Consider the following 144,179-nt stretch of genomic DNA (forward strand, 5'->3'; position numbering starts at 1 on the left):
CTAAACACACCTCCAAATTGTGCAAGAACTATTTAGAGCAGAAGCAGGCAGCTGGTATTCTATCGGTAATGGAGTGGCCAGCGCAGTCACCAGATCTGAACCCCATTAAGCTGTTGTGGGAGCAGCTTGACCGTATGGTACGCAAGAAGTGCCCATCCAACCAATCCAACTTGTGGGAGCTGCTTCTGGAAGCGTGGGGTGCAATTTCTCCAGATTACCTCAACAAATTAACAGCTAGAATGCCAAAGGTCTGCAATGCTGTAATTGCTGCAAATGGAGGATTCTTTGACGAAAGCAAAGTTTGATGTAAAAAAAATCTTATTTCAAATACAAATCATTATTTCTAACCTTGTCAATGTCTTGACTCTATTTTCTATTCATTTCACAACATATGGTGGTGAATAAGTGTGACTTTTCATGGAAAACACAAAATTGTTTGGGTGATCCCAAACTTTTGAACGGTAGTGTATAACTTTCATTGATAATGCCAAAACAGTTCACTGCATCAAGGCAGCAATCAACAGCCGAAAGGCCAATAAATTTAAAGAGTGACCAGCGCATGGAATAAAGCTTGCAAATTTGTTTTGTTTTTTTTCCGATGATTTTTTTGCTGCATACCTTTTTACCTACCAGCCATGTTGATAGCATTGTCGTAAGACTGCCCTCGACATTTTCTAAAGTGAATTTCAAGCTCAGTGGTGAGATAGTTAAACACTAAGTCAGCCATGCTTTCTCCTGTGTGGTCTTTTAGTTCAAGGAAAGTTAAAAATCTCTCACTTGGTTAACCGTCTTCAGGTGATACATATCTGATAATTAAAGTCAACTGACCAGTATGTGAAATGTCAGGGGTGGAATCTACTGACAAGCTGAAATATCCAGCCCTTTTCACGTCAGCCAGAATTGCGTCCTTAACTTTTTTTTTTTTTTTTTGCCATGAGTCGAATAATTTCCTCACATACAGTTTTTGGCAAATAGAGGCTAGTTCTAAAAGACCAAGATCATTGCTGTTTTTTGGAGATCCAAATTGTTCATTGTCTCCTCTGAATGGTAAGCCTCGTTCTGCAAGACTGCTGTTTTGATATGTCTGACTACTGTTTTGATGTGACTGGCTGCTGTTTTGATATGTCTGACTGCTGTTTTGATATGTCTGACTACTGTTTTGATGTGACTGGCTGCTGTTTTGATATGTCTGACTGCTGTTTTGATGTGTCTGACTACTGTTTTGATATGTCTGGCTGCTGTTTTGATATGTCTGGCTGCTGTTTTGGTGTGGCTGACTGCTGTTTTGATATGTCTGACTGCTGTTTTGATGTGACTGGCTGCTATTTTGATATGTCTGACTGCTGTTTTGATGTGGCTGACTGCTGTTTTGATATGTCTGGCTGCTGTTTTGATATGTCTGTCTGACTGCTGTTTTGATGTGACTGGCTGCTATTTTGATATGTCTGACTGCTGTTTTGATGTGGCTGACTGCTGTTTTGATATGTCTGACTGCTGTTTTGATGTGACTGGCTGCTATTTTGATATGTCTGACTGCTGTTTTGATGTGGCTGACTGCTGTTTTGATATGTCTGGCTGCTGTTTTGATATGTCTGACTGCTGTTTTGATATGTCTGACTGCTGTTTTGATGTGACTGGCTGCTATTTTGATATGTCTGACTGCTGTTTTGATATGTGGCTGACTGCTGTTTTGATATGTCTGGCTGCTGTTTTGATATGTCTGACTGCTGTTTTGATGTGACTGGCTGCTGTTTTGATATGTCTGGCTGCTGTTTTGATGTCTGACTGCTGTTTTGCTATAACTGGCTACTGATATATATATTGCGCTTTTACTTCAGCGCTGGTTTTGCTCTTAGATGCTTGCTTAGAGAGAAGATGCACTTATGACCTCTGATGACTAGTAGTTCTGATTTCCTGCGTTAAATGCCCTTGTTGTAAGTCGCTTTGGATAAAAGCGTCGGCTAAATGACAGTCATGCAATGTAATGTAATATAATGCAATATCACAGCAAAGATACAAAGATAACTTGTGAAATCTATATGCGTTTTCGCGGTATTCACGCTAGACGTTAACGCTGCCACTCGCGTTGCCGCTGAGTTCTGCGTCTGTGACGTCACCCGCATAGCCTTAATTCTCTCCATCACCTGTTGCCAGGACCGCTGTCCTGCTTTAATTTGTTCCTCTAGCTTTGAAGTCAACGTTTGTCCTCTCTTCCGTGTTGCGTAGGTCAACGTGGCATTCCTGTGCTTCTCTGAGTTTCCATGAGTTTGGATAAGACAGGAGTTTTGCCAGTCACCGAACCCTTCAGAAACTAAAGCTGTAGCAGAAGACGCAAGGTTTGGAAAGAGGCTACGAGAGGGCCTATTTTTTTAAGCAAAATTAGAGAAGATTTTGTTGAGCTTGGTCTCTTTGAACTCACTGTTGTAATGATCTGATAACCCAGATAAAATTCACTGTGGCTTGAGTCTGTGAAGTGGCATCGGTGAAGTGAATGAATTGGTATAAGTACCCATTTGCAGCGTAGAACCAAAGATAAGGCAGAATTAATGTATTTTTACTTGGTTTTTCCATACATTAATAAAGATAGCAAATTTCATTGAAATAATGATTCAGTAGAACAAGAGAAATTGAAATGTATGTAACTATACTTAGAACCATAAAAGGTAGGGAGCTGACAGTAGTTTTGGATTGGTGCAATTGAACAAAACATTAAAAAAAGAAGCATACCGGTGGCATCATCTACTGCTAACCTAATGGTGAGAAATTAATCCATACAACTGTAAACACACAAACTAAAACAAACGATCATTTAAGGCGCGTTTATTTATTCTTTAAAAATATACACTCAATTTCCTGTACCACAATAAAAAGCCTTGCTCGCGCATTATGAAGACGTCATAGCTCTATGCTGGACATGTGCAGCAGTCTTGAAGGAGACGCCTCGCCACTTTCGTGACAAGGTGAATCCAGGCCGAACCACTGCTTTTTCCAACACACACACAGAGACGCATTCATGTGACGAACACATGCCGACTCCGCCCCCCTCCCGAAGACAGCGTTGTCAATTATTAATGCTTCGTCAAATCCGTCCATAGTAGGATCTGACGAGACATCCCTAGTGGGCAACTGCATCGACACAAAGCCGCTCTCTTTGAACCGTCTCGGTCGCTGCTACATCCCCTCTGCCGATCCGGGGGGGTGGGGTCGCCTCGACCGACCAGAGGAGGTGCTAGTGCAGCGACCAGGACAAATACCCACACCCGACTTCCCACCCGCAGACACTGCCAATTGTATCTGTAGGGACGCCCGACCTAGCCGGGGGTAACACGGGGATTTTGATCCAGCGATCCCGTGTTGGTAGGCAACGGAACAGACCGCTACGCTACTCGGACGTCCCAGGAGTACCTATGCTGTTTTTTTTAATTAACAAGAATACAAACAATACAGGAACATTGTACATATAGTATATCATCAGACCAATAAACTATAAACAACCTTACACGTTTACATTCGATGGTCATAACAGAAGTAAATAAAGAAAATGAATGAACTGTAGAATTAGCAATAATAATGATGATAATGTAACCGATTATTTTTTTGTCCGGTGCGGGATTCGATATGGTGTGTACTGCACCACAAGACGAAATCACTAACCCCTCGGCTAAAGGGTCAGACGCGTTAGCTAGGGACTATCGTGTCTTATTAGTAGTTTACAATAATGTTGAACAAAAACAAAGCGCTTTTTCCAGGGGGTAAATTTACAGTGTGCATTAAGTGAACATTTTATAATGTAAGCAGGCATTATATTGTAACGTGCATGGATAAGTACACACGTTAGCCCTTGGTTAACGGGTCGGACCCTTCAGCCGAGTGGTTAGTGATGTGCGGGAGATACTTGTTCGCGTCCCGGTTGCGGCGGTTCCTGCGCCCCCCCCCCCCCCCCGAATTCACTACACTATGTTTTGACTGCTTTTCTATTTGTGCTTTTGGAAATGGTAGAGATATATTTCTCAATTTCTATAATTAAAACAGGGAAGAATTGTTTATTATTTAAAATTTTACTTTTATGGATGTGAAATTTTGCAAAAAACAAAAACAACAACAACAACAAGATTTATTAAGAAAACATTGTTACTTTCACTATTTGTGTCGTGGAAACAGAACAATACATATGACCATTTTAGGTCTTATTACAGACTTTAGACATAATAAAAGCATTTAGTTCCTTCCAAAGTTTTCTGGAAAAGGTGCAGTCCCAAATTAAATGTGTGATTGTCTCAGTTTGAGTTTTGCACAAATAACAACTGGGATTCTTTCTTTTTTTTTTTACAAATCTTCTAAGGTACTGACCTTTTGGGTAAAACCTGTGTAATAATTTAAAGGAAACCTCCTTTATTTTGTTATTTATCAAAAATGTATGTGCTGGCATCCAAACATTTTTCCAACAGATATTAGTAATGTAACCTATTTTTCTGGACTTACGGTTACAGTAATAAATTTACTCCAATGAAAAATGACATATGGTACAGAGACTATATCTTTTTGGACAAAGCACGAATAGCTCTGTTATTATTTTTATGAGATACAGCAAAACAGATTTTGCCAACTGGAGTGTCAGCTGCGTTCAACAATGGAGAGTCATCTAAATCCACAGAGGAAGAAATTTTAAAGCGCATACAAACGTCAGCAGAAACAGCATCAAAAACAACAGCGTATTCTTTAGGTGAGACAGCAAGGTTAAGTTTAAAGTTGAACTCTTCATATTTCAGTAAAAGACCCCCCTTGTGGAAAAGCTGAACCGCCAACATTAATTTGTTGTCATACCAGTTCTGCAACAACAAAGATTCGTTTTTTATAAAGTATATATTTGTTGTTCCAAATGAAAAATTTGTGGGGTGAAAAATTGTGTTAGTAGATTATTGCCCACGAGAGAGGCATCTGTTTATGGAATGCTGAAAGTTTCACTGGGATTTTATCAACATTATAATTACAAAGAAGAATAAAATTAAGACCACCAAGTTTTGAAAATATATAATGAGGAGGTAGGATTCTTTAAATAGGACTTGATCCAATTAATTTTGAATGTGTGATTTAGGGCTGTAAAATCTAAGAAATGTAAGCCTCCCTTTTCATAAGAATTGGTCACTACTGATTTCCTTTAGGTAGTGTGTTCGATTCCTCCAAACAAAGTTAAATAACAATTGGTCAATGGATTTGAGTGTCCGACTGTCTAAATACAAAGACAGGGCAGTATATGTTAGTCGAGATATTCCTTCTGTCTTTGATAGTAAAACTCTACCCTTCAAGCTCAGGTCCCTTTGGAGCCACTGATTGAGACGTTTTTTTAGTTTTGTCAATTATGGGGTCGAAGTTCAGTGGACATCTTGCTATTTGATCTTTTGCAATAATTATGCCTAAATATGTCACAGATAGATACGACTGAACAATCTTTGACAGGTAGGAGTTCACATTTCTTAATATTAAAGTAAAGTCCTGAAGCTTTGGAGAAGGACTGAAATAGGTGAAGGGCATAAGATATATGACTGCTGTCTTTCAGAAAAATAGTAGCGTCATCAGGAGTCCACATGCTCACTCGCTGCAGCAGCCTATCTGTGACGTCATCGCTGCGTCAGACTTGTAGTCCGTTTAGGAAAATTCTAACAAGAACGAAATATTGATACTATAATAATCGTTTATCTACGACGGCGTATTAGAGCTATTTTTTATTCCATAATTTTTCCGTATTTTTCTTCTTTTTTTTTTAAAACCTAACAATGGCCTTAATATACGCCGTCGTATTTATCATTTCAAATATGAAAACGAATGCAGCTTTGTCAGGAATGGTGTCAATGCATGGCATGTGGCGCAGTGACGTTCTCCTACTTCTGATTTTCAACCCTCCAAAAACATTAGTGTCATTGTCAAGTCTGAAACGATGGAATTTCAATAGATGGACTTATTTGTGGAGTTTAAACCTACAGTTAAGGTCAAAATTATTAGCCCCCAAGGAACTATGGCACGTTTCTCTAAAATACTGCCCAATGTTTGCATAATTCATAAAACTTTACATAGTAAAACATTCATCAATGTTAAGGCCCCTAAGCATACATCCAAGACCTGAAGCATACATCCAAGTTGGTCCAAAACTTTTTGAAGGACACCAAAATCAAGGTCCTGGAGTGGTCCTCTGAGCCCAGATCTCAATCCTATTGGGAATCTGTGGCAGGAGCTCAAGGTTAATGTCCATACTCGAAAACCACACAATTTGGATGAGCTGGAACAATTTGCCATGGACGAATGGGCTAAGATCCCTCAAGAGACATGTGCCAACCTAGTTAGGAACTACCATAAGAGGTTGTTGTCAGTTGTGAGTCAGAAAGGTTACACTATTGACTATTAATTGTCAGAGGGCTAATAATTTTGGCCTTGTCATTTTTATTTTTTCTTGTTTCTATTCAGAGTGTCAGTAAAATAGCTTAGTGGAGATTTTGTCTTTGTTCTTTTGGAAGCAATTTAATTATGGAAAAGTTAAGGGTTTTGTTTGATTTCATAAAGGGGGCTAACATTTTTACCTTAACTGTATACCTATAGCCTTCCATCTCAAACTCTACTCGGATATCAGTTGACGCCTCAAAAAACACATTTTAGCGTTTCTGATCCCTGTAAAATATGATTTATCCACCAGTGTAGGACTTCCACCTCGAGTTGACCCCCAGACCAAAACTTAAAAGGTACAGCTACATGTGGAAGCAGCTGAGAATGTAAATAGTAGTGGCTTGCAAGAAGACATGGCAGAACATGCATTTAAGACCTTGTTACAATAAACATGCCACATATTAGCTGATCTCTGGGATGTGGATTGGTTAACCACCACGTGCAGTGTTCAGGATTGGAAAATTAAATGACAGCATTTCTATTGCGCTTTTCCAATCCAGGGATACAAAGTGTTTGTCTGGAAAATAACAACCAATATACCATTTCAAGTGGTAAAACAGATTTGTTTCCAAGTCTGTGACACTAAACTATAGATAACAGGAATTTGTAGAATATTTTAATACTTTATTTTACACAATTATACATGTAGTTACTCCTACAATACAATACGATAAGCCTTTCCCATATTGTTAACACATTTATGGACACGTACTCATAGATCCATCTTTATTCTGCTGAGGCAAGATACTTTTTCGCCACAGCTTATTTTGATTGCAGAAGTCTGAGAAGACAATCATTGAACAGCAATGACAAATTAAACCTTGAAGCCAACAATCAAGTGTAACATTTAATGCTAGATTTGTAAGCTTTTAAGATGTATTTACTTCATAAACTGTGAGGACAGACAACCAAAACCGATCTTTCACACCTTCTTCACTTATCCTGTATGGGTTACTGTCGACACTTATTGCAGCGGTATAAAAATAGTCTGGACAGTTTAAATAACATGCATGCTGGCACTTTTTTTTTCTTCAAACGCATGTTTGTGTTATATGCATATGAGTGAAAATTTAGAGGTGACATGTTTACAGTTTGAATTAGACTGCCAAATAACCTGCAAGAGAAAGCCTTCAAAGCACAGGGGCTAAGGTGAGATAGTGAGCATACACAATACTATACATTGGTACGTCAGGAGCTGCAGCATTGCTGTGCCACCAGATGGCTTAAAATTTACAAAGAAAATCAGATTTGGCCTACCTTGCCTTCAAAGAAACACAGTGGAGCAGTGGGGCTGATCTTTCATTAGAGATAAAAGTAACATACAAGAACATTGAACTCCCAAGTCCCATTTTCACTGATGATTTCCACACATTCTACTGCCACTACCTCCATGCTAAGCAACCACTTTTCCAAAGAGTATTGGTTTTAAAATAAAATCGCACAAAGTCGAGCTGTAGCATGCTCGGGCTCGAGTAATCTGTACCCCGGAGTCAGCGTTGCCTAGTGCCTCAACTGAGTTGGGCATTTAGCTATGGAGTCTACAGAGGGTCTTGAACTTTAGCCTCAAGTTGTATTGCTGTCCCTCTGAACATGAAAGGTAAATGGACAAAAGGTAGTTCTCAAACATTTTCACAAACAACATGCATTTCATGTCATTCACAAAAAGAGCTGGAACACTGACAAAATAAATTACATGGCAAACGATATTCTTTTACCACTTTCTAAAAGTTGTTAGCCATTTTTGACAGAGCTGGGTTTTTTCCAAACTTCACCAATCAATAAATAACATCAATTCTGTGTCAGGTTGTTTTTGTAAATTTGGTAGAGGGATACTAAAAATATTTTTGAAGCTTCACAAGCCACTTAATCACCGGATAATTGTTGGCTTTTGGATAAGAAGGTAAGAGGACTCCAAAATAAAATTAACATCGCACACCAACAACAGCAGATCACTGACATGAAAAATATGCAAGAGCTGTTCACTTACTCTTCCATATAGCTGAATCAAGCAACAAGGTGGGGAAAAAAAGAAAAAAAGTCCGGATTGTTCAAAATTAATTGCAATTACACTTGTCAATAACTGTATTTTGTTAAAAATGATATTTATATAAGCATTTACACAGAATCCCTTGAATGTTTACAATCAGCTAGGACAGGACTGCTCTTGTCCCAGTGCTTAGGTCACCCCTCCCAAGAATCCCAGTGCTCAGTCTTGTGTTTATTTGCTCCATAGAAGAGCAACAGCTTTGCAAATGCCCACATCGTTGTAGTTGAAGTAGCACAGACCAGCAAAGGTGACAGTGGACAGGAGGAAGAGACTTGCATTGGCAATCTTGACCTTTGGTTCTCCATGAACGTAGTCTGTCAACACTTGTCCAATACCCCTATAAGAAGGGGGGGGAAATAAAAAGTTGTATGAAAGCACAAAACACAACCAAACAGTTAAGGTAAATTAGTATTTGATAGTGATAAGTGTGATTGTTTTCAAATGTCCATAACCAGTCAAGTAACCAATCCATGTGACTTTTGATACTAACAAAAAAAATACTGAGCACTCCATCCAGCACAAATTCACAGCTCTCAATTAGCAACATGTAACAGTAACACGACAGAACAGCGCTAACTTACTTACTTTGTTGGGGAATTGAAATCGCTAAGCTCGAATGGGATTTTAGCTAAAAGGAAAAGCACTGTTGCGCAATATATTGAACTTAAAAAGCACGTTTATCCTCCCCTGACTGCTGAGCAGAACATCATATTGATGAGCCAATTTCTTTATTGGACCAGAAATTATCACTACCTACTAAGTAATTGCAACCCCCCCCACAAATTTACTGTTATTTTCTGATATTAATGCGTTAGTGTGCATGCACGCCTGTCATGCCTGAAGTGCTGTAAAGTTCTTTGGACCGAATTCATTTTATATTAAAGTGGTGCATACATAAAGCTGACTTGAATAATTCAGTTTCATTTATAGTTTAATCAACATCTTTTGACGCCATGCAGATATTCAATTGGGCTTTCAGGTCCAGCATTCATCAGTTCTCTAAATCTCAAGGCCTACGCTAGCTGCATCCTAATTCCTAGTACTGGTTCAGAGGATGAAGCCTTTATATTTTCCCATGATTCCAACCTTGGTGATGGCGATGCCAGATGACAACAGAGTATTAGCCTGGTTTTGGGCAAAGACAGGATATCATGACCTTCAAGGAAATCAAGTGCCTCAAAGGCCACCGCTTGAGAGGAATTATCACCCCTCATGACTGGGATTTGTGACCTTAACCACGACATTTAGTCTAGACTCGGGGTGATAGGAGGGCTCAATGCCATTGCACTTATCTAGAGCTACCATCAGATCTGCAAACGGAGTCAGCTCAGATGAAGGCTGGATGAATAGCTGCTGATAGCTCCACTAAAAACAGCTGAATTTTCCCATGAACCCCACAAAGTCCTGTATGGGTCAGTGGAAAAGCATCGTATCAGTGTGGTGCAGGAGATTTTGAGGAAAAGGTTTTGTAATGGGTTCCAAAAACTTCCATTCATATACTCCATTTAACATTTTTTCAATACGAATCTGCTCATGTTGGAGAATAGCCGTCAGGCAGACCTTACGTTTGACTCATAAGCTGACAGGCAGAGTTAAGCATTCAAACAAAAAGACAGACAACCACAATGGGAACAGAAAGTACCCTCTCCTTAGACAATGCAAGGCTATATCATTAAAGGGCAAATATTGTGCAGCTAAGTGACCTTAAAGCTGTGGGCAGAAATGGACAGCTTCCCCGAGGACGACGAGAGACCTCCCCTTGCTGCTGCTGCAGCGCGCTCAGTCCAGTGCCCCCAACCAAGGCAGGAGATCCAACCAAATGTAGTGGAGTGTTGATAGCGAAAGTTGGAGGTTCGAAGATGATCAGATACCATCGTAGTTCCGACCATAAACAATGCCGACTAGCGATCCGGCTTGAAGGGCCAAATGTAATGAAGGTTTGTTAACTGAGACTGTAATTGTATCTGGTTGGGAATAAGTGACCACTGTGGTGCATCGGCAAGAATACAAGGATGTTATCTTCAAAGATGTTTACCAATAACAACTGGTGGGTGTGTATGGTTCTACAAAGACAGAAACAATAGAATGATTACTTCCACATTACTAACATATTTCTTAAAGATAAATATATTCGACCACTACAAATTCCCTCCACAATTTACTGCCACTAACAGAGTCAAGGCAACACAATATGCACTGAATCATTAACTAAGCAACAGCACCACGTTGTGGCATAAACAGATTACACGCTAAGTATGGTTAGCCTACTGCGATGCAGTAGCAATTAGCACATATCAATACGATAGTTTCGGCTAGACCTCACACATATTACAGTTTAACTGTCTGTCATTAGGGTTCGCATATGTGACATTTCGTTCACTCTTCCCTACTAAATTACACCAGCTAATTAGTGCGTTGGCATCGTGACGCAGTAATGTGGCTAACAGCATAGCATCAACGTTGGCAACTATATCTTAAACAACTAGTAGCAATGTCTACTTACGATTTGCTACACGCACACACATTTTAGAATGGGAAGAGCATCATAACCGGCTTCAAAGAATATTTGTCTTTCTCGAATTCTCCAACTCCTGACGGCAACCTGATAGCCCATTGTATCGCACCTTCACTAGTTTCTTTTGTCATCTGATCTAATAACAAGGGCGCTGATTGGCTGATCAAGTGACTAAACAACTATAATACGCAATGAACAAGTCCTTAATCACAAGTGTTCCAAAATTGTCAAGCATCCTATGAATGGGAAATAGTCTAAAATGCAACTCTACTTACACATTTCATGAGGAAAAAAACTAAACATTTCAGCCAATATATCCTTACATTGATGCTTATGTAGGTAGACAACTTATTATGTAATAATACTTAGTACAGACGTTATCTGAGGTTACTGTGACAGTTATTAGTGCAGGTACAGGAAACGGTCACACATGAGGGAATATTTTATTATGACACATCTTGTTGTATACTCCATCACACAACAACCCGAATAAAGTGTGGAGCTTCTCCTCCTCAAAACAGTTCAATCAAGAAAATATTTTAAGTAAACTCGAAAGGAACCAAAAACCTGTGGAAAGACTTGTAAGGTATACATGATGGTTCAAGTTTAGGACTACTCTGAGTCATACACACTTAATTTTTACAGCTGTGCTCCTGAATCCATCAGTAGAAAGATGGGAGTCAGCCTGTAGGAGGTTTTGTGCCATCACTAGATCTGATATGAGCAGGGTATAGGTTAAAGTTGCCTTACCAGTGTCCATGCAGAGTGAGGGCAGCAGCGAGTGAGTAGTCCATGGCAGGTCCTGGGTAGAAGTAAGCCACAGGTCCCATAGCTAGAAGCAGGATGCTCAGCATTCGCTCTGCTGTCCAGTGCAGAGAGGCAGCTTTGGAGCCAGAGCCAGCTGTACATTGATGGAAGAAAAATAAAGCATATCACCATACAAGAATAAATTTAATTTATTCCTGTGGGGAAACTACAGAGTAAAGCAACAGCTGACACATCCAGTGATTAAAAAGGCCAACAGTGATACCCTAGAGACTATATAGGGTATAGAATCACGATTTCTAACAAGAGGTATGTGCTAATAATGAAAGATAAAGGGCCCTCCATTCAGGACTTAAACACCTTCAGACTCAGGAAATGGGCAGGCAACATCATTGCAGACCCATCACACCCTGGTCACAACTTGTTACAACGCCTCCCCTCTGGTAGGTGCTACAGAGCACTGTACCCCAAAACAACCAGCTATAAAAAGTTTCTTTCCACGGGCTGTCGTTCCAATGAACGCTTAACACTATCAAATAAATCCAACTATTTGTATATACTGTACATATACTGGTACGCTCTGTCATGTCCATCTACCTCAGGCATGTACACTATATGGACAAAAGTATTGGGACACCTGGCCATTACACCTACAGGAGCTTTTATGACATCCCATTCTAAATCCATCCATTATCTGAACTGCTTATCCTGCTCTCAGGGTCATGGGGATGCTGGAACCTATTCTAGCAGTCATTGGGCGACAGGTGGGGGGACACCCTGGACAGACCACCGGGCCATCACAGGGTCCACACACACACACACACACACACACACACACACACACACACACACACACACACACACCTAGGGACAATTTAGTACGGCCAATTCACCTGACTTACATATCTTTGGACTGTGGGAGGAAACAGGAGCCACAAGAGGAAACCGACGCAGACACGGGGGAGAACATGCAAACTCAACACAGAAGACGATCTGGGATGACCCACCAAGGTTGGACTACCCTGGGGCTCGAAACCAGGACCTTCTTGTTATGAGGTGACTGCGCTAACCACTGCGCCACCGTGCCGCCCCATTCTAAATCCATAGGCATTGATACGGTTTTGGTCCCCCCTTTGCAGGTATAACAGCTTCCACTCTTCTGGGAAGACTTTCCACAAGACTTTCCTAGCCCAACTCTTGAAAAACAACCCCAGACCATTATCCCTCCTCCACCAAACTTTACAGTTAGCACAATGCAGTCAGGCAGGTAACATTCTCCTGACATCCGCCAAACCTAGACTCGTCCATCAGACTGCCTGACAGAGAAGCGTGATTCGTCACTCCACAGAACACGTTTCCTCTGCTCCAGAGTCCAGTGGCAACGCACGTGCCTTACACCACTCCATCTGACGCTTGGTATTGTGCTTGGTGATGTAAGGCTTGCATGCAGCTGCTCAGCCATGGAAACCCATTCCATGAAGCTCCCAGTGCACAGTTTTTGTGCCGACGTTAATGCCAGAGGAAGTTTGGAACACTGCGGTTATTAAATCAGCAGAACCTTGGTGACTTTTACACACCATGCGCCTCAGCACTCATTGACCCCACTGTGTGACTTTACGTGGTCTGCCACTTTGTGGCTGAGTTGCTGTTGTTCCCAAACATTTCCACTTTTCAATAATACCACTTACAGTTGACTGTGGAATATCTAGCAGGGAAGAAATTTCATGAACTGACTTATTGCAAAGGTGGCATCCGATGACAGTACCACACTTAAATTCACTGAGCTCTTCAGAACGACCCATTCTTTCAGAAATGTTTGTAAATGCAGATTGCATGGCTAGCTGCTTGATTTTATACACCTGTGGCAATGGGGCTGAATGAAACACCTGAATTCAATGATTAAGAGGTGTGTCCCAATACCTTTGTCCATATAGTGTATGTAAGTAACCTACTAACATTTATCTCAGCATCTGATATATTCTCTGCACCATTGCACATTATCACCTCTTACTTTGCCTGTATAGACAACCCTTATGTATATATCTGAAGATTGTTGTGTTGTAGTGTTGTTATTCTATGTTAAGTACACAGAGAGCCACAAAACCGGAGTCAAATTCCATGTATGTGCAAACCTACATGGCCAATAAACAGGATTCTGATAAACTAGAATAAAAATACAAGCATGGCAAAAGTAATAAACAGTAAACTAATGTACAGTGCATCCGGAAAGTGTTCACACCCCTTCACTTTCCCCACATTTTGTTATGTTACAGCCTTATTCCAAAATGGATTAAATTCTTTTTTTTCCTCATCAATCTCCACACAATACCCCATAATGACAAAGTGAAAAAGGTTTTGTAGAAATTTTTGCAAATTTATTAAAAATAAAAAAACTGAAATATTGCATGTACATAAGTATTCACACCCTTTACTCAGTACTTGGTTGAGGCACCCTTGGCAGCGATTACAGCCTCAAGAACTTGAGGCTGTAATCGCTTCTTCTTATGGGGTATTGTATGTAGATTGATGAGAAAAAAAAGGAATTTAATCCATTTTGGAATACGGCTGTAACATAACAAAATGTGGGGAAAGTGAAGGGATGTGAATAATTTCCGGATGCACTGTACATGTGAAACAAATATTGTGTCAAAAAAAAAAAAGAGAACAAAAAAGGCAGAAGTAGCACTTTCCAAAGATCATTATCAGGATGGTTTTATCCAAAGACATGTCCCAAAGGTTATAGTTATAGATTAGGCTGAACACAGTGAGGTGGAAAGTGAATATTCTTATTTGCACCACATGATTTTTTTTCTTCCCCCCAGTTTCTCATTGGGCAGGGGAGGGCAAGCCTGAATAAAGGTATATCCCCTATGTCATCAGTGTTTATGGTAGAGAGTTTCAATCTCCATCATGTCAGATCCTGTAACAGTAAATGCATTTCACATACAGTTCTCATGCTCTATCAATATTCATTAGTGTAATGGCCTATTTCTAAATTTGAAGAAAAATGAATTAATGCTGGACTTGTTTTCTTTGAGAAGGAAGTCTATGACTTACTTGGACTATGTATGTGTATGACCCATTAACCCAATTTGAGTGCTCAGCTACATGTGGAACTCAAATGAAGCTAGTGTCAAAATACAGACACATGCCACAAGACACTAAATCTGGGCTACAAACCACTTATACTTCACCATGTAAATGACATGACAAGGAACTGCTCTCATATTGTGAAACCCTTCTGCCATGACATAGCTGAGTACAACCAGGCAAGTTAATATCTTTATTTTTGATTACTTTCCTCTATTTTTTATTCTTATGGAACAAAAGAAGTTATGTGTTGCTGTGTCTTTGAAAGCAGACAAGTGACATTTCAGTGGTGATAAAAATAGAGACAAAAAAACTTCCTATCAGTTTGTAATTGTCTCAAGAGAGCGAAATCACAAAAAAAAAATCTGACAGATTGCTGTTCAATACTACTAAAAAGAAAATAAAAATCTGCCACTGGCCTTGAGATTTTTTGTTGAACAAACTATATCCTGAATTCCTTTCTTGTTTAATGGCAATAATACAGCAACACTTTGTGTAGATGCAGCACAATATTTTGGACTTTGAGCTTTGAATAGATAATAATCACAAATTATACTACATATATTTCTCTGTATATTCTGCCATTCATTTAAATTCAACTTTACTGTCATTGCTCAAGTACATGCACATGAACAACACATAATGGCAAAATTGATGATTCTTAATAAAGAGTAGTAATTTTCCATTTGTGCCTCTTTGACATCAAGGCAAAGTAGAAACCAGCCCTTCCCCTGAGAAAAAATAGTCTGAGACAACAACTGCCTGGTATCTAACAAATTGTTGGACATAAATCACAGAGCCTAGTCAAGGGCAAAACTTGACCTCACCCTGAACTTATCCACTCAAAACATATCTGTGTACTCATGCCAAGTATAAAAGTGAACTGAGGACAATGATTGCAGCTCATTCCTTTTAGGGGGGTGTGCCTGTATGCATATCTGTGGTTGAATAAAGTTTTATGAAGACAGATTGCTGTAAGAACTGGGTTCTTATTCTCACCAATATTGTTAGCAAAATTGCCATGACAAACAAAATATATGGAAGGGCATACTCTCAAATACGTATTTTGGTGATATCAGTGGAAATACTAATCAGTCAGTCAATCAAGTTGCATTTTATATAGCGCTTTTCTAGCTGCAACAGCCACTCAAAGCGCTTTACAAAGGTACAAGGACGAATTATTGGCTACTAATGCTAGTTGTAATACTAGTGAAAACAAAAATATAATACGATTGTATATACCTGTGCTAAGTGTTGCGTTAATTAAGACCTAGTCTCAGAGACTTGTGTGGTTATAAGTGTGTTTTATAATAAGAAATCAATATTAGGATACTTTTTGTAACCTTGGCAACTGCTAAAAGTTTAGGCCTAGGCTGAAATACTTTCGCTGGCACTGACCGTAAAGGGCCTGGGACGAATGGAGCTTTGCTGACAGAAGGTAGGGCCGCTCATGGTCTTTATGTGGTATAACCAGTGGTCTGGCAAGGAGGGTGCTTCGGTAGAACAGAGCTGAGGACATTTGCACGGAGAATTTAGTGTCATTATTTCCAAATAAGCACAACATGTTAAAATCATTCATTGCATAATTGCAGAGTATCCAGTCCATAAATCACAACAACACAGTGATTGTGTCATGTTACATGCTCTTACAAAATGAACACATTTTTCAAATAAACCGGGTACTTTATCTCATTAAACATGGTTAAAGGGAATATGAAAATACTAGTTTAATTGTAATTTTGTTCACTGTAACTCAGAAATAAGGCAGAACCGGCCAGTAGCATAGAATGTACATCCCATTTGCATCTCTCATTAATAGTAATTAAACAATTTCCCCCTCCCCCCCAAGAGGTTATGATATCCGTTTTGTCTTAGTAAAACACAATTCTGCAATTTGATGGCACACAGTTGAGAAAAAAGCAAAGAACGAACAGAGTTGGTAGGGGTTACTGATTTGTAGCTGCTATCAGTGAAACCAGTACTGGTGCTTAGCCTACGTCATTATCCAAGCCCACTTTGGGAAAGTTGCTTGAATGGTTTTAAGTTATAAGCAGATTTTGTTGATACAAATATTGGTAAGCTACTTGAAGATAAAAATTATTTAGTGTAGATGAAGTACAGAAGATTAAAGGTTTGCAACTAATGAGACCCGTATTGTGGATGTGAGTGTAAATGGGATGGATGGATGGCAAGATAACAGATTCAACTACTTTTGAAACTGAGAAATGATGTTAACATGCCAGGCATGTTGGTTTGACTGTGTCAAGAACTGCACTGATTCATGGTTTTCCAACACTCAGCAGTGTGCTGTGTATCTGGAATGGTCCACCACCCAAAGTTACAGCAAACAGCAAGCCAGTGGTCGAAAATGGCTCACTGACAAAAGCTGTCAAAGGAGGTTGACATAAATTGCCCTAAGCTCCACGGTCTACATTTACTACACCTGACAGTCAGCACAACACAAGAGCCAAATGATTCCTAAAAATATGACACATCAAAATTTGATGCAAAGACCAAAAAAAAAAAAGAGGTAAATTTCTCTCATTTCAATACAATACAATACAAGTGGTCCTTGGAATACTTAAGAATACTTTTCAGATTATAGTTTGGCTTAGTGTTCAAAAATATTCAAAGTTGGAGGGCCAAGCCTGGGGACTGGTCAAAATGGGAATGTCATGAAAAATTTTCCACATTCTCCAAGAAAGATATAGTCTGTTGGTCCCAAATCACACATTAAATGTTTTATACCCCCACCCCCAAGACGTTAGAGGAGGTTGTGATAAGGTAATTTTATGATCGGGTCAGTATCCATGCAAGCAGATTTCCAACTGAGTAGATAGATCAATAAATGGGGACGGTCTAAAGGCAAAATGGAGAATGCGAGGCAATATTTGAAAGGAATACCCGATGATTTCTGTTTTTTAAACACTCGGTTTTTGTTTGTACTTCAGTTAAAGCAGTCTAAGGGTTGGCGAGTGATGAGGTCATCACCGCTGCGAATTTCATTTCCCCCCTCAGAGCAGATCTCGGTTCAATCGTCCGTTGATAAAAAATCAGCGTAAATATATCATATCACCAGCCATTATTAATCATTATCAAACAATTATGGAATTTTAGCGATTAGGCAGGTGTCGGCACACGTTAACAAAGTCGTGAGCTTGAGTCACAGCCCTGTTCTCTGAAGCAAATGCTGGAATCGTTATTTGACACGATTTCGTCTCTCTGGGAGGGGGTAGCATTTATAATATAATCAAAACAAGCATATGCGAATTAAATGTGCAGACAATGAGAAAGAAACGAACTTACGTTGAACTCCTCTGTGGCACATAGAGCTTAACCTCACGATAGCCGCCATGATGATCCAAGGTCACAATCATGAACCGGATGCAGTTCTTGACCAGTCTATAATGATTTTAAATCATACGCGTGGCGGCTAAAGGTTCTAAGCGGCCCTATCGAGCTATATTTACATTTTCTTTGTGGAGCTAAAAATTCTATTGCCTACAAATCAAAAGGAAAATTAAGTAAAAAGTAACGAAATGTTACCGTAGAGCGTCAATTGATATTATTCATTCATCTTCAGCCGCTTCTCCGTCAGTTCACATTAAACTTAGTTAAATTGACAAAACAAAGCAAAATACAGGAGAAGTTGATCCATCATATTCATCAATGTCAGCCAGACAGGCTCCATGCAGTTTGAATTTAGCATCGTAGATGGAGACATGGCCAATATTTGATTTTAGTTCGTACATCAAGGGTAAAATGTTGAGGGAAAAATGTGGTTTCGACGGGGCTTCGCATTAATTCAATAGTAAATTGTATCGTAGTAAAACAATAGTAAATCAAAAGTAATTCTGCGTGTCTCATTGACTTATAAGATAGAAGACTGCCGTTGCTCGAGAATGATGGCAATAATGGGTTGGAATAAAGTACAATATAGGATGTTAGGAATATTTTCCAAATGCAGGTCTCCCCCAACAGCAACGAAGTAAATATTTCTACTTCACAGGACAATACACAGTATTTCATTGGATATATATTGAATGAAAGTGGCAGATTACAGCGGACGCAGAATGGATATTATTTATTATTATTATCATTATTGTTATTGCATCTCTCAGTCGTCGCACAAATTATTACTTCATTGTTTGGTTCATTTGTCGACGGCTGAACGTCGAAACTCGTTGATGACAACATATATACGCATACTATTGCGTCACACATCGCGGCTGCGCATGTTGATCTCAAGTCATATCTGGAAGAGGCTGCTCGTTGACTTCAGCAGTTCACATTGTTTATAGATCAGTCGTTTTTTTGTACAGGCCGCGGATAGCGAAGGTCATTTTACGCCGTCCTCTGAAATTCATTGTGCGCTGGAATTACAGTTAGACACATGTCAGCGATGGACGCCTTCGATCAGAATCCATCGGAGAAGGCGGAGACTTCTGAACTTAAACGCATGATTGCCGTTGAGCAGCAGAAAGCGCAGTTCCAGGCCCAGGTTTGTTATCGGTTCTCACCCTACATTCTCCAACATCGTTTCCGCACACCACCCACCAAACGTGTTTGCCTATAAGTAGGCGACATTATGACAGCAATGGACGTGGATTTTTGACTCAGTGACCTTCAGTGATCAGAGTAAAGATTTAAATGAGAGGATGTAACTGGGGGGAAAAACCCTGCTGAAGGAATAAATGACAGTCCCTTCCCGTCATAGCAAACTCAGAGGGCCTATATTCTGCATTGTTTCATAATAACGTATGCACTCTTTTGACTCATTGTGTGGTTACTGTAAATCTGTTATTGCTTGTCTACTCTACCCACTTGGTACTTGCATGTCTTTGGGTCTTGAAAGAGGGACCTCTCCTTTAATGCTCATCTTGAGGTTCCTTCCGTTTTCTCTTTGCTGTTAAACTTCTTTCTTTTTTTTCTGTGGAGTTTTTCCTTATCTGAATTGAAGGTCTAAGAAGAGGGGGTTTTGTACATTTGCACCTAGCTTAGTTTTATCTACTGGGCATTGTTATGTTATTGTACAGTCCTGGAACTGAGTTGTAATGGGGTAGCACGGTGACCCAGTGGTTAACACTGTTGCCTCACAGCAAGAAGGTCCTGGGTTTGAACCCCAGGCTGTCCCAGGTCCTTTCTGTGTGGAGTTTGCACGTTCTCCCCGTGTCTGCATGGGTTTCCTCCGGATGCTCTGGTTTCCTCCCACCATCAACAAGACATGCACGTTAGAGTTAATACTCCTGTCTGTTTCCCTGACTAAGGCAATGGAAAGAACTGGAGTTGGTCCCTGGGCTCTACAGCTGCCCACTGCTCCTATACAATAAGATGGGTTAAATGCAGAGAACAAATTTTGTTGTAACCTGTACAATGATGAAATAAAGAGGCTTGTGATCAAGGGCCATACAAATAAAACTTGATTTGAGTAAATCTCAGTGGAATTTTGTTTAGAAATTGATTCTCTTCTAGTCCTTGACTATGGTAAATGTACAGATGGTAGGTAAGCTCACTGACACAGTGAACTGGCCCAGTGCTAAGATCAAGAGAAAATTTCTGTCACCTCGATGCCAAGTTTTGTTTGATACAGTATCACATCACCTTTTACGCCTAGACAAAAAAGGGCCCCAGTGTTGAATGGAAGGCACAGTGTGGAGGACTGTTTGACAGACGGTAACAGAAGGACCATCGCACAGCCAGCTCACATAAGAAACATTGTTGGAAAAAGAGCTTGCATTTCAAGCTTAAGAGAGCATGTCAATGGAAGACATACATGAATAATCAGGTGCTACTGATGAGCTTCAAAATTCATGACGTAAACCAAACCAGTAAACTCAGAACAGCTAATAAGCCCATATTACCTTATTTCCATTCAAATCTTTTTTTCTTTTCTTTTTTTTTTGTTTGAGGCTGTCATTTATTTAAATAACCTAGTGAGCACTCCAGGTGAGTGATGCAAAGTGTAGGAAGTGGGTTTCCATGAAAATATGGCACTAGAGAAGTTTTGACCCACCTAGTGCCTATCCCCTAACCAGTAAACAATGTAGTAATAGAATATTTGAATGTTGTCAAATTATGTCATCTTAACTATTGCTTATGGGTTTTTTTTTCAGGTGCATCATTTCACTGATGTCTGCTGGGACAAATGTGTAGATAGTCCAGGCTCTAAGCTTGACTACCGGACAGAGACATGCTTGGTGAACTGCGTTGAGCGCTTCATTGACACCACCTTGGCAATCACCAACCGCTTCACGCAGATAGTTCAGAAGGGTGCTCACTAGTGATGGACTGCTGGTACCATTAAAGGTTTTGTATTACCTCAGAAGTGTCTATTGTAAAGACGCACAAGAATATGGACTTGACTTGAGATGTGATCAGAGTTCTTTGTTATCATGGCTTGTTTAATGGAAGACGATAGAAATTGGATCTTTTATGCTCGTTTATTCTGTTTTGTTTTTTTTCAGCCAACCTTTGTCTACTGTCACAAATCCTTGTTCTTTAAATGACCGTTTTCCCTTTTGTGACGAGTCCTCTGGGCCAGACCAGTGTCATTAAAGGATTTCATTGATCTGCAAAATGTTTTACCACATCAGTCCCCCATAGGCTGTCTGCCAATGTGAAGATTAAACAACATCTTTATGATGGACTTAGTTGTGTTTCTGTAAACAGTCAAACCTATTTTCAAAGAAATTAAGTTTTATTTTGGGTCCAATGTTTAACGAAGTTCCTATTGGTTAAACATTTTATTTTCTTGTTGATCCCTAGTACAGCAAAATATCATAACCCTGGGAAAATGAGACCAACAGCAGGCAAAACATGACATTAGCTGGTACAGATACAGTAAACATTTGGCCTACATCTCTCGTAATCATTCTGTCCAGTGAACAATTGGGATTGATTTGAGTCTTTTGCATTATACAGTAGGCATACTCCATACAAGACACATAATTCTCTTCACTTTATACGAGTACAAACAAAATGTGTTCAAATAAGCAGAAAAAGGTACATTTGTAGTCATCAAAATCTATTATACACAAAACTAAAGTGTAAGACTGTTAATGTTTTTAGCTGCCCTTAACGCAGACTTCATGGACGTTTCAATCCACCCATGAGGTGTGGCTGCGTGTTCTCCTGCAAAGTGTACCCTTCCCTCACTTTTGAACAGTTCGCTGGCATAGTCCACCTGCTGGTACGGTGTATATAGAGCGAACGCCCCCAGACTGTAAGGATCCAAGCCCCACTTTTTCACCAGTCCTCCAGTGCACAGAGGTCTTATCTCCTCTCCATGAATCTTCACCAAGTCCTCAAGCACCAGAGCCTTCAGATCCTCCTCACTCACCCCTTGGAAGAGGGTCGAATCATCAGAGCAAGTGTAGGATGCCAAAAGGGCCCCCCCAGCTGTTCCAGGAAAGCTATGACTGGGGTAGTAGATAAAGCGAGAGGGCAGGTCTGTGATACTTTTCCCACCTTTAATGCCATCCTTTTCCCAGAAGCGCTCGCTGAAGCTGAGTACAACCTTGGTGGAACTGGTGTAGTGGACTGAACGCAGTGCTTCCATCTTGTGGTTGGAGAGAGGGGGTTGGAAGTCAATAAAGAGAGTGGCCTTGGCGGTGGCTGTCACCAGTGCATAGTCAACTGTGAGATTGGTCAACGGGGCTGAGCGACGCCAGTCCTGGTATGTCACAGTCACATTGCTGCCACCTGATTGGGTGATTAACTTGACCTTGGAATTCAGAAGGATGGTGCTGTTTAACATCTGACCAAAGGCCTGTGGGAGGTGGTCAAAGCCATCTGTCACTTCATAGTACCTGAGAAAGAAAATACAATGAACTTCTAAATTTTAGGATGATGATTTTTTGGGGGGTTTCAGCTAACTAAGCCACTCAGAGCCTTGCCTGTATTTACATGATTACGGAGGTAAAGGTAAAGCACTGTCAAATTTTGGGATATTTTGTTAATGAGTGACTTTTACTTGTCAATTGACACAAAAAACATTAGATTACGTGCAATATCAGCTCAGAAAAAGCAATATTCTGTCCCATTCTAAACATGAAGCAATGCTCTTTGAGCCTACAGTACCCAGAATACACAGCAAAGCCTTGGTTCATGTGCAAATCTCGAAGCCAACACCCCCGTGAGTGTGGGCATGGTCTGCTGCACCGCCTTATTGTACTTTTTCACGTTTTCGATTCCATTGTGTGGTGAAATAACCTTAGTGTGTTAACAGAAGTAAGGTTTTTATACAAAGATGCTGAGTGCTGTAAGGTGTGGCTCAAGGCTTCTCAAAAGCAAGTATGATGAAAAGATCCTGGCAGGTGTGTTTGAATTTACCTATGTAACCACGACATTTCCAACAATTTTTACTTCATACAGCTGGGAATAATGCCACACTTTAAATAGTTCTTTATTACTGAGTTTATGCAGAAACCATGAAATGGTTGTACAACAGCAAGAAATACATTTCCCAAAAGATGCTGTAATTGAGAACGGTAGAAGAAAGAACTATATTTAAATCCTAGAAATTTCATAAATCTAAAATTACAATGAGTAAGATGAAGTCCAAACTTCTGGTGTTTGTTGTGAATGTAATTTCTCCAGAGTCTAAGAATAATTGTATATAAAAGTAAATGAAGGACTATATCTCAGTTTGTCCATGGCATCATAAACCTTGTTAAATCCTTTGTACAGGAAGTCCCCGGGTTACGAACGCATGTACTTACGAACTGACCACCGTAAAGCCTATTACTTTAAAAAACCGAGTTACACACAATGGTTCGTACTAACGCACAGACAGACTACTTTGTGCGACGCTCAAAACACTACGCGTCTTAGGCGGTTCATCGGTAGAGGGAGAACGCCACGCCGTCGTCGCCATTTTAAATCGGATCACGTAAACGTGTATTGTGTTTTGACATAAAAATTTCGTGTGTTTACCCTCGTAATCATGGCTTCAAAGCGTAAATTTGATGCAAATGATGGTGTTGCATCGAAGAAAAGGAAAACGATCACGAATGAAATGAAAGTGGAATTAATAAAGTGTGCGAGTGCAGGAACGAGGAGACGGAGAGATCGAGTCGAGTTAATTCCGTTTAATCGCCACACAAAACAACACCGATACAGCGCAATCTGTCGTGGCAACAAGCTAATGGCTAGGCTGTCGAAAACATGGATCCACCTCCTGGGAAACTCTAAACCGTGCCTACGTCATAACTATGAACGTCTTCCTTAAGGGAGCAGCAGCCCCTGGTGAATCGATCCTCCATTGTGTATCACCACACAGCCCCCCCCCCCCCAGAATTCACCATCACGAAAAAATGCAAAACAGTAATGTAACACAACAGTGCCCAATGAAACACAAACAGCCAACAGGCGAACAGTCCCCAGTGAAACCGTCAACATCCCGGGGGGCGGACCAGGCGGCCAAAACGGCTGCGCTGAAAGGGTATGGGGTCGGGGGCAGGGGCAGGGAATAGAGCCGGAGCCCTGGCAGGGGCCGAGGCTTGGAACACGAACCTCTGAACCCGATCGGTGCCTTGTTATTGGACTTCTGTTCGAGTCATGGATTGGCCATAACACACACCATGTTCGAACATAAGGTAGTAAGTGTACTTGGTACCAGAACACCTTAGGCCGAAGATCGACGATAGACTTTGTGGTCGTATCATCACATCTGCGGCCATATGTTTTGGACACTCAGGTGAGGAGAGGAGCAGCACTGTCAACTGATCACCACCTGATGATGAGTTGGATCAGATGGTAGGGAAGGCTGCCGGACAGACCTGGCAAACCCAAACGTGTAGTGAGGGTGAACTGGGATGTCTGGCGGAGGCCCCTGTCCATGAGGTCTTCAACTCCCACCTCCTGAAGAAGTTTTCATGTATCCCGAGGGAGGCCGGGGACATGGAGTCTGAGTGGGCCATGTTCAAAACCTCTATTGCAGATGCGGCGGGCAGGATTTGTGGTCATAAGGTCATCGGTGCCTGTCAAGATGGCAACCTAAAAACCCGCTGGTGGACACCGGTGGTGAGGGAAGTCATCAGGCTGAAGAAGGAGACCTTTCGGGCTTGATTGGCCCAGGGGTCTCCTGAAGGCAGCAGACAGGTACCGTGAGGCCAGAAGGGCTGCAGCTTCGGCGGTCGTGGAAGCAAAAAAATTGAGTGTGGAAGGAGGTTGGCAAGGCTATGGAGGAGGACTTTCGGCTGGCCTCAAGGAAGTTCTGGCAAACCATCCGGTGACTCAGGAAAGGGAAGCAGGGCTTCAGCTGGGGAGGGGAACTGTTGACCCAGACTGGGGATGTTGTCGATGTTGTCGGTGGAAGGAACACTTTGAGGAGCCCCTGAACCTGTCTAACACATCCTCAATAGAGGAGGTAGAGTCTGAAGCCCCACCCATATCCCTGGCAGAGGTTTCTGAGAAAGTTAAGAGGCTTGTTGGTGGCAAGGCGCCGGGTGTGGATGAGATTCGCCCTAAGATGCTGAAGGCTCTGGACATTGTTGGGCTGTCTTGACTGACACGCCTCTTCAGTGTTGCATAGAGGTCGGGGACAGTACCTGTGGAGTGGCAGACTGGGGTGGTGGTTCCCATATTTAAAAAGGGGGACCAGAGGGTGTGCTCCAATTATCAGGGCATCACATTGCTCAGTCTCCCTGGGAAATTCTACTCTAGGGTGCTGAAAAGGAGGATCTGACCGATTGTCGCACCTCTGATCGAGGAGGAACAATGCGGATTCCGTCCTAGCTGTGGAACAATGGACCAACTCTTTACCCTTGCAGAAGTGCTGAGGGGGGCATGCGAGTTTAACCAGCCAGTCTACATGTGTTTTGTGGACTTGGAGAGGGCTTATGACCGTGTACCCTGGGGCACTCTGTGGGGAGTACTGCGGGAGTATGGGGTACCGGGGCAGTTGCTACAAGCCATCCGGTCCTTGTATAACCAAAGTGAGAGCTGTGTCCGCATTCTTGGCACAAAGTCAAACACGTTTTCGTTGGGTGTCGGACTTCACCAGGTTTGTCCCTTGTCTCCGATTCTCTTTGTGATATTCATGGACAGGATCTCAAGGAACAGCCAAGGTGATGAGTGTGTCTGTTTTTGGAACCTCAGGATTGCATCTCTGCTCTTTGCAGATGATGTGGTTTTGTTGGCTTCATCAGAACGCAACCTCCAGTGTGCACTGGGGCAGTTTGCAGCTGAGTGTGAAATGGTCAGGATGAGAGTCAGCACCTCCAAGTCTGAGGCCATGGTTCTCTACCAGAAAATGGTGGATTGGTCCCTCTGGGTTGGGGACGAATTGTTGCCTCAAGTGAAGGAGTTCAAGTATCTCGGGGTCTTGTTCATGAGTGAGGGTAGGATGGAGCGGGAGATTGAAAGGCGGATTGGTGCAGCATCAGCAGTAATGCAGACATTGTACTGGACTGTTGTGGTGAAGAGGGAGAGAGCTGGAAAGCAAAGCTTTCAATTTACCAGTCAATCTTCGTTCCAACCCTCACCTATGGTCATAAGCTTTGGGTAGTGACCAAAAGCGTGAGATCACGGATACAAGTGGTTTAAATGAGTTTCCTCCATATGGTGTCTGGGCTCAGCCTTAGAGATAGGGTGAGGAGCTCAGACATCCGGAGGGAGCTCCGAGTACAGCCGCTGCTCCTTTGCATCGAAAGGAGCCAGTTGAGGTGGTTCAGCATCTGATTAGGATGCCTCCTGGGCACCTTCCTTTGGAGGTTTACTGGGCACGGCCAAGTGGGAGGAGACCCCAGGGTAGACCCAGAACTCGCTGGAGGGACTACATGTCCAATCTGGCCTGGGAATGGCTTGGGACCCCCCAGGGGGAGCTGGAGGGCGTTGCTGGGGAGAGGGACATCTGGAGTGCCGTACTTAGCTTCCTGCCACCACAACCGGACCCTGGAGAAGCGGCTGAACATGAATGAATTAATGCACGATGGGAAAATGTCTCTAAAACCAGGGGTGTTGGCAAGGCTTGAAAACGGGGCATTTTTCTATTGCCCAACACCAAGGTGACGTCTTGCCATCATTAGCCAACACTGACTCCATCACAACTGGAAATCCAACATTGAGCTAATGTTGGATCAGACAAAGACCACTACTTGTGCTTTTTAGTTCTGAAAATAGCCCCAGTTTGATACTGGATGCTGTAACGAGCTATATAATTTTTTGTTAGACAAAGACAAATTTAATCAAACATTAATCACTCTATAGTGTTTGTGTTTTTCAATCTGCTGTGAGATGTGCTTAACTTGCCTACATCTCCTCGACCCTCTTAATGAGAGCCACCTACCATATTGCTCCCATTAACTGCTCGACTACTCGCTAGATGCAATTCTATTCTTTGCTCATCAAAAAAACAAAACAAAACATTTAAAGCTAGTGGCATTATCTTTCTCTGTAAAAGTTAAAAAATCTTGACTGGACACTCTTGTTGACTGTTGTCTTCTAAGCTGTTATAAGCGCTGGCAATTATCAGATAAATTTGAATGTTACTACCAATTTGCATCATAGAGTGCTACATAGTAATAATTGAATAATTTCATAGTCGAGGAATGTATGTAATGTCAAGGGCATCTAGTGTAAATGCACTTTAGATCATCAAAACTGGAGAGTTGAGTTCTTAAGCAGAAATACGGTGGACAAAGCAGCCTAGCATAACAGATATTTCATTGCCAAAAGTGCATATGATGTAAAGTGTAGATAGTAGAAGGGCACATTAGTGGACATTGGGAATGCATAATAGTAGTAACAAACACATTAATAGTATTAAGTGATTAGCGGTAAAGTGCCACTAGCCAGTCTTGCCACAGTCTTGCTTAGAGACCATTTAAGGACTATTTTAAGTTTTTAGGCCTGTCTTGAAGGAAACAAGCAAGTCAGTAGCTCTGATGGAGAATGGGAATTCATTTCACTACTTCAGGGCCAGGCGACAGAAAAGTCTGGACCTAAAACTTGTTGCTTTTGGAGTAGGCACAGATAGTAGCCAACCAGGGGAAGAATGAGAAGGGCAAGCAGGAGTACACATGTTGCAGGTAGGTCAGGGCAGTTCCTTGAACTCCCCAGAATGCAAAAAGCAAAGGTTTTAAACTTAATGCCGGTAGTAATAGGGAGCCAGTGCAAGGACACAAAGGAGGATGACATGAGTGCACCAAGGCAGAGTGAAAATGAAAGGCTAGGCATCATTCTGGTGTCTTTGCAACATTATCAAGTTTGCAGATGATACAACTGTAGTGGGTCTCATCAGCAATAATGATGAATCTGCATACAGGATGGAAGTGGAGCAGCTAACAGCATGGTGCGAATCCCACAACCTCTTCCTGAATACAAGCTAAACAAAAGAGATGGTGATTGACTTCAGGGGGGCCGGCAGGCACCATCACACACTGCTGACCATCGATGGTGCCACTGTGGAGAGGGTCAGTAACATCAAGTTCCCGGGAGTGCACCTGGCAGACGACCTGACCTCAACCATTAACACTTGGCCGTTGTTAAAAAGACCCAACAGGGGCTCCATCCCCTAAGGAGACTTAAAAGGACAAGCCTCCCTATTCCAGCCCTCACCACCTTCTGCAGGGGCACCATTGAAAGCATTCTAACCTACGGTCTCACTTCCTGGTTCGATAACTGCGAAGCGACCAAACAACACCAGCTGAACAGGATAGTGAAGACAGCCAGCAAGATCATGTTTGCCCCTCTCCCCTTCCTGTTGGATATTTACCATCGACGCTGTGTTCACAGAGCCTCCAGCATCATTAAGGATCCCCACCATCCTTCTCACAACCTGTTTTCCCTCCTGCCGTCTGGGAAGGGGTACAGGAGCATCTGTGCTAAATCCAGCAGAATGCTAAATAGTTTCTACCCACAAGCAGCCAGGATTATTAACAAACTGCCCCCCCCCCACGGTCATGCCCATCCCTCTAAACCCCCCCCCCCATCAGTGCTGGTCACTCGTTGACAGACACCAGCTGTCAACATTTAAACCGAAATGGCACTTTAATGGACTATGTTGCACTTGAATGGACTGTGTTGTTAATTGTTTGTGCTCCTTTGTTTTGTTCTCTCTGGGGGTTTTTTTTTGTGTTTTTAGTGGTATCGTTTTTAGGGAATTTTTCGATGTGTATTTTTATCTTTTCTGTTGCACTGCTGTGGGCTGGGAGAAATGGCATTTCATTTTTATTTATGTGCGCTGGTACATAATGAAAATGACAGCAAAATAAATCTTGAAATCTTGAAATTGGATTGCATGGACTGGCAATGTTAGATTATTGATAACATCAGCAAGCTAGCATTTTTCATTGACACAATTGCTGTTCAACATTATTGTAAATTAATGATGCTAAACTTCAAGGTAAAACCCTCTTGATGGTTTGCATAATGTCATGTCAAAACATCCCTGGTATTTCTTACTCGATGTTGTCGCTGATGTCAGACTGTATGTACAGCATCTCTGTCAGCGAGGTGTAGAAGAGACTGTTTTCATTTAGGATGTCCCCGATCATCCTCAAAGCACCACGACTCAGATTTCCCTCCTTCACCAGATATTCCTGTCCATGGCAACACAGATTAATTTATCATGGGAATAGTTTCTCCATCTAACCAATAGGATTAATCCAAAATGTCGATTAATTCATATCATGAAAATTAATTGAAGGCAAATAATGACTTGAATGTCCACCCACAAAATGGCAAAAAAATAAATAAATATATATATATGATTACCTTCACAGAGTAGGAGTCATATTTATTCAGCATGGCACCACAGCCCATTGACTTCAATTCATCCCTTACCTGTCATCAGATCAAAAAGAAAAAAATGTATATATTTTGTTTTTAATTGGCACTCATGTGGGAAACTGGTTCAAGTGGACTTGGTTAATGACAAACGTTTCAAGTTTGATATTGTGTACCAGGCAGTGACTCCTCCAAACGTTTAGGATTCAGATTAAAAAAATATTTTCACTGCTTCCCCACTGATAATGATCTATGACATGAATGGATTTCAAGGCTATAGTCTTTCATACATCTAATGTAGTTATGCAGACTATGTCAATTTCCTCTCCTCACCGATGTTGTAGGTTTTTTCTGTTTTCGTTTTTTTGTGAGTATCTACATTGAAGATTTTTGTTGCTTATATTTTTGTGTAACACATTACATCCAACACAAAAGGGTGTTCTAAAGTACACAGGAAGTGTCTTGTTCAACACAAAGACTCAAGAAGTGTTCCTGAGCTGTGTATGTTACCAAACCATGTCCTCTGGATGCAGTTTCCCACCACAAGTGTGCCAAGCAAAGTTGTGGATATGGTCCATGAAAGAAATGCCATTTTGAACCAAAAAGTACAGAATTAGTGCAAACTGGTACAAACTTTGCCCAAAGCTTGACTGAAGAGCTGAGCAGCTGACTTCCCCCTCTCCTCTTCAGTCAAGGTGTAGTTAAGGATATTGGGGTTGATCTGCACAGCATGCGTTTTCCAAAGCACTCCGTTAACTAGGTAGTAGGTGTTCAGGTCATCCTGGATGAAGTGGTTGAGCGATATTTGCAATTTGGAGACAAAGGAAAGCAGAATCCTGTAGAATGAATAAAAGTCAACATATTATTCTTGGAGATTTTAACCACGGCCCTGTGATGACCTGGCGCCCCTGTCCAGGGTGTCTTCCCACCTGCCGCCCAGTGACTGCTGGGATAGGGTCCAGCAACCACACGACCCTGAGAACAGGATAAGTGGTTTGGATAATGGATGGATGGAGGGATGGATATTTTTTAAAAGTGAAGAGTATCCATTATTATTCTGCAGAATGGTATTGGTTTAATGACCAAAAGGGTTAGTCTGCTGTTCATGTGAATTTCAACAGTGTTGATCCCGTAGAACACCCACACAGGTTCAAACCAGTTGAATGTAGTGAGGGTTATGTATCTGAATACTGATCAGATCTGAACAAATAGGCCAGATCTGATTTCTCTCTGATCCCTAGAGAGAAATTAACGTACCGCAGAGGCAGAGAATGAAGATGAAGGTAAGGAGAAATACATCTTGTTGAATGTAAAACAAAAAGGATTTACACCAAATGACCTTATGAAATCTACTACAGTAAATGAATGGATATTCAAAATTCTAAGTGGCAGATTTCCAAGTTAAAGCTGGGGTAGGCAACTACGTATGGAGAATGTATTTATACCTGCTAAATAATCCAGGTAAAGCGATCCCAGAAAGTTGAACCAGTTCATCTGGACACAACATTTATTGAGAGAAACGTTTCATCACTCATCTAATTGACATCTTCAATCTCAACTGACCGCAGGTATCCCCCACCTTATAAACAATACAGTAGCATAACAACCGAAACCAACGATCGGTTTCATATGCAGATTGCCGCGACCCAGGGGCGCAACGAGGGGGGCTTGCAGAGGGTGCAATGAACACAGGCGCCGCATCAGCAGGGGCGCCAAAAGACCATACGCGGCAATCGAGGGCAATTTGTATATGAAACCGATCGTTGGTTTCGGTTGTTATGCTACTGTATTGTTTATAAGGGTGGGGATACATGCAGTTGAGACTGAAGAGGTCACTTAGATGAGTGATGAAAAGTGTCTCTTAATAAACGTGTGTCCAGATGAACTGATTAAAACTTCGGTGATACGTATGGAGAAGTGAGCAATTTTGACAAAACTCCCCAAAATAATATCTGTTCCCCTCCACGCCGTGCTTCCTCTTTCCTTCCTGTAATGCCTCCCACCAAACCAGGTTCAAGCACATGCCTGAGTTTGCCTTTCATAACTGAAAAAATGTGTTGTTGATAATTCATCGATGCAAAAAAAAAAATGTTTTAAGTGAGCCAGACAGCATCAATTCCAGCTTAACGTTTGCACACTTGAATGGTCAGCAATAGCATTTCTTTATCATATAACAATTAGACACTGTGGCACTCCCAACTTTATAATTTTCTCAAATTTCTCCTCCTCAATAACAGCAATCTCATTAAAGATTCGAAGGCCACATTATACACAATCCAAATTACAAGCAAATTTTCAATTTACCAAGCAATAATAATCTATCAGAGCATCTCCTTCCTAAACTCCTAGTCTTGATCCTTATTGCTTAAAGATGAGCTATACATCTACCTAGACTCTTGATAGGCTTCTCTATTATAAGCTGAATTACTTACTCATTGATCTGATAGCTCTCCTGCACAATTTCCCCCCTAATAATAGGCAATTTCCTAGGTTTGAGCATCATTGCCCATTTTATATCACCATTAAACTTTGTCAAAAGCGTACGTGCACATGGTACTGTAGTTGTAATTGTAGCCATGGCATTCATGCATGCTCTCTCCCTTCCCTCCAACCTCTCATCACCAACAACCTTAAATGCCCTAATTATCACCTTCATGGCCATAACAAAAGCTAGGGGGGAATAGTGCAACATGCTATTATCCTTATCTCCAGCTGCTGCCACGAGGTTATGTACTCATTAGTAATGAAACAAAAGTAAATTTCATCAAAATATGCTCTAGTTAACCTTGTGATACTTTCAGGGATGTCAAAGAAACTAACGTCATTCCACAAATGGTTATGTGGTACAAGGCCAAAGGCATTTGCAAGATACAAAAATATTATATGGATTTCTTCTCTCCCTCTTGACTGTCTGAATGTGATTCTTTGCATTTGATGAATTCTCATCAAATATAGAGTGCTCTTAACACCCGATTCTACTTTCTGTACCAAGGTGTCAGTTAACCTATTCACCTTTAACTTTACTACCAGCCTTCGTGCTACTACACTAATGAAGATGTTCCCTTCTACATCAAGAAAACAAATATCCCTAATCTGTCCAATCCCTACTGCATTCTTCTCCTTTGATATGAAAATACCTCCAGTTCTCTGCCAAGCTCTTGGAATGGCAAAACAATTCCATTAACTTCCATAAATACTTCAAATCATGAGACACCCTCTTATTAAACTGATAAGAATCCCCATTGGGTCCAGGTGAAGAAGAGCCACAATATCTGGCACCTCACTCCACCTGGGCGGGCTGACATCATGCTGACATTATATCTATTTGTTTAAATATATGCTGGCAACAGAAGTTCCATAGCCCTCTTGCTGTCTCTGTGCACCCTGCAAAGAAAGCCCTCTTTACACATTTAAACCACCTTTCTCTGTACTGAATAGCATCTTGACAAATGTAAGCAGGTCCCTGAAGAATGCTGCCCTTGCTCTGTCCTTCTTCTCTCTCCTTCTTCTAAGACACTCTGCCCTCCTCAACACATACAGCCTACTCTTTATCTTAGCTTGTAGCACGCTGATGCCCTCTTTTTCTTCATCACCTGCTCATTTCTGCTGTTTTGTTTTTTTTAAACTGCCTTCTCCTCCCTCTCTGCCTCTCTACCTCTGTCTGATGTCTCAACTTTACTGAGTCTTGCATCCTTTATTCTTTCCATAGAGGACTCCCCCACACCATAATTATAAAGGATTTGATCTAATTTCTCTAACTTGCCGTCAGCTGTCCCCTTCAGTTTGCTCAGCATTAGTGCCAATCACTATTATTACAATTCCATTCCTTAAACGTAGCAGCCCTAGGCTATTTGTTTCTGCCCACTAATCTTTTCCCGTCTTAGCTGGTTAGCTACCTCCTGCTCTCCACCATCCTATACTATGGTTCTCAAACATGCCTCCTCTGCATCAGGGGTACTGATATTTGCGGAATTTGGTGCGAAACCTTCCACTGGACTTCAACTGACTGATTTGACCCACTTCTCCACAAGTACTGATCAAGTACTGTGCTCCCTCAGTCAAGCACCTTTTCCTTCCCTGGTGGATCTTAAATCCCTTAAGATCCACCAGGGGGGTCTTGTGATAAACATGAGAGCATGATGATAAAAGGGGGGTCCTTTTGTGTTCTTGAGATTTTTAAATCTTTCTGTGGCTTCCCAGTAGCGTTCCCTGCTTATTCAAATCCGAAAATTCAAATTTTGGTTGGGCGGCATGGTGGCCCAGTGGTTAGTGCTGTCACCTCCCAGCAAGAAGGTCCTGGGTTCGAATTCCGGGATTATCCAACCTTGGGGGTTGTCCTCTGTGTGGATTTTGCATGTTCTTCCCGTGTCTGCGGTGGGTGTGCTCCGGTTCCCCCCACCATCAAAAAGAAATATGCATGTCTGTGGCCCTGAGCAAGGCAATGGGAAAAGAACTGGAGTTGGTCTCGGGCGCAGCATGAAGGCGGCAGCCCACTCCTCCTAGCTGCACAGATCACAGCTAGGATGGGTTAATTTGCAGTAACTGAATTTCCCCAAGGGAATTAATAAAGGAAACTTAATTTTAAAAAGTATGTATGTTTTAGCATCAAAATGCTATTTTCCCAAGCCCCTCTAAAAACTTTTTTTCCCATGTAAGCTGACATAGGTTTCTGCACTCTCTTTTAACACTTTCGTCACTCCCCATGATTACACTGTCACCGAACTCTGTGTGTGTGTGTGTGTGTGTGTGTGTGTGTGTGTGTGTGTGTGTGTGTGTGTGTGTGTGTGTGTGTGTGTGTGAGGGTTGAGGGAGGGGATGGTCGGGCATCAGTGCAAACCTGTGCCATTGCTTTTTGCTAATGGCAGAGTGGTCATTTCCATTTGAACAACCCAGAAATGAACACAGACGAAGTCGCCCTTTAAAGACACATTCCCTCAACATGTGCAAACTTGCAGCTTTTTTCCTTCCCCTTCTGAACTGACTGATGCCATTTTTCTGCCCCTACTTGTAATCAAAGCCATTCCAAGGTCTAAAGCTGTGCTGCCACCTGTGAGTCTTCTCCCACCCCTGCTCTTGGTAGTATCTCAACATGTTTCTCTGTAGTTAACTTGGGTGCATCCACAGGGCTGTACTAACCATGAATTTACCATGGATAACAAGGGATACTGCTGCCATGAATTGCCAACACATGACAGCCTCACTGGGATCTATTCCATCCTTTTAGCTGTCTTTCCAGGTTGTCACAAGTTTTTCCCTTGCCCCTTGTTGTTCGCTTATTCATAAAGACTGTAATTTGTAGAGTAGTATCACACACTTTGGTGTGCACATATGCGGTCTTTTCTGTTACACTGTAAAGTTGACAGGCAATTTCCATTGTACTCACTTGTGAAAGCTGGGGATCCTCATGGCACCCACTTCTGCATACCAACCCTCCCGTCGGTTCCTGTATGTCTCCACACGTCCTCCAATGCGATTACTGGCCTCTATTATGGTCACCTTGTTGTCCAAGGGGATGACAACAGTTGCGTCAAATATAATGTAGTAATAGATAGCTCATATATTTGTACTTTCAGTCAAATTAGATGTGGTGTCTACTCAAAAAAAACATGAGAGCATGATGATAAATGCTGTGAAGGAGGTAATATTTAAATATCGTGCACCCATAAAATTTCATACCTTATGCCCGGCATCTTCCAAAAACTTTGCAGCAGTCAATCCAGCAATGCCTCCACCAATGATTGCTACATGACGAGGTGTGTTTGTAGGGGGAAGACCTTTATCCACCATGGCAAGAAGCTCATCATAGTCTGTGTCTTGGAGGCACTCAAACAAAGAGTCTCCGGTAATTCCGTTCACCGTGAACACAATGACCCCAGCTATGACCAAAGGAACTAAAAATGACAGAACATAAACTGGGTACAGTATGCAAGTATAAAACATCTTATGGAAAATGCAAAAAAAAAAAATCATGAAAACTGATGGCAAAATAAATATTTTCCAAACTAAAAAAAACAAACAGCAATAACATTTAACATAAAATCACACTGAACTGCCCCAAATTTGTACTAAGCAAACAGGGCTTACCTTTTCATCTTCATTTTTTCAACAACATCGTCATTAGTTTTCCAATAAGTATGACATTTAAAAAAATGTACAGAAAATTGTGACGAAGTAGATAATCAAATAAGGTAAGATTCCTATAACCTGGCAATTTAAGCTGAAATTAAGTTAATGGCCTCTAATAAAAGCTGAAAAGTATGACTGATCAATAGATAAACTAACAACCATTTTTTCCACACAACAAGCTTTATTAAATCAAAATATCATCACCTGCCTTCATATGAGTTTTAAGCTTGCTATTGTAACGTGCATGGATAAGTGGACGCGCTGGCCCTTTAGCCGAGCGGTTAGCGATGCCTCCTGCGGTGCGGGCGACACGGGTTCGCTTCTCGGCCGCGGCAGTTCCTGTGGCTGTGTTGTCCCCCGAATTCGCTACACTATGTTAGCCATGAGTATTTCAGGTTGTTATAGAAGTACTAGTAATATAGTGTTCCAGTGTTTCACGAATTGCACTATCCAAATGGTATATGCGATGCATTATTTCTCAGTAAAAAGTTTTTTTTCTTTTTATGTCATAACAGGTGCCATTATTGTATCACAGCCAGGAACTAATCTGCATGTGATTTGTTTATGTAGCTTATGTTCATTTTGTATATCGTTTTACTTTGCATGAAGAGACTGAGACTGTTAGTGATAGGTTGTTGGCTGCATGCAACACCAAAGCGATGCCAGCATTTATCATCATCTTACCTGTTGTGTGAATGGAAAGACCTCTTGTTAGGAGCCTAACTGGAATTTGTGTGCAATGCCCATTGCAGGTCACTGAAAGATCATCTACCTCTTAGATTATCTACCTCTTATCTACCTGCATCTGCAAGTATTGCACGTGTTCTGATTTTTTTTAAACACACAGCGTACAAGCAGAGACTATTTATTTTCATTTTATTTTATTTTTGTACTACAGAGATTTATTCATGTATTTTCTCTTAAGATTCTTACTCCCAGGGAAAATATTCAGATTTTTTTTCTTCCCCTTTTTCTCCCCAATTGTATGCGGCCAAGTACCCCACTTTCCCGAGCCGTCCCGGTTCGAGAAGTGAGCTATTCGTTCAATCTTTTGTCATTAATTTTCTGCATATTACGATGATTTTGCTCAAGAAAAATGTCGCTGGTTAAAACGCAAATAAAAATGTTTCAAAAAAAAAATTCCTTGAACTTCAATTCCCTAATGTATTTGTCCTCAGTAAGACATCTCACTAAGTCAATGGCTAGCCTAAAACACCTTACTGGTTTAAGGACTATAGCCCCCCCCCCAAAAACCCCCCCTGCCATGAAGCCCCTTATAGGAGTAGCCTGTATTTTTTCACCAAACAGTGAAGCAGGTTCACGAAATGGCAATAAACTGAATAAATATGACAGTTATAAAACAAAACCACCTTGCAATTATTTGCAGATAAACGTATTTGTGATGCATCGATTCAGTCAATTCTTTTTCACAACTGTTTATTTTTCCCTCCTGGTTTTACCTGCCCATCGTGAACTAGCTATATAATTTGAGGTGGAGAGGTGTAGTTGCTGCTATACCATTTTACAATGGTTTTTAATCCACCAACGGTTTTTGAGAAATATTTTTTCCCCCTGCAAATACTAATATTCCCAAATGAATTAATCAATTTAGACAACGACACTTTTGGGAAACGGACCCCAGCGCTGCACAATAACTGTATGAACTCAGTTACAGCACTGTACATTATTACTGACTCTTATAACAGACTTGTCTCATGACATCTTCCCCAATATTGCAATGGTCGAAAAAAGCATCATAAGGCGAATGGTAAAATGGTGTGATGAAAATGGCTCAATACTTACAGACTTTGCAGAGGGCTGTGTGAGGGATCATGTTGATGGCAGAGTACCAGGGCCTCTTCTTTTTCCTTGTAGTGTGGATACTGATGGGATGGGAGGAACAAGACGCCTATACCCGAGAAAAACCAGGTGACACATTCAGTGTTGTCACTTTGCGTGGTTTCAAACCCACTGAATATTTTTTTTTTGCACAAGAGACTTTCAAAAAAAAGTCATGCCAGTGAGAAATCAACTCATAAACTCCTATAATGGGTATATTGATGTCAGCAGTCAAAAGTAACACCGTATAAGTTCTTTGATATTATAGTACATAAGCACATATTTCGAGTATCTGTATTGAAGTAGGCTATATTCAATTTCGGCAACTTTTGGCCTTCACTCCACAGAATTTGAAAGCAAACATCGATACTTTTCACTCCACTACATTTCTATCAAGGCACTCAGTACTTTTACTTCAAATATTTAAGCTCAAGCACTTTTATATGTTTACTTAAGTAGAACTACAGAAAAGTCAGTGTGGTACTTTCACTTTTACTAGAGTAATTGTGTGTCACAGTATTTAAACTTTTACACAAGTAACAGCTCTGAATACTTCTTTCACCACTGATTAACGCAGACTTGTAATGTGTGCACCACCGAGGAATCTCAAATGAAATGAGAATAAAGAAAAGCTCATGCAGAACTAACTTCAGAACAAGGTACCGGTCCCCTTGGGCAGATTTCACTCACCATCACCAAAGGTAATGTCTCATAAGTTGTCATAAAGGTACGCATGACTGAAGGAAAGTAGGTCCGTGTTGGAGATACCGTTTCAGTGGTGCGGCACACTCTGAATGTGTGAAATTGCACACAGCGTATTCTAATGAGGGACTGTGTGGCTCCTCAGATCTTCTAGAAATATTTTCCCACACTGGCTTGAGAGTCAGTCACACTGAACAAATCAGATTAGTGAGGTTGTACTGCTCACCAGCATACCTCCTTTAACACATCCTCAATCATTTCAATATCTAACCTGAAAAGGATTTGCAGATTCAAAGGTGTACCCAAAATAAGTGTGGTTAGTAAGACATTACTGCATATTTGATTGAATTGATTTTTTTTACATTGTGAGCAACATTATTTAGAGTTTACATTATTTAAATTGAAGTGCATCAGATATATTTTCTTGCTATTTTACTCAAATTTTCCTGTCTGAAGCCTTCTGGTTAAAGAAAGGTCTTGGCTTACAGTGCTGCAAATGTCTCCCAGTAGAATCCTCAAATCAACTCCCAACGTTTCCAGTGCTCTTGCTGATGATGGTTGCTTTTGTCTGAGCAACTTGGTTGCCGGTTCAACAAATACCTGAAAAAAGGGAAGGGCTTTTCTGGATTATATCGCAGATGTATGGGAGTCTTGGGACAACATCATACAGATCCTACACAGCAGATCACAGCATTCTTTGACCTCAAGTGACAACTTTTATGACACTTTTTGTCCATGTGTGACAAAAAAGGAAAAAAACCCAACAAAAAACAAAGTTCATAGACCATGGTAGTCATTGCAGTAAACTGACATTTGTTAATGTGTTACTACACGTGTAACGACTTCGAGAGATTAGAGAAGGGTCAAAATTGTCATTGCAATTAAAAAAAAAATGTTTTTTGTCAAATGTAAATATATTCGTAAAATTCTATTTGGGAGAAGAGAGAAATTAGGGAAGGAAAGAGGAAAGAACAGGGACAGAAAGAGAGATATTATTTGATAACGTGTGGCCAACCACCGGAACATAAAGTTTCCTCCAGTTGAATAGGAGGCCTGGGTTTTAACAATCATGCATAGTTTTCTCTGCCACAGCTAGAGCCCTTTGGAGATTTGAAAGCTAATGACATCAGCCAATAAGTTTCACAGGCTGTTTGACAGTATAAGTGAACAGGACAAACTGACTTAAATCATTCGTTTTACCTGTTTAGCAACTGGCTCAATAAAATAATCTCAGGCAAGTGCCACTCATGTTTGAGTCAGCAGATGCTCCCACACATTATTGCACTTCTCAAGTTTCGTCTGTGGTACCTTTAAAGTTATGAAGTCGGGGTTACCTTTTATGCAATGTCTGCATATATGATGGAATTATCTTTTTATGATGCATCATCCACCTATAATAGCTTCACACCTAAGCAGAAAACACTGTTGCATACATTCTATTTCCCTGCCTACTTGCTCCTTTTTAGGGTCATGATTCAGAAGGTGGTATTTGGGGTAGTAGCAGTAGTAGTAGTAGTAGTAGTAGTAGTAGTAGTAGTAGTAGTAGTAGTAGTAGTAGTAGATTCAGAAGGTGGGAGGACACTGAACTGGACCGGGCAATCTCCAGACTATCAGAGGAAACTCGTGCAAGAACAGAGTGGCCATGCAAACTCCACTCACAGTTTCAACTACCAAGCCACTATGCTGCCACTGAGTAATAAAACAAATAAAACTAAACATATTCAAAACTTGTTCATGCAAATACATTCATAGACAACTCCCTCTCCCCAAAAACAAACAGCCAAAAATTATCTGGGTCAACATCAGGATGTACAATTAATATCTTCTTCTTTTTCTTTCAGCTTGTTCCCTGTTTCCCAGGGGTTGCCACAGTGGAGTTGATAGTTTCCATTGGTACCCTGTGAGGGCACAGCACTGATGGCGGTCTTGTCAATCTGCATAACAATTTGGCAAAATTTTATGTCGGATGCCCTTCCTGACACAACAGCTAACCCTATGGATGACAACTAATATCTACAACCTATGGACAACCAATATCTGTTTCAGAATTGTAGAGTGGGTTTATAGGCTATAGTAAGGCAAGGCAATGCAAATTCATTTGTATAGCACATTTCAGCATCAAGGCAATTCAAAGTTCTTACATAATCAGGCATTAACAAAAGCAACATAAGGCAATAAAAAAACCAAAGAAAGTTGAATCAGTTCATCCGGACACAATGTTCTGTACACAAAAAACCTCGTGTCCACATGAACTGGTTCAACTTTCTTTGATTTTCTTACCTGGATTATTGAGCATGCATAAAAGCAATAAAAAGACATTTAGAAACAAATAAAAAGGGAGTAAAAGTTACAGTGCATTGTAAGATGATAATCAAAAGCTTCAAATTTTACTTAATTGTAGACAGCGGCAAATAGGGAAGTCCAGCCATGATTTAAAAGAACTGAGAGTTGCAGCAGACCTGCAGTTTTCTGGGAGTTTGTTCCAGATATGTGGTGCATAAAAACTTAAAGTTGACTTTCCATGTTTAGGCTCTTAAAACATTAAATTCTTCCCCCACTTTATTTTATATGGCAGTGCTATGTCATCTCTGAACCAACAGAACAATATCCCCAGCAAGTCATTCTTGCTGCTGTCATAGGCCTTCATTAACATTTGACATTTCATTGCAACCTTGGGCATCCAATCACACCAGGCTACATTATCCGTGAAGTCTGGAGGCTCATAAATTGTATTGAGCTGTGATCAGGTCAATCCCACCAGCTAAACCAGGTGGTTAAGCTCACATCTTGTTTGGAAGTATAAAAAAAGGTCTATACTCAATCAGACACCTGAAAGCACATTCAACGGAAACATATTCAAAACAAGCACACATTCACCTCTAGTCCTGCGAAATTGATTCTTTGCTTGCCAGCACATGCAGGGTTTTTTGGCAATGAGATAATAGACAAATGTACTAAACAAGGTCAGGAAAAATACAGACTGAAGTAGATGTTTGTGAATCAGAGGTAATACGATTGATTAAAGGTAAAATGTAGAAGATGTGGCAGGAAAAACGGAATAGAGAAAGTAAAGGGAGACATCTATTTGCCATTAATCCACCAATTGAGAGTACAAGGTCTAGGGAGAAACAGGAAAGAGAAACATTTCATAACCTGATTTAAGAGTAATTATCATAAAGAATCGTGGATCTGGCAAAGGTGATGTTTGAGGTGAGGGGACAAAAGACAATCTGTGTACTCTGATGGTGTACTGCGTTTATAAAGATATAAAATAGGGCAATTAACAGTTTTTTTTCTAATGCAAGTGTCCCTTCAGAAAAAATCAGCAGGCGTCAGGCAGAAAAAAATTTAACTTTAGAATGTTTTAACTGGTGTCAAACCCAGAAATAGGACCTGAGGGCAATAGGAGGATTAAGCATGATGTAAGAAATATAATAACCAAAGAGAGGATGACTTTGTATGAGATTGGATAAGAGGCCAATGTTTATAAAATTGTGAAAAAATCTGCAAGAGATAGATGTATGAAAATTCTACTACGATATTTAAGACAAGTATTTGATAAACAGAATTTGAGATTTTTTTCTTAGTCCGCAAGTCTCCTCAGTTCACACTCCAGGTCAGTTGGTGGCGATAATGCGTATTTTGTTATTTGCCAACCGCCGTAAACATTGTTAAAGGGAAGAAGAATGCTCCATCACCATACAGGAAGTAAACAAATCTAGAGCTGTGCCTTCGATGGAGGCGAGGAGGGCTTTTAAGTTCTCGCTGAGGTAATCTTCTCTTTTGCTTTTGTAAGCCAACTATTTGGCTAGTTCTCTAGCTGTAAAATTGTGTATGATAGCACGCCGCATAACGTTGCGTTGTGTTTGTGAGTGCTATGAGAAATCCCAGCTAACTCCCGAGGCACCAAGCTCGATTAAGCTAGGCAACGCTGGCCAACCTAGCGTCATCTCGCAGCGAGTTTTGGCATAGAAACAAGCAGAAAAGCAAGAAACAGGGTACCACCAGTAAAGATGACAATTACACGAAGCAGGTGCTGATTTGCCAGACGTATAGCACACAAAACCCGCTAAGAAATTGCGTTAGCTAGACGCTAGACAGCAGGTATAATGTTTTCTTGTAGACGTGCTAAATTATTGCGAGGGTTAACCTGTTTAGCGACAGGCATTTAACTTAACAATACCAGCAATTGGTACCGTTTCATCTGTATCATCAGTATTTTTTTATTGTAAACTAGATTAAACTGCTGTAATCTCACTGGTATATTTGATCAGTGACAGTTTTGGCCTTGACAGTGCAGCTAGGTACCTACCTTCTGACTAGATTATATCAATCACAAAAAAGACTGCAAAGCCTCGTATGACTACAAAATAGCCTATAACTCATTCTGTTATTTAATTTGTGTTTAAAGGTCTTCTCTGACATGAACAGAGTTATTTTGTCACTCTGAAGGTGCCATATCAAGTAGGAGCCGCCACTCCACCATGGCAGAGGTCTTGGGACAGAGGAGCTTGTTAGGCTTTGGTATTCTGTTAGCCTGGTTGGTGCTGTTCCATCTTCTGGTGAACATATGGCTGCTGTGTGTGTTCACCAGCCTGCTGGTAGTGCTGGGGGGCTGGCTTGGTTCACAGGCCATTTTGGAGTCCAACAGTGTGGTTCACCTGGAGAGATTTATCACTCTGGAGCAGGTATATATGCCTTCAACTCGATTCACAACTGTGTGTCTTATTTTCACTTCCACGGTTACCAAAGTATTTGCACGATTCCATTGTTTAAGATTTAAAATGGCTGTCCACACCAGATTTAGTAAAATGCAGATCATTTTCTCCACTAGAGTTATGCGAGGCATGAGGCATTGTTATGCTAAATCTGCTAGTAATTGTTCAGTCATTAATTCATTTCAGGTTCTCCCCTCTGTGGAGGATGAAGGGCAGTTAGATCAGGAGATCCAGAACACAGTGAAGAAGATCATAAGGGATTTTGTCTCTTCATGGTACTCCACTGTTTCCTCGGAGAGGGGGTTTGAGTTTGAGGTGCAGGAAGCCATGATCTCTATGGCAATGGAGCTGAAGAAGCGTGCAAGACAGGTGGACAGGAAGGTACATTGTACATTCATATTGTGCCTTTTTGTGTTCCAAAAGACTGATGTGTTTGTCTTAATTAAGAGGAATAATATATAAGACCCCTAAGATGTGAGATGCTTAAATTCTTGGTGTGAGATCAATGATTTGTAACTTGTATTGTAACAGGTACTGACTGAGAGGGCTCTCAATTTATGTGGCTGCCACCTGCAGAGCTACATTAGAGCCAAGGAATTTGTGGCTGAGCAGGAAGGTCCTGCGCTGGTAAAGAATAGGGATGAGAGGGACAGGTTGTGGAAGGTCTACTCCAGGATAAGTGCACCTCACCCTGCTATGAAGAGTGCAGCCTTGGAAGTCAACTATGCCAGAACGTTAATAGATCTAATGCTGCATGTTTTGGTCCCACCACCGCACCTGGAGTCTCGCACGGGACGGTTCGTGGTCGGAGAGCTTATCACCTGTAACGTCCTTCTACCTCTCATTGCCAAGCTATCTGACCCAGACTGGTTAAATTTACTAATAGTGGGCATGTTCACCAGGTCCAGTGAGCAGCAAAAATCTGTTACAACAGAACCATCAAATTTATCACCACCTTCATCACCTCCACTGACTCAATCAGAGCTTACTGCACAACAGGAGACTGAACATCGAACCCCAAAAGACAGTGAAGTTCCCTCATGCCCCATTATTGTAAGGGCTGAAACTGAAATGCACAGTCACAAAGAGGTAGTAACACCCGAACCAGCTGTTTACGATGTGATGGATTCTGACGAGCTGTATTACTCACAGAACAGCATTGAAGAAGATCCTCCTCGGCCATTTTTTAAACAACACTTGAGACCAGGCAAGTTAAACCCATTCTACCGGGACACTGACTCTGACCTGGACTCTCCATTGGGTGACTCTAAACAGAGCTCCATGGATTCGCTAATTATCATAGGCCAAGAAGATAGTCTGGGTGATAGACGAAAAGAATTTGTCATGCCTAATGAGAACAATAATGGTGTGGACTTGGAGGCTGGTGAACCTGAACAAGAGAATACCTCATGTGTGAAAATCCGGTTAAACTCAGAACTGCTAGATCAGCCTGATGGCTGTGGTACCCCGACTTTAAGAACAGCTGAAGGTATTCCTAGTTGCACTAACCTTCAGGAGAAGTATGGCAGCTCTACCCCTGCTAGAGAGCTTCTTCTTGGTGTAGAGCAAACAGGCCTGGGTAACCATAATGAGCTGGCCATAGCCAGTCCACAACAGGTCACATCCCCATTGCCTTCCTTTAGTTTTGAACCCCTTAGCAGCCCAGAGGGACCGGTCATCATCCAGAACCTTCGCATAACCGGAACCATCACAGCCAAGGAGCATCGAGGCACTGGCTCGCACCCCTACACTCTCTACACAATAAAGGTACATAAGTCACACATTAACAGATTTACACTTCCTACATTATTACTGTAGATAGATGAGACAAGTGCCTTGTACACAACATTTTTTTTGTATGTTCAACACAGTCATGCTGACAAACAACTAAACATAGTAAATACAAATGAACATCTGTTCAAAATATGTGTTTTAGAATCAGACTGGCTTATTTGGCAAGCAGGATTTTACACACCATAAAATAAATTCTGTATTATAGAGGTAATATAACATGTTTCTAATTGCAAAAGAGATGGTGTGAAATTCAATATTCACACAGTCCAGTGTTCAAATCAAACAATATAATGTGGAAGTGATACTGAAAATATTTTATTCTTTTATTGAGTCTGCCCTTCCTTTTTCTATGTTTTGCTGGTTTGGCAGGCTTGGTCTTAAAAATAGGAACAAAGTGGAAAGAATTGACAAGCTGTGCCGTAAGATTACAGGTGCTACCCTTAATGACCTTCAGCACCTGTATGAAGTGAGGGTCATCTCAAAGGCACAGACTATTGTTTTGGACCCTCAACATCCTTTACATTTTGAGTTCCAGATGCTTCCATCAAGGTGGAGGTTTAGTCTGCCCAAAGGTAGCACTAATAGATAGATTATCCTTTGTTCCATCTGCTGTTGGTTTTTTTTAAACAAACTATAACCCCTGATGTGATTGTGTCTTTTCTTTTTCCCATGATTCATGGTGACAGTGTGGAAAATATGGATTTTTGTGCTGTGTTTCTGTATGATGTATTGCTTTATTTGTGTTGGACTACTGTCTTTAAAGCAAATTGCCCCTTGGAGACATTAACTCTATAGCACTGAAAGAAATAATTTTTGTATTTTGTTTGGCTTGTAGTATGAGACAGCCATAGGTTGTGATAACCCAGCCTGCGTCCTGCCAGGCTCTGAGAATGTAGAGGCAGTCCACACAGGCTGTGATAGCCCAGCGTCAGTTCAGCCGGTGGCGTATCACATGGTCAATAGACGATACAGTGAGTTCCTCAATTTGCAAACACGCCTGGAGGAGAAGACAGAACTACGCAAACTTCTCAAAGGTAAGATGGATGGAGTCACAATTATTCAATTGCTGGTAGCAAACAATGAAACTACTGTGGATTTTGTATTATCTACAAACAAGGAACCAGGAACATGATTGAAACCTTGGACATTGATTACACAATTGATATTTATTTTACTTTTGACATTTGTAACTACACCTTAGGTTCTCAGTGCATTATGACTAATCTCAAAGGTGTGGTTTAGGCATAAAAGGGCCAAAGAAAATATTTCCTGATATGCCATTTGGAAACATGGACAGTGACAAAATAGAAGCAAGGAAAGGAATGCTGGAGACCTTTCTTAAGGTGAGTAGTTTTTCTATTTTTTTTATTAGTAAATCCTGTAAATGGCATGTGTAAGGTAACTTTATTTCTTACATAGTTTAACACCATGACAGTAGGTGATGCTAACATAATACTATGTTATGTAGGCCTGTTACTTATATTTCTCTATTTAGAGTGGATAACTGATGTTGGTATGAAACTGAGCATAAAGGCCTATTATTGTGTCAATATTTACTTTGCATTTGCTTACTTACCTTCCGGTACTAGTCATTGAATATTGTAGCTCTGTATTAACAGCTCTCTCCATGTCTGTTCTTTGTATCAGTGCCTGCAACTAGCTTCTCCTCTGCAATATTTTGCAATACAGTGAACATGTGTTTGAGTCTCAGCATTCATAAGGAGTGTGGTGTGCTTGAGCTGAAGTGGAGGAGCTAATTCACAACCCCCCCCGCCCAAAAAAAGTATTTAAATCTGAATACAGGCAGGGACCACAACAAACCAAACAGGAGATGCATCTAATATACACTATATGGGCCAAAACTATGTGGACACACTTTCTAATGAGTGGATTTGGCTATTTCAGCCACATCTGTTGCTGGTAGATGTATAAAATCAAGCACATAGCCATGCAATCTCCATAGACATTGGCAGTAGAACGGGTCATACTGAAGAGCTCAGTGACTTTCAATGTGGCACTGTCATAGGATGCCACCCTTCCAACAAGTTAGTTCATCAAATTCCTGCCTTGCTAAAGCTGCCCTGGTCAATTGTAAGTGCTGTTCTTGTGAAATGGAAAAATCTGGGAACAACAACAGTTCAGCTGCGAAGCGGTAGGCCACACAAGCCTTCCAAAAGAGTGAAGGCTGTTATAGCAGCAATAGGGAGACCAACGTCATAAAATTGCCCGAGATTTAAGAATGAGGTGTTCAACAAGGACAGATTGGTGTGATGTTCATGTGTCCACATATTTGGCCATGTAGTGTATCTCTAGACCCACTTAGAGGTTTGAAGGCTTTGAAGGTTTAATTAGTAAGTTTGATGTGAATGTGAAGAAAGAATGTGATGTGTGTGTTGTGGGAGTGGAAACGTTTATGCACGAGTTTGTTGAATGTTGTGAGCTAGAGGGATACATGTTGAAAATGAAAGAAGGGGTGGTGTGGCGGTCTGTTCCGTTGCCTGCCAACACGGGGATCACTGGCTCGAATCCCCGTGTTACCTCTGGCTTGATCGGCTGTCCCAACAGAGACAATTGGCCGTGTCTGCAGGCGGGAAGCCAGATGTGTCCTGTCGCTGCACTAGCGCCTCCTCTGGTTGGTCGGGGCACCTGTTTGGGGGACAGGGGGAACTGGGGAGAATAGCGTAATCCTCCCATGTGCTATGTCCCCTTAGTGAAACTCGTCACTGTCAGGTGAAAAGAAGCAGCTGGTGACTCCACATATACTGGAGGAGGCATGTGGTAGTTTGCAGCCCTCCCCGGCTCGACAGAGGAGGTGGAGCAGCGACTGGGATGGCTCAGAAGAGTGGGGTAATTGGCCGGATACAGTTGGAGAGAAAAAGATGGAACCCCCCCCCCCCAAAAAAAAAAGAAAAAAAGAAAATTAAGGAATTAATAAGTAGATGTTGGAGAGTTTGTTGAGACTATGGAATGGAGAGAATTGTGGTTGTTTAGGGTGACTGATAAAGTGAAAAGATGTAATGTTAATTTATTAAATTATGTTTTAAGCCATGCAAGGTTTGCTGTCAAGCTAAGGCGGAATATAGCCCATTATGAAAAGAGGAAAGCTGAGGTGTGGAATATTTTTGAAAGTATAGTGGAAAGAGATGTTAATATGTTGTATATTTATCTTAGTGAAGAAGAGTTTATTAGTGGATTTGTGGAGGGGAGCCCTTTTATTGGGATTGGGGAAGGAGGTGTGTGAGTATTTTTTGCTTGCTTGGTTTCTTTGATTTGGTGGGGGGGGGGGTCTGTTGGCAATACCGCATAGCCCTGTTTCAGTACTATCAAGTTTGAGTTTTAATTTTGATTTTGCCTTGGAGTGTTCTTTTTTTGTTTTATAAAACAATATTTAAGAAAGTGTTACAGTATCTGTTTTAAAAAAAAAAGGTGAAGAATTTAGTTTGTAGCAACAGTTGTGAAGAAACGGACTGAATTCCTTTGGTCAACTATGTTGAATTTAGGCTCTTGGAAGAAAAACTGTTAACAATGAGCCTTATTTAAAAGCTCTGTCAAACATTTCATTGCTCTTTGTTTTAATAAAGAAATATATGTACATTAAAAAAAGAGGTTTGAAGGCTAAATTGTGGTGAAACTACCACACAGTGTTTAATCTTGCATGTAAGGGTTCTACATATAAAATTGGTTTATTGGGGATGGGGGTCAGTGGGGCTGCAATATAGTTTAATGATCTAGTTTCATGAATGTAGACTCTAACATTCTTCTAAAACTGTATAATGTATTAAGTTTCTGTATCTTTTTCAGCAACTTTGTGCTATCCCTGAAACGGCCAACAGTGAAGAAATGCAGGAGTTTCTGGCACTTAATACAGATGCAAGGATTGCCTTTGTCAAGAAGCCTTTTATTGTGTCTCGCATAGATAAGGTATCTTCCTGCTACACTTATTTATAGCTGATTTTGTCTTTATCATAGAGACACATGCATCTACTACTTCTACTACTACTACCTTTGGCTGCTCCTGTTAGGGGTCGCCACAGCGGATGATCCGTTTCCATCTCTTCCTGTCCTCTGCATCTTCTTATATCACACCAGCCACCTGCATGTCCTTCTTCACCACATCTATAAACCTCCTCTTTGGCCTTCCTTTTTTCCTCTTCCCTGGCAGCTCCATATTTAGCATCCTTTTCCCAATATACCCAGAATCTCTCCTCTGCACACATCCAAACCATCTCAATCTTGCCTCTCTTGCTTTGTCTCCAAACTGTCCAACCTGAGCTGTCCCTCTGATATACTCATTCCTAATCCTGTCCTTATTCCTCATTCCCAACAAAAATCTTAGCATCTTCAACTCTGCCACCTCCAGCTCTGCCTCCTGTCTTTTCGTCAGTGCCACCGTCTCCAAACCATACAACATAGCTGGTCTCACAACCGTCTTGTAAACCTTCCCTTTAACTCTTGCTGGTACCCTTCTTTTGCAAATCACTCCTGACACTGTTCTCCACCCACTCTGCCCTGCCTGCACTCTCTTCTTGACATCTCTTCCGCATCCCCCATTATTTTGATATACTTTTAATGATCCCCTTAGGGAAATTACACTCTGCATTTAACCCATCCTAGTTGTGTAGCTAGGAGCAGTGGGCAGCTACCATGCAGCGCCTGGGGACCAACTCCAGTTCGTCTGTCCATGTCTTTGTCAGGGACACAGACAGGAATATTAAATCTAACATGCACGTCTTTGTGATGGTGGGGGAAACCAGAGCACCTGGAGAAAACCCATCCGCAGACACGGGGAGAACATGCAAATTCCACACAGAGGACGACCTGGGATGACCCCCAAGGTTGGACAACCCCGGGGTTCGAACCCAGGACCTTCTTGCTGTGAGGCGACAGTGCTAACCACTGCACCACCATGCAGTGGTTAGCTTGCCTTTGAACAGTTGACCCCAAGTATTTAAACTCATCCACCTTCATCACCTCTACTCCTTGCATCCTCACCATTCCGCTGTCCTCCCTCTTGTTCACGCATATGTAATCCCTTTTGCTTCTACTGACTTTCATTCCTCTTCTCTCCAGTGCATACCTCCACCTCTCTTGGCTCTCCTCAACCTGCACCCTACTCTCGCTACAGATCACAATGTCATTTGCGAACATCATAATCCACAGAGACTCCTGCCTGATCTTGTCCATCAACCTGTCCATCACCATTGCAAACAAGAAAGGGCTCAGAGCCGATCCTTGATGTAATCCCACTTCCACCTTGAACCCATCTATCATTTCAACCGCGCACCTCACCACTGCCACACTGCCCTCATACATATCCTGCACCACTCTTACATACTTCTCTGCAACTCTCGACTTTCTCATACAATACCATACTTCCTCTCTTGGCACCCTGTCATATGCTTTCTCTAAATCCACAAAGACAATGTACAGTGCCTTGCAAACATCTTCAACCCCCTTGACAGTCATCACTAATTTACTACTACTACTTTTGGCTGCTCCCATTAGGGGTCGCCACAGCGGATCATTCGTTTCCATTTCTTCCTGTCTTCTGCATCTTCCTCTGTCACACCAGCCACCTGCATGTCTTCCCTCACCACATCCATAAACCTCCTCTTTGGCCTTCCTCTTTTCCTCTTCCCTGGCAGCTCCATATTCAGCATCCTTCTCCCAATATACCCAGCATCTTTCCTCCACACATGTCCAAGCCATCTCAATCTTGCCTCTCTCACTTTGTCTCCAATCATCACTCCAGTCATCACTAATTTCTGGATTATAAAAGTTATATATCTGTTCCTGAACAATATTATTTTTGTGAACTCATAAGCTCTAACAGCATGTTCCCCAAGCCAAAATAAGTTGTGTTTCGCTTACTTTTTATTAATAGATAATAAACTAAAATATAGTGCTTGCTAAGTATTCAACCCCTTGTGCTCTGAGAGCTCCAATTTTACACAAATGACAACTTATTCCTAAAACAAACTCAGGTAAACACAATTGGACATAATTAGTGTGCACCTGTAAGATATTAAAGTAACAATCTCGTTTATGGATAGAAAAAGCACTCTGTGTAAAGTTCATTAGCCGGGTGTGAACTCCTTCAGAAAATGAAGACAAAGGAGCATGATATTGAAGTAAGAGACAAAGTGATTAAAATACAGAAGGCGGGAAAGGGATGCAAAACAATATCCAAGTGTTTGGATGTCCCATGGAACACTGTTGGATCCATTGTCCGAAAGTGGAAGCTGTATCACACCACCCAGATGCTTTGTAGGACAGGCCATCCTTCAAAGCTAAGTGTCCAAGCAAGACGTGGGCTGGTGAGGAAAGCCACAGATAATCCTGCTGTCACTTTGAAGTAGCTCCAGAGGTCAGTGGTTGAAGCTGGAGTAAATGTGCATGGGTCAACCATATCACGGGCTCTCTGTAAATCTGACCTGCATGGGAGGGTGGCAAGAAAGAAGCCGTTGCTCAAAACTATGCATATAAAAGCATGCTTGGAGTTTGCTACGAAGCATGAAAGAGAAAGGTTTTGTGGTCAGATGAGAAGAAAGTTGAGCTTTTTGGCCAAAACTCAAAGCATTATGTGCGGCACAAACCTAACACTGCTTATACCCTAAAAAACACCCTCCCTACAGTGAATTATGGCGGCGGCAGCAGCATAATGCTATGGGGTTGCTTTTCATCTGCAGGCACTGGGAACCTTGTTCAAATTGAGGGAAGAATGGATGGAGCTAAATACAGGGAAATATTGGAAGAAAACTTGTTGCAGTCCGCCATAAAACTGAAGCTTGGGAGAAGGTTCACCTTCCAGCAGGACATTGATCCTATACACAAGGCTAAAGCAACAATGGCATGGCTCAGCAACAAAAAGGTGAACGTTTTGGAATGGCCAAGTCAAAGTCCGGACCTCAACCCCATTGACAATCTGTGGCATAGACTGAAAATCACAGTCCAGAGGCGCCATCCCACCAACCTGTAAGACCTGTACAAATTTTGCCTAGAAGAATGAGCAAAAATTACTCCAGAAGAATGTGCAAAGCTTGTACATACTTACCCCACGAGAATCGTGGCTGTTATTGCAGCAAAACGGTACTCTAAAAAGTATTGATATGTGGGGGTTGAATCCTTATGAAAGCACTATATTTTATTTAAAAAAAAGAAGTCAGCGAAACACAACTTATTTTGGCTTTGGGAACATGCTGTTAGAGCTTATGGGTTCACAAAAATGATATTGTCCAGGAACAGTTGTGTGAGTATCTTTTATAATTCAGAAATTAGTGATGACTGTCAAGGGGGATGAATACTTTTGCAAGACACTGTAACTTCCTCTGACCTTCTCTATACTTCTCCATCAACATTCTCAAAGCAAACATTGGATCTGTAGTGCTCTTTTCTGGCATAAAAACATACTGCTACTTGCTAATCATCACCTCTCCTCTTAACCTAGCTTCCACTACTCTTTCCCATATCTTCATGCTGTGGCTGACCAACTTTATACCTCTGTAGTTACTACAGCTCTGCACATCACCCTTACTCTTGAAAAGTGGTACCAGTATGCTTCGTCTCCACTCCTCAGGCATTCTCACTTTCCAAGATTGTGTTATACAATCTAGTTAAAAACTCTACTGCCATCTCTCCTAAACACCTCCATGCCTCCACAGGTATGTCATTTGGACGAACCCCCTTTCCACTCTTCCTCCTCTTCATAGCTACCCTCACTTCCTCCTTGCTAATCCACCGCACTTCCTGATTCACTATTCCCACATCATCCAACCCTCCCTCTTTCTCTCTCTCTCTCATTTTCTTCATTCATTAGCCCCTCAAAGTACTCCTTCCGCCTTCTCAACACACTCTCCTTGCTTGTCAGCACATTTCTATCTCTATCCTTGATCGCCCTAACCTGTTCCACATCCTTCCCAGCTTGGTCCCCCTGTCTAGCCAATCGATACAAGTCCTTTTCTCCTTCCTTATTGTCCAACCTGTCATACAACTCACCATACGCCTTTTCCTTTGCCTCCGCCACCTCTCTCTTCGCTTTACACCAGATCTCCTTGTTTTCCTGTCTACTTTATTCATCTGTCTGACTAGCCTACATCCTCTTTTTCAACCTCTTCCTCTGTATACTTTGCTGTACTTCCTCATTCAACCACCAAGTCTCCTTGTCTTCCTTCCTCTGTCCAGATGACACACCAAGTACCTTCCTAGCTGTCTCCCTCACTATTTCTGCAGTGGTTGCCTAGTCATCCGACAACTCTTCACTATCACCCAGTGCCTGTCTTAACTCCTCCCTGAACGCCACACAACAGTCTTCCTTCTTCAACTTCCACCATTTGATCCTTGGCTCTGCCTTCACTCTCTTCCTCTTCTTGGTCTCCAAAGTCATCCTACAGACCACTATCCGATGGTGCCTAGCTAGGTTCTCCCCTGTCACCACCTCGCAGTCTCCAATCCCTTTCAGATCGTGCCTCCCACATAAGATATAGTCCACCTGTGTGCACTTTCCTCCACTCTTATATGTCACCCTGTGTTCCTCCCTCTTCTTGAAATATGTATTCATCACAGCCATTTCCATCCTTTTTGCAAAATCCATCACCCATCTGTCCTTCCACATTCCTCTCCTTTCACCATACCTACCCATCACCTCCTCATTACCTCTGTTCCCTTCACCAACATGTCCATTGAAGTCCGCTCCAATCACCGCTCTCTTCTCCTCAGGTACACTTTCCACCATTTCATCCAGCTCACTCCAGAATTCTTCTTTCTCTTCCATCTCACACCCAACTTGTGGGGCATATGCGCTGATAGCATTCATCATCACACCTTCGATTTCCAGCTTCATACTCATCACTCTGTCTGACACTCTCTTCACCTCTATCACACTTTTTTTCTGACTTTTTCCTTTTTCTCCCAGTTTAGTGGCCAATTGATCCCTATTTTAGTTCAAACACCCACCCTCGTACTGCATACGTTCGCCAACTGCATCTCTCCGGCCGGCAGTCTCGAAGGAGACGCCTCGCCACTTTTGTGACAAGGCGAATCCAGGCTGAACCACTACTTTTTCCGACACACACAGAGACGCATTCATGTGACGGACACAAGTCGACTCCGCCCCCCTCCCGAAGACAGCGTTGCCAATTATTGCTGCTTCGTCGAGTCCGGCCATAGTCGGCTCCATCACACTTTTGATATACTCTTCCTTTAGAATCACCCCTACCCCATTTCTCCTCCCAGCCACACCATGGTATAAAAATTTAAACCCACCTCCGATGCTCCTCGCCTTCTACTTGGTCTCTTGCACACAGTATATCTACCTTCCTTCTCCATCATATCAGCCAGCTCTGACATGCCTTTCCCCACTCCTTCGCCCAACAGTAGTATAGTTTCCACCGGCACCCTGCTGGCCAACACTACCAGTGGCGGTTGTTGGTAACCTGGGCCTTGACCGATCCGGTATGGAAGTCTGATTTATGGTCCGCATATTTGATTTGGCAAAGGTTTAATGCCAGATGCCCTTCCTTATGCAACCATCCCCATTTATCCGGGCTTGGGACTGGCACTAAGAATGCACTGGCTTGTGCATCCTCAGTGGCTGGGTTACAGAGACACATGTAGTATCTAGGTGTGCTTAAAAGCAAAATTCTAAAAAAAAAAAAAGTTGTGACATGTAGATGGAATTCGACTAACTGTAGCAGATGCAGAGTGATCTGCAGTGATGAGTGTTAAAAATAGTGGTTGGTGGATGATTTTTTTCAATATTAAATGTTTTTACAAGTATAACAAGCCAATCTGTCTTTGTGTGTGTGTTTTTCATAGATTGTGGTGAATGCCATTGTTGACACCCTGAAAACAGCATTTCCACGTTCAGAATTACAGAGCCCAACTGAAGATAATGAAGGAGAGATTGATGGAGGGAAAATAATGGTTGACAAGAAGAACAAGTACGGCATTGAACAGTATTTCAGATATACTTTTACCAACACATACAGGATACACCTTCCTTAGAGAGGAAAAAACAAAAAACAAGGCCATAATCCAACAAATTACTGTAAGACTTACTGATCCTCAAGGCCAAGATTTTTGCAAACCTATTTTTTCCTTAAGTGCCTACAGTTGTTAATACATGGTAAAACCTTTGTTCTTTTATATCAATAGTCTGCTTTTATTAATCAGTTAAAACACGATTGTGGTGCTCTTACCTTGCTGCTATGGACATCGACCACTGTCCCATTGAGTGTTATCTGCATTTCTTACCACCTTTCTGCTCTATCATTTGCAATGTGTCACTGTATCCAGACATCATTAATATCTGCCCTTACAATAGGAACTGTTCTTAGTCAGTCATTACGAAGACTAACGGAGTATAGAAAGTGATGACTGTCATTTGTATGTGTCTGTGTGTGTGGATGAATTTGTGTGTACCTCTCCAGGTCTCGTCTGAGGTTCTCGAGTAAAAACTCCCCTTTTATGAATGGCTCTGACGTGAGACCTCAAGTGGTCTTCTCTTGCGAGCAAAACAACTCGGTAAGTTGCCTGTAGGCATTGGCTCTTGACTTTGAATAGAATTATGTGGGGCAGTTTTATTTCTTAATTTTTACGATAGGGATTTCTCCTTAGCAGGGCTTATATTCTAATATGGGACTCGTTTTTTGTGTTGAACTTTTGAGTTAGTTGAATATAGCATGTCAGGTAAATAACAGGAATTTATAACCATATTTGCAGTCTGCATTTTATGAGATTGCATCCATTAGGGATTCATCCAAATTCAATGAAATCTGATTGCTATCCCCCAATGCTTTCCTGTGCAATTTGAAAACTCCTCTACCAGAATGTGTCCTACTTTTTTTGTTGGGAATGTAATGTTTTTGGGGGAATATAGAGATGATGTGTGTGGCCTGGAAAAGCAGTTCTGTTCACACTAAACTTGAACCTGCAGGGAACCTCAAACCACCTCCCAAGGCATCTTGAGGAATCTGAATAAATTCCATCCTCAGTATATTTCATGTGTATTTACACCTAAATGAAATTGAAATTATAATACTTGGATTTGACTGTGGATAAGTGCTATCAAATTGCTATTTGATTACCCCACACACATTTTCTAATGACAGGTGTAAATGGGATCTATGACTTTGGCTTGTGAAGTGCCTACCCTTTACTGTCCTCAAATTCTGTTGCCATTTAAAGTCTTATGTAAAAAGATTATCACTGGCATAATCCCCCATCCTGCGTTTGATAGTTGACTGCCAATGGCCTTAACAGAAACCTTAAAATAATCATAAACCGCAATGATTGAAACAAATCTGTTCCCTTTTTCCGGTCAAAGATATTCAACAGTATGTCTTTAGGGGATCTGGAGGCCTTCATCACTGGACAGGAGAGACAGATCAGTGGACTGGCTGTGCAGGATTCAGAGCCATGGGGGGAAGACGGTGCGCTGGTTAGAGAATCAGGAGCCTTTGACTCTCCGGCAATCAGATCGAGAGGAAAACAGAATTTGGTTCCTGGTAAGGACTGGTTCCTGGTAAGGTCAAGTCTGATTGACTAGTGCCTTTGGTTATACTACGTTTCCCCATTATTCTGAACAACGTTAATTTTTAGTCACTGTAATCTGAAATCATTATCCTCTTTTTAATGTAACAACATTTTCTAGTATGTTAAATTTGGAGCAAAGAATAATTCCTTACTCACCAAGCAGGGTGAACTCTTGTTGAGTTATTGACTTCAAAAATTCTTTGTCTGGCAGCTGTTGTCTGTGGTGATGGATGGTTCATAACAGCCCTACATTGTCAAGCTTTAGCTCATTAATTTTAGAAGTTAGATAACAATGACATTAGGCCTGCCTTAATGTGGCCTGATCGTAAAGTCTGTGTACACCCACATGGACAGTTGGGATTTCTGACATCAGTCTCGCTTAAGACATGGATCAGAATGGAGAGGTTTTCAGCGTGACATATACAGGACATATTCAGAGCTGTGTCTTGATTTATTCCATGGTTGATGCTCTAGAGGAGAGGGAAATATTAATTCATGTAAAAATTATATAATTCATACATTTAGAAATTAAAATGACTTCAAATCCTAAAATCAGTCCAGTAATAGAGAGATGAAGTTTTTATCTTTTGTTTGACCTATGCATGTCAGCTGTTCAGTCGTACATGTTGGTATATGCCATCTCTGAAATAGTTCCTCTGCCCTTTCCCTTTACAGACCATGCAGTACCACACTGAAAAGTACTCTTATTGCATGATTGTTCAGACAAGTTGGCCCATGCGGAAATACAAACCTCCTTAAACAGTAGTTGTAGGCTTGCAATAGTGTAAATCTGGATATGACAGACATGTCTATCTTGTTGCATTTTTTTATGTATGACAGTTTGTTTTTTTGCTATTGTTTTGACTGTATGCCTTGTGCAAATAAGTGCAGTATTAATTCTATATGCAAGTTGAGCCCCATCTTGTACAGTTCCTTTGTTGGATGTACTGTGTAAGGCAGCATTATACCAGTCTTGGAGCAAGAGTGGGGCAATGGTGGAGCACAGTGTGTGAATACACTCAGCAGGTTGCACTAAATTTAAATGGCGGAACAGTAAAAAAAGATCAGACCTTCATGGAATCAAATACGGCTGTATAATATGTCACAATTGTGATAAGAGGCAGTTGTGAGGCCCCTCAACTGAAATCAAGTATACATGATTTGAGAAGTCCATGTCACTCACTACTAACCCTTGCAGACTTTATTTCTGCCGGTCTGACTCATTATATCTTACTTAATGTCTTGTCTGCGCCTGTTTCCCTTTGTGTGTGACCTATTCACTGACTGCTCTCCACTCTTTTTTTGTTTGCCAGCATGCCTGCTTTTTTCACTACTCATTAGGCATGTTCATACAGTGATGACAACTGCCCCAAGTGGAGGAGTTCAAGTATCTCAGGGTCTTATTCACAAGTGAAGGATAAGGATAGAGAGATTGCCACGAATTTACTGGTCACTCTCTTCCTACCATCACCTGTGGTTATGAGCTTTGGATTGTGACTTAAAGAACGAGATTGCCATTACAAGGGAGCAAAATGTTTTGTTTTTTTTTGCATGGTGGAGGTGCTCACTCTCTGTGATAGGGAAAGGGACTCAGTGATCAAGGAGGACCTCAGAGTAGAGGCGCTGCTGCTCCATATTGGAAGGAATACCTCCCGCTGGGGTTGTTAGTCAGCACGTCTAACTAGGAAGAGACCCTGGGTGTGACCAAGGGCACAGGGGTAGGGGAGCGCCTGGGGGTCCCTCAGGAAGAACTGAAGGAAGATGCTGTTGGAAGAGATGTCTGGATCACACTGCTTGCCCTGTGCCACCATGACCCTGAGGGACAAGTGGCAAGAAAATGGATCGATGGGTTGAATATAGTGATAAAGGACTATGTTATTCAAAACGAGTTGATCCATATTGTCTGCACTGTCTCCTAATTGGACCGGGCTGAGAATGCGTCAGCAGACGTAAGCGTGTTAACCACTGCGTGCTGCTGTGGCTCAGTAGTTGAGACCACAGGAATGTAACTTGGTGTTACAGGCTCACCATCTACTCTCACTTCTCCCTTTCAAACCTAAACAGTTTCATTTATTGGGCAATGCTTTCTTTCTTTTTTGTAGCTTCTGAGTTTCTTTCTCTCAAGTTTCTTTTTTTTGACTTGGTTAAGTTTTTTTTATTCTTCTTTTAAGCCAGAACTTGATATGGATAGTAATTTTATACCCTTATCCAGGTCCTTGTCTGTTACAAGAACCTGGATTGTTCCCTTCACCTTACCGTATCACATCACACACTGCCACACCATAACAGGGAGTTGACATAGGAAAAAAGGACGAGTTCATTGACATCATACGGAAAATATCTTTGTCTCTGCTCAACATTGGATTGAGAGTTTCCCTGTTTAATTGAATTCAAATTGCCTGTTTTAATGTGTTGGGTGTCTGGTTATTGTCTGGTTGAAGGAGAACTGTTTGAGATGTAGGCGGCCAAGGCAGTCAGGGTGAATGAAATGCCTGGCTCAGCCTTATTGACTAGATTGTTCTTACACAACTCTCTCCAGACAGCTTTTGCTCTGACAGTTTACAGTGGACCAGTCTAGGCAAGAAATCTCAACTCATTTTGGCAAGCAATATTTCAGTCTTACCACTTGAGGGCAATGTTGATAAATAAGTGAGGAGGCACTTGAAATTGATAATCAATAAATGTTAATAAATCAATAAATGAGTGGACCTCAAGAGGCTCCCAAAAATACGTTCATTGGATTATAATGGTTGATAGTGGTTGATTTTAACTTAAGATATATCATCACTCTATCATACACTACTGTTTACAAGCCGAACTTGAACAAGGAAAACTAAACCATGTATTGCATGTATTGGGAAAACGAAATCAAAATAAGGAAATTGGAAGCCCCTTCAATGCAAAAGATGTACTTTTATTATTGTCTGCTATCGCGTGTAAAGTGCACATAGAACAATGCTTGGCTATTTATAAGAACATTAAGGCGACATAGCATGTTTGGAGCTAGGCAGTCTTCCTCTGGTTGCATTAATGCATTGTGTGTATTAGAGAATTTTTCTTTTAAAATGCTTAGATCTTTGAATATGCGACTAATTTTTTTTTTAGTATTTATGGTCTACTGGACTGATTTGCTTATGATACTGCAATGCAGTATTACTGCATGTAATGTTTTCTATGTGTTTTCATGTGGTGGCCACAGTGTCTGAGACAGCACTGGCTGAGGTGCTCCTAAACCTTCTGTGTCTGCTGCTGAGGAATCAGTGGAGCTGGCTTTGCACTGAGAATATCCAGAGAACCATCAGGCTGCTCTTTGGAACTCTCATTAATAGGTAAGCGTGGAGATGCTGGTCTTCCTATAATCATCATGAAGTACCGTGACAGCACAGCAAACATTTAGTTAGATTTCACCCCCAAATTGTCATAATAAAAAGTATTTGGTTAATGTGTAGAAGTGATTTATTTATTCTGTTAAGTGTCATTATGAGTGCAGTTTAAATGTACATGCATTGGACTTAAGGCATGGTCAATGTGCAAAGACTACAAAAAAAAAAGGGGGGGACTTTTTCAGGGCTCACATGTCCCTTGACTGAATAGACAGATTGACAATATTTTTTTCCCCATTTCTTCGGAGTGGAAAGAAGGAAGAGAAAGACACATGTAAAACCATTTTATTTCTTCTAATTTTGCAATCAAGTTATTTTTAGACAAGTTCAGTACCATGTTTCATGAGAGACCAGTACAATTCTAAATCCCCAGGCCTGTCAGAAATGCAATATCAATATCAAAAGTTTGCCTTTTGAAGAACTGAAACTTGCCAACTATTGTGAAATCCTCTGGCCTCTACAAAGATTCAGCAATGCTCTGTTTTGCTATATGGTATGTCTGGCCAATGCTTGGTTTGGTTGGTTGGTGTTGCACTTGCGGTATGTGAACTGCATGTGGACTGTGAAGAGAAGGAGCCTAGGTATTTTTGGCTGCCCAAGGTGTCTGTTAACCGTGCATGCTGTGCCATGAGTCACAACTGTTTATGTGACGTGTGTCTGTGGCTCCAAATACTCCTCAGTGGGTACTCCTAGACTCTGTGTTGAAGTGCGACACTAGCACACCTGAGTCACATGGTTTGCCAGCCCAAGGGGCATGGGGTGGAGGTCGGAAATAAAACACTACTGTATGTTTCTTGGCAATGGACGATCATAAATGATGTTATTGTGTAAAAAGATGTTGCCACTAGGTTATCCGTTTACTGTTTGCGGAATCTCACATCTTTTTATTTGCTGCAACTATCCAGAGGATTGTCTCTTAATTTACACAATGACATTGGACCACATTTATTGTACTTATTATGTGAGCATGTTTTAACACATGACATTTGGATATTGGTCTGGCAGATCTAGAAGCATGGGGGAAAAAAACGCATGTGGGAAGAACTCTTGCATGTAACACAAATGCACTGAACTCACGATTAGACCTTGAAGACTGGGTGCTGGATCCCCAGTGTAGTTAGTCATAAAAAGGAGACACTAGGACAGCACTCCTATTTGACTTTTTGATATTGCAACATGGACATTTTGGGCAAGACGCCTTTCTTCAGTGTGTATTCTGGCAATTTCACAATCAATACACACAGAGAGGGGTTAATTATATAGGTGACCCCAGTAGTATCTCTCCAATTTCTCTGAACTTGTTGTTTCAGTCGTTATATTGCTTCCCTTGTTTATTTCATGCTAGTGTGGGTAAGTAAAGTATTTTCAGTCCATGCAGGATTTTGCATTTTTTTTTAATTTGTCATGAAAGTTTGATTGAGGGCTTGTTAAAGTTTCAAGTTAAAAGACAACATTGTGACAGTTTGTGTGGTCAGCCAATGTAAGGATTTGTTGAAAACTTTGCAACAATGGCAAAAACAAGCCAATCAAAACAAAGATAAAAAACTTGGTAACATTACAAATAGCCTTTCCTTGGGAAAATAACTTGGACAATTTTTTTTTTAACCTTAAGCAAGTCATGAAGGGATTTTGCTGGCTCAGAATATGGGCTTTTTCTGCATAATTTTGTCACAGATTCATTTACCTGCACACATTTACACCTTGGTGTGCTTCCCAGTTTATCCCCAGTCTCCCATCAGCCACCGTGCTGCTCTACTAGTAGGATGATAAGTCCTTTGTATATGGGAACGTTGACATTACTTGTAAAGAGAGGGGTACCTTGTCTGATCACTATCCACAGTGGGATTTACATGACTAGTCAGTCCATGTATTTAGCCATTGTCTCCACTCACAAGCTTGCTTTTTCAGCCATCAAGATACAGACAAATGAGATGATTTTCTTCTCAGTTCAGTATACACTCACCGGCCACTTTATTAGGCACACCTGTCCCAACTGCTCGTTAACGCAAATTTCTAATCAGCCAATCACATGGCAGCAACTCAATGCATTTAGGCATGTAGACATGGTCAAGATGATCCGCTGCAGTTCAAACCGAGCATCAGAATGGGGAAGAAAGGTGATTTAAGTGACTTTGAACTTGGCATGGTTGTTGGTGCCGGACGGGCTGGTCTGAGTATTTCAGAAACTGCTGATCTACTGGGATTTTCACGCACAACCATCTCTAGGGTTTACAGAGAATGGTCCGAAAAAGAGAAAATATCCAGTGAGCGGCAGTTCTGTGGGCGAAAATGCCTTGTTGATGCCAGAGGTCAGAGGAGAATGGCCAGACTGGTTCGAGCTGATAGAAAGGCAACAGTAACTCAAATAACCACTCATTACAACCGAGGTATGCAGAAGAGCATCTCTGAACGCACAACACGTCGAACCTTGAGGCAGATGGGCTACAGCAGCAGAAGACCACACCGGGTGCCACTCCTGTCAGCTAAGAACAGGAAACTGAGGCTACAATTCGCACAGGCTCACCAAAATTGGACAATAGAAGATTGGAAAAACGTTGCCTGGTCTGATGAGTCTCGATTTCTGCTGCGACATTCGGATGGTAGGGTCAGAATTTGGCGTCAACAACATGAAAGCATGGATCCATCCTGCCTTGTATCAGCGGTTCAGGCTGGTGGTGGTGGTGTAATGGTGTGGGGGATATTTTCTTGGCACACTTTGGGCCCCTTAGTACCAATTGAGCATCGTGTCAACGCCACAGCCTACCTGAGTATTGTTGCTGACCATGTCCATCCCTTTATGACCACAGTGTTCCCATCTTCTGATGGCTACTTCCAGCAGGATAACGTGCCATGTCATAAAGCTCGAATCATCTCAGACTGGTTTCTTGAACATGACAATGAGTTCACTGTACTCAAATGGCCTCCACAGTCACCAGATCTCAATCCAATAGAGCACCTTTGGGATGTGGTGGACCGGGAGATTCGCATCATGGATGTGCAGCCGACAAATCTGCAGCAACTGCGTGATGCTATCATGTCAATATGGACCAAACTCTCTGAGGACTGTTTCCAGTACCTTGTTGAATCTATGCCACGAAGGATTAAGGCAGTTCTGAAGGCAAAAGGGGGTCCAACCCGGTACTAGCAAGGTGTACCTAATAAAGTGGCCGGTGAGTGTATGTGTTTGTTGTACTACAGAGTTGGTTGATGTTACTTGTATCAGAGTTCCTCTAACCCTTTGTCTAGGTTATGAAGTAGAGCACTGGATAGAGGCCTCTGCTGTCCTGTCTGTAGCCACTGACACTTTCAGCTACCATCAGAATCCGCAAAGCAATTGCTTTATTAAAGCTCACAGACAAAGGTCTTTGATTAAAGTGAGGCATAGGCTACAATGAGCAGCATTAGGGCATTGAGAAATAACTCTCAATCAAGAGGACAAAAAGGCTTGAATAAGTTGGTTTGCCTCAATCGCACATATATTAAAACTCTTAACCTACTTCTTTCAAAGTAAACATTGGTGACACTGTCTCAATAAAAAAAATCTTATTTGCTTTAATGGTGGTTGGCTCTTAGAAACTCCTTCTGCTTGAGGGGCTTTTATGAGGTTTTCCGCTCCGAAGAAGCGATGGAAAATTCTTGATGGGAGGGGCAACAGAGTTAGAGTTGAAAGACTGGGCCAGGTCAGGACGTGAAGACACATGTTGCCTTGTGGAGATTCCACAGAGAAGGCTGTTTACGAGCTGGAGAGGGTACTGTGGCTTATGTTCACTAGTTAATAAAAAGAGAGTAGTTATTTTAGACCAGGGATTGGTACCAGCCATTGTTGTGTGGTGTTGTGTGCCTTACGAAACTTTTATTACAAGGTGTAAACATCTGCATTAGATTTAGATAAAGAAGTTTCCTTCACCTTCATGGACGACACAGGTGTTACGTTCTAATTTATCACTGGCGATATAAAATGGGTTTGAGTGTGTGGGCCTACATGCCTGTACAACTTGGGTCCTAAAAAGAATGCAAGGCTTCATCAACTCCCAAAGCATTTGTCGCAGACAGGTATAGCTACCGATAGCAGTAACCTGGACATGCAGACAATGTTCTCAGGTTCTAATATTTGTGCTGCGCGACACTATGACCTCACATTCCCAGGCGTGTCAGGGGCCCTAGTATAACTGTACCAATCTGATCTTAGACCCTCTATTTTAAGGAGCACTAGAAGCAAAGTATCAGAGGCCCTGTCCTTTTGTTTGGCCCTCTCTATATTTGGCATCAGACTGTCAGCTTTGTAATGACAGCTCTCAGTATGGCAGTTATCTCAACTCATCAGCTGCATAGTTTCACCAATTTCTTATATGAATGAATGAGTGGGATGCTGGGGCTACTGACTGATATGGATATATATATAGTCAATCTAAATATGATATAATATTGTAATAATTACAATAATTTATTTTATTTGTATAGCATTTTTATGATAGTTTTACAGTTTACAGTCAAGAAAATGGTAACAAAAAGCCAAAAGGCAATGTAAGATCATGAAAATACAAGACATTAGGGGGCGTGCGGGTAGTGTAGCGGTCTATTCTGTTGTCTACCAACAGAGGGATTGCCGGTTTGTATCCCAGTGTTAGCTCCAGCTTGGTCAGGTGTCCCTACAGACACAATTGACCGTGTCTGCGGGTGGGAAGCCAGATGTGGATGTGTGTCCTGCTTACTGCACTAGAGCCTCCTCTGGTCAGTTGGGGCGCCTGTTCGGGGGGGAAGCGGAAACTGGGGGGAATAGCGTGATCCTCCCATGCACTACATGGGAGGATCACACAAAACTCCTCACTGTCGGGTGAAAAGAAGCGGCTGCCGACCAGATGCATCGGAGGAGGCATGTGGTAGCCTGCAGCCCTCCCCGGATCGGCAGAGGGGGTGGAGCAGCGACCAGGATGGCTCAGAAGAGTGGGGTAATTGGATGGGTACAATTGGGGAGAAAAAGGGGGGAAAGAAAATACTAGACATTTACTAATCTACAGAATATGATGAAGCATTCCTTTTTGCCATATTTCATGTCATACCTGCATTTACACAAAATCCCAGTTTTTTGACAAGAAAAAAAACCCTCCAAATGGTTTTAGGTCATATGTGGTTACTGTAACACACATTAGGCAATGCCATTATTAAAATCTACTGGCCTGCCTCATAGGTAGCGCCATTCAAAAGATACTTGGTTTGGCTGTTGCACCATTGAGTGTGTAAGTGCATGTCATTGGGATTATCAGGTGGGCACCTTCCCTTGCAAAAGTTTCGTTGAGTCAGGGTCACAACACTCTGTATTGCATTCCAATATCCTGAAATCACTCCTCCAAAACCCATCTCAGCAGATTCAACAGAGTTGTGTTGTGCTACTTAAGGCTTGCATACCTTGCATCCACCTAACATCAATTTAACGTCTACATGCACAACATAGCTGCACCTCTAGAACGGTCAACAGTAAGATCTACCCACTTCTGTTGGCCATAGCTGTATCATCATATGTAATGTAATCTATGTGTATCAATCCACTACCAATCACAAAAAACCCCCCACCAAGAGTCAGCAGAGGGATAACAGGGTTGTGGTGGCCAAGCGTTCATAGCAACATTGCTTGTTTTATCCATCAGTGTCATCTCTTCCTATCATTGTGATGCCGTGTCCTCAGCATTAGGCATACTGATATCCTGCAAACTTTGGTTTGTTCCCTTTAATTAAACTTCACCCAAAGAATAGAAAGAATAACACAATAGAGTATATTAAGTTAATATACAGAGCACATTAAGTAAAACCACATTTTGTGTCAACCTTTCATTAAAAAAATATTGCAGAATAATTTCAAAGATAACTTACAATACAAGCCCCTCAGGCAGGAAGTTCCAACACTATGGTCTTGAATGGAAAAGGACCCATGGACATCTTGTCTGTAGCCTAGACCTAGGCATTGTTTTCAGGATTGCCTTAGGATTTCAAGCCTTAGTGTACCTCGTAAGGGCTTTCATGATATTAGATTTACCTAGTGGCCTCATCCAACCAACCCATATAAGCATTGAGTAAACAATTAAATTCTAAAACTAATGGTGGACCAGTAAAGAACAGTAATGAATCCTTGTGAAACACAGGAAGTTCTTGAAAATTATATGGCAGAAAAACTTTAAGTAATCTTGAGCTGTGACACAGGTTCTTGATTGAGACAAAAACTGATCAAAATAGTGCTCAAAGGAAGATAGATAAGCCTGTGTAAGTCTTAATGTCAGTAAAAGACAAATCTCTCAGGTTGTCATTTTATTGTATAGAAAGTAATGATCTGCACAGTAGGATGAAAATTGACTTCGTGAAACAGAAAATGTGAGCCAGCAAGCCCATCCTCCAAATGGATTCAGTCGGTTTAGGAAGGGTGGAAATAGAGGAGAGGGGAAAAAAATGAAATAAAAATAACTCATTTCAAATAGTACAATATATCATGATATTCCAAAACATCAAATAATTTATTATTGTTCCATAGTGTACCAGAAGTGTTTTCACAAATTTTTATCATGCATGGCATGTTGTGAGGTTGATTGTTCCATAGCATTCATAACTGAATTTGTTGGTCTTCATTCCCAAATAATGAAAAGCAGAGCAAAAGCAAATTCATAAATCCATGCTCTTAGTTAGAACAAGAGGAGAAGACAGTGTCTTTGCACAGAGAGATGAGGACTGAGTCTACATTGCCTCGATTTGGATCTATTATTGGGGTGTAAAGAGAATGAACGGTAGTAGCATTGTGTAGCTGAACAGTCAGAAAAAACCTACTATTAAACAGTATTTTAAGGGTGTGGAAATTAGCTAACTAAAACAGACAAATACCATAAGGTTTACTTGATGGGTCAACATTTTTATTGGCCTTCTAATAGAGAGGAGCAGAGAGGCAAAACTACAGGTTGTTGTGTTTTCTTTTGTGTTTTTTGTTAACTTAACCATGAGGAGGCATGCGGGTGGTGTGGCGGTCTATTCCGTTGCCTACCAACACAGGGATCGCTGGTTCGAATCCCCGTGTTATCTCCGACTTGGTCGGGTGTCCCTACAGACACAATTGGCCGTGTCTGCGGGTGAGAAGCTGGATGTGGGTATGTGTCCTGGTCGCTGCAGTAGCGCCTCCTCTGGTCGGTCAGGGCACCTGTTCAGGGGGGAGGGGGAACTGGGGGGAATAGCGTGATCCTCCCATGTGCTATGTCCCCCTGGCAAAACGCCACACTGTCAGGTGAAAAGAAATGGCTGGCGACTCCACATGTATGGGAGGAGGCATGTGGTAGTCTGCAGCCCTCCCCGGATTGGAAGAGGGGGTGGAGCAGCAACCAGGATGGATTGGGAGAGTTGATTAATTGGCCAAGTACAATGGAGGAGAAAAAGGGGGGAAAAACAAAAAACTTTACCATCAGGGCCATCACTTTTAGCACTCAAGGATGATACCAACATGTTTTTAGCTCAAAAATGTAATCAAAAATGTGCTACTGATTTAACAAATGTGTCTTGACGCATGCTCAATGATCCAGGTGTAGTATCCCAGAAAAGTTGAATCAGTTCATCTTGACACAAGGTTCAGTGGGAGAAACATTTCATCACTCATCTAAGTGACTTCGTCAGTCTCAGCTGACTGCAGGTACCCCCACCTTTATAAACAATACAGTTGCATAATGACCGAAATGGGCAATCTAATGCTGGTTTCATATGCAGATTGCCATGACCATTAATTAACAAATGTAATTTTGTGAGTCATCAAACTTAATTTCTATAACACATCTCATACATAAAAAGGAAATAAACACACCGGACCATTATGTGCCTGTTGTCTTGTCGAAGGTGGGGTTAAGGTTGTGCTAATTCTGCTCTTGGTGCACAGATGCCAACCCTAAGTTAGGAGGCCATGTACTGCATCCGACACTCGGCTAAGTATTCAATTAACTTATTTGACAATACCACTCATTTAACTGAAGCCACTAAGTTATTACATTTAGAAGGTGAATAGAAGATAACCATCATTTAACCAGCAAAACCATCACTGCAAGGCGAGAAAACATTGGAACTCCAGATTAATTGTTTAGTATTGGTCCTTGTTTTAAAAGATGTGTCAGTCAATTTTGGAGTGATAGCAGGGCCAAATTGTGTGTTTTGTATTTTGGTAGCGGGGGTACCTTTTTGTTTACATTTGAATTAAACATTGTACCTTTAAATATGTGTGTATCTCCTTTCATTGTAATAATTCATGCAGTAGACTTTTGGAAGAATAGCCTTTTTCAGTTGAAAAGAGCCAAATAGGAAATAATCCTCTAAAATAAACATCTAATCAAATCACCTAATGTGGGTTTTTTTGCTAGTCAACAACTTCTCATCAGTCTATTCAGATTATCTCAATTTTCTGTTCAAACAGCATGTCCACATATATCTTACTTTTGGTAAATAAATACATAACATTTTTTTATCGGGTTTTGTGAACCATCTATGATGTACTGTTTATAAAATTTGGCTTGATTTAGGTAAGCCTTCTCAGGGTTGTGATTGGTTTAGATGTCCTAAAGGGAACATTTACTGATGAAACTAACTGATAGGATAACTGACTGATGGAATATGACGAGTCCTGTCTAGGTTATCACATAATTTGGTGTAGCTGGTTCGTGTGATGCAAAGTGATGCTGCAGTTAGTGGAAATCTTACAGCTCCACTGCATGCAAGTCTGTCAGCCTCTTTGAGTGTATGTTAGTGCATTTGTGTAGATGGATTCAGGGTCAAGTCTTGGTCTGTCTGTGTGACAGGTCTCACTGGAAAAGCTGGCTCTCTGCTCCTATAAATGGGAGAGCAAGGCAAGGCTGTGGTTTGGGAGATGTCTGATTTTTATGGGCTGGAAAGTGGGACAGTTTAAGATGAATATAGTCTCTCTCTTAGACAGCAGTCTGGATGGAAATTCCAGCCAGGGCCAGATCGTTGTCAATGTGTAGATGTAGAAGTAGCAGATCTTCCTCCAAAGTGGAGGCTTTTTCTGTTTAAACATCACATGCATATGATGGAATAGTCCATTTTCCTTTTTGATTGAAATTGCATTGGTCATGGATCTGTAACTATAATGAATCTTTCACTTGCCACACTGCTGATTTATATGGATGATCTCAGAAAGAAAACTGAGGCTTTCATAGGCTTTTATTTCTTTGTACCTCCTTTTACTTATTTACGTACAATGGATAGCATTGACTACTGTAGTTTGTGGTGAAACCGGGTCAGTGGTGATGATGATACAATAAAACGATTGTAATTAATGAAATTGAGTCAGGTTGTCCAGATTTTCATGGCAATTAATTTTCCCTTTGGACTGTAGTCAGTAACAGAATCTAGCACGAAATATTCCTTCACTAAGTCCAGAGGACACACATCACATCTGTTAATTAACTGACAAGTTTACTTCATTACAGCATGAACAGTAATCCAAACAGATTGGAGAATGTACAGGTGGTGTGTGTTCATGCACCTGCAACAGTATACCTCCACTCATCTTGCACGTCTTTCTTTGGCCTGTCAATGGGCTGTTTGTTTGTCTGCATGGCTGCAGTCACATCCTCTCTGGAATACATTACGTCTCACCTCCTCAACTACACTCACCCCTCTGTCAATCTCCTGCTGCACCTGTCATGTAATGACACAATTCTTTATTTTTACTACCTAAAGTGGCTTATTAATACTTTCATAAACAATTCCAGTGGTCCCACTAGTCCTCGATGACAGCTTGATCATGTGGGTGAAAAGGAAAGATGGAGAACCTAAAACTTGTCATCAGTCAGAGAATTTTCTCTTTCTCTCTCTCTCTCTCTCTCTCTCTCTCTCTCTGTCTGTCTGTCTGTCTGTCTGTCTGTCTGTCTGTCTGTCTGTCTGTCTGTCTGTCTGTCTGTCTGTCTGTCTGTCTGTCTGTCTGTCTGTCTGTCTGTCTGTCTGTCTGTCTGTCTGTCTGTGTTTCCTTCTCTCACTCTATCTTTCTATCAGTCTATTTCTCCTCTACCACAGTGTTAATTAGTACCAAGAGACTTGCCACTGAGATCCAGTGGCTTGCTTGAGTTTCACCAGCGGGGAGTAACATGTTGTTTGGCTCCAGCTGGAGTGGTTTCTCTCTCTCTGCTGCACTTTTTAACCAATGACCGCATTGTGATATATGGAAAAGAGAGAACTTTGTAGATGTGGTCAGATCACCACAATTAACAATATATCTAACATCGGCTTTTCTAAGTAGTGTATTTTATGAGATGCCCATGTGATTACTCACAGGTTGTTGCATAATTTGTTCCAATTTGAATGTTGGCAAGTTGCCTTTGAATGTTTGCGTTCCAAAGGATGAGGGTGTGTGGCTTGCTTAAGAGCGTATTTCATGGTCTTTCCAAAACCATTGGTTTCTTAGCTTGTAATTCCATTGTCTCACTGTGCCTGTTTTTCTGGGGCTTAAACCAATGTTAAATTTGTTGTTGATATTTTAAATATGTATATTATTGATGTATTTAATATCAGTGTTTATGAAACTCGGCATTGTAATTTTCAGTTATAATCTTGGTAACGATGATCAGATCAGAGATTTGCATTTTCATCAATGCCCACTCAAATGAACAAGAACATTACAGAATTAAAATTTGTCGGGGAACTCTTGACAGATACAGCTTTTGAAACATTTTACATGACATTTGATGTTCTTGACTTTAGAGCAATACCAAAATGTATATTCTCCACATCTCACCATTTCACTTCTCTTACTTTGCTGACATATGACATATTCCACTTCTCCCCTGACCACAAAGAAATGTATGGAAAATTATACAAGGTCTGTTTGTAACCCAGTACAGACAGTAACGGAAATTAATATATGACTGAAAGGAAGCTATAAAAAACAGGCCAGAGGTTTAATAGAATGAAACCTCATTGTCTTTGACTAAGAAATGATTGAAAATTCAAAACTACAATTATTTTCAAAGTCAGCAGTGGTTCAAATCTTCAACCTAAAGCCCACATGTCATCCAATCAAAGGCCACAATTCTTTATGTAAGGTTCACGCACAACTTGTCCTGTTTTGCAACATTAAGCAGGTCCAGATGTTGTGATGTTTACCTATGTCAAATCAGTCATTTTCCAGGGTATCTAACCTGCAGCCTCAGTCCCATTATGAGCAAAGATAGAGAAAAGTCATGTTGGAATTGATAGACCCATGCACTGGTGTATATTACAAAATGTACTGGTGTGTATTTCCAAGTATTGTCTGATTTATGACCAAAATTGAGAGATTAGCCATTTGTGTCAGGTTTTGAAGACAAATGTTGCTCTGTTAATAGCCTGGCCAGAGTTCCAACAATGTTTCAGTTCTGACTTTAATAACTGTTATTCTTAACATTTATTCTGCTGGGTTGAATATTTTATTTGGTGCCTTTTTCTACTCTACAGTGTATCAGAGTCCTTTTTTTTTAATATCATATCTTAATAGAACATTAGACCTCATGCCTTGCTTCTGTGAAAAGAGCAAATACATCTCTTAGACAGGAATTTGTTGGATCTGTGGACCTCAGTCTTTCTCTCCTGAATGATTGGCCCCAAAATAGAGATTTCTCTTTCACTCAGGAGGTTCTTGACAATGTTGGCTGTTTTCACAACAAGTCCTGTGGCGATATTAGAGTCCCCCTGCTGTCTTCCGTTCTGTTTCTCTGGGGTCAGATGTGATGTATTATCAGGAAAAAACAATTTATTCCCAGGCTGGCTTCGTTGGTGGTCAAACAGCCACCTCTTGGCTGCACCATATGGACAGCGGCTAATCTGGCATCGGCGGGAAAAGGAGGGAGGAATAGATGGGAGGAATGGAAAAGATGCTTGTTACATAACACAAGCTATCTATCAGCCTTGGTAGAGTGGAGGAGGTGTGACATCCCTGAACAGGCTGTTCCTGAAGCTGGGGACAAACGCAGACACGCTTCTTGTCAAGAGATCACATGGTCTGAGTGTCTGTCTGATAGCACACCTTGGGCTCCTGTTGGAAGTTACTTGTCATGTTGCAGTTTTTCACATGTCATGTCACTGTCACATTTGTGCAGGGGCATCGCACACTTCTTGAACTGGGCCTCTGGTGATGTGATTAAACAATAGATATTCCATTCTATTCTTTTACTACTTACTATTTCTTACTTTATGTTCTATAGCTAAATGAAAGTAGCAGGTTGCAGAGCCCCTTATTTTTTCAGGCCCAAGTAACAGTCGGAATGATATGGGTCCCACAGGTGATTTGTTGTCGAAGTTATGAAACACTAATTTTCTCCCTGGTTTGCTGTCAATTAAGGCCTGCCAGTCTCACTGTCATTCAGCTAAATTTAGAGCACCCCAGTTAGGCCAGTTGCAGTAGCTCAAACTGAAATACACCGTGCCTTGAGACCGCTCCCATGAGAGAACTTGAAAGACTGGCTGCGTGAAACTTGTGGTCCTCATGGTCAGGGGGCTCTGAGCTCGTTAGGGTCCACACTGGAGATAAAGTCAGATTTCCGACAAGTGCCATCAGCTGACTCATTACCAGGGTGTGGATGGAGCTTAATAGGTGTTAAAACATTGTCTGAAATAAAGACAGCAGGATGAAGTCATAATATGACTACTCTCTTCACTCTGCTGGTATCACTTTTCATCGCTCACCTGGGCCACGGGGCCTGAGGCGCGGCTCTGTTACTGAAGTCATGGTTCATCCCCTGTCTCTGGAGGCATACTTTTGCAATGACATCTTGTCTGTGGAAGGCTCAATGTGGTCTTATTTTAGCTTAAACCCTACCTAGCAAGAATCTTTTTTTACCCTAAATGGTAACGTGTATGTGTGGCTAAAATAAATCACCACTCATTTCCAACAAGGCATAGCTGCAATCCAGCTTATCCAGTGTTTCAGGTTAAAAAAAAATTGGGTTCACTTGAACTATTAATTATCCATTGCTGTTGCAAAATATTCAGTGAATCTGCCGTTCATGTTGGTTGTTTTATGTAATCTTTGTAGTTGACAACGCTTCATAATCAGCTGATTAAAAGCTCTTTGGCTGCTGCAAGTAATTGGCCTGAGTAGTATTTAGTGTACTAAATCAGACTAAAAGTGTACCATGTTATCTCCAGAGGATATAGATAAGGCCTTGTCAGTAAGGTGTGAAATAGAAAAGTAAGAGAACCATAATTAATTATTTTTTCTTTTTTTAGGAGCTGCAGCTCCTAAAATGTATCCATAAATATGTAGTTACTCCACAAATAGGAATGTGACATTTAGACTGTTGGTTCATTTATCCCACCGAGTGTCCACTAATACAGCATCACAAGGCTTGTTCAGTTTAGCAGTGTTTTGATTTGAAAGCTGACTGACAGCTTCTAGTTGATAAGTGGTGGTAAAGTATAAGAGGGTAGGGCATGATTTTTTTTTGTGTGGAGCTATTTGAGAGCTTAGTTCTTTCCCTAAGTCCATTTTGGGCTTTTGGTACTCGGAGCTCATTTGGGTTTGGGGCTTGCTCCATCTCAGCCTCGGCTGGCCTTCTGAGTAGTGTGCCGTTGGAAACCACAGAGCAGTGCTGATGTTGATTTTCCCCTCAGGATTATAAACTATGCCACCTGCTGCTGTAAACATCCCTTTCCTGGCACACCTTGAAAAGGACACACACTCGTGTGGACACACAGCAGAGTAATCATCACCAGAGAGAATATCTGGCTGGTTCCCTCATCGCTCTCATGTGAGCGATGTGTATTTCACCCAAGCTGTTTGACGCCAACGAGAATTATCTCCTGCTTGTATACAGTCTGTTAGCCTGCCTATTATAAATGAGATTCCTTCAGCAATATGTATTAAAATTTTAGCCTCTATTTTTTTTCCTTTTCTGAGAGTTTTCTCTAAAGGTAAGCAGTTACTTCTTTACTGTTACTTCTTTACCTGTAAGCAGTAGCTGCAGAGGAACAGACAGCCTCTCCATAAGAAACTCCACTGTTCTTTTTTCTCCAAATGCTTTTCAAAGCATCAGAATAAGCGAGGACACTCAGTTTACTTGCAGCCATGGCACGTGGCCTGTACACTTTTTCACTAACTTCACAAGCACAGACCAATAAAGACAAATGGCCGTCAGCTCACATTTCTCTGGATGAGTGATATCTCTTTGAAGGAGCATAACTGAGAGGAAAATAGGTTCGGTGGTTTTCATGGTAGCTACGGTGCTACACAGCCTAAAATTCGATCTGACTACAATCTCCCCAATAGAATTGCATCAATTTGTCAGTCATATCTGGTTTTAAAAGATTTTGGTTGGTGTGTGTGTGCATGTGCATGTGTGTGCATGCATGCATCCATTGCATACGCCATAAAAAGAAATCTTTGCTTTGGTGATTGCCCTAAGCCCATAAAGGTGATGACAGCAAAGACTCAAGCTGGGTGCTGTTGTTGACACACAGGCAATGGACCTTGACCTTTGTTTGTATGCTATTCTGTGTCTGTATTTGTTTGTGTATAAGCATATGTGGATTTATTTTTACCTTCACTCAGCTATCTTAGTGCTTGTCCTGTATGTGTCAGTGCTGAGTTTGGGTCAGTTTGTCTGCTGGCATGAACTCTGTAAAACCAAGTGCTCGTGAATGTTGACCTGTCTGGGCCACATATGACTGAGGCCTGGCTTAGAGCTGTAACTTCAGATGTCACTGTTTTGACCAGCCATGTGGAAAAAGGCGCCAACCAGAGTCCCAATAAAACCAAAGGTCTAGCGCACGTGCACGTGTGCACACACACACACACACACACACACACACACACACACACACACACACAGAGCTGACTTAATAATACTGCAGGGCAGATTTCTGCAAGGTGGCACTGTGGAATGAAAATGAATGGAGCTGGTAATCAGACAACCTGAGTACCAGTCTGCACCGTATGGCCCACTGGCAGTATGGGAGTGATTTTAGCTGAAATGGGATAAATGGACTCTCTTGGTGCCTCTTGAGTCTGTGTGTGTGTGTGTGTGTGTGTGTGTGTGTGTGTGTGTGTGTGTGTGTGTGTGTGTGTGTGTGTGTGTGTGTGTGTGTGTGTGTGTGTGTGTGCGTGCCTGAAAGTATTTGTGGCTGTTTCTCAGTTGGTACATCTTGTCCTTGTCTCTTTATTTCTTAAGGGGGCACCAATATGAGGATGTATACATAGTCCTGTTTTTTTTTTAAAGTATGAATATCAATCTGATGTACTTACAAAAAATGAAAAAAGTCCACTAAAACCTCTTCATTAGTTCACATTTGAAAAAAAAAAGTTTTTGGAGACAAGTGTTTGGACCTCATGCTGTATTTCTATTCAGAAAATTGAATATACTTCTCATATTGGAGTTGGTGGTTGTCTGATATGGTATTTTGAATGAAGTCATTCGGTCATCCTATATTCTACATGTTTGTATGTAGCCCAATGTCCCTTGACACACCTTCTGTGTGACCAGTTGGGACAGTTATGTAGGGAGATTGATTTATTTATACATACAATAAATGCCAACACTAATATAGGTTACACATAAACAGAGGTTGACCTTTGAATCTGATGAGTCTCCGTCGTTCTGCGTAGGCTAGACATGGCTTTTTTGAGTTCCACTTGGCTGTTAACACTAGACAATTAACACTTGACAGTATTTACTGACTTCTTATTTTGTCCCCGCTTCTCTCTCTAATACAACTGTTTATGAAGTGCACAGTTTGATCCCACCTACCGCTGTGGTTGTTTTTATCATGAAGGACTTGCTGGTGAAGGGATCAATGAAATTTACAAGACTTCAGGCGGTGACGAGATTTTGTAGACAAACACAGTGGAGAGATGAAATATTGACAAACGAAGATGAAGGAGCATGGGGAAACTGTAAATGTGCTACAGTGTCAGGAGTTTAATGGGAAATTGTTGTGCAATTAGGTTGTGCATTTATGGGAAATCAACACGTGCCTTAGAATGAGTATGTACACACACACACACACACACACACACACACACACACACACACACACACACACACACACACACACACACACACACACACACACGAACATGTATGGATTCGCACATGAATTGATCACATTACCATTTCTGCTCGAATGGGATGACCCAAAGTTTGCTACTGTCTTTCTGTAATTACTAGGCTTACTACAGCCCTGGATGTAAGTGTGACTATGGCATCTCTTATATGCAAAGCCATACACGTATGATAGCTCTACAGGGCCGAAACAGCCTAGAGCTGAGGTTATCTCAGGAATCAGGAACATTTATTTATTTGTGTAATTTCATTTCATGCACTTGCATACATGAAATAAAACAAAATATTGTTTCCCCCAGCCCACAGCACTGCAACACAAAGACAAAAGTACATATCCAAACTACAAAAAAAAAAAAACAACAACAAAAAAACACATATCCAACATATCCAAAAAAAATGTTCACTGTCCAAGAGAACGAATGCCAGCGAGGATGACTGTCGGAACTGCCGGTCTGCATGGGCTAGCAGTTAGCTTAGCCTGCCTTGCTTCTGCGTCCTGTCAGACTACCCTCGGTGCTCCTTGTTCGGGTGAAGCTCTGGGCAGGGCCGTGGTCCTTGGGCCCACCGGACACAGCAGACCAGCCCCCCCCTCCCCCAATCCAATGCCAGCTCTTCCAGCCAGACATCCTCGACACACCTCCCCACACTCCACATGACGACACCAAAAACACCACAGTCAACGCCAGGCGAGGTCGCCACCAGACCACCCTCGGTGTTTTCGGAACTGCCGGTCTGCATGGGCTAGCAGTTAACTTAGCCTGCCCTGCTCTTATTTTATCTGTTATGGAGCATTGACAAGTGAGTGGAGGTAGAGGATGCTCCATTTGGATAAATACAAAATGTTAATGCCTGTGCAAATGCTAAGGACCCAAGCTTCATACTTTATTAGACATTTATCTCTCCCCCTAGCTACTGTTATGAAGGAGCAGTTGTGTTGATAATCTAACTCAGTGGTTGTTTTTCACCAGTTTTCCTACTCCCTTTCATGAACGTTAGCGCTCACAGCATAATTCACTTATTACATACTGTGAGTAACATTGCAACTATATTTTTTCAAAGCGAATTGTTGTGTTAATGCACTTGATCTAATACCTTCACAAGTATTCTTCCTTTTTTCACATTTTGGTTTCTTTTACACCTGCAAATATTAATGCACTGAAATAATAACAATAAATTCAATACATTTATGAAAAAAAAATATAACTCAAGAATATTTTTTTTTACAAAAATTAAAGACATACATTTTTCATTGATAAAGTATTCACCTCCCACTTCCTATTTGATCAGTACTGTGGAGTCAGGCCTTTAGTGGCAATTGCAGCCATGAGTCTTACTGGGTATGTCTATGGGCTTTGCACAATTGAATGTTGGGATTTTGTCCTGTCATTCATGCACATTTCTTTCTTGCTCTGCCAAATTAGATGGAGAGTGTCAATGTGCAGTGGCTTTCAAGTCATACCACAGATTTTCACTGTGATTTACATCTGGGCTTTGGCTGGGTTGTTCCAGAGTATTTACTTTTTTCTTTCAAGTCCTTCCTTAGGAGTTTTTGTTCTATGCTTTGGGCCATTGTCTTGTTGAAACATCAGACCACAAAATCTTCTTCCAGAATTTCCCAGATTTTGTCACATGGCTTCAAGCAAACTCCATGTGTGACTTAATGTCAGCTTTCTTCAGAAGTGGCTTCCTTCTATAATCAGTCTCCCTATGAGGTCAGATCTGTTAATGCTTTAGGGGTTGTTGATCTCTCATCATTTTCTCCCATTTCAGCAAATGAGCTCTTAAACTCTGAACAGTGTAGCCAATAATTAACACTTATTACTTGTTAGCCAAGTGTTAACAATTTGTACAAACCAGAGTTTTCACAAGGCTATGCAAATTGCTAAAAATTAGATTGTCGTTTTGAACTATTGTTTCCTGTAATACGTGTTAATATGATGCAGTATGTGTCATCTTGTCCTGTGGAAAAAGACGTATATACTTATTATGGAAATGTTCAAAACTATAATCAGATTTTTAGGATTTTGCATGTACTTTTGAAAAGGTTGGTTTAGGAAAATTGCTAACGCTAGTCTAACAAGTAAAACGCATCAATGATTAGCTTTGGATAAGGCATATGTCTGTTCTTTTGAGAGGATCCCAGCAGACGTCCAGCAACTAAGCTAAGCTTGGCTAAACTCACCACTCAACATTCCTTCAAACTGCATGCATTGACATAGAAAAAAAAATCACCAGTTTGTTTAACTATGTAAGTAAGCCGCATAGTAAAACCCCCAGAAACCAAACTATCCTTTCAGGTCTAGTGACTGATGATGGATCTAAGGTCACAATAGTCATGATTCAGCATGCATTTCAGTACTGATGTCAATTTGCTTCACTTTAGCAAAGTAGGAAATAGAATTGCATTCACACCTGAGAAAATCTCCATGCATTTTCTCTTTGATAGATTCAAATTTTTTCCTGAGTAATTAATTTCAGGAACAACCAAATATTATTTTTGATAGATACCAAGCTAAACTATAGCATTCAGTAAAGCCTTTTCTTAAAGAACATCAAACACAACCACCAGAGGGCACCATGACTATCTACCAACTGCTTTGAAAAGAGCTTACATAAAAGTATTTTACACAGGTATCAGCAGTCTTGCACATTTATTAACGGTGTCTACATCCACACACTAAACATTACTGTGCTGTCATTACTCAATTAGGGTAATGAGAAAAGAGTACATCTTGTAAAAATACTATAATTAGCTGTTTATTTATTGCATCAATTCACTGTGCTTCTGGTTATCACTGGACAATTCTGCTGAAGAATATAGAATGGCTTTGATTATTTTGGTCTTAAAATCTGCACAAACTATATTTAGTCTTCATACACATGACACCACATTTATGTAATTGTAGACTCAACTGCCAAATCACAGAGGGACATTTCTTGTGAGGAGCGGTATTGAACACCAACTCCTCAGATTTTTGCAATTGGTGAATACAATTGCTCTTGTATGCCATTGTCATCTTTCTCACGATATAGTGTGGAACAAAGAACAACAGTAATTTAAGGTACAACAGTAAATGGAGGCATTGGTTCAGATTGTCTGAGCCTGGTTGAGTCAGTCGTATGTGCTCACATTTGTTGTCTCATTTGTTCCATGTGTTTGGATTGAAAAAAATAAGTTTTTTTTTCTTTTCTGGGCTGAGATGTACTTTACCTATGAGACCCTGCTCCTAGTGAAGGCATCTGGAGGTAATTTAAGATAACATCCACAAAACACAGCACAGTCGCTGGAGGCATTCACATAAACCAGCCATGAAAATGTGTTTATTTGTTGTTTTTGACTCTGTGTCTGATGTAATTGTGTTTCAAGTGAATGAGTCTGTCTCGTGATAGACTTTATGAGGCCTTCTCTAGACCTCTTTAGTTAAGTGGTTTGTGAAAAAAAGGTCTTCCTCAACCGTATTTCTGTCCAGGACACTTGCTGTAAGATCATCATCTTTGGTCCTATTCCACATAATAGAGACTCGGAGAGGTTGCCTTGACACTTTCTCACCACTGTGAGCTTGGTCTGCCATTTGTTGATAACTCAGAGTTGTGTCGGGCAAGGTCATCTCTCCTAAAATGAGATGGCCTCCATCCAAATAAGCTTGGAGCAGTGCTTTCTGAGAACATTAACTTCACCATCTGTTCCTGTCTTCAGAACACCCTAACCCTGCTGCTCACCCCTGCAGACACTTATCCTAATGGACCTTCCCTCATCTATGCTATCATTACGCATGAACCCAACTTGCTTAGAGCTCCAACTAGAAAATGTGCTAATTATTTAACAGTAAGAGCACAAACCTATCTTGCATACACAATAATGCACCTACGCCTCATCATTTAAAACTTGTACTCTAAAACTTCTCTTATAGTGCTGATGGGGCAACTACCATGTTTAAAGTGTCCTCTTCTTACTATAGCTTTTCATGTTCAAACAGATAAAGTAAAAGGGGATGAAAGCTGACACTGCCTCTAAAATCTCTGTTGGCTGCAAGGTCATCTTTTTTGAGAGTATAGTACCTTTGAACACCAAGCTGTTTTACTTGACTTTGCCTATGACAGACTCGTTATCATCTGGCTTTTAATCGACATGTGGCTGTCAGAACAGACTTGAAGCTGTCTAAACTATTAGAGTTACTGAATTCTATAGCTTTCTTTCAGCCTATATCAGGGCCTGGATGTTTTGACTTTGAGTTTTCTAGTGGTTTACTATTGCAATTAGGGCTGTCATGATAATGGAATTTTAGTTGACGATTAATCATAATACAAATAACTGCGATTAATGATTTGATTGTCTTTTTCTGATCATTTTATGCCACTATTATAGGATAAGCCTAATCATAGTTTAATAATACACATACACCTTGTGAAGAAGAAGAGCCATTTATTGGTATTGAACATTGGAATATGTAAGAAAAAATTACATTTCTGTTTGCCTTTTAGGCTTTGTCAATAAAAATTGCGCGGGGCAGATTTGACATAATTAACAACTTAAATACACAAAGCTTATTACTGAAATATACAAAGAAATTACTGAATGACAGGTAGCAAAATCAAAAAGCGCCCTCGAGATAATCAGTTGGTGGTGCTAATTCGCCGCTCATGTGCCATTCATTAAACCAAAGCAAAAGAACGGGGGCAACGAGGTGACATCATTAAAAGAGCGCCAGTCAAACTTCAAATAGTGGAAAACAATGTGGAAATAGTGATGAAAATATGACATTTCTGTTAGTTTCATCCAGCTGTTTTTATACAGCTGAATGGAAAAGATTCTAACGTTTATGCAAAATGATTGTGGTCAGCTTAAACAATTGCGATATTGACATTGCTGTATCTGATCATTACTGTGTATTCTTTAATGCCGTTGTTCATGATGAACAGCTCACCTTTTGTACATACAGTTAAGTGTCGCATTAACCCTGCATTAATTCAGCAGTTTCTCTTCTCTGTGTAATCTATTTTATCGTTCTTCCTTTCAACTGCAGTGATTGAGCTTATCTCTTTCAAGATAAACTTTAAAATTCTATTGATTCAATTGCTGCTGCAAAAGTAAGAGTACAGCAAAACAGAACCCACCCCTGAAGAAACTGGGAAATCCATGAGCTTAAACTTTGTTGTCAGTGCTGAACATATATGGAAGAAAAATTAACTATAGGTACATCATGGTATTCACAGAAAGCAAGTGACTACCTTTAATGGGACTAGTTAACTAGCAAGACAAAAACACATTTTTTTTTAAGTTGGTAAAAGCTAATCATGATAACCCCAGAAAGCATTCTTTACCATTGACTGCCTTCTCAAACCTCTACCTGCCAATTCATGTGATTCTGTCTCTATAGTGAAATGAACAGAATTTACTTTTTCTTCAAAGTTAAGGTTGAAAATATACAATCTGGTATTATAATCACTAGCCTTGAAATTGCTGAAATAAAGTCCTGTGTTACGCCATTATCGTTACTAATGAGTGTTTGTTTAGCAGAGCTGCTACTGAGTTTGAGTCCTCAACCAGCCTTATCAAACCCATATATCCTTTTTAGATGCAAAGCACCTCCTGCACCTGGCCTGTAACTCACTCACACACTCACTCACTCACTGCAGTTTAGCTGGCTGACAATTCTCCACAAGGGGGAGCTAACCACATGTATAGCACCAGGGATGCTATGGAAGAGTGGCGTTTCACATTAGTGGCACTGTGTCCTTGTTTGAAATAGTTTTTATCGCTCTAGCTGGGGATTTTTTTTAACAATTGCTTCTTACTCCCTTCAAACTTAGCATCTCAAGCAAGGCTGTGGTAGTTAAACTACTCTTAAAGAAAAGCATCTTAGAATCGTCTGTTCTGAACAACCATAGACCATCCATCCATCTTACTTTTCTCATCAAAATTATTGAGAAATTAGCGCTCAAGCAACATATGCTTTTCATCTTAAATGTAACTCTTAAACTAAGTCTGGTTTTGAATGCAGGCATGACACTAACTGAGACTGCTCTTGTAAGGGTAGTCAATTACCTTAGCATAAATGCTGCTGCAAAAAAAATGTAAGGGCAGCTTTTGATACCATTGACCATGCAAATGAAAGATTGGAAAAGAGGGTGGATGTCAAAAGTGCTGCTCTAAATTGTTGTAGGACTTGCCTGATGGACTGTACTGTCTTAGTTAATGTTGATGACTATTTTTCAGAGTATTGACATCATGTGGTGTTCCTCAAGGGGCATTTCTGGGTCCGGTACTTTTAGTCTTCATATGCTGCCTCTGGGAGATGTCATTTGGAGACATCGGGTACAATTTTATTGTTATGCTGATTATACAGAGCTTTACATATCTATGTCACTTGATGACATAAGGCCATTAGAAGTGCTTGCAAAGTGTTACTGGCATCGAGCTCTGCATGTCAGAAAATGTTCTACAGTTGAATTATGATAAGACAGTGGTGCTTGCCATGGATGCTAAATCTATGGGTGCTAAATCATAAATACTTCTCTGCTGCATTCGGGCCACATAGCCACTACACCAAAGATTAGACTCAGAACCTCGGTTTGATCATTGACCATGAGTTGACCTTTGAGGCTCATGCCAGGCATATAAGCATAAAGATAAATGCATTTATCGTCTTAAAGGAATCACCAAGGTATGACTATTTTTTAATACAAGAGAGTGCTGAGAAATTAACACATGCTTTTATTGCTATTGACCACTGTAATGCACTTCTTTCTGGTCTTCTAGCTTTGACTGTCAAAGTCTTGTTTTAAAAGAACTGCAATGGCTATTTTTTCCTTTTAGAATAATAATAATAGTAATAGTAATAAAAATCATAATCACAATAATCATCCTCTTTAGAATTCTCCATCTAAGCCTCTCCACAGGCTAGCACACCCTTATTTATCTATTTGCTTTTCAGATATGCACCCTGCAGGACCCTCAGACCTTCTAGCAGTAATATTGTCTTTGCCTAGATACCTGACCAAGATCTTTGGCTGGGCCTCGTTTTTATTTCATCCTTCCCATCCTCCATGTGTTTTGGTGATGTGACGTTCAGTCGCCTACACCAACTCCACATCTGGCTAAAAGGTTTCTGCAGGAATAGAGATATCCCCTTTGTTGTAACAATTTAGCTGGATTTTTTAAAAAGGACTCAGTTTTTTAAATGAGATGGCCTCCATCCTTCTCAGGAAGGCTCATACCTTTTATCAACCAACACTGAACTGGCATTTGACTGTTCTTGGTTATTCTGTCACCCTTTTTCCACATCTTGGTTTCTATGTGTGCTTTGCTGCTTGAGGTCAACTTAATGGCAATAATTAAGACTATGCACTGCAGAAGGAGGTGAACTAGAGACACTAAACGTTCTCTCATTAGCACCTTATCCCTTCAAATGTTAAGATTTTTTTTAATATCTCTCCAGACGTTTGGATTTTATGACTTGACTCCCGACTATCGACTGCTTATAGCTTTGCTAGGTTTGTTTTTAGTTTGGTGGCTAGGCTAGCCATTCGCTTTTACGTTTTTTTTTTTTTTTTCAGTGGATTTCCCCCCCTTTTTCTCCCCAATTGTATCTGGCCAATTACCCCACTCTTCCGAGCTGCCCCAGTTGCCGCTCCACCTGACCAAGCCGGGGATGGGGGATTCGAACCAGTGATCCTCGTGTTGGTATGCAACGGAATAGACCGCTACGCCATCCGGATGCCCCCACTTTTACATTTTTCAGCAATCTTACTTTTGGATTTGACTTCTTGGGCATGAACACTTTCTCCAGGTGTTGTCTGCTGACCTCTAAAACAGATCAATACTGTAGTCCCCCTATCTTTTTAGACATCTTAGTGGCGTGCCTGCTGGAGACTATTGCCCAAACTACTCTCAGTATGGCACTGTTTGCTCCTGTGAACTGACCATCTCAAAGCTGAAATGGGACATTTCTCGCCTGAAAAACATACTTGAGGGGAAGGGTAAGTTGATCCTGGGGTTTTCCACCATTGCAGCAACTGAATCGCAACGTCTCTCCATCCTGGGCTCAGCTAGTGGCAACACTCCAGTAGAGTCCTGCCTGCCTTGCTCTTCGGTCTATGGGAATAATGATACAACTCTTCTGTGGTTCGGTTCAGTGACTGCTGGTGGTGACCTAGTCTCTGCATCCATTATCCATCTAAAGGAAGACATCTTGCCGAGCCTTGGGAGGAAACTGAAGTTTCAAACTTGCTCCACTACATCTGTTCCCGAGCCCTGGAACCTGGTGAAGGGCAGAAGGTCCTGTGGCTCTTTTGCTACTCGACCTGCACCTCTGAAGTCTTGCAACTTGAAAACAAGTTCCAGGCTTTGTGTAAGGACCTTTTAAAATCTAAAAATCTTTGGTACTTAATTTACCAGCATGCTTGTGTCTTAAACATTTCCTGTGTGGGTGTGGTTTCCAAACATGTGGACCAATGGGATGTATTTGTATTTGAATTTTTGTTATCTGCCAATGATATGATGTGGAGTTGTTCTGCCCGCGAAATCGCCGGGTCGCAACGGTCGATCTCCTCGCGGGAAGGAAGGAGCTTCCAGATTCGGAGCAGGACTCTAAGAAGAGAGGTCCCATTTTTTATCTCTCTCTGCGGCCCCGTTTGAGTGCCCGTTTCGCGGAGACTTTGTACACAGCCGTGTACTGGGCCCGCATTTGAGGACCGGAGGGTTGCGATTGGCCCACAGTCGTGTGCTTGCTGGTGGGGTTTGTTTTGGGTCTGATTGCTTCGTTTCCCACCGGAGGACCATTGTCTTCGCCGGGGTTTTCAGAACGTTGCAACCTGTGGCCATCTTGCGGGTGGAGGCCCTGCCGGGGAGCCGACAGCTAGCACAGCGCCGTCCATCCTCTGGACTGCACACAGCCTCCCTGTCGTGGGAGCGTTGGGTTGTGAGTAACCTGGACAGATCACTTATACTGACACACACACACGCACTTTTGTCTCGTCGCCTGGGCATCGTAGGGTGTCTGCCTTGCCCTGCGCTCAGAGAACTGTTTTAATGTGCACCAACGGGCCCCAACAGAAAGTGCTGGGTATTTTTGTATTCTTTTGGTACTTTCTTTCTGTTTATTGTGAACGGTTGTCACACCTTGTGAAATTGTAATTAATGTTTAGTTGATCCGAGTGTGGTACTCTCTTTTTTTTCTCTCTCTCTCTCTCTCTCTCTCTCTCTCTCTCTCTCTCTCTCTCTCTCTCTCTCTCTCTCTCTCTCTCTCTCTCTCTCTCTCTCTCTCTCTCTCTCAGTATTATCCAATAAATCCTATTATTATTAATTATATTTCGGGTGTATTGGCAGCTCATTTACTTTTAGAGTGCTGGTAATAAGCGTGTACGGTACTTCAGTACACAGCAGGGTTACACGATCTGCCTTAACCACAGGTTTGTTTAAATTCTGGGAAGATACACCATTCACTAGCCTTAGGTAAGTGTAGTATTTTCTCAGTGGAGGCACCGCGCTACTACACTGATAAATATCTTGGTTAATTATTTCTATTATCATTTATCACTATTATTGTCATTAGTGGCACTAGCCTACTAGTGCACAGGAGGTTCGGCCAGCTCACCATTCCACCGCTGAGAACTCAGGATCCTGTTGCGCCATTGGATTTGCTTGTACCACTTTAGTAACTGGTAGCATTAGGATGTTGTCATGTTTAAATGTGCTTGGCGTTGCCCGCCAGTGAAGAAGGGGTTACATTTGGAAAACTTGGGCTGCCCACCTTCTCCGACTCCATTGGCTTCTTGTAAAATTCAGAATAAATTACAAGATCTTATTGATTATGTATAAAGCACTGCATGAACTTTCCCCAAGCTATATTCCCCTGCTCCAGCTGCAAACAAAGGGTGACCGCATCTTTGCAGTTTTAGCCCCAAGCCTCGGAAATAATTTGTCTTTTGTAATTTTAGTCTTTTGTTTTAGTTCGTTTTAAGTTTGGTCTGTTTCTCATTGTGCCATATTGTAATTCAGTTCAATTTAATTTCATTAATTTTCTTTGTTTGCGTGTGTGTGTGTGTGTGAGAGAGAGAGAGAGAGAGAGAGAGAGAGAGAAGCACTTTGTAACTGTGTTTTAAAAGGTGCTATATAAATGAACTTATTTTCCTTTCACTGTTCTTGTACTTTAAAAGTCCTGTTGTATTAATGATCTATTTTCTTTTTCTGATGGTCTCTGTGAATCACTTTGTTTAATGTGTATGAAATTGTGCGACATTAAGTCTGTTTAATTGATTGAGCAACTGACTGATTTTTGTCTAAACGTGTGTTATCTGCTTATTGAAGTCCTAGTTGCTGGAAATGTGGTTTCTACTTCCTGAGTGATATTTTAACTATATTCTTACTAATGAAGGATGGTCTATTGATTACTCCCCCAACCAGACCGACTGAATTTTGATTTTGGTGCAGCCATACCTGTCAGTGTATTCTTGAGCAGGATACTTAACCAACCCCCTGCTGCTCCAAATGCTTTGCACTTGTATAAAAGAGAATTTCCCCATTAGGGCTTCTGTTTGTGAAGGTTTGCTATAGTTCAGATTGATAGATTATGGATAAACAACCCAAAAAATGACCTTAACAGTACGTCTGTGTTCTGTTCGCTCATGTCTGAAATGCAGCCACACCGATAAATCAGTGTGTCTGCTTGTCCTTGACAAATGGTCGCCCAGTAATCACAGTCAACGTTTTTAACTTGCTGTTACTTTGACTGGACATAGGGAAATGGAAATTTATTCTGGAACACATTGAATGGTTTGCCGGCTCTGTGCCTTTTCTTAGATCACAGCTCAGTCTATAGAGCATCATCATCCTAATCTAAAGTAAGGTGTGAAGATAGATTTGGACACTGTCATTAACCTGTGGGCTATTTTAAGACCATCGTACATGTTGCCTGCCTTTTTTATTAAATCTGAAGTTGGAAGAAAAAACTGCTATAGTAGTTTCAGTCATCCGCTAAAAACATTTCATTTTCTCTGCACCGTATGGAAAATTATGTTCATTTTGTAGCCTTGGCTGCCGGGTGGTACAATCTTGCTGTTATTTTTACATAAACTACTACAGTTACTAGCAGTTTCTGCAGCGTAAGGCATGTTATTTTTATGGGCTTGGCACTGCGTGGGCTCTGACACAGATTACTTGACGTGCTGTATGTGTTATGGCTGGTGGTACCATATGGGGCTCACGTTTGAGGGTGTCTGGACGTTGCTAGATCCAAAAAAAACCCACGGTGGAGCACTGAATAGTTTTCAGCACATTTAGGGTTGATGAGGACGGTATTAAGGAGGGTGCAGATATCATTAACAGTACCAGGAGCTAGTCAAATGCTAATGAAAATGTCTTTTTCAGACAAGTTTCACAAGTTGTGGAGAAACTAATTGCAACTTCTCTAGCTACTGCAATTGAGTGGAAATTTAGAGTAAGGCTCTTTTTTTCCTTTCTTGGAAACTATGAAAGTTGTTAATCTTCCCTAAATAATTCAAAGTATTTGCTGTTTTAATTGTTGCTTTTTTTTATTCCAAATGGAAGTACCACGTACAGTTATATCTAGTATCTACAATTAAGCAGTATTTCTAGACTCTGCCTAGTATAATTCTGTTTTTATTTTGTAGTTATGAACTTTAAGAAGACTTATACCCAAACCCTGAGCTGAAAACAACTCACCAGGACTGCTAATAATTTACCATTCAACATTGGACTGTACGCATGATCTGAATGGTCTTTGCTATTAATCTCTAAGTACTTGTACTCTTACATTTATCTAGTTTTAGTTAGATACTTGAGTAGAATATTTAAACATGATCAATATATTTTATCAAGTTTTACTTGTAAGCAAACAAGACTTGGCGGGTAAACTTTGTGCTCCGATTAAAAAAAGAAAACAGCCCCTCATCCACATTCTTTGTCAATTAAGTCATAGACAGTCCATTAATTGCCTCACATAATTTGGCTTCCACACTCCTTGCTCACACAACCACCCAGCATGACTCATTTGCCCTTGTCACTTTTTCCAGGCTAATTCTAAATGTCAATTAGGTTGGGACAGTTCGTTTTCCAACCGAGGTAGGGTTTAAGTGATTGTGTTTATATTTTTGCACTGTCAGGAGAAATCCAAGTGCATACATGGATGTGAAATGGGCTTGTTAAAACTGGGCTGGCTCACGTCTTGCTGGAGCTCAATAGTTGCAGCTGTAGTAGTAGTAGTAGTAGCAGCAGTAATAATAGTAGTAGCCTCCATGTTTTTTTTTTCCGTCCCCCTGAGAAAAACATTTGGTGGTAGTGCTGCGTGTTGCTCGTCCGTCTTTCTAAATGAGCTCAGCTCCATAATACTGACCTTGCACACTTGATTTGGAGAGAGGAATAAAATGTTCTACTGTTCATATTAAACAACTCCTTCTCCCTGTCCATCACTCTGCATTAAGTGTGTGCTCCAACATTATTTCTGGGGATTTGCTTATAGCATCAGCACAGATGATGTCAGTGTTTCTTTTCATAGGCTTGTGTTTACTATAGTGTAGTCACACTTTTAACAGTGAAATTTGTTTTACTCCATGTTAAGTGGAGCCTGAAAGACAGCACAGATATACTTTTGTTACATTATCAAGTTTGGTTAGAATCAGCTGAAAATTATCAGTGGTCCTCATGCCCATCCAGTCTTAAGTCTGTATTGTATGGGTCTGTCATTTGTCATCAGACTTTAAGACCGTCAAGTAAAGATTTTGGCGTTATCTCAGACCCAGTTTATCTTGTTTTTGTCCTGGTCCCAGATATTCTTATTTTCACAGTTCCGGCTGTAATTTTCTAAACACAAAAGAAGCGACTGAGGGGCTGCGATGACAGAATAGCTTAGTTGACGCATAGCTGGTTATACATGTCAACTGTAAATAAACCAATGTGCAGAATGTGAAACGCTATTAGCTGCACTCAGCTTATTTATTATGAGATTATATTAGCTTATATTAATAAAGAGGAACAAGAGCAGCCACACATTTGTGAACGTGATTTGCGTCAAGGTTTTAATGGCCCAAAAAATACATTAAGAAACAAAGTTTTAGATTAAGAGGTTAGATGTTACGATATTTTGAAGATTTAAAGTATTGTCTTTTTCTTTTTTTGGGGGGGGGTATTTTCCCCCTTTTTCTCCCCAATTGTACTTGGCCAATTACTCTATTTTGCGAGCCGTCCTGGTCGCTGCTCCACCCCCTTTGCCGATCCGGGGAGGGCTGCAGACTACCACATGCCTCCTCCCATACATGTGGCGTCACCAGCCGCTTCTTTTCACCTGACACTGAGGAGTTTTGCCAGGGGGGCGTAGCGCGTGGGAGGATCACGCTATTCCTCCCAGTTCCCCCCTCCCCCCTGAACAGGCGCCCTGACCAACCAGAGGAGGCTCTAATGCAGCGACCAGGACACATACGCACATCCGGCTCCCCACCCACAGACACGGCCAATTGTGTCTGTAGGGACGCTCGACCAAGCCGGAGGCAACACGGAGATTTGAACCGGCGATCCCCGTGTTAATAGGCAATGGAATAGACTGCTACACTACCCAGACGCCCCCTGTATTGACTTTTTCTATGTGAATCGAAAATTAGTCTGATTTATGCACAGGAGAAGTCAATTTAATCTCAAATGACCCTAGATCATTAAATATTCATCAAGTACATGTGTATGGATCTTTTGTATCTGCCTGTAGAATAACATGGAAATGTAGAGCTTGCATCAAATTGACAACAGATTTCTATATTTTTAAGCTGTGGCATGCAACTAGTACAAATGTTCTTTTGGTGGACTGGCTCATACTCTGCAACTTTTCCTACCTAAGTCCCTAAAAAAAAAGGCCAAGGAAAACCCTTAGGAACTACAGTTTACCTCTGCTGAATCATGCAGTTTAGATGATCACATGCTGACTGTAAAGGTATCATCTTGTTCTCAGCTGGTCATCTGCTGCTTAAGCCCATAAGCTTCCAAATTCAACAAATTGTATCAAGATGTTGCATATTAATCTATGACCTTTCCTCACCAAGGTGCATCCACCCACAGGACAAGTGCTGATGGATGCTTTGTATCAGTCCTATCATTTTGTAAACTTTAGACACTGAGGTGCATGAAAATCCCAGAATGGCAGCCGTTTCTGAAGTGCTGGAACCAGTGCACACATTTTCCCTTATTTTACGTCAGCTACTGAAACACTGGATCATCTTTGCATGCCTTTTAGCCATAGTCATAGTCCTGCAGCTAACTGTCAGGAGGAGTGAGCATCTCATCTCTGCTGAATCAAAGTGTTTAGAATCGTGATAAGTCAATGTGAAATCTAAAACTGCAAATTAGGCCCAGTATTAGAAGAAAGCGACTTTATTTTGTCATTGTACAGGTTACAACAAAATTAGTTCTCTGCATTTAACCCATCCTATTGTATAGGAGCAGTGGGCAGCTGTGGCACCCAGGAACCAACTCCAGTTCTGCTTTCCATTGCCTTGCTCAGGAGCACAGACATGAGTATTAACCCTAACATACATGTCTTTTTGATGGTGGGAGGAAACCAGAGCACCCGGAGGAAACCCATGCAGACACGGGGAGAACATGCAAACTCCACACAGAAAGGGCCTGGGACACCCTTGGGTTTGAACCCAGGACCTTCTTGCTGTGAGGCAACAGTGCTAACCACTGGGCCACTGTTCTGTTGTCATTGTACTTGGTCTGTCACTATACTAACTCTCAGTTTTGAATGTGTGCATTTGTACTATGTGCAGCACTGGTAAAGGCTGTCAGTGTCCTTGTGCAGTTGTGCATAGAGCAGTGGCCTGTCATAAGCTTGTGATTTTATGAGTTTTTATTTGGTTGGTATGCCGTGTTTGATTGGCACACATTGTCATCCACTTACTGAGCTTTGGACTAGTCTGAACCCAAATAAACTTTATTTGTTGGGAGGAGGCAAAACACAACCAAAGGGGATGATAATTACCTGTATTTGCACTTGTCATCTGAACCACAGGCACTTCACTCGTGCCGGGCTTTAGGCTGGAGTTACACAACAGCTGAATAACAAGAAAATGTCACCAGAGGACAGTTTGGCCTCTGAGGCAGTTATAAATTGCATAGGGAAAAAAAAGAGTTTGTAAAATCATATAAAACTGAAATGTTGTGGCTGGCACATGGACTGTCCGTCCATAGTTCCTGTAACTGCTGCCCAGCAGCATGTGGTAAGCAGGCAGAAAATTAAATAACTTCATTATGGGGCCATATGAGGTGAGCAGAAGAAGCATGACATTGGCTGTAGAATGTGGCCCATGTTTCTTTTGAATGTTAGCCTATGCTTTTTAATGGTGTTATGTAATAACATCTGCATGACATTAGACAATTTAGAATCAGGTTTTATCATGTCTACATCTGAATGACGACCGACTTCTGGATACAAAAGTGTCATGTGTCACACTTGTCTTTGTGTGTACAAATGTGTGTGTGTGTGCATGTGTGCATGCATGTGTGAGTGCGTATGCATGCGCGCTTCTGCATATATGTGTGTTTCCATGTGTTCTCACAAATGATAGGCAAATATTGTTGGTGTAAAAAGATTTATCTAATAAATTGTAAAGGGTTTATTCACTTCTGGCTACCATATTCTCCTGCAGCTAGACTTAACAAAATTATGAAAAAGGTTGCAAAAATAGGTTCAACCTACAAAAATGTACCCTCAAACAAACACGTATTCAGATATATAAAAAGAAGACTGCCGTCTTCAACTACTGAAACATCAGTGTTTCTGCATCATCCTGTTGCTGTTTTCTAATGGGTATCTAGCTCGCTGGTTGACACTAACACATTCAGTATTGTATTAAGCTCAGTGGTAGCAGTCTTGCTTTACTGTGTGCAATGTGCAATGGAGGTCCATGTTATTAACAAGCTTGTTACTATGACTGACATAAAGGAGTGAATGTCAACATTCAAACAAATGAGTGGACAAGCGTTGTTTATTCAAACTACACATTTGCAGGTTTGGCCTCAGTATCACTGATACTTAACAACATAGTTATCTTTAATGCTTCATTTGTAATGTTGCCTCCTAGCATGTTTTGCATGATTTGATCAAACCTCCCAATATTGTGTGGTTCTGAATGGCAGGTGGCTGGATGTGAGCGTAGGCAACCTGATGTGCATCCGGAACTGGGTGGTGTACCTGCAGGTCCTTCAGGAGGCAGTATGGCCGGCCGGGGCACTGCCTGCTTACCCCCGACCTGAGCGCAGCCAACAGCAGAAGGATGACACCAGGCAGCAGGCCTTATATTGCCTAATGGGACTGCTACCCGGTACAGGACAGGAAAAACACACACACACACACACACACTGCTGTGGAGACAACGTTTTTTGACATCCTCTCTTACCTTCCAATTTTGGATAGCTCAATTGCTCACACCTGTGTACTTCTATCTGAATGATCAGGCTAACAAAGATGTTTTTGTCATCCTTCTCTCAGCTAAACAAGTAGTGGTAGTGATAGGTCCTCCCACAGAAAGGTTACAGAGTTATTGTTTTCATCCATTCAGATTTGACTAGGCCAGGCTATGTCTGTGCCAACCAAGCAAGGATGAAAACTTATTATGACAAATGCTAATGGACAGATTAGGGATTATACAATAACACCTTTTGATTTGCAACAGCAAAACAGTTCATTAAATTGAAATAGCTAACACTTCTTTTTACTGGCGAGAGTAGGAATATGACCACTTTTGTGCTGCATTTCAGAGTAACACCTAACCTTCCAGCTACATAGACCATGATTGATGAGCGTGTCTGCAGAAGGCTTTGCAATTACCACATGTGGATCTGTGTGTTTCCAGATCTGGTCTCGGATATGCTGGGTTCAGAAAAACACAAACTTAGCTGGCAGACTGTACTGGATTCTCTGCAAGACCCATACATAAACAGGTGACCCCTCCCCCCCCCACACACACACACGCACACACAAAAGGTATGAAGGGTTAATTCAGTGAGGAACAGACGCAGGGTTGCGCTGTCTGTAATTTTACAGCTGGCATTATGCTCAGGCAGCACCTCAGACGCATATAGGGACATACAGTACTGATGAAGAGCTCTTAAAAGGTTATTGTGCTGTAAAACGTGGTGAAAATGAAAAGTTTAGAATCACTTCTCATAGCCTCATACGTGTTGATGTGATACAGTCATGTCTATTAAATCAGCCGGTAGATTTATTCGCGACAGATTGTTTAGGTGTTTTAGTGTAGCACCTGCAAGCTTGCATTTGATTTGACCTGCTGAAATGTTCCACTCTGAATTTATGTTTTTTTTTTTTATACGCTAGGATAATGTACACCTAACATTGTACAAAACATAAGTATGTTGACAGGGTTAAGGCTGTCGTCACCAGAAATTAGCAGAGAAAAATTCCCTTATGTTCCCTTGTGAAATAGGTGGGACCAGAAGCTAGGTAACCAAAAACACTCACCACAAATAAATTAATGATACATATAGCTGTATTATAGCAGCACAGTGGCGCAGTGGTTAACGTGGTTGCCGCACAGCAAGAAGGTCCTGGGTTTGAGCCTCGGGGTAGTCCAACTTTGGGGGTCGTCCCGGGTCGTCCTCTGTGTGGAGTTTGCATGTTCTCCATGTGTCTGCGTGGGTTTCCTCCGGGTGCTCCGGTTTCCTGCCACAGTCCAAAGACTTGTAGGTCAAGTCATGTCTTGATTGGCTGTACTAAATTGTCCCTAGGTGTGTGTGTGTGTGTGGGTGGGTGGGCTGGCGGGCCGGCCGGCCGGCCCTGTGATGGCCTGGCAGCCTGTCCAGGGTGTCTCTCCGCCTGCTGCCCAATGACTGCTGGGATAGGCTCCAGCATCCCTGCGACCCTGAGAGCAGGATAAACAGTTTGGATAATGGATGGATGGATGGATAGCTGTATTATCTACGCCTGCTTCATGGATGACTGCAAACCATGCTTCATATTACTTTTGTCTGGCAATCTATGTTTGGCAGAGGAGAGTGGTTTGAAATTGGATCATTATACACTGTTAAAATGATAGCTACCTCTGTTCACTCTCCCTCGCGGCCACCCTGTCACTTGTCAACACAGTCAAAGCAGCTCCATAATGGGTCGTTGGTGCGAGTTTGCATGTCAAAGCTCACCAACTTTGGACTCAATGTGAAAACAAGACAAGGGCGTCCAGTTAGCGTAGCGGTCTATTCCGTTGCCTACCAACACGGGGATCCCGATTCGAATCCCCGTGTTGCCTCCTGCTTGGTCCGGGGTCCCTACAGACACAATTGGCCACATCTGTGAGTGGCGAGCCAGATGTGGGTATGTGTCCTGGTCGCTGCCCTAGCGCCTCCTCTGGTTGGTCGGGGCGCCTGTTCGGGGGGAGGGGAAACTGGGTGGAATAGTGTGATCCTCCCACGCACTACGTCCCCCCTGGTGAAACGCCTCATTGTCAGGGGAAAATAAGCGGCTGGCGACTCCACGTGTATCGGAGGAGGCATTTGGTAGTCTGCAGCCCTCCCCGGATCAGCAGAGGGGGTGGAGCAGCGACCGGGACGGCTCGGAAGAATGGGGTAATTGGCCAAGTACAACTGAGGGGAAAAGGGGGAAAAAAGCCACCCCCCCCCCTCAAAAATATCCCAACAGGACAAATTCACTTTGCACCCAGAAACAAATTAACTTATCTCGAAGAGTCCATTGATATGAATTAAATAAGGGTGTCACCGTTTTGATTCTAAATCGACAAGCGATCGAAATAAGTTTTTGATTTGGACTTTCAAAATCGAAAGCAGGATCGTCGACTCTCCCAGTATCTTTTTTCTCACAACCCCTGCCTACTTGCACGCGTTTTATAACCTGCACGCGTGCTTTATAAAACAGTTACGTCCATGTCACCTCCCGGGCTCCGTGCTTTACCGGTAGTCTGCAGCTGCACTTTTCAAGACTCCATAGCCACTGCTGGAGTCCGAGATGATGGAGAAAAAACAGAACTGGAAAATCCTCCTGCATTTTGCCTCCCCTGTCTGTGAGTTGTGTTAATAACAAACGGAAAAATCTACTTTGTTCCCAATCAACTGGTGAAACAAGTTATTGCTATTACAATTGCAAGTAAATTATTTAAATTTGACCATATGGCCTTAGGTACGATGGAGTGGTTCCCAAGTGGCTAATACTCCATCGTACATTAGTATGGTACACCCCCCCCCCCAAAAAGGTGGTAATATCACATAATCACATATATATTGCACTTGATTACATGGGGTTCGTATGCTATGCTCGTTTGGTTCCTATCCTTTATTTTTTTGATTTTTTCCCCCCCGTTTTCTCCCAATTGCACTTGACCAATTACCCCACTCTTCCGAGCCGTCCCGGTTGCTGCTCCACCCCCTCTGCTGATCCGGGGACAGCTGCAGACTACCACATGCCTCCTCCAATACACGTGGAGTTACCAGCCGCTTCTTTTCACCTGACTATGAGGAGTTTCTCCAGAGTGATGTAGCGCACAGGAGGATCACACTATTCCCCCCAGTTCCTCCTCCCCCCTGAACAGGCGCCCCGACCGACCAGAGGAGGTGCTAGTGTAGCGACCAGGACACACATCCACATCTGGCTTCCCACCCGCAGACAACTGTGTCCAATTGTGTCTGTAGGGACAACTGACCAAGAGCCTATCTTTTTAAAGAAGAATTTGAAAATGTAAGTCACCATTTTCAGGGCATAAAACCAATGGTCTGTTGAACTTTATAAATCAAGACTTGACAGTCTAACAATGGCATAGCCATCAGTGCTGACAAAAATATTTAAATCAAAAATCGATTTGATTAGTGACCTTAAAATCGAAAGTCAAATGAATTTGTGGATTTGGAGAATCGTGAAGACCCCTAGAATTCAATTTGCAGCAGAATTTCACATTTACCAATGCTGGTGTGACTGGGGCCTACGTTGAATCCCCCAAGGCAGCTTTGCCAGTGGTTTGGGTGGCTACTCATTCACAAAGTATGGAGCGGGAAACTGTGCTTAGATTAAATTTGGGGGTTCACTTTAAAGAACTCTCCTCAAGGCATTTTTGTGATCAGTTCTGGGTATTGTTTGAGACCGCACAATATAACACAGTCCAAAATAATGTTATGATTCTTTGACTCAAAACAGGTGTGATTTTTGCACCGTAAAAGCATTTAACAAGGACTGAATCTCGCAATGGGCCCCTCACTTTAGCCTGCCTACCATAATGAGCCTTCATTACATCTTATTTATAAGTCAGTATATTTGACTTGGGCATCTTACTGTATTTGTTAAACATACTGTGAGAAGAAAGGCTTTTATCCTGTGAATTTTCATTGACATCTTAAATGGGGTGAGTTTCAGTGAATTGGAATGTGTACCTTGGAACATTTTGAGGAGATATTCGGGCCAGTTACATAAGACTGACGCGGACGGGTCAACATGCAGCTTGCCACAATGCCACAATTGGTCCAATATGAGATTCATATTGCGATGATTAAGTCGCATTTTGTTGTGCTTTTTTGTCTTAGGTTTTTAAGTTCTGAAAGCTGTTATGTATAACATTACATTATGACCAGTTTTTGGTGTTTTTTTTTTTCCTTACGTCAGCCGCTGAAATATTGTGCAGTATTGTCACACACAGCTTTCTCACTACTGTTTTACTCCAACCTAGGCACATGGTCTACTGCATATGCGACCTTCTCCTGGAATTCCTGGTTCCTGAAATATCTGAGGAAGACTTTCAGTGTAGCCTTTTGCAGTGCCTGTCCAAGAACCCAGATAAACCACTGGCATGAGACATGAAAGAACAAAACTGGACTACACACAAACATGCTTGTACACACATTTCAATGCTTCATGAAGGTAACAGGCCGTTCAGCAACGATGAACTGTGAAAAGCACGTAATATGATGGTGCTGTGTCTTGCACTGTGAATGTTTTGCGATAGGAAAACAGTGAATGCATCTTGTCAGGCTTAATATTCATCATTTCCAACTTAAACTCTAGGATTTGGGCCCTGAGTTCACTAAGGTCTGTCTCTAATTTAGCTGTGTTCTACTGACGTATGTAGCTCTTGAACATGGTGTGCTGTACACTTGCAAATACACGTACACATTTGAACCAGCTTTGATTACATGAGAACACCTGGTTCATGTTTGATCCCAGGTCACCTATGATGTGCCGTGTTAAAAACAGATTGGATGTAAATGTGTGGTTAAGCTTCTTCCGATCTCCACATCCAGCCTCTTCCTGCTTACTTAAATCTCCAGCTTTGGGTAAACTCATTTCATATGGTCTTCACACTGTAGCGCCAATCCCATCCCAAAATCCCAGGGTCCAAAGACTCACAATCGCTAACTCCACTGCAGAGAAACAGGATTTGCCTTTCTCCCCTATGTTAAACTCATTTTGCACTCTTGAGGATACTTGCTGTTTATGTTCTCTGTTGTACCTATCTCCAAAATCCTTCTAACTTTGTACAGAGCCACACATGTGATTCAGACATAAGCTGCTTTGGCCATCCCTATCTTGAACCCTTCTGTACCTGATGAGATCAGAGGTCCTCTTTTTTATAAACAGCACTTCAGTGATCAGGTGAAGTTGTCTCATGTCGCAGACTGTGTTTTGAGTTGGCAGATGTAGGTTATTGTAGAGAGGTGTACAAAGCTGTTTTCATCAGCTCTCAAAGAACAATGAGGTTCTTGTCAAATGCACTACAGTGGCCAATGCATCACTGTGAGAAACCAGTTGTTCTTCATGTCTTGAGAATTTCTCCAAGGAGCATCTCAATTAAGTTATCACTGAGCATACAGAAGCTTGATGCAAGAGAAGGTTGTTTCACTTTGACTACTTTATTACTTTGCTCCAGGGTCTTCATGATGGTGGCATTACAATTTCCGCTGTTGTCTCTTTGAGTAAGGTTAGGAGAGACAGGTGATTATTGCAGTTCCTTATCAGTATTATCCCAGTAGTAATGGTTAGGGTCTACCTCATTTGTCTTACATTGTGTCACTGCAGGGCCTTGCTGATTGAGTGTATGTAGATGATTGTGAAGATTATTTAAGTTAGTCAATTAAAAGAGCCGTTAAAATTAGCCAGAAGCATAACACAATATAAGCTTTGTAGGCGCTTTACAAATAGATTGCTACAAGACATCATGATAAAAAAGCATTACATGAAAACTTTTCTTCATGAGAAAAAAACTTGTGAAGACATAAGTATTCTCTCAATCTGTCTTGGATGTTGCTTGTTTTCCATTGTTTTTAGCCAAGCTTTTGCACTTATATCCAAGTCTTATTGTATGACGTGATAATTCCAAATCTTTCTTTTTCCATTTCCCTTGATGATTATCTTCTGATTTTGCCTATTTAATAAACCATTTTATTCCTCGGTTATAAATTATTTGTTGTTTACTGCCAGTAAGTGTAATTTGATCATCTGAAAGGGCTTACTGGCATGCCAGTGCCAATAGAAAAGCAGACCATTACATTTGGTGGGCAATGCTTTGCAGACAACGCTCCCATGCCTTACAAGAGGACTCGATATGTCCGCTCTTTCTGCCCCGCGCCATGCAGCTCTACTTCAGCAAAGAAACCATGGCTTTATCGCAGTTCTAGCTGCAAGACTTGTTGTAAACATTGCCGTTGTTATCATGTCGAGTTGTGCAGAATGTTGTGGACACTGGATACACAGCCGTGTGCTATCTCCCCAGTTGTTGTAACTTCGCAACTTGTAAAAAGACGTCGTTTAACTGACTGATGGTCTGGCACATGAAGGGGTGAAATAAATCACCATGTCAGATAATAAAATTAAAAAAAAAGAATTATTTCCAGGGTTTGACACATTTGATGGTGACTCATCTACATTCCCCAACACTGCTTTATAGCTATTGGTAACAGTTGTACAGTTCTTTATGATTGTCGCTATTTTTTAACTACCTAAACATGTTTAAAATATAATGTGGGCAAGAGCTATGTTTGGTAACATGCAGTTGTAGACAGTATTAAGATGATTTTTTGTTATGTTGTTTATCCTATTAGTGGTGATACGGCTTATTTGCAGAGCTGTGGTTGTGAATTGCTTTCCCAGGAGTCTGGTGCAGTCCTGTCATGCAGAGTGGTCTTTCCCCGCCAGCTGTTAACGTCTCTGTCCAGCCTGTGCACACGTCCTCCTCCTCACATTCACAGGTTTGTCATTGACTGCTGTCAGAGAAATTTAACTCTGCAGTCTAAAACTCATTGTAATATATTGTGTTTCTCTAAAAACTGGTGTGACTTGTAAACGTGTGACATGGTTTTGCTCGTGTAAGTGATTCAGATCTGGCTGTCTTGTTCAGGGTGGTTGATCGGCTGCGCAGGTTGTGCAACTGAATTCAGTCACATTGTTTTTGATATTTGCTAAAACAATAAAATTTCCCAATGTGGGGTATCAAATCTTGACCTCTCGCCCATTATTTTCCATAACTGAAAAAAGGTAACGTGTTTTACAAGAACAATGCCTCGAGTTAATGTAGGCTGGCGTCGGGCTTGTGAATTAAGCTTTAACTTTTTGACATTCAAATTCAAGTGGCCCATTATGAAGCTCTTAACCTGCTTGTTTCCTCAGCAGTTCTCGACTTGGCATAACATCGAATAATTTTTTAATTTTTTGCTATTACTGCTGTTGTTAGGGTAATCTATTTGTTGTGTGTTAGACTGTTTTTAGAACATCTTTAGCAAATTTTTTTTTTTTTTTGACATTTATCACAGGTAACTGCAGTTGTTATGTAACTGCAGCAGTAAACAGTTAAGTAGGCCCTCTTTTAAGTGAGGATATGCCAATTTTCAAGCATATTTACATACTATGTTGTGGATATTAACCAATAAAATGAACTTTTCTCACATTACCAGCTTTCTGCGCTACCCTGGGGGATAATGGTTGATATCCAACAGCAACAAATAGTGTGTATGAAAACCTGTACACGTACCATAATTAAGATCAGAGTCGTTTCCTGGAACCTGGAACCTCTTTTGTTGCTTTCGACTTGTCAAACAACAAAAGTGTGTTCAGAATGGCTGAGAAATCGCAGATTGAATTTACAAACAAAATAATTATGTTGCCCAGCAGTGATTTTGTACCTTTCAGGGATATCAACTGGAGATTTTTATACAAAAGCATGTAGATAGTTGAGCACCACTTCTGTTCCCACTTAAGTGAACTCATAAGAGCAAGTCTCGAGAAACAGCTTGCTAAGTTACGTCAGATAGTCAAAATGAGGTTTTATCTCCGATACCAAAAACACAATTTAAGACAAACCTCATAAGATGTCATTGCCGGTACACCAGCGTCAGGTCAGGTCGTTCTGAAGTACCCCAAATAGATCTAGAAGTGGATAAGGTGGATTGTGACGTGTTCTGAGGCACAAACTACAAAATGTTTTGACATGTTGATGTTGGTGAGAGGTCATGTGCAATGGTCACGCCAGAACTGTTTGTCTCTCAGCGAAGTCATGCCCATTTGTAGTGTAGTCTGTGATCTTCGGTCTGCATTCTCAGACGAGATAATGCAGCTCACTTGTCTTTAGCTCAACAGAATAATTTCACCATAAAGAGTCGAGCTGCACCACTCAAGCCCAGGCATTGTGCCTGGTCTCTGACGTAGGTGCAAGAATGCAATGTGCCGTAATGTGACACAATCATTACAATGAGGCCTTGCATCATTCTGAAAAGGGGAAAAAGTACTAAAAAGGGCAACATTAAAAGAGGTGATGACCCCCTTAATGAAACGGGGGATCTTGTAAATATCTCTGTCTGGTCCCTGCCTCCACATTTCCTGGAAAGCTATTCTGAGAGCTCCGGCTCATCAGAGCTCTCCATGCTGCAGCGGACCGCGACCCGGGAAAAGAGGTGATATCTTCTGATATCAAAGACCAGCCTGTCTCTCCGTTATCGCTAAGACAGAGTTGAGTCGCATGATATTTGATTCATCAACGGGGATCAGTTTCTAATTGGCAAGGAGTGTGAGAGAGGAGAAAGACTCGCATCGGACTTTGCATTGACTCTCCACGGTATGCCAACAATGTCGCATATGCCTTCTAATGAAAGGAGGGTCTTGTGCTGGGTCCTCTTTGTGTTTCAGGGCAATGTTTGGATCAAAGCCAGGGCTACAAACGCCTACACCGCCGTCCCCTCTACATGGCCAGACTGACAAACAAGGTCGTCGTAGCAACAGCCCCTGGTGATGTCCTTGTTGGAAATGGGCGTTAGTGAAATGCTGACCCTAGGAAGCAGCTTTTAGACCCGTGTCTACCGGCTTTAGAGGCAGCCTTCAGCCCCAAGCCTATTGCTGCTGGCATAGTCTAGAGGAACTCCGAGGTTGCTGGGGTGATAAATGATAACTCACATGAGCTTTATTAACGTCCCCCAGTCTCACAGACCTCACACACACACACAAACACGCACACACACGTGAAGAAGAGCTGGATTTATTTTTTTACGATCAGATTTTCCCCCGCTGGCACAGGTCTCCTTACCTGGCCACTTGAAAGCTGGAAACTGGCAAGAGAAAAAGACATTGGGCCTCATTCATCAATTGTTAGTACATACAAATTTGGTCTTACAAACCCATGGGATTTTTTTTTTTAGCTCTGAAGTTGTCTGACGGGTATTAGCAAAGCATGGTGGTTATTTGTAATTCCTTCCCTGTAACATCTATCATCTTCCTCTTGCAATGAGCCATCACCCAGGCTTGCAAAGACATCAGTGTCAGCCAACTGTTGTCTACATTCAGGGGTTATCCAGGTTCTACACTGGTCCTTGAGACAAACCGCAGGGCTAAAAAATCCCATGGGTATGTAAGAACAAATTTGTACGATACGAACGATTGATGAATGAGGCCCGATGTACGTCGTCCCTTGCACCAAGACTAAAAACCCTGGATGGAAGAAGTCCCTCATGATAGGGTGAGTAGGAAGAGCACAATAAATAAATAAAATCAAATCTGTAAGTACTGCTGTTAAATGGAATTGTTTTTGCCTTTTCCCCCTTTTTTATATCAAATTCCATTGAAAATAGTTTTGGTACACTGTGCTGCTAAATGCACGAATATTTGTAGTGATATGCCTCGATCACCCTGAAATTAGATCAACAAACAAATAGGTCAATGGATCAATACCCTGATGATGGGGAAAATTGATTAGCTCCAGTAAGGAATTTAAGCCCCCCCCCCAAACTCCGATACAAAACAGCTGTGTCATTAGTGTATAAACACGGGGCTCGCTTTCTTACCAGATGCCCACAACTGCTTTTGGTTGGCAACATGTGCCCAGGGCTTTTAGGGAATAAATAAATTAAAAGTCTTGTTTCACATCAGCATGAGCCTCGGTCTTCATGGGCAGATTTACATGGAAACCATGTGTTCCTTCCCCTTGACAGGTTATGCAATCTCCTCCGATTCCCCCTGCAGTCTCCCGACACTTTTTGTCACGAGATGCACGTTGTACCTTCAGTTTCATGCTCCAACGTTTGTGGTCTTACATAATAGGATACAGACACACCACTGCCAAACTGAAATCTTTTTACGACGCAGATGAATGTTTGACTTAGCTTTCCTTTATAAGGATGAAATTCTCCCCGCAGCAGAATCGTAGATTTTGACACTTTCGTTGCTTTTTTGTGAGCACAATCAACAACAGCCTTTCAATATCAAAACCTCTGAGAAGCGAGCGTGGAACCAGCGATGGCCACAAAGACCCGTCTGTTCCACTGACAACGGATACAAGAGGGGTCTGATAGGATATTTCTTTTTAGCGTTCCCATCCAAATGAGGCACTGTGGTGGTAACAGTTACAAACCAGGAAATGGACACTGCCATACGTTCTAAACACTGTGACCACCACACACACACACACACACACATACACATATGCACGTCATCATCATCATCGGCGGTCACTCGGGGTCGAGTATAACTGTCCTCCTTCTTGGTCCTTGTGGGTCTTCAGGTGGGCGAAGAGGCCGATCTTGGAGCAGCATATTTTGGTGCAGTGTGGGCAGGGGTGGGAGGTGGTAGTCGTGGGATTGGTTTGGGCCTTTTTGGTGGAAACTCCCTCCTTTCTGAGTCTGCGCTTGTCTTCTGCAGCACTGCGGAGATCATTATTATAAAGTGCAGCTCCTTCCCAGACAAGTTTTCTCCAGGCCGCCCTGTTGGTTGCTGTGTCCTCCCACGTCTTAGGGTCTATGTGGCATTTTTTGATGTTCGTCTGGATGTTATCCTTATACCTTTTCTTTTGACCACCCGGGGCACGTTGTCCCATGAGAAGCTGGGAGTATAAGACTTGTTTTGGAAGGCGAGAGTCGGGCCTACGGATGACATGGCCAGTCCACCTGAGCTGGTGTTGGGCAATGGTGGCAGTGATAGCGGGAGTGTTAGCCTCCTCCAGGACGCTGGTGTTGGTGCGTCTATCTTCCCAGGTGATCTTGAGGATTTTTCGGAGGCACCTCTGATGATGTGCCTCTAGTGCCTTCAGGTGCCTGCTGTATGTGGTCCAGGATTATGATCCATACAGTAGGGTGGGCAACAGAATCGTAGATTTTGACACTTTCATTACTTTTTTGTGAGCACAATCAACAACAGCTTTCAATATCAAAACCTCTGAGAAGCGAGCGTGGAACCAATGATGGCGCACAAAGACCCGTCTGTTCCACTGACAACGGATACAAGAGGGGTCGAATAGGATATTTCTTTTTAGCATTCCCATCCAAATGAGGCACTGTGGTGGTAACAGTTACAAACCAGGAAATGGACACTGCCATACGTTCTAAACACTGTGACCACCACACACACACACACACATACACACACATACCATGTCTTCCTATACTTGTGGGGACCCCTCATTGACTGCATTCATTCCCTAGCCCTTAAACCCTAACCTTAACTATCATAACTACATGTCTAATCTTAACCTTTCCCCTAACCTTAACCTAGTCCTAATTCCAACCTTCATAATAAATATTATAATGATACATCAATCTTATATAGCGCTTTTCTAACACTCAAAAGTCGCATTACAATAAACGGGGTGAAATAAGACGACAGATAAACATAGCACAGACATACAGGGGTGGATGGGAAGGGGGGGGCTACGAGAGGGAGAAGCGGCAGCCACACACGACGCCAGCAGTACTCTCCCACTTGGACAGATACAAAAGGGCAAGAAAAACAAAAACAACAGCACGGTGGACATTGATTTTCTGTAGGGGTTTACTCCCATAGCCTATTCCTCCCCCGGGGTATCCACTAGACAGTGGCACTATTTAACCCATAGCTGGGGGCTGGTTCGTGAGCACCAGGGAATATCCACACACCGGTGGGCCTGCGTACCGCACGTCTAAGGGCCAGACCTCCTCAGAGTCCCATTAGCTTAGCACACACACACCAAGTCTTCCTATACTTGTAGAGACCCGTCATTGACTACATTAATTCCCTAGCCCTTAACCCTAACCTTAACTATCATAACTACATGCCTAATCCTAACCTTTACCCTAACCTTAACCTAGTCCTAATTCTAACCTTAGCTCTAAAACAAGTCCTATCCCTAAAATAGACCCTTTTCATCGTGGGGACCCATAAAATGTCCCCCTACATGGTGGGTGGTTCCAGGTTTTTGTATCCTAATGGAGACATTTGGAAAATCTGGTACACACACACACACACACACACCTACCTGAATGTTTACCTTCATTAGCAACATGTGATTAGTGTCTCTGGGTTCCGTCACAGAACTGAGTCTGGGCTCTACTATCTAGTTTTAAGACACCTGTTGATGCGTGCTGATCTAACCCATTCTGTCCATGATGATAACAACCAGGGAGAATTCAGTTTTGGAGCGCTCGCTCATGACTTGGATTACAGTTAATACCATGGTGAGGGGTAGATATTTGCCTGAACTTGCATATTAAGTCATCAGTTTAATGGCTCGCACATTGGATATGTTATTCTGAACTCTCGACGCATGTGAGAAAGTAACATGATGTGTGTGTGTGTGTGATGTGTGATGTGTGATGTTTTTGGAACTTATACACATTGCTTCCAGACGTCTTGGCATTATCGGATGAAAATCCAAAGACTTTTTAACATTTAAAACGTACAAAGTGTCTAACGCACGACTTGCCCAGCTATCCACTGCTTTTCACAAGTTTCTCCTCTGCCATCATATTGTGCTTGACATTGGTTGAGTCGAAGGCTTATTTGCGTTGCAAAACCTTTTTTACGTGGTTGCTGAGAAGCTCCACAGTGTTGTTCTTCCCTCAGTATGTCCTCGAATAACTCATCAAGACAGTAATAGGAAAGATTTTTGTTGCGAGTTAAGGTAACGTTAGATATGTAACATAACAGCGCCCCCTGGTGATCATAAAACATTCACACAAGGCAAACAAAGTGCTGTATTACTTTTCCAAACAAATCGTTTCAGCAAAACATTCCCTCCTTTACAACTGTTTTCATATAGGAAAAAAAAGACCCGCATAGTCAATATTGCAATGTTACACCAATCAATATTCAATGAAAGGCAGAACTATGTAAAAATAAAATTAATGTTTGGGTCTGCTTTACCATTTGGTGTCTAGAAAATGGTCAACCAACATGAGAGTCTCTACTGTACCAGTCAGCCTCTCTATTTGGGATATCTTACTGTATGTGATTTCAATCTTTATCGTTCTCCGTTCAATAACTGTAAGAGCGGTAAATCACCTCTAGAGGGCGCCGCAATCAAACTTGATTTTATGTCCCATTTTGGAGAGCACTGGTAGCGGCCACTAGGAGGCAGTGCATTGCAAATTTTGCAAATTGGTGAGATCCACCTGTTACTCTTTCACTACTTGCAACAGGATGATGTATGTAGTTTTTTTCTTTTCTTTTTTTTTTACAGTCAAGAAGAGAACACAGAAACACACATGCACGCACACACACACATTCTTGTACTTCTATTTTTGTGAGGACCCTTATTGACTCCATTAACCCTAACACACGTTTAAACCTTACCCTAACCTTAACCTAACCCTAACCCTAAACCCAAGTCCTAACCCATAAATAGACCCTTGACTTGACTGGATGCTTAAAAAGTAAGGACTGGCCAAAATGTCCCCACTTTGCAAAAGTGTCCTCACTGATGGTTAACAGCTGAGATTTGTCCTCACAAAGATGGAAGTACAAGCGCGCGCGCACACACACACACACACGAACACACACACACACACACAGAGGCAAACATACATGTACCTACTTTGACCTATTTGTTAGCGTCTCTGTTGCTAAATACGCCTGCTGATCAGTGTGATTTATGAATGCAGAGAGAATGATTCCTTGGATAAAAAGGGAAGTGAAGTCAAGACAGGACAGGATAAAAGAAGAAAAGAATGCACACATACACATACACACATACTTTGACCTGTTCGCCAGCTTCTCGGCTATCAAATAAGCCTGCTAATCAGCGTGATTTATGAATGCAGAGATGAGGATTCTTCAGATGAAAAGACAAGAGAGGACAATAGGAGATTCTTTGCAGCAGCCCATGCCTCACCCTCGGATGCTTGTACGGGAGAGGCCAACTCTCATTTGCCAGTTGTTCACTGGTCGTCAACAGAGTCGGCGCTCTAGCCTGTGTCGTAATGCAGTCAAACACATGGAGCAGTCACCGACTCCCACAGCTGTTCTTGTAACCACACTCCCTTTTCCTCCCTAATGAATTACACCTGCCTCCACCATTTGTTTGTGTCAAGACTGTTATTGCCTCACTGTAGTCAGTCATCTGTTTTGTTTTGGGGTTTTTTTTTGTCCAGTATACGTCAATGGGTGGCGGCACTATCATATCCGGGTTCAAGACTTCAGATTCTGTTGGCACCACTGTTCAGAAACCCGTGTTCTGAATGCTGCTCTAAGATGCACTGCATGGCATTCTTGGTGCCATTGCAAACCGCATATGTAATGGCATCTGTCATGTTATTCTCAACAACTTGGTGGTCTTGTACAGAGTGAAGCATCTCTCGCCCATATCTATTACAGGTGTTTTATACCGTCCTATTAATGCTCAGAAAACTGAGAGTAAGCAGCAAAATGTGTTAAATAGGTTATTCTATCAGCATATTCGCACAACTGAAGACCTGGTTTTCTATACCGAGTGAACTAAAGGACTGATTATTTTTCTGTGCGCATATATATATATATATATATATATATATATATATATATGATGTGGCTGTATCAGATTTCATGCTTAGTGCAGCTGTCCTCAGCTAGCGTGATTCCTTGTTTGCTTTCACATAAAGTCAACAGTGTCCTCTTTGTTGGATTTGCTAATTTCCTGAAGCAAATAGGAAACATAGCTTTACTTGGTGCCAGACAGGATGAATCTGACGCAGTCTCGCCATTCCAGAGACAATATAAACAATGCAAAAGCACAGCACCCTCGCACACAGGATTGACGTGATGTGCCTCAGAAGTGCATAAACTGTGTGTGTGTGTGTGTGTGTGTGTGTGTCCTCCGCCCCCATCCCTCCATCACTGTGTACACACACACACACACACACACACATCTCCAGCAACTTTAACAGTAACTTCCGATATCTTTGCCCCTAAAATGCGTAGGAGAATGTTCAGAGGTGAAGGTGAATGGGAGGTTAACTTATCAATCAACTGCAGGGCAAACATTTTGACCTCATAGCTCTTAGGCCCCCAGAGGCCCCAGCAGCACATCGTTGGAGCCAATTCAAGATGATCTCTTGAATAAGCAAACTGGACACATTTTCATATTAAGCCTATGTACACATGCCCTTGTACAAGCTGTAGCCCACCTGAACCTGGCTACCCACTGAATGTCTGTGGATATTTTTTTCAATTTTGTACCCGTGCTCTTTTTTTTTTTAAACTTATTTTTAGCTTTTGGTCTTCATCTGTGTATATCTTATACTGTGTTTGCTGTGCTTGTCTATGTCTGTCTTGCACTGTTTGGCGAAGCCACATCCCTTATTTCATTTTTAATATGCGCCTGCCTGCACATTGTTTTTAATGACAATAAATTGAATTGAATTGAATGTTGATTACACCAAAAGGCACTAGTGCACTTCTTGCACCAGTGCCTTTTTATGTAATCAACATGGAATTTATTTTCTAGATTTATACATGAAGTAGAATTTACCTTAACCCAGCAAAAAATAGCATCGGCTGTACTACCAATACTAGTAGGTAATATATGGATCTGTTTCTTTTAATCAGTTCATCTGGATACAATGTTTATTGACTCTTGTCAGTAAACGTTGTATCCAGATGAACTGAGTCAACCTTCTTTGATTTTCTTACCTGGATTATTGAGCATGCATACAGATGTTTCTTTTGATACTTTGATAAAAGGAAGATCTGAAGTTTGCTAGAATTTTGGCGCAAAAACTGAATGAAAAGTCAAAGATAATCCTATGAAGACAGAGACAAAAGGTCATCATAGATCACAGATCACAGCTCATCAGTCATTTATGCTTTTGAATTATTGCTCAGATGACCTCACCTCAAGAGCCCCTTTCCTGAAGGCAGAAATAGCCCAGTGAATAGTAAAACTGCTGCACAAGTTTGGTCAGGCCAGCAGCACCTTGAGCCAGAGTTCTGATGGAGAAATGGAGGCTAAGTTTCATACTTCAGGGATCCATAATGATCCATCAGATAGTTATTATGCACACGTTAATCAGTTCTATCATGTGGAAAGTGCAAGTCTTTCACCCACATGGTGTGTATTAGAGAGATATTGTAAAAAACAGTGGTACCAATCTGTCAATTCCACTGGATATATGAAATGTAAATAGAGCCATTTGGCTTTGATTAATCAACGGTATGAGGGAGCTACAGGGCAGTGGCGTAGGGGAGGGTCCTGCAAGGCATGCACTGCGGGTGGGCCCCCCACATCTGGGGGTAAAAAAAAACAAAAAAAACAAAAACTTTTTAACTTTTTTTTATTTACTTTTTTAGAATAAAATTTCAGGAAGCAAACCTTTATTGTGCCATCAACCTTAAAATTGTTTTAAAATGAATTCATTTTAAAAACATGGCAGCCTCTGTTATCCAATCACAGTCGCCCCAGTGATTTTGAACTTTAACCTTGTGTAGATGTCACGTGAAACATAAAAGGCAATTCTGCAAAATGAGTGTAATGAATGAAAGGTCACGTGTTTAACTTGACCTACTCACGGGTGTACGTGCAGTGCGTGTGACGTATACAGGAAGTGAGAAGCGCATGTTATGAAGGTTGTATGTCGGATGAACGCTAGTAAAAGCTACACAGTTAAGAACCTACGAAGTCGGCTCGTTCTTGAATTATTCTTATGTCAGTAAGACAAGGCGTCTACGGACATTACATGGTGTCAGAATAGTCTGTGTATCGGAACACGAGCGGTCATGCCGAAGTTTAATCCGCCGAGTGAATTCAAGTTTGACTGCCCCGTTGAATGGCCGGAGTGGAAACAACGGTTTTCGCGCTTCAGGCTCGCGACAAAGCTGGATAAAGACGACGGGGAGATTCAAGTGAGTTCGCTGATTTATGCAATGGGCAGCGAGGCTGAAAAGATATTCAGCTCGTTTGACTTCGCGGCGGAGGGTGATAAAGTGGACTATGATATCGTACTGAAAAAGTTCGATGACTACTTTATTCCCCGCCGTAACATCATACATGAGAGGGCGTGCTTCTATCAACGTAGCCAGCAGCCAGGAGAGACAGCGGAGATGTACATCCGGACATTGTATGAGCTGTTTGAACACTGTGAGTTTGGGGACAAGAGGGATGAACATATCAGAGATCGTCTGGTAGTGGGCATAAAAGATAAGGTGCTCTCCCGTCAGTTCCAGCTCACAGCGGACCTTACTCTGGTGAAAGTCATTGAACAAGTGCGCCAGGCGGAGGCAATAACAAAGCAGCTCAGCCTCCAAGCTAACCAACCAGAGGCCCAGCTGGCTAACGTCAATGTTGTCCGACGGCGGGACGGACGCCAAAACAAAAAGGGCGGACAGCGTCATGGTGGCGGCAGACCTGCAACCAACAAAGTAGATGAATGCGGGAGGTGCGGCAAGACGCAGCACACCGATGAGCGGAAGTGTCCTGCAACGAACAGTAAGTGCAACAAGTGTCATAAAAAGGGACATTGGGAGCGTGTATGTCACTCTAAAGCGGTGAGAGAAGTCACTGAAGAGGTTAAACAGCTGTACTTTCTGGGAGAAGTTGGCAAAGAGAGCAGTCAGGAAGATTGGACTGTTAGTTTAACAATAAGTGATGTACCAATAACCTTCAAAATTGACACGGGGGCTGACGCTACTGTTATCAACCAAGGGACATTTAAAAAGCTGAAGCCAAACATAAAACTGGGACCTCCTGACACATGCTTCATAAGCCCAGGTGGAAACATCAGCTGCATAGGACAGTTTCAAGCCACAACCAACTACAAGGAGAAACAATACTCCTTTCCAGTGTATGTGATCAAGGGGAGAGGCAGCTGTCTGCTGAGTCGTCCAGAGGCAGTGGAGATGGGTCTAGTGAAGCGGATGAATGAGGTCAGTGGAGTTTTCGGTTCAAGTGGACTGCTGAAAACAGACCCAGTGAAAATAGCTCTGGTGGAGGGTGCCCAGCCATACGCGGTGCATACAGCCAGACGGATACCGCTGCCACTTGTACCACTGGTTAAGAAAGAACTGCAGCGCATGGAAAATGAGGGCATTATTGAAAAAGTGACTCAGCCCACAGAATGGTGCGCCGCTATGGTGCCGGTGCTGAAACCAAACAAGAAAGAGGTTCGCTGCTGCGCTGACCTCAGGAGGCTGAATCGAGCGGTGAAACGTGAGAAATACGTGCTGCCCACTATGGAGGAAATAATGCCAAGGCTCGCAGGGTCAAAGTTCTTCACAATGTTGGATGCAGCAAGTGGGTTTTACCAGATCCCCTTGCATGAAGACAGCAGGGGGCTCACCACTTTCATCACCCCATTTGGGAGGTATGCTTTCTGCCGCCTTCCATTTGGTATAACGAGTGCTCCAGAGATTTTCCAGAGAAAGATGGCGGAAACTCTGACCAGGCTAGAGGGCACAGAGGTGTACATGGATGACATCCTTATACATGGAGAGACTGAGGAAATCCATGACCGGCGCCTAGCAGAGGCGCTGGGGGTCATTGAAACAGCAGGTCTCAAACTTAACCAAGCGAAATTCAAGTTCAAACAGAAACAAGTCCGCTTCCTTGGTCATATCATCAACGAGGCAGGCATCAGACCTGACCCGGACAAAGTGGCCGGAATAGAGAACTTTCCTCAGCCCCAGAACGTGACGGAACTCAAGAGGTTCCTCGGGATGGTGAACTATTTGGCAAAATACGTCCCAGAGCTGTCCACTGTAGGTCAGCCGCTTTATGGACTGCTTAAAGCAACGACAGAGTGGCTGTGGGGACCTGCACAGAACACAGCATTCCAAGACCTTAAAGCAGCACTCGCCACCGCCCCGGTACTCACCTTTTATGACGTCACTAAGGCTACGGTGGTGTCAGCAGATGCCAGCAGCTACGGGCTGGGAGGCGTTCTGCTCCAGCAGCACGGGGAACACTGGAAGCCCGTGGCCTACTGCTCCCGACGGCTGAGTGACGCAGAGACAAGGTACGCACAGATCGAGAAAGAGTGCTTAGCCAGCGTCTGGGCATGTGAAAGGTTCGAGAAGTACTTGTTTGGGCTTGACAATTTCAGACTTGTCACCGATCATAAACCACTAGTGCCTCTCATGAACAGCAAAGACTTGGATAATGTGCCCATTAGGTGCCAGAGACTGTTAATGAGGCTGATGCGTTTCAATGCAGTGGCTGAATACGCACCAGGCAAAACTTTAGCTGTGGCTGATGCACTCTCCAGAGGCCCAGAGCAGCGCTACGGAGATGGTGCTTCTCATGATGATGTTGCAGCGTACATTGATGCCATCGTGTGCCAGGTGCCTGCCACACCTCAAAGGATGCAGGAGATAAAACAGAGCACGGATGGGGATCTGCAGCTCCAGACAGTGTTGGGCTTCATCAGACACGGCTGGCCTGAGTATGTCGATAAAGTGCCGGAGACAGTCAGAGACTTTTATCAGGTGAGAGGGGAGTTATCTGCGGTAGATGGTTTAGTCATCAGAGGCAGTCGTATCGTCATTCCCACAGAGATGAGGGAGGTGATCTTAGACAGAATACACGACGGGCACCAGGGGATAGTTAAGTGCAGAGAGAGAGCTAGCCAGTCAGTGTGGTGGCCCAAAATGACAGAGCACATTACAACAAAGATACAGCAATGTCAATTCTGCAGAGAACACAAGAACACACAGAGAAAAGAGCCTTTAATGTCAAGTGAGCTCCCATCCAGACCATGGCAGAAAGTTGGCATAGACCTGTGTGAGTACAAAAAGCAAAACTACTTGATAGTGTCTGACTATTATTCCAGGTTTTTGGAGATCCTAAATCTACCAACAACTACTAGCAGTCAGGTTGTAGCTAGGCTGAAGGCTACATTTGCACGTTTTGGTATCCCTGAAATTGTAGTTAGCGATAATGGGCCACAGCTAGTTTCAGAAGAGATGAGGAGGTTCAGTGAGGATTATGATTTCATCCATGTGACTTCAAGCCCACACTACCCCCAGAGTAATGGACAGGCAGAGAGGGCTGTTCAGATAGCCAAAAGCATATTAAGGCAGGAAGACCCTCTCCTCGCCCTGTTGACATACAGAGCTACACCCTCTTCTTCCACTGGAGCCAGTCCAGCGGAATTGCTCATGGGTAGGAGACTCAGAACCACCTTACCCACATTGCAGCATAACCTGAAACCGGCCTGGCCTAAAGAGGAACTGATCAAAACCGCTGACGCCGCAGCCAAATCGAGGCAGGCTTTCTACTACAACCGCAGGAACGGCGTGCGGACACTGCGCCCACTGAACTCGGGTGACGCAGTACTCACCAAACTTGATGGACAGAAAACATGGACAATGCCAGCAGTTGTTCACAGTCAGAGCTCCACTCCCAGATCCTACATAGCGGAGACAGCTCAAGGTGAACATTACAGAAGGAACAGGCGCCACCTGTTGGCCACACCTAAAACACTCACCTTTGTCAGCAGGGATCCTGACCATGTCACTCCAGGGGAGAGTGGAAACACGGATGAGTCCCGAGAAGCAGAAATGCCAACTTCCACACCATATGTTACTCGCTCTGGCAGGGTGAGCAAGCCTGCAATCCGGCTGGATTTGTGAGGCGTATGGACTTGTGTACTGTTGGGGATTTTTTATTTTTTTTGTGAAAAGGGGGGTGATATACAGGTTAGAAAATCATCTTAGAGGGGGAGATGTAATGAATGAAAGGTCACGTGTTTAACTTGACCTACTCACGGGTGTACGTGCAGTGCGTGTGACGTATACAGGAAGTGAGAAGCGCATGTTATGAAGGTTGTATGTCGGATGAACGCTAGTAAAAGCTACACAGTTAAGAACCTACGAAGTCGGCTCGTTCTTGAATTATTCTTATGTCAGTAAGACAAGGCGTCTACGGACATTACAATGAGTGTAGCCGGTTATTTTCTTGCCCGGTGCAGGATTCGATATGGAATGTACTGTACCTCAAGGCGACATCACTAACCGCTCGGCTAAAGCGTCAGACCCATTAGTTGGGGACTAACGTGTCTTATTAGTAGTTTTCATGAGCAAGCGAAAACATCTCAGTGGAGCACAAAAAACGGCAAAATGAGAAACGAAAAAAAAAAAAATCAAGCAAATGTAACCCCCTATCATATTACAATAGTTCATTTACATTTATGGGTACTTATGCCTAATTCGGCACTGTAGCTTTATGAGACCGAAATCTACGTCAGGCTTGCTGGGCGGTACTCTTCGTCATTACGTTCTATGCGAGCTGGCAGATCAACAGTAGTTACCGTGATGGCAAGCCTGAACATTTTTATCTCTTATATTAGGTAAGCGTGTGTAAACCTATCAGTACCATGTGTAACATAGTTTGTGTTGAATATCTTAAGTACCCTGAAAAGTAAACGTTTAAATGTCGTTGTTCATAAATATATTTGCAACGTTGATGTGACTAGCCTACGGTTAATAGCCTTCACCACACTATGTGTAGCTAGCGTTAGCCACGACATGTGAATGTAATTCTTTGCTATACTGTGGTTTTAATATCTTCTAGAGGCTGATGTATTTCGGAAATGTTTACAAATGTTCACATTAGATTTGTTTTGTTCTGTGAGTAGAAGATATTGTAGGTGGTAATTTTTTTAATGTTAATTTCAATCGTAGTATGTATTTTGCAATAGCAGTTAAACTTGTACTCTTCTACATTACATTCTATGCGAGCTGTCAGGTCACCAGCCGTTACCGTGATTGCAAGCCTGAACATTTTTATTTCTTATATTAGCGAACTGGTGTTTGGACACTGCCCACGACTTAGCCATTAAGGTCGCGTCTTCCCGCCATTCTACTTTGGGGCCGGATGTGGTCAGCAGATTCATCCTTCCTAAATCGTCCATCATTGACTGCGTAGCGCCACCTGTTGGCGAACTCGATGAACTGCGAGCAAGGAAACACCACGGATTTATTCAAGTAAGGCTGTTACAGTAGCCATTCACTTCATGGATTTATTCGGGTAAAGCTTCCAGTTAAGGGCCCCAACGAGATATCTCCTTTTGTTTATTATTTTGTTTATTTGGGTGTTGTGCACAACAGGGTATTGCAGCGCTGCAACTTATCAGTGTATAATTCACACTTGTATTTTGCATATTTTTCTTTTGTATTTGCGAACCATCATATGAATATTGGTACATACTGTTATTCCCTATCTACATCTAAAGTATAATTCCATGCAACTCTACTTTAAATTGCAACTCTAATTTAAAAAAAAAAATTCATGGGGCGGTTCCCACGGGCCCGGGGCATGTCCTTGGCTGCCCTGCGACCCCCAGGAGCCCATACAGAACCCCCGAAAAACCCTGGATAAAAGAACGCCATGGGGAACCTTGGCCAAAATCAACGCTATAATGCGGTGATGTTGACAATGGATTATTAAAAATATACCAATAATAGCTGAAATATTTAACTTACCCTACAGTGCAAAAGCACAATTGGTCCACAATGTGTTTCAGAATTAGTTGATTGGGTTTCTCATTCTTTTTTTTTTTTAGATTTATTTCTAGTTTTTCCCCTTATCCCACCCGATTAACCCAATGGCATATGGTCGGAACTCTTGTCGAATAACTCCCCTGGCGCACATTTCTACAGGAAGGAGATAGTCGTTACACCAGCTTCCTTCAAACTCGTGTCGGCTGCTCTCGCTATTTTCCACACTAAAGTCTCACATGGATTGCATTACCTTCAGGCCGCGAAGGAGACGTAGGGAGAATGCTTTCGGTTGCTTGGCTGCAGGTGCCCGGATGGGCCAGAGGGGTCGCTGGAGAACGCTGAGTCCCCGAACACTACACCGATTTACACTCACTATCCCTCGGGTGAGAGTGGCCTAATGAATGCCTTACCCCGTGGACGCTCTGGCCGTGACCGGTTACAGCAAGTCTGAGATACGAACCTACCTCCCAGCCACATGACGAGCGGATTGCAAGAATGACGGTTTATTCCGCTCGGCCATCAGAGTGGCTGGGGTTCTCATTCTTTGATTGTGACCAGTAAGCTTTACCCTCAAGTACAGTCGCAGCCGGCAGCCCAGAGTCCATGCAAGTCAGTTTTATTTTTAATATTCTGAATGTATCCCTCCTGCATACTGTAAGCCCTTCTGCCTTTCACGGGGTGGTATTAAGGATGAATTACTCCAAAATACATCACTTATTTTCTCTAGGAATGCGCTGATTTCTTCCTTCATGTTTTGGGGTTTTCCGGCTACTTTCTGGATGGTTCTGAAAAGCTTGGTGGGCATAGCAACAGTAACTAAGGGGGGGGGGGACTCTGCAAAAGCTCAATTGCCAACAGATTCCGTTTACGTCCCAGTGAATTCATACAGGCAAACGATGATATGTTGCACGAATCTACTGAGACACTAGCCCTACTCTACAAGGATGACCTTTCATCAGATTTTCCATCACAGCTACTTGCATTTCAAAATGCTCTGAGGTCAGAAATAAAACAAAAACATTAAAATGGGTTCAATTAAAGATCTGACTGGGCTCCTGTTTCTGAGACATGTATCTATTCTGCCTAATGTCACAGATGTGAATTCTGCTCTCAAGCTTTTTTTTAACCATTCCTGTCACTGTGGCAAGCGCTGAAGAGATTTTTCAAAACTGAAAATCTTCAAAAAACTATCTGAGAAGCACTATGTCCTAGAACAGACTCTCCAGACTAGCGATTCTCAGTACTGAAGGCCAGTGTGCTCACCAGATGGATTTAACAAACATTGTCAAGGAATTTGCACAGAGGAATGCAAGGAGGAAAGGGCATCTTGGTCATTGTTAAAGGTAAGTAAGAATACATGTTAGGTTTTTTTTTAATAATCATGGAATCAAATTAACACAGGGTAAGCTGTTGACCTAGCCTTAGGCCTATTTGTATGTCTGTTTTCTGTGCTCATTTATGAATGGACGGTCCATCAGAATTGTGTGTTTGCTCTGTGCTGGCTACCAAAATATCTGTCTTGGCCTAGGTTGAGCGGCTAGTTTGTTTTTGCCCACTGCCATGATATCGGTTGTTTTTGGCTTGCTATTACAGAGCTGTATGTTGGTTAGCATTAAATGGTTTGTGTGATGGGTTTTATTCCAAGTTGAGTAATCAGAAGATGACATTAACTGCTAACTTAGCTATCTTACTGAGCTTGCAATATAAATTGCCTATTGATCATTGTTGCGTGCGTATGTACGTGCAGTTGTAAAATTTATTCTTTAGTTAACTTTGCTGGCGTCACTATAACCGGACCCCCATTTTGAAAGGGCCCATGCCCCCCCCCCCCAGGATTTTACGTTATGCCACTGCTACAGGGACCGTTACATGCTGCTTTGCATTCAGAAATTGCAGTTGGCGTGAGATAGACACCTCGGCATCTTCAGGATATCTTGCCCTGTGTATGAAATGTGCTATATATGTAAATAAAGTTTGACTTGACTTGACTTGACATGAAGAGATATCAGTGAATGGTATAAGGATTTGTTGCTATACTTTCTTCCCATTTACATGTGGCAGTCTTGGAAATTAAGATTTTTTTTTGCAAAGCTACGAATGGCAGCATGGTGGATGGGCGGCACGGTGGCGCAGTGGTTAGCACGGTCGCCTCACAGCAAGGTGCTGGGTTTGAGCCCCGGGGTAGTCCAACCTTGGTGGGTCATCCCGGGTCGTCTTCTGTGTGGAGTTTGCATATTCTCCCCGTGTCTGTGTGGGTTTCCTCCGGGTGCTCCGGTTTCCTCCCACAGTCCAAAGACATGTAGGTCAGGTGAATCGGCCGTACTAAATTGTCCCTAGGAATGAAAGGGTGCGTGTGTGTGTCGGCCCTGTGATGGCCTGGCGGCCTGTCCAGGGTGTCTCCCCTCCTGCCGTTAAGGTGACTGCTGGAATAGGCTCCAGCATCCCCGCGACCCTGAGAGCAGGATAAACGGCTTGGTTAATGGATAATGGCAACGAATGGCTACCGTCTGCCGCCTTGGTACTTACGTAGTTTTCAAGTCTCCGTGAACTGAACTCTGATTGACTTTTTTTTTTTCAGATTTTTACCCCTTTTTCTCCCCAATCATACTCAGCCAATTACTCCAGTCTTCTGAGCCATCCCGGTCGCTGCTCCACCCCCTCTGCCAATCTGGGGAGGGCTGCAGACTACCACATGCCTCCTCCGAAACATGTGGAGTCACCAGCCGCTTCTTTTCACCTGACAGTGAGGAGTTTCACCAGAGGGACATAGCGTGTGGGTGGATCACGCTATTCCCCCCAGTTCCCCCTCCCCCCGAACAGCTGCCCGGTGCCCTAGCACCAGAGGAGGTGCTAGTGCAGTGACCAGGACACATACACACATTCGGCTTCCCACCTGCAGACATGGTCAATTGTGTATGTAGGGACACCCGACCAAGCCGGAGGTAACACGGGGATTTGAGCCAGCGATCCCCATGTTGGTAGGCAACAGAATAGACTGCCATGCCACCCGGACGCCTGTGACTGACAATTTTAATCCACAGTCACCTTGAGTTAGATGAGTACTTCAGCAGAGGCATAATCATCTCTCAGCAATTTCATGTTTGGATTGTAGATTATTAGTAGTTAAATCTTTTCTCACATAATTCTGCATTTGATTAGAATACGTCTTCCCCTCGTTTACTCAGGGTTTTGCTTCTTTGTCCATTTATCTGTCTGTCTGTCTTTCTGTCTGTCTGTTTCTGTTGCCTGCTGTCTCTCCATCTTTTTTTCTGCAGTTTGAAGACACATTCTCAGTTCTGTCTGGCTCCCCGACTTTCTCTCGGGTCTCAGCTGGTGTCTGAGATTCAATCATTGAGAGGGAATAGGAGAAAACATGTTGGGCTCCTCATTTGAAATGTATAGATTAATTAATTCAGAACAGCAGCTGGAGAAAGATAAGACCAATCATTCTGTGTATCTCATCATCCATCCATCTATCTATCCATCCATACTGTACATACTGATCTCCAAACACTATCAAGTGAGGGAATATAATGAGTGTGTGCAGAATTTCAGTCCAGTCACTACTGCAATCTGTGCGGATTTAATATTTGCAAAACATAATAGGCTTTTATTCTGCTAGAGGGTGTCCCATCTGGTGATCTGAAAACAAGAGCTGATCAAATGAAGAAATATCCTCTTTGTCTCTGGGAGAGCAAAGGGCAGCTTGTGAAACCCCACAGACAAAATATCACATTCAAAATGAAGTGCCACAACTTTTCCACTGTTAGTACAAGGTTTTCTTTTTTTAAACATAAAGACAACATAAAAGAAATGTTAAAATTCACACTAAAAAGACTGATATTGGTATTATTATAACTGAGATAATCATGAAAAGAAATTAAATCCCCATGCACATATTGTGCTCTTTTGTAGATCACTGGGTAGAGCGCAGCAAAAAGACTGTCAGATTAATTTTACTTTACCCACTGGAAATGAACTGGGATGGACTTTATAAAACCCAGTCACTGTCTTCCTCCTTTGTTTCATCCTCCTCTGCGGACGACACCACGTCCGTCTCCTGTTCTGAGTACCAGCTTTCATCTTCCCCGCTCCCATCTTCCCAGCTGTTATCTGCCCAGCCAATACTATGAAGGATTTTTTTAGAATTCAAACGACAAATTTTAATGTTTCATTTATGGAAAACAGGAATTTGACAGACACACATGCATGCTATACACTTAGGTAGAGTTTCGAATGTCAAACTCATCTTCATTGATGTCTTCATTGTTGAGATCCTGTGAATCCTGAAAAGTACTATAAAAACAAAAAAGGTAAAGATTATAGTATACACATTAGTACTTGAAATACAGGAAAGGGAAAAGAACTGACATTGAAATAAGTATCTGACAAAGAAATTATTTTTGTCACTGGTGTGGCTTTACCTTGTATCCATCCATCTTTGTAAGTGAAGTCTCTTCATCTACACCCTGACCCTCAGAGAAGTCATCATCTCTGCAAAGAAAGCAAAGTGTTAGCAATGTAATGATCTATGTGAGGTATGCAGTGAAGTTCGTATACACTGTTGAGTTGTTGCTATTCACACGGCTGATGGGATGGGGATTGATTGTGTCAGGGAAGGTTGTTTTGGAGGGTAGGTTGGAAGATAGAGATTTTTTTTTACATGTGCGTAGTTGTTCTATATATAGTTGTTGTGCTACACTACAGCAAGTGGTGCATACAAGGTGAAATTTTAAACTTGGCCAAAAATAAAATGGATATGCCTTTTTTCTGAAATGTGAAGATCTTAAGAGTATTCACAGAACACAATAACAATGAAATGCATAATTACATAGATCACTAGAAATGTAGGCACAAGCGAATGCAACCATAATTTCCTGAGTATGTCAATATTCAGGCAATGCAGTCTGGTGCGGTTGTGTGCGGCAATGTTTAGCATGCCAAAATGTTGTGATCACCTGTCTGAGAGGGTATCCGCATGAATGCTGGAAGCAGGGGGAAGAGGCAGTGTACTCTTATGCTTACAGGGCGTGGATGAAGTAGGGTATTTCTCATAACTACCAAAAAAAGGCAAAAAAGTCAAATCACTGCATGATAACAGTTTATTCTAACAATGTTTTCCTAGAAACCACAACCATGCTAGTGATCGAGCTAACTAGATACAGGATAGGAGCAGGATAGTGTTAGCATCCCTTGTTAGCACTAGAAACATCACGCATTTTTTAACACCAGTAAGCACCAGAGTCGACGCCAATTGAGGTCTGTGTCCTTTGTACGCGTGTTGTAATGCGAATTTCACTATTTTAACAACGCAGGCAGTTGTAGCATAGATAATTAGGAAAAGTCAAGGAAAGAGTAGATCTTCAGTATACGGAAATGTCGCGTTGCTGTCAGCTAAGAAAACAAACATAATTTGTGTTGTAATGCGAATTTTACTATTGTAACAACGCATGCAGTTGTAGCATAGATAATTCGGAAAAGTCAAGGAAAGATAGCTGCGTTACACAGCCCTCTATACTACATACGTATGAGAGCTGTGAGCAACTATCCATTTCGTGATATCTCGCGGGGAGTGAAAGACAGAGGAAGCGCTTGCTAGAGACCCACTAACTGCTTGATAAACGTGGATTAATATCACAGTTCAGTGAGTATTACGACTTCATAACTCGAAATCTGTTCAAAACAACAACAACAACACACAGGTACGTGGATTTAATTATTTTAGGGTTTTAAACATGAGTGGTAGCGCGGTAAAGTTGGACCAGGAAAACAAAATGGATAGAGTTGCTCACAGCTCTCATACGTAGTATAGTAGCAGGGCGGATAAGTGACTGAGGTGTGCACATCTGAATAAAAGCATGAAAATGGGTACATGGGGTGTTTTAGAGTATGCTGATTTCAAAAAATAGCGGGAACCACGATGTCACTCCGTTCCCGCCCAAAATCAAAAATTCAAAATGGCTGCCATAAAACACGTTTTTGCCATTAAATCAGCCATAAATACTGTGATTGTTACGATTAAAAAGACTATACCTAGGTTTTTTGGTTTAACAAATGCAATAAAACACATGTTGAATCAGTTAAGATACATCTTCATGCCAAAAACAAAATCCTGGCCAAATACCAGTGCTCACTGTGGATCAGCTTTTATATGCTTTAGCAAAGAGAATTCAGTGGAAATGGCCAGACGAGTATGGGGAAAAACAATATGTTGTACTGATGGGGGGGGGGGGAGAGACTCCATATCAAAATAGCCATGTTAAATGTCCTTGGTGACTGGCTCAGTGGGAGTGGTTGGACCTATGTGATGCCCTCAGCCAATGTCACAACTGAGGGGCATGCGGAGGATCTCCAGAGAGGTTCACATACATCCAAAGGTCAGTGGGCACATCAAATAGCAGCCACAGCCCTGTACATTCTTATCCATAGGGAATATGCTGAGTATCAAGACAACACACCAGATGATGAACGTATACCGTTTGATGACTGGTGTAAGCTGATGGCTTCAGAGCATCCTCAGTTCGAATTCTGGTACAGAGTTTGGCAGTTTGAACTCCTGTACTTGCAGTTCCTCCGATCACAGCATGAACAGATATACCTTGACTATGTGGAGTCACTCCTAAAGATAATCCCATGGATGTTTGCCCTTGACCACTATCTCTATGCTCACTGGATGACAGTTCATGTGATAGACTTACTTGCTCTTGAGGTCAGCTGTCCTACTACATACGCTGAGTTCCTCCACAATGGAAACTTTGTGACGCAAAAAACAACACACAAGTTCTCAGGGATGGCACATGATCAAGTTCATGAACAGCTGAATGCAATGGTGAAGGGAGATGGAGGTGCCATTGGTATCACTGAAAACGAAGCGGCTCTGAGGAGGTGGATGGTGGCAGGTCCAGAAACAGCTAGACAGTTACTGGAGTACGATGACAAACATTCAATGAAGAGTGGGGACACAGAACGCCATCATGATCAAACCCCTAGTGTACAGAAGTCTTTTCTGTCTCAAGTCAAGAGTGTCATAAATGTTATTGGTCTGTGTCTGTGCTTACTGATACAAGCACAGACCTCTATACACTGGATAATAACAAAGTGATCATGAGTGATCATGTGGTATGTGCTGTAAGGTCGCCAGAAGACATAGGCAAACAGCAGCACCTGAACTTTGTTGAAAAGCACATCAATGTCGATGTAAATACATTCAATGAAAATATGCACAAGAAAAATCTGCCTCTGCTGAATTCCAGTGCCAGGAAGACACCTTCAAAGTCTACTTCAAAGATGTCAAACTTGACCAATAATGTCCATCTCTTCTCTCAAATGTATATATTGTGTCAGGCTAGAGAAGGTGACATGGATGCGTTATTTGGCCACGAAAAGCATGCCTGGCCCCCGTCACTGGCAACCAATGGTATCATGCACCACTCAAACAAATCTGACTTGATGGAATGTCTTGAAGCATTGGCACCACAGCCAGGGTCTGTGCCAAATGGTGATGTCAGCATTATTGATGGCGCTGCCCTTGTGCATATGCTTGACCCAAAGAAGTCACAATTCTGTGTGAAAACTTTCCAGGACTATTCACATCTGGTTTTCCTATCCTACATAGAGCACATGCTGCAACATGTGGTGCATATAGATGTGGTGTAGAACATCTACAGGGATGATAACCTGAAAGCACAGATGCATCAGAACCGTGGCTCTGGTAATCGTCTCAAACTTGACAACAACACCAAGATACCTGCTAACTGGAAGACCTTTCTTCGGTGTGACATTAATAAATACAACCCGTTCCAACTTCTAGCTAGAGCAGTCCACGAGTTTCAACCTCCTCCACAGAAGCAAGTGATTTCGACCCTGGGACAGAATGCTATATCATCCGCTATTGCTGACTTGACAGATTTGTTCTGCACTCATGAAGAAGCAGACACATGCCTCCTGTTCCATGCTCCCCATGTATTCCATGATGGATTCACCAAGCTCATGATACATGCAACTGATACTGATGTTGTTGTAATTGGGACCGCAGTAGCTAGTGTTTTGCAGGACTGTGAAATATGGATAGCATTTGGTCACGGTGCTAAGCTACGCTATATCCCATGCCACCTGATTGCTGCTGAATTGGGCAAAGACACACCCTGGGGCCTCCTATTCTTCCACGCAGTATCAGGTTGTGATACCGTTTCCGCCTTCCATGGTGTTGGAAAGAGAACAGCTTGGGCTGTTTGGTGCAGTATGCTTCACCTCAAACGCTTTTTGCTAGGCTATCTAATGCACCAGGCCAGGTATCACCAGACGACTTGGAAGAAATAGAGAGATATGTTGTTCTCTTATATCAGAGAACATCAACACTCGGCCACGTGAACAAAGCCAGGAAATGGAAAACATTTCTCCAATGCTGCATGCCCTTGAACCGAATGTGAAAAGGGCTGTTTACCAGGCAGGACACATCTAGGGGCAGTCCCTTATAGGGGACCCCATGATTCCATCACCAGGTTTATGGGGATGGGAGAGAGTAAAGGAAGATTCCTCATGGTCTCCCTGCTGGACCACACTTCCAGAGGCAGCCAAGGCCTGCCAGAAACTGTTGAAATGCAGCTGTAAAAAGTTGTGCACGAAGAGATACAAGTGCGTTAAAGCGAATCTCAGGTGCACACACCTGTGCTATTGTTCAAGACAATGTGAGAGAGACTATGTGAGTGAATATGAACATTTGACCTAAAATATGGATAAAAGTACAGTAAAAATCATAATTAACATTCCATTTAAATAAATCATTTTATTAGGCAGCAACTTTTCGCCATGGTTTTAACTAAGTCACCAAAGCAAAAGCCTTATTTACATACTAGTATTGTGGTAAATAGTGTGACTGTCATATTCAGTGTTCAGTTTTTGGTAGAAGAGGCTACTTGTGATGTCTCACAGATGTTGTTTTGAATTGTTTTACCTAAGATATAAATTAGTATCATGTCGGTGAAGGTACATTTTGCAACAAATTGTTATGGTGGCGGTCATGTCGGTGAAGGTACATTTTGCGAACAAAATTGTTATGGTGACGGTCATTTTGAATTTCTGTTATATATTTCCCGTGTGAATATGTAGCATTTGAGTTTTGTCATGTGATGCATTGGAGCTGCTGACCCTTAAACATGTATAGTCAGTTTGAAAATTGTATTTATGTCTCTTACGGCTTATTTTTAGTCGAAAACGTACTTTATGGTGGCCATTTTGAATTTATTTTTATATTTTTTTGCATAAAGATGTACTTTAACAGATTTTATATATGTTTCATTGCATTTGTTGACCCAGAAACCCTGTGTATATGCTTTTTAATCATAGCAATCGCAGTATTTATGGCTGATTTATTGGCAAAAAAGTGTTTTATGGTGGCCATCTTGAATTTTTAATTTTAGGCGGGAACCGTTGGAGTGACGTCGTGGTTCCCGCTATTTTTGAAATCAGCATATTCTAAAACCCCCATGTACCCATTTTCATGCTTTTATCCAGATGTGCACACTCTGAGTAAAAAATGTTACATGCTCTGCTATAGAGTGTGTAACGTAACTAAAGGAAAGAGTAGATCGTGGCATTTACACTGCTGTAATAATTACTATTGTGGCAGGATGAGGAAAAACACGAGACGAAGGCGAGTTTGAACTTTATTCCTCGGCTCCAAAACCAAACTGAAACAGGAACAACCTTGCACCAGAGAGCCCGGGAACGTAAACCACGCCCCCAGCTCACAGCCCTGCTGGGTGAGAGGCATAGCCTCTAGTGTCTGCCACACTATTTAAAAAATTACAACGCCAGTACACTGCAAAGGAAAATCCGCTGCCAGTTAACATTGATTATGGACTAAGTTATACTTTTCACCGCCTGTAAACTAGGATAGCTTCCTCGCCTGGCTAACTTACGTTACTACGTAAAGTGACAACGCTGTGTTGGTCTACTCATTTACATCTATTCACATGGCCTTGTGGAGAGAGGTATATAATCTTAGCTTTATTTGGTGTTTTTATTTAGTCAAGTTTTAGTCGTTGAGGAAACAAGCTAACATTAGTACACAATCATAATCAATGCAAGCAGACAAATATATAAGTTAGGCTACATATTAATAATATCCATCCATTATCTGAACCACTTATCCTGCTCTCAGGGTCGCGGGGATGCTGGAGCCTATTCCAGCAGTCATTGGGAGGCAGGCGGGGAGACAGTAACTCCGCTAGTTACCTGTCCAGAAGAATGGTAGTGCGGCGAATTCGGGGGGCAACCACTGGAACTGCCACGGCTGGGACGCGAACCCGTATCACCTGCACTGCGGGAGACATCGCTGACCGCTCGACTAAAGGGCCTGACCCAATAGCCAAGGGCCAACGTGTTTACTTATCCATGCACGTTACACTACCCCCCCTCCTTCGGGAAGCGCGTCCCCACGCTTCAGCATATCAGCTCCCTCACGCTTCTGGGTGCACGCGCTTCCGGTGACCTCATGGTCTCACCATCCCACTTCTGACAGCAATGTAGCGAATGAGGGGGGCAGTCCGGGACTGTCACAGCCGGGACGCGAACCCGTGGCTCCCACACCGCAAGCGACAACGTTAACCGGTCAACTAAAGGGTCCGCCCCTTCAGCCAGCGGCCAACGTGTGTACTTATCCATGCACGTTACAGTAGCAAGCTCTGCGTCCGACTTCAAACTTCTGAAATCCTGAAGTGCTCACCATCTTTCAAAAGCCACACCGAGGTTGACTCGGGTTTTATTCCTTGCTTGGTCCACCTCCTTCTTGGATGCCTGCTTTTGTGCCAGTGTCTTCGGTATTTTTACCTTTTTTTTGCTTGAATATGCAGTTGTTGGCAACGAAGGAATTGGAAATTTACTAGGAGTCGATTCCAACGCCGCCTGAGCTTCGTTGTCCGCCATTGTTATGGATTTCTCATGAACGCTCCGGAAACTCAGACAGCAACATGACTGACAAGAAGTAGGGACAGCCCCTCAACCTATCAGGGCAGAGAGGCCAGAGAGAGGCCCTGATTGGTCAAAGTTTACGGGAGCGGTAGCATTTTCAGATTCCTGAATACAGAGGCAGGGGATAACACTGAGATCCCGATTTATTTTCAGACCTCTTATATTACTGATAGCTGAAAGGGTATTATGTCATTTTTACAACATAAAACACAAAAAAGTTACCAATTGTAGCTTAAAAAAAGTTAAAAGAAGTTACCAACCAGCTACAGTTGGTAACTTTTTTTAAAAACCCACCTCTAAACTGTTACTATATTTACTGCAAAATCAGACTTCATGACATGAATATACATCCATTGTTGAATAGTTTGGGGAATGCAATTAATCATTGTATATTATATCTGTCATATTGGCAGCAGTTGTATATTGGTTTTATATCATTTACTTGTATGTACGTACATTTATTCACAGTATGGGCGCAAGTCCCTGAATACTGGGATGGCATCCAGAGCTTTACCTGTGCCCCCATCCATAGGGGTAGTGGTTGTGTCAAGAATCAAATCAATTTTATTTTTATAGCCCAATATCACAAATTACAAATTTGTCTCAGTGGGCTTAACAGCAACCCAACATCCTGTCCTTAGACCCTCTCATCGGATAAGGAACAACTCCCTAAAAAAAAAACCTTTAACAGGGAGAAAAAATAGGAAGAAATCTCAGGGAGAGCAACAGAGGAGGGATCTCTCTCCCAAGACGGACAGCGTGCAATGGATGTTATGTTCACACAATTTACACAATACCACATTGAAAGAGGATAACACAATTATGATGGACATAAAATTTATGAAGAACATGATGCACAGGATGCCAAGCAGTGTCCTGATGCCAATGGAACAGTCCAGGACCCAAGCCACGCGACCAGCATCATCATGTAAAAAAAGACAAACTTGTGTGAGGAGAGGATGGGCAGGCAGGATCCAAATGGCGACCACCATCACCATGGAGAACTGGGAGGAGAACCGACTGCACGTGCATGCAAGAGAGACTCACATGACACCATTCAAACACAAAAAAAGAGAAAAGAGAAGACGTCATTCAGAGAGAGAGAAAAGACATGCTAGAGAAGAGAACCGTTTGCAATAGTCATTAGCCATAATCAATTAAGTAATCAACTAGTCATAATCTATACTCTGCAATCTATACTCGATTATCTCGTCGGCAGAACAGTGGTTGGTAAATTCATTGAGACAGAAAACCAACCCGCCACCCAGTGCAGGTTGTGAGGCACTTAACTTAAAGGCAACTAATTGTAAGCTAAGATGAGTTTTAAGTTTGGATTTAAAGGACTCAACAGACTCTGATTGTCTGATGGCAGCAGGCAGATTATTCCACAACAATGGAGCTGATAGGAAAAGGCCCTGCCACCAGCTAAACTTTGGGTACACACAGGAGCCCTGTATTTTGGGAATGAAGAGCTCGAGATGGCATATAATGTTTAAGGAGATCAGACAGGTAAGATGGGGCAAGCCCATTTAGGATTTTATAAGTCAGCAGGAGCACCTTGTATTCTGATCTAACATGGATAGGAAGCCAATGAAGGGAGGCAAGAATTGGTGTAATATGGTCAAATTTCCTAGTTTTACTTAGGATTCTAGCAGCAGCATTCTGAACCATCTGAAGACTTTTAGTACTAGCATGTGGCAGACCTGAGAACAGAACATTACAGTAATCAAGTCTGGATGAAACAAATGCACGTATTAGAGTCTCTGCGTCAGCCATGGAGAGAAAAGACTGAATTTTAGCTATGCTACGTAAGTGAAAAAAGGCAGTCTTGGTGAAGGGTCTGTGGTAAAATTTTGCCAAATTAATATGCAGATTGACAAGACCATACCGGATCATCTGAGGCCCGCATTAACAACGGTCAGCATTGGTGCTGTGCCCTCACAGGGTCCTGATAGAAACTAAAATCTGCTGTGGCGACCCCTGAAAAACAGGGAAAAGCTGAAAGAAGAAGAAGATACACTTTATATATGGGGACCTATATGAGCTTAATTAGATCTTCAGCAAATCAATTGTGTGATATGTCATTTGCACTGGAAGACCTTGCTGGGCGGTGTGATGTGTGACATGACACAGCCCTGTCATCAGCATCAACTAACAACTTGTTTCTTATCAAGTCCTGGGACTTTGTTATCTATCACCTTTCCAAAATACTATTAACTATCAACTGCCTGAGAGGGGCTGCTCTGTGATCAGAAGTCAAACACTGACTTGTTCTGGGCAACCCAATGTTAGTTAGTAAATCCAAGTTAATAGCAAAGCTTTGGAGATCTTTTTTGAAAGGAATAGATCAGATTTTTTGAAGTCTATACCCATTTTACTCACCGCTCATATAGGTAGGTTTCATTTTCGCAGTCATCCATCTTTTCCCTCATTCTAGACACCGCTTCAACTTACAGTTCAATATAATTACTGGGGGGAAAAGCAACAATCTTCATTTGGTGCAAAAAAAGCATTCCACAGTTCAACCAAAACTAACATGATACTACAGCGGTCTATCATAGCGAATTCTAGGGGTAATTTAGAAAATTTAGCCATTTTTATTGCTAAATTCCTTCTTGGTGTGTGCTTTGCTTTGCCACTGCAAAGTGGCTTTAGCCAGTAATTGGTTGTAGGCTGTGTTGCAGGAGGTAACATGGTAGAAAACAACTGTAACCGATTATAAAAAAACAACTTTAATGTTTTGAAATGACTTCTCGAATTCATGATGATAGATTGCTGTAGCAGCATGTTAGCCAGAACCAGCCCTAACTTTTTGGAGCCCAAGGCAAGATCCAGAGAAGGAGCCCCAATGAATATTTTGTGCACCACCAGGCCCCTCTGTACGTGACCACTGAGGGCGGCATGGTGGCCCAGTGGTTAGCACTGTTGCCTCACAGCAAGAAGGTCCTGGGTTCAAACCCCAGGTCATCCAAGTTCTTTCTGTGTGGAGTTTGCGTGTTCTCCCTGTGTCTGTGTGGGTTTCCTCTGGACACTCTGGTTTCCTCCCACCATCAAAAAAGACATACATGTTAGGGTTCATACTCCTGTCTGTGCCCCTGACCAAGGCAATTGGAAGAAATAACTGGAGTTGGTCCTCGGGTGCTGCATGGAAGCTGCCCACTGCTCCTACCTACACAGCTAGGATGGGTGAAATGCAGAGTGAATTTCATTGTATGCATGTACAAATGACGAAGTGTATTCTATTCTATTATGTCTTCCTTATGAATGCACAGCGGAGACCACCCACCATCCTGAGATGTGTGAGTCACAGTCTCCATGTAGCATATACGTATTTTACCCAACTAAATTAATTCAATCAAGACCTATTCCCGCACTCAAAAATTACTACTCAAGCAACTGTCACTGTGAAATTGAATGTATGATTATATAACTTCGATAGTTATCACTATTAACTTGCCTCTTTATTTTTCATTACTCGATATAATGTTACCACACCAACAACCTGCATCTCTGTACTTGTGTACCTGAATCACAGAGAAGTGGTTACTGGCAGTGGAGTTGGATGATACACACAACGAAGAAGAAACTGGAGCTTGAAATTTCTAGAAATGAAACAAATATTGGCTATACTGCTTTCCAAGTGTGAGCAATAGGATGTGTGGTTTTGAGTGTGTGTGAGAGGACCAAATTGTGTGAGATTTGTGCTCAATGTGTGAGGGTTGGAAGCCTTGATATAAAAATAAATCAACAATTATAATGATAAAAAAAAATCTACCTTTGAGCCCCTTCTGACTGAATGGTTCCCATAGGCCTATATGGCCTATGTCAAGGGCTGGCCCTGATGTTAACTTTAGCTAAAACCATGAAGTGCTTTTTTTTGCACTGTACAAGGATTATAGAATTGCCCCCTATCAATTGCATTGAACTCTGTATTACAAGCCAGAGCTGTGTGTCAAGTATGAAGACAATGATGGAAACTACTGCATGAGCGGGGAGTATAAAATCAGGAATCAGGAACACTTTATTTGTCATTTCACCTCATGTACTTGTACACATGAAATTAAACAAAATGCTGTTTCCACAGCCCACAGCAGTGAAACATACAGACAAAAACACATTCAGGAGCTACAAGAACATACATATTCAAACTAACACATATATCCAAACTAAAAAAAAAAAAATCACTGTCCAAGGGAACAAACACCAGCCAGGATGACTGTCGAAACTGCCGGTCTTTATGGGCTAGCAGTTAGCCTAGCCTGCCCTGATTACGCATCCTGTCAGACCGCCCTCTGTGTTTCCTCCTCGGGCGCAGCTCCAGTTAGGGGCCATGGTCCCTGTGGCAACCGGATGAAGCAGACCAAGCCCTCCCAGCCGATCCAGGACCAGCTCCCCCAGCCAGATACCCTTGACACACCTCCCCGCACTCCACACGACAACATCAAAAACACCACAGTCAACACCAGGTGAGGCCGCCACCAGACTGCCCTCGGTGTTATCGGAACTGCCAGTCTGCATGGGCTAGCAGTTGGCTTAGCCTGGCCCGCTTCTGCGTCCTGTCAGACCGCCCTCGGTGTTCCCTCCTTGGGTGCAGCTCCGGGCAAAGCCACGGTCCCTAGGCCCACAGCGCAGCAGACCAAGCTCTCGCAGCTGATCCAGTGCCAGCTCTCCCAGCCAAAAAACGAAGACAAAAACTGAGACGTGGACAAAGACACCGCATTGATGGTATTGGGTGAGGCCACCGCAAATGTGAATTCACGCTGCCATCTTCCCATGCCGGTACTGGGTGAGGCCGCTGCGAATGTGAATTTGCGCCGCCATCATCCCACACCAGAAGATGCTTAATATCGGGATAGATTTCAAAAAGGGATAGACTTCAAAAATTTAGAACTATTCCTTTAAATTTATATCGCTGCTTTGAAGAATGATGTTTCGTGTACATTCCATGTCTGCTCCTTGTTTCTCTGAGAAATCTCAAGTCTTTCTATGGCTGCATTACAATCTCATTGCTCACCTTTCACCCGCTGTACTCTACAACCCTGTTATAACTGGCAGACACAGTAGACCGGTTCAGTCCTGGCTCCAGGGTCCAGGGTCTGGTTCTAGTCGTATGCCTTACTCAAAACTGGCCAGTGTTAGCTCACCACCTCTTGTGTGGGTTGAAGGGTCACTCAAATGACATCAGTTGGAGGTGTTGAAGGCAGCTATGAAGAAAGACACCCGCAGTTTGCGAGGGCAACCATGAAGCAATACCCTCGATGCTTTATTTTTTCATTTTGAAAACAAATCTGTGTCCCTCACGTATAATTGATTGTCTATATTGACATTTATATAGTCCAACTTTCATTTCATGTACAGAAGTTAACCCCTATCCAGACTAGAAATATGACTGGGTCAAACAGATGTAACCCTTGCTTATGTCATTTTTGGCAAGTGAAGCGATGAAACAACAGGGGACAGTTTTCTATGGGAAAGTTGGCTTACCGGTTCACAAGCACATTACACACATCAACACCAGAGCTGATGTGAACGAGACCACTTGAGCCACTTCTCCCATTCACAGCGTTGCAGCTCGAACAAGTCGCATACATGAAAAGTTTTTTTTTTCAATTCTGCCTGCGATGTTTTAATCAAAGAAGCATCTTTGAATTAGCACCTTGATTCTTGGCGAATGTTGTAGCAACAGTGTCAGATCAGAAATAACCTTTTAGTTTTATGCGAATAAACAAGGGCGTCGGTGGTGAACTAGGAAACAGAAGGTTAAGGGAGCAGGAAAAGAAAGAGAAGACGAGGGAATCGAGGAGGAGCATGAGGAGATAATGGAGGCGGAAACGGTCTAATAGTCCTCCTCCCATTACACTTGAAAAATGACAGGGCTGTGGATTAACTTGACTGTATTTGTATGTTTAAACAGCCTCCTTGTCTGTCTGGCCATGATTATCAACAGAGCCATTTATATTCCTTTATATCACTCCCTAGCATTTTGTTGTTTTTGTTTCCTGTGTTATCGTTCAGTTTAATGGTTTGCAGATATTTTTCACATTTACAATTCAGTACTTGAGTGATTTCTCTTTACTTGCTGTTGTGCTACCATTACGACTCGAGGGAGATTGCAAAGTTTACTGAGGAAGACGTATGAGGAGGGATGTTAACATGTATCTTATGCAATTTTCTCTCATGTCCTTACTGGTAACTAACTGCCCTGCACATTACTTTTGTTAAAAGGTTTTCTTTGTTTAAAAGCTGGACTCCTGATAATAGTAAGATAGGAAGATCCTGCGCTCTTCCACAATCTACTCAGTTAGGACTCAGGAATTCAAAGGTTTTATGTTGCAACAAAAAGCGTTAGACTTCAAGCCCTATCTTTGAAAAAACGCGTGATAAGGAATTTGGATGGCTGACAAAAAACAGACTTAAGAGCCACTCAGACGAAGAAATGTGAATGTCTTTTATCGAAATAAAGACCTGAATGAGAGGTACTTTAATGAAAGGCAACTTTTAATGAAAGGTACTATTCTAACTGTTCATGATGAGGGCCACGAGGTACTGGGATGTAGTACTATGAATCGCGTGTGTTTTTGTCTATTGTGATGTGCAAGCTTAATAACAGGCTGACACTTCTTAAAGCCACACTGTACAAGTTTGGCAGAGTGTAGCGGTGCTTGTTTGCTGTGAGTGGCACTTCTTTGGTGTTTTCAATAAACGTCTCGAGGCTGCAGTAACACAATAATGACGGCTTGATGCTGAAATGTCTATTTTTCTTCTACCGCCATGTATTAACCTATTCAAACACTACTAAAGTCACATAAGTGCTTGTCATTCCTTAGTTTAGCCTACAAGAGCCCTCTTTGATTGTTACTGAAAATACTGGGAGACCAAACATTCGCGTGATATGCAGGAAGTCTGGTCACACCAGATTACTTGAGGCTGTAGCGGTGAAACTACTCGAGTATTGAATCCCTAGTGGGTGCAATTTGTTCTATATAAACTCATGTATTAACTCAAGTTGGTACATGGCAGTAGATGTATAAATAGACGTATCAGTGTCAAACTTCCATTACCGTATGCCACTGGAAAAGTACGGCTAGCAGCCAACAAGTGCTGCTACTGTGCCAAACTTGCATAGTGAAGATTTAAATATTTTTTCCTACTAATATATCAGAGCGTTGTATCTGAATGACAGTGCTCCTCATGATTGCAGTGAAATGGACTTTTTTTTTTTACTGGCTATTAAAGCTGCAATCTATTGTCACTCAACGTCATGGCTGCCCAACCTCTTGATATTGGGTTAATATCAAAAATTATACTGTACGGAAATGTTGCTGATTTTTGATATGAATGATATTGAGATTTGATTTCTGGAACAGTTTAGAGCCCATCTTGTTGTAATGTCAAGATTTATTGAAATACCCTAGTTTCCATAGCACTTTAACCAATTTTGCATTCCAACTTGAAGCCTGGAGCTTTGGAGACTGACTGATGAGGAGCATACATCCAATGACCAGCTGAGATCTCTCAATTCCAACTGGACCGAGGCCAAATAGACAAAAAAAACGAATGTTCCCACTGGGAGAGGAGTGGAGTTGAGTTTTTCCTCTCGCAAAGTCCCTTTAAGAGAAAGGGGGATTAGTTAATCAGCTGCACCTGTTCCAAACTCTGGGCCCTCTTGGTGGGAACATGCCTGTGTTCTAACACACTCATGTGTGAATGCATGCAAACGCACACATTCAGGTCTGCATACACACACACGCACACGTGCACATAAAAACCCCAAAACGAGCGCACACAGTTCATGCATAAAAGCGCAAGCGTGCATACATACACACATGCACAAATGCAGAGCTCGGTGGGAACATGCCTGTCTAGTGTCTCTAGAGGTAGTTAAGGTCAGAGGCCTATGTTATGTAGTGTTGTGATCATTGCTTTCAGATATCATTGGAGACAGAGGGACTTTCCAGAGGAGGAGGCTCCAACACAAAATGGTTTATGCATTCAGTCATGATGTCATCGTTCAGTGTGTTACAGCACATGTGGAAGAAGTTAGCTTTAAAAATGTGCTGGAGCTCAGCTTCACCACAAGCCTCTCATAGCTGAGGTACATATTAAGATTCATTTTTATCTGTTTTTTTTTTCAAACTAATATTCATGATATAAGCTCCACTATCTATTTTCCAAGTTCTAGATTCCTATTTGGCAGTAGAAAGGTTTTGTTAACACTTTTTAAGCTCACACGGCTTAAAAACATAAGCCAAATAACAACAAAACAAAAAAAAAGGAAAAGAGGAGGCATCAGATTTTGATGATAACATTTTTAAACAGTTGTGCATTTGTTCATGCTCAAAGTGAGGAGGTAATGTGAAGCAGCACTTTCCCGCCCCCTATTAATCCGATTATCTGATTGGTCATTGTAGTATTTCCCTCATGAGATTAACATTCCTCTTCTGTTTGACTTGATTGTCAACATCAATTCTGGTCAATACGCCAGCCGGCGTCAAGAATTTTCTCGCAATGACACTCATGCCTAAATTTTGAGAGTATAGTTCCTAGGCCCCATTTTTCCTTCTAACATAATGCATTTCCAGCAGAATACCCTTTCTGTGGTTATGAACATGAGCATTATGTAACTGTGTTAGCATCTGCAGTATGTAAAGTCACCGTTTCAATGGGATCCTTATAGACACTAATAATGACCTGAAGCTGTGGTGCCTTCAGAAGACAATGGAGCTTACTGTGTCCATTTTCCACCACACTGATCACACTGTGGTCATCATCAGATTAGATGTCAAATGCAGCTCACTGTAAAGCTAATATCTATTAAATCACACAAGGTAACTCTATATATTGCATGCATGGGACATTCAGCGTACATATTTTGGCCCTGGTAAACTTTACACTCTGCAAAGCAACACACACCGTTGTACTTCATGTGTGAGGTGCATGCAGTTGCTGTGTGTGCACCTTCATTTGGTGAAGGAATGGTCATGTCCTCAGCTCTTACCTTTACTGCCTATTTAACATCTGCACTAGCTCAGGGCTTTCTCTTGCAATACAGCTTCCAACGTCCTGGGACCAGCAGTACAGTGTTATGCACTTCACAAGAGAACAGCCTACACACTATGTGGTGTGCCATTTGGAAAGGCACAGAGAGTAGACGCATGAAGATAAACGAGGTCGACAGTGTTATCGCCGTTTGATAACATGGCAAAAAAACAAATTCTTGTTTGCCCTCCATGTGTATCTTGTTAGTGTATGAAAGAGACCAAAGACAGTCCAGACAAGAGATTGATCCCATCAACTTTTCTCCTTTGTGAATAATCCAATTTTGAATAGTTCGTACGGGCGCATATGAGCTCAGCAGGGACATTCACTAGGAGAAAGAGAGCGATAGAGAGAAGGGGGATTTTGGGCTGCTTTGGCTTGGGTGTGGTAACGTCTAAGTGTGCGTTAAACTCACCCAGGCGTTTTAGTTGTTAGTGTTGGCCAACATGCTGTGTGGTTTCTACCAAATGTTTTGGGTCTGGTGTGTTGTGTAGAACTGTCAGTCTCTCTCTGGCTCTCCTTCTCCCAACATGGACACCACACTCTCTACATAGACACACCTGCATACAAACACCATGCCTTACCAACCAATGCACAAACACACACACACAGACACACACACACAGACACACACACACACACACACACACACACACACACACACACACACACACACACACACACACTTTGTGTCCCTATGTCCCTCTGCCTCTGGGCTGACTGAAAGGTGTGTGTGGGGGGGTGTTCCTCCGCTGCTCGGTGACAGCGATGCGCTTGCGTCACTGTAGATGACATCACAGCCATGGCGGGCCAAACCCATCGAGGTGGGTCTGCTGCCCGTTTGCACAGCTGTACCAGCCCCACAAGGCCAAGATGGAGGTATGGACAGCGTCTAGAAAAAAAACCTGCTCTATTCCCACGTCCTCCAGGGGCTCCTGGCCCAGGGAGCTGTTGTAAAAAAGAAGAAAAAAAAAGAGAAGAAAACATTATACTCCTCTTGGAGATGACTGGAGCCGTTGTGTTCTTCCTAAACTTGGCACCGGGAAGGTTTTTGTTAAATCGGCCAGCAGGATACGTCACACTGGGTAGGGGGTTTGATTCAGTGATTGTGATTATAGGGTTTTAGAAGAGGTTGGCCGGGCTGATTGTCATGTAAACACTTCCCATGATGTCTTATTCCCAGAGTGAATATTTTTGGTAATTAGATGACATTTTTCAGGACTCGAGGGTGGGGGGTGGGAGGGTAGAGGGATTTGAGATTGAAGATGATTTTGTTGCAACTGTGTATTACACGTAGGCACATGCTGCACAAAAATACACATGCAAACACACATGAGCTGCTGTTTAGTCATGTGTGTGTGTGCGTGTGTGTGTGTGTGAGAGAGAGAGAGTGAGCGAGAGAGGGAGGATAGTGTGTATGTGTATGCTTGTCTGACTTACCATGAGTTTTTGATAGACAGCAGTACATCACGGTTCATGTTTCTCCTGAATCCAACTCCATCGCCCTTGTTTTTAAATAACATGTGGATGAGATGTGCGCCACCCCGCTGACCTTTAGTACATGTATTTAGACAGCTAATCTAATTAAAACATCTCTCTCTCTCTCTATCTCTGTCTCCTGGATGACATCATGTGATTGATTTTAATGTTTTTGCTCTGCAAGTCCCATGTTCCATGTTCCTCCTTATTTAACTCAACAGCTGTACGGAAAACAAGTTGTGTTTGAGCAGACTAAGAATTTTTCATTCTTTAATTTAGGTTTTTTGTCATTGGAGTGAAACCTCATCTGTTTTTACGCTTCACCGTCTATATATATATATTTTTGCATACATGTGTAAAAGCATCGCATATTGCCATTGCACTTTGAAACTGTCGATACATCAGTATTTCTAATTCTTTTCTCATTAATTAATACAGAGAAAATTATTCAGTAGACCACATGGCGTATTTACACATGCTTGTTAAAATGTAAATGAAGTATTCAATAACAACAGATTTTATAATTATTGATATTTCATCAGAAACATGTACAAAAGATGGTTTCTTTCATCTGTTCCTTCAGGCAGAGATAGTTGGGGAAAATCTTTAGTAAATTATAATTTATTGTCAGTAGGTTGCTTATTTTGGTCACTGGGGCTCTGGGACTGGGAGCAGCGCAGCATCAGGATGCAGAAAAGGGCTGCCTGGGGAAGGTTTGGTGAGAAGTGCCATGTCCAAGGGCACAATGGCCATATCTGGGATCCTGATACAAGCAACCCCCTGTCACACCAGGCTAAACCAGGATTACCAAGCCAGTCTTACAATTTCAACCAATGATGGGCTTCTATTATTGCTAGGTTTCAGCCAGCCCTTATGTATTGGTTATGATGTGTTGAACTAGATGTAATGCTCCTGGCTGCTCCCGTTAGGGGCCACCACAGCGGATCATCAATTTTCATTTCTTCCTGTCCTCTGCATCTTCCCCTGTCATGCCAGCCACCTGTATGTTCTCCCTCACCACACCCACAAACCATCCATAAATTTTGGTCTTCCTCTTTTCCTCTTCCCTGGCAGCTCCATATTCAGCGTCCTTCTCCCAATAGAACCAGCATCTCTCCTCCACACATGTCCAAACCATCTCAATCTTGCCCTTTGCTTTGTCTCCAAACTGTCCAAACTGAGCTGTCCCTCTAATATACTTGTTCCTAATCCTGTCCTTCTTCGTCACTCCCAGCGAAATCTTAGCATCTCCACCTTTGCCAACTCCAGCTCTGCCTGTCTTTTTGTCAGTACCACCGTCTCCAAACCATACAACATAGCTGGTCTCGCTACCATTTTGTAAACCTTTCCCTTTAAATCTTGCTGGTACCCGTCTGTCGCAAATCACTCCGGATACTTCTCCACCCACTCCACCCTGCCTGCACTCTCTTCTTCACCTCTCTTCCGCACTCTGTATTTTTGAACAGTTGCCCGCAAGTATTTAAACTCATACACCGTCATCACCTCTACTCCTTGCATCCTCACCATTCCACTGTCCTCCCTCCCTCTTGTTCACGCATATGTAGTCCTACTTCCTACCACTAACTTTCATTCCTCTTTTTTTTAAAATTTTCTCCCCAATTGTATCCAGCCAACTAATCCACTCTTCCGAACCGTCCTGGTCTCCGCTCCATCCCCTCTGCCGATCCAGGGAGGGCTGCAGACTACCACATGCCTCCTCCGATATATGTCGAGTTGCCAGCTGCTTCTTTTCGCCTGACAGTAAGGTGTTTCGCCAGGGGGACGTAGCGCATGGGAGGATCATGCTATTCCCCCCAGTTTCCCCTTCCCCCTGAACAGGCACCCCGACCGACATCCAGCTTCCCACCTACACACACAGCCAATCGTGCTCACAGGGACACCCGATAAAGCAGGAGGCAACATGGGGATTCGAACCGGCGATCCCCATGTTGTTAGGCAACAGAATAGCGGTTCATTCCTCTTCTCTCCAGTGCATATCTTCACCTTTCCAGGTTCTCCTCAACCTGCTCCCTACTCTCACTACAGATCACAATGTCATCCACGAACATCATAGTCCACGGAGACTCCTGCCCGATCTCGTCCATCAACCTGTCCATCACCATTGCAAAAAAAACAAAAAAGGGCTCAGAACCAAGAATCCCACCTCCGCCTTGAATCCATCCATTCTTCCTACTGCACACCTCACCACTGTCATGCTGCCCTCATACATATCCTGCACCACTCTTATATACTTCTCTGCCAATCCTGACTTCTTCATACAATACCACACCTCCTCTCTCGGCACCCTTTCATATGCTTTCTTTAAATCCACAAAGATACAATGTAATTCATTCTGACCTTCTCTATACTTCTCAATCAACATTCTCAAAGAAAACATCACATCTTTAGTGCTCTTTCATGGCATGAAACCATACTGCTGCTCGCTGAGCATCACCTCTCTTTCAACATAGCTTCCACTACTCTACCATACCTTCATGCTGTGGCTGATCAACTTTATACCTCTGTAGTTACTACAGCTCTGCACATCACAATTAGTCTTGAAAATCGCTACTAATATGCTTCTTCTCCACTCCTCAGGCATCCTCTCACTTTCCAAGAAAACAGTCTAGTTAAAAAATCCACTGCCATCTTCCCTAAACACCTCCATGCTTCCACAGGTATGTCATCTGAACCAACCACCTTTCCCTTCTTCATAGCTGCTCTCACTTCCTCCTTGCTAATCCACCACACTTCCTGATTCACTTTCCCCACATTATCCAACCCCCTGTCTCTCATTTTCTTCATTCATCAGCCCCTCAAAGTACTCCTTCCACCTTCTCAACATATTCTCCTCACTTGTCAGCACATTTCCATCTCTATCCTTGATCACCATAACCGGCTGCACATCCTTCCCAGCTCGGTCCCTCTCTCTAGCCAATCAGTACAAGTCCTTTTCTCCTCCCTTAGTTTCTAAACTCTCATGCAACTTGCCATATGCCCTTTCCTTTGCCTTCGCCACATCTCTCTTTGCTTTATGCCGCATCTCCTTGTACTCCTGTCTATTTCTTCATCTCTCTGATTATCCCACTTCATCTTTGCCAACCTCTCCCTCTGTATGTACTTCCTCATTCCACCACCAAGTCTCCTTGTCTTCCTTCCTCTGTCCAGATGACACACCAAGTACTTTCCTAGCTGTCTTCCTCACTATTACTGCAGTGGTTGCCCAGACATCCAGCAACTCTTGACCCCCACCCAGTGTCTGTCATAACTCCTCCCTGAACTCCACACAACAGTGTTCCTTCTGCAGCTTCAGCCGTTTGATCCTTGGCTCTGCCTTCACTCTCTTCCTCTTCTTGGTCTCCAAAGTCATCCTACAGACCACCATCCGATGCTGCCAAGCTACATTCTCCCCTGTCACCACTTTGCTGTCTCCAATCCCTTTCAAATTGTGCCTCCTGCATGAGATATAGTCCAACTGTGTGCACTTTTCTCCACTCTTATACATCACCCTGTGTTCCTCCCTCTTCTTGAAATATGTATTCACCACAGTCATTTCCATTCTTTTTGCAAAATCCACCACCATCTGTCCCTCCACACTCCTTTCCTTGGCACCATACCAACCCATCACCTCCTCATCACCTGTGTTCCCTTCACCAACATGCCCATTGACGTCTGCTCCAATCACGACTCTCACCTCCTTCGGTACATTCTCCACCATGTCCTCCAACTCACTCCAGAATTCTTTCTCTTCCATCTCACACCCAACTTGCAGGGAATATGTGCTGATAACATTCATCATCACACCATCAATTTTCAGCATACTCATCACTCTGTCCAACACTCTCTTCACCTCCAACACACTCTTTATATACTCTTCCTTCAGAATTACCCCTACCCCATTTCTCTACCTATCTGTGTGCCATTGTAGAAGAGTTTGAACCCACCTCCGATGCTCCTGGCCTTACTCCCTTTCCACCTACGCTCTTGCACATACAGTATAGCTACCTTCCCTCTCTCCATTATACCAGCCAGCTGTCTCCCTTGACTAGTCATAGTGCCAATATTCAAAGTTCTGACTCTCACCTCCACACTCCTACCTTTCCTCCTCTCCCAATGCTTCTGGACATGCCTTCCCTATCTCCTTCTCCTTCACCTAACAGTAGCATAATTTCCACCGGCACCCTGCTGATCAGCAGTACCAGTGGCGGTTGTTGTTAACCCGGACCTCAACCAATATGGTATGGAAATCGGATTTATGATCTGCATATTTCATTTGGCAAAGGTTTTACGCTGGACGCCCTTCCTGACGCAACACTCCACTAAGAATGCACCGGCTTGTGCATCCTCAGTGACTGGATTTTATATATATATATATATATATATATGTGTGTGTGTGTGTGTGTGTGTGTCTGTAAGAAATGGAAACGGATGATCCGCTGTGGCTACCCCTAACGGGAGCAGCCAAAAGTAGTAGTAGATATGTGTGTGTGTGTGTGTGTGTGTGTGTGTGTGTGTGTGTGTGTGTGTGTGTGTGTGTGTGTGTGTTTCCGTTTCCCATACTTATTTTTTCTATTTTATTTTATTATGTTATTTTATTTTATTCTCTTTACCAACAATGCCAAGCCATATTCCTAGTACATGTAATGAGCGTGGCAATAAAATATTTCTGATTTTGATTTTGATTCTGATGAATGTGGATCTAATCAGTGATGACTGTATTCAACAAGGATCTTAAAAAGACTGTTAGAAAGCCAAGAATGTCAATAAAAGTTTTTTCAAATGCTACACATAATATATATATATATGTGCGTCTGTGTGTGCGTGCGTGCGCATGCACGCACAATAAAATGATGGTTCTAAGTAGGACTGATGGGTCATTAGCAATCAGATAACATTCCACCATGGTAGGCAGTTTAAACTTTGCTTAAATATAAATAAAACACAACGGTGATTAAAAAAAACCTTTATGAACCTGCTTTGTAACTTGTAATGGCTTTCTCTCTCTTGCAACTGCTATGAATTCTGTGAGAAACGTGTAATTTAAGATAATAAGATAAACATGTAGCTACAAAAAGCAATTGTTGGGCTGTGTGTTGGAATTTGCATCCAAAGGAAAATTATGCCAATAAATTGTCATGTCTATTTAACTCGCTCTTTGAGTTGCAAGTAGCCATGCCTACGTATCTAGCTGATGTCAACGCCACGACAGAAGAAATGTTTGTTTAACACATTGTTATCCATGACAGGTATACTGTGACGATATTTGGGGAAACAAGTTGTTAAATCTGCTGGTTGTATGACTAATGGTCAGTATAACATTACACGCTTGTTTATTGCGGAATGCACAGTACAATATGTTCTGACATGCCTCATTTGTTTGCATGTCACTTGCTGTCAGTCTTACATTTACTGCTAATTTGCCCCGATGACATCATAGTATTAGGGTTTTATTGCTACCTCTGGGGACATGTTCGTCCTCCATTTAATATCTATGAAAAACATTTACTCATTGTTTCATGGGGTATCAGGTAACCAGAGGGTTTTATTCACATGTCCGGTCAAGGTGAGCTCTACAGTCAGTAATCTCAGTAAAAGCGAGAACATACCAAATAACTGAAATCATCTTTAGAATAGATGAAAATGTTGGCTGTGCACCTTTTCTTTTTTCTCAATTCAAAAAAGCACATGAGGTCATTTCTTCTGCTACACGAATATGCTGTAATATATTTTCATTATTATAAGAAGTATAAACAGAGGATCTGACGGCACAGTGAGTGTGCAGCCAAATTCTGTTCTTCCACTTTTTAACCGCCTCAAAGAGCTGCTGGAGCCATTGGAAGCGTTTGTTAAAAATAGCAAAATTTGTTTTTTATTAATAAAAGTTGTAAAGACACCCAGTTAAAAAAACCCATCTAAAATCAAGATAGTTTTTTACATTTAATCTGAATTCCAAAATGATTTTTTTTTTTGTTAATAAGGAAACCACTGGTCTCCTCACTACATTCTTTTCTCCAAGATTTCACAAAGCTTTCAAAAAGTTGGATGAACTGAGTAATTTTGGTAATGCTTTCTTGGTCACTATGGACACTGTTTCCCTTTATAGCAATATTCGCCACAGTGGGGGCCTAAAGGATTACTTGCATCTGAGACAGAGGGATGACCATCCCCTCCCCGCCCCTTCTCTTCACTTGTGACTTCACAGTCAAACTCACAGATTAAATATTGGGGGAAAAAATAGTGATGTTTTGTACCAGGACCAGTTCTACACAGCTGTGGATGCAGCATATGTCCCCAACTAGGGACGCTTGTTTCTGGGCTTATGGGAGGAAAGGTATATCTACAGTCAGGCAAACCCCAGTGACACGATGGTATGGGAGGAACACTAATGACCTGATTTATTTTTAATTCACAGGCTCAGAACAAGATCTCTTTATACCTACGCAAATATCGCATACCACTAGTCCCAACCTCCAACTCAGCCTGGAATACAACTGCTCCAAGATCAATTTGTTGTGGACCGTAGGATCACTAAAACTGACTCTTTTGTTGAGTTCACCAAAAAAAGGTCTATCACTATAAGAGTTTTTTCAAATTGCAGTAATCCTATCAACCTGGAATGTCGGTGTGACTGTTGCCATATTGGCTGCACTAAGCGTAAACTCTTTGAAAGACTGGTCAAACATAAATAAGCCCATATGAAACAAAACAACTTTCTGTGCTTTGGCAATGCATTATAAGTCTGTGGTTCATGGAAATCACAGCTCATCAAGGGTAATGGTCATTGAGGTGATTCCCAGCAATGTTGGGGGTGATAGACCGAAATGTCCTCTGCAGGAGACTTATTGGATTGTAGCGCTTAAAGCCACAACCTTCACTGGTCTCAAAGATGAAGTTGATTCCTCCCTATTCTGGGAGGTTTCTGGGGAAAAGGAACAGAAGTTGATGGGGATTTTATTTACTAACAGTTAATGGAAGGAGATTGGAGTGAGCACTTGAGCCACATGTCTGAAGGAGTGTTTCAGGGTTCCAGACTCTGTTAGGTCCTGCTTTGTTTGCATTGTCTCCTTTGTAGCATGGAAAAGAGCCACTGGATTCTGGCTAGTTTGGCTGGTTGGGCATGGGTGGAATGATGGCATTGGGGTGGGGGGTATATTGAAGGATCATGTTGTGAGATTGATGAGAATCACAGCCAATCGGAAAATTATTGATTTAAAAAAAACATGCATGCGTTCACGCCAAATATGATAGCTCAATTTTAACAACGCGGTTAAGACCATGATAATCAGCTAACTCATAACCTAGGTCAGTCACACTTTGGACCTGGTAATTTCATATGGCCTGAACATAAATGTTTGTTCTGTTGTTGATCCTTCTGTAGAGCAAGTGGTTAAAAAATGCTGTCTTACTCCTGAAGTGACCTCAAACCTCTTAGCACATATTGTCAGAAACCAGACTACATCTATTCCCTCCTCAGTTGACAGTCTCTTTAATGCATTTAACAAGAAGTTGGCAATAGCCCTTGATGTTGTTGCACCACTTAAAATTAGAAAAACAATTAAAAACAGGAGCATGCCATGGAAGAATTATGAAACTACTAAATTAAAGAGGGATTGTTGGATCACAGAACGCAGACATAAAGAGCAGCATGTACATAAAGAGATCCATCCATTATCCAAACCGCTTATCCTACTCAGGGTCGCGGGGATGCCGGAGTCTATCCCAGCAGTCATTGGGTGGCTCTGGACAGGCTGCCAGTCCATCACGGGGCGCGCGCGCACACCCCCCCCCCAGAGACAATTTAGTA

At 42.1% G+C, this 144,179-nt stretch overlaps 4 protein-coding genes across 5 annotated transcripts; 2 read left to right on the forward strand and 2 right to left on the reverse strand.

The window, feature by feature from the left end:
- Window positions 1-7,044: 7,044 nt before the first annotated feature.
- On the reverse strand, window positions 7,045-18,213 carry sdhdb (succinate dehydrogenase complex, subunit D, integral membrane protein b). Its single transcript, XM_056283541.1, has 4 exons — window positions 18,159-18,213; window positions 16,251-16,361; window positions 11,748-11,898; window positions 7,045-8,819 (listed from the first exon to the last, which is right to left on the reverse strand). Exons 1-4 carry the CDS (start codon window positions 18,205-18,207, stop codon window positions 8,654-8,656), a joined length of 477 nt encoding a protein of 158 aa, XP_056139516.1. The 5' UTR covers window positions 18,208-18,213; the 3' UTR covers window positions 7,045-8,653.
- A 938-nt stretch (window positions 18,214-19,151) lies between these two features.
- On the forward strand, window positions 19,152-21,486 carry timm8b (translocase of inner mitochondrial membrane 8 homolog B (yeast)). 2 transcript variants are annotated; one of them, XM_056284024.1, is made up of 3 exons: window positions 19,152-19,353; window positions 20,966-21,158; window positions 21,317-21,486. In XM_056284024.1, exons 1-2 carry the CDS (start codon window positions 19,246-19,248, stop codon window positions 21,131-21,133), a joined length of 276 nt encoding a protein of 91 aa, XP_056139999.1. In that variant the 5' UTR covers window positions 19,152-19,245; the 3' UTR covers window positions 21,134-21,158; window positions 21,317-21,486. The 2 variants fall into 2 exon arrangements, with proteins under 2 accessions (XP_056139999.1, XP_056139998.1); XM_056284023.1 differs by having other exon boundaries at window positions 20,966-21,486.
- Window positions 21,487-21,617: 131 nt separating this feature from the next.
- il4i1 (interleukin 4 induced 1) lies at window positions 21,618-37,569 on the reverse strand. Its single transcript, XM_056283947.1, has 7 exons — window positions 37,512-37,569; window positions 35,259-35,473; window positions 34,966-35,078; window positions 30,217-30,418; window positions 29,571-29,639; window positions 29,259-29,395; window positions 21,618-22,660 (listed from the first exon to the last, which is right to left on the reverse strand). Exons 1-7 carry the CDS (start codon window positions 37,540-37,542, stop codon window positions 21,892-21,894), a joined length of 1,536 nt encoding a protein of 511 aa, XP_056139922.1. The 5' UTR covers window positions 37,543-37,569; the 3' UTR covers window positions 21,618-21,891.
- Window positions 37,570-42,733: 5,164 nt separating this feature from the next.
- Window positions 42,734-99,166, forward strand: LOC130115705 (sorting nexin-19-like). Its single transcript, XM_056283490.1, has 14 exons — window positions 42,734-42,937; window positions 43,154-43,348; window positions 43,499-44,734; window positions 45,597-45,795; window positions 46,004-46,104; window positions 48,563-48,682; window positions 54,575-54,699; window positions 55,189-55,282; window positions 56,085-56,265; window positions 59,493-59,622; window positions 91,879-92,063; window positions 92,595-92,682; window positions 96,423-96,613; window positions 98,840-99,166. The coding sequence occupies exons 1-13, from the start codon at window positions 42,734-42,736 to the stop codon at window positions 96,544-96,546; spliced, it is 2,982 nt and encodes a 993-aa protein (XP_056139465.1). The 3' UTR covers window positions 96,547-96,613; window positions 98,840-99,166.
- Window positions 99,167-144,179: the final 45,013 nt, after the last annotated feature.

This window comes from Lampris incognitus, chromosome 7, assembly GCF_029633865.1.
Source record: "Lampris incognitus isolate fLamInc1 chromosome 7, fLamInc1.hap2, whole genome shotgun sequence".
Taxonomy (NCBI): domain Eukaryota; kingdom Metazoa; phylum Chordata; class Actinopteri; order Lampriformes; family Lampridae; genus Lampris; species Lampris incognitus.

Excerpts from the sequence above, each read along its gene's own strand:
- sdhdb (XM_056283541.1), bottom strand. The coding sequence starts at position 18,207 with ATGGCGGCTATCGTGAGGTTAAGCTCTATGTGCCACAGAGGAGTTCAA. Across the intron at positions 16,362-18,158 it reads GTGCCACAGAGGAGTTCAAC|CTCTGTTCTACCGAAGCACC; the intron begins GTAAGTTCGTTT and ends AAATGTCCTCAG. Across the intron at positions 8,820-11,747 it reads CTCACTCTGCATGGACACTG|GGGTATTGGACAAGTGTTGA; the intron begins GTAAGGCAACTT and ends CCCTTCTTATAG.
- il4i1 (XM_056283947.1), bottom strand. The coding sequence starts at position 37,542 with ATGATCCCTCACACAGCCCTCTGCAAAGTCT. Across the intron at positions 30,419-34,965 it reads AGGATCCCCAGCTTTCACAA|GATTCTGCTTTCCTTTGTCT; the intron begins GTGAGTACAATG and ends TTCATTCTACAG. Across the intron at positions 29,640-30,216 it reads TCAGTCAAGCTTTGGGCAAA|GTAAGGGATGAATTGAAGTC; the intron begins GTTTGTACCAGT and ends ATCTGATGACAG.
- LOC130115705 (XM_056283490.1), top strand. The coding sequence starts at position 42,734 with ATGGCAGAGGTCTTGGGACAGAGGAGCTTGTTAGGCTTTGGTATTCTG. Across the intron at positions 42,938-43,153 it reads GATTTATCACTCTGGAGCAG|GTTCTCCCCTCTGTGGAGGA; the intron begins GTATATATGCCT and ends AATTCATTTCAG. Across the intron at positions 48,683-54,574 it reads TTGTGTCTCGCATAGATAAG|ATTGTGGTGAATGCCATTGT; the intron begins GTATCTTCCTGC and ends TGTTTTTCATAG.
- timm8b (XM_056284023.1), top strand. The coding sequence starts at position 19,246 with ATGTCAGCGATGGACGCCTTCGATCAGAATCCATCGGAGAAGGCGGAG. Across the intron at positions 19,354-20,965 it reads AAGCGCAGTTCCAGGCCCAG|GTGCATCATTTCACTGATGT; the intron begins GTTTGTTATCGG and ends TTTTTTTTTCAG.